Below are 144,179 nucleotides of genomic sequence, written 5' to 3' on the forward strand. Positions count from 1 at the left end.
TATTTCAACAGATTTCATTCATAAGTTGGTGTCAGAGGTGGAAGATGGAGCCAATCCTGCCGAGGAGGAACAGAGAGAGGCGAATAACCTTTACCCTCTAATGATGCACCAGAACGGAGGTAGAGACTCCTGGACCAAAGGTGAAACCGGGACAACCAACATTTACAGCAAAAAAACACAAAAAAGATTAAATATGTGACATTAACGGTGTGATAACTTATTCTTTTAGGGGCAAAGGATTTACCGCCACAGGGAAATTTTGCAAATATGGTAAGAGTGTAATAATTAGTGCATATTTATTACTATACATCAAGATAATTACAAAATTTCACAAACAGTTTGAAGAAAAACAGAAACCAAAATGTCACTGACCGACAAAAATGGTTAAACTCGAATTTCTGAATCAAATTTTTACTTTTATTTTTCCAGGTGGAGGATCTTAAAGAAGTTGTCCTGAAGCTGGCTGCAGCAGACAAGCTGCGCTCTCAGGGTTTTGTCCGATCAGAGCAGAGTCTGCCAAAAACAAACAAAAGGGGTGAGAGAAGAGACGATTTTTCTCTCTAATAATCACTCCTGCATTCCTTACTGAATAGTTTTTAAGTCATGTTTACTACAATTTTTTTTACCCGAGCTATAATGCTTTTTTCTTTTAAATGATATTTTGGTAATTTATCCCTCCTTCCTGTGTTTAACTGGACTGTTTTCCGCTTGCAGCGTGTTTCTGGAAATACTGTGTGACCAACTAGAGCGCAGCAGGCCGATGCTTAGATCCTGGCTTTGGATGATGTTCCCACTCTTCATCATTTTTCTTTTATTTCCCATTGAATGTGTCGACTGTACCACATATAAAAAAGAGGATATATTTTTAAACCTGTAAAATTGTCTTTTTCTGTGACTGAAAATAAATTAGAATATATGAAATGGCCTCTACACCCAGATATCCGGTTTTATTTTCCTGAAGAACAACAGAAATGTCATGATGAGAAACAAGTACGTTTATTTGATAGTGTATTTGTTAGAGTTCATCAAACTAAACTTAACTGTCATGTACATGAATATCCCTATGCATGTTTTTTATTCTTAAAAAGCATTCAAAATATTTATATGTACACTATAAACAATAACTCAACTAACAGTAAATTGCACTCTGGCTCTTTTTCATCTGAGTAACTAAAGATAAACATGTGAAATGATGCTTTCACGGTACTGAATGTCTTATTCATCAGGTGAGCTCATATCTGTGACAACAGCGCCCTCCAGAGGCCGGTTATATTTTGGAGAATAACGTGATTGGGATGTCAGTTTTTATTTCCGCTTGGCGACGCCAAAGTAAGCCTTCTCGATCTCGATGTCGGCCGGACATGTTTGTTTGAATTCCTCCCGTTCGTAGGCGTTCTCCAGGTACCTCCACACTCCCGTGAACTCGGCTGGGATCTCAAAATCGCAGTACTTCTTGGCAGCGACCTGAAACAGAAATCAGGAGTTAGTTTCTTCTTCTTCTATTTTTTTATAAGTGTAGCTGGGTGGTACATTTACATACGCATAAAGAAGGCGCTGTCAAACGTGCTAGCTAACGTTCAGACGGAGAGATGAATGCGGGTAACTCGCAACGGCTCTTTTTGCAGCCACGTTGCGTGCGCATCCGCCATGTTTACAAGCAGATAATCCCTGGACTATTTCTGCCATGGTTGATTTTAAAGTCAATATTAGGTTTACTGAAAATAACTAGATTTATTTTATTGTCCACCATCAACATTAAGCCAATACTGGTTATTTTCATTGTTTTTAAACATTCTTTGATTAAATAACCTTTTGTTTTGAATAACCAATTTAGATTTAGCGACTGAAAAGAGCTTTTGTTAGTTTGAGAACTTGCTGGTTGAAAACTTTAATATCAAAATATTAAATTTTTGATCAACAGAAGGCCTTTGATTGGTCCAGTCAACCCAAATACATGTATTTGTGAAAAAGGGTTGTTATTGTTTTCCTGTCTTGAATAAAAAAAGACAGGAATAGAAACCTCTCACCCTGATGACGTGCAGCTTGGGCAACAGGTTGCAGTCTGCTAAGGTGAGACGGTCACCATCCAGAAACTTCCTCCTGGAGATGGCGATGGGTTCTGCAGAGTTGTGGTCGATTTCCTCAGGGAGTGGGCTGTTTAAGTATTCGTCCAAACGGCGAAACTCTCTCAGGAGAATCTTTTCCTGTGCTGAAATATCAGAAGAAAACAGAAATTTTGCACCGTCGTTTTCCAGTAGTCCTTAAATTAAACATTAAAAATCTATGGATCTATTGCTTCAAAACAAAAATCTACATGAGTCCACACATCTCAAGAGTTCTGGTCTCCTGAAGCTATCGGTTCAATGTCGGCTATCGGAGACTAAATCAGGTAAGTCAAGACCTGTCCTCAAGAGTTACCATCTTGCAACTTTTAGATGCATCCCTAGTCCAACACAACAGCATCAAATGCTCAAAATATAACAGAGCTAATAGGAACAATAACCAACAGAAACCTGTCTTTGGTACTGCGGCCTTGGATACCTGAAGGCTCCTCACCTTTCATTTAAAGTGAGGAGCAGTGAAAAAATGAACCACACCAGCTGAAAATGTAACGAATGTTTAAACCAGACCAAGTCCACTGGACTGTCAGGTGTTAAGGGTCCAGTTTGGGCTTTCTTATTTGGCCTTCGCATAGACAGATTAATTAATCACAAACACACTTACGGGCATTGTTTGGGCTATTCTTGATGAAAGCGGAGAACTTTGCAAAAATGTCCGAACCCACGTCAAAGGACTCTTTGTTCACTGGGCTGAGATGAGGATACCTTTAACAGAGAAGTGAGATTAGAAGCCTTAATGTTTACTTTAATTTAAAAGAGAGCAACATACTCAAACTCCCATTTCACTTGGTATTTGGATAATGGTGTGAAGCCACTGTACCTGGGAGGGGCAAGTGTTTGTTCAAGGAACTCCTCAATTTTGATGAAGTCTGTTTTAAGGATGCCGTTGTAGAGGAGGAAAGGAGGGTTTGTCCCCGGGGCCAAGTCTTTGAGCTCAGCCGGCTTCCTGGAGAAGACACACATAGAAGAAACAAGGGGCAACGATTTAATTTTGTTATCAAACATGTCAACACTAAGGATGAATTCACTGTTGAGGCCCAAGACGTGTCTCAAGAGAGCCAACCTAAGTGGGCAACCAAAGAACAAGGAATTCCTCAAAGACCACTCCTGATTGGGTGAAATTTAATACTTTTAAAAAGTATTGCTAGCTAATCCAACTTCTTTCATTTTCTTATTCTTTAGTTGTAACTCAGTGTATCAGAAGACTTCAGGGTTAATTACATTGACTTCGATAAGACGGCAAGTGGATTATGTTTGCAAGTCCGACATTCGGACTTGCTAACACAACACAATGTCTGGTTATCGCTAACTAACTGGACACTAACTTAACTATCTTCTCTGGCATCAATTATTATGTTTGCTTTCACGAGTTTGCTTCTGTAACGGGTTTCAGAAGATTTGGGGGTAAGTGTTTCGATATAAGCCAGTCCGACATTAGCGGTGACTCCATGTCTTCTCTTCCTGCCTCTCTTAACAGAGAATGTCCGGTTACATTTCAAAATAAGAGCATCAACATAAATCACACAGTTTCACAGAGATATTAATCTGTAAGAAGGGCTAAATGTTGATACCTTACGATTACATTAAAAACAAAATTGGTTTTGGTTACTGAAATAATATGAAACTGACATAAGTAGTAAACAAGTAATAAATACATAATTAAAAATAATAATGTTATTAAGCTGGCTTTGAGACTAAGAAACCGTGCTCAGCATCGTATTTTCCTGCTCAAATCTTTAAATCAGTCAGCACAGATGACTTCTGTATGTTTCTGAACGATTCCTGCTTCTGAAACTTGCCAACTGTTTGCTCCTTAAAATCACGACTTTCTTTGAGGATGTCAGAATCAAGCATGTCTCTCTGGATTATTACTATTATTACTAGCAGGCTGTTGGGTTTACACAACTCTGGGAGTGGTCATGTGCTTGAAAGGCCTGCCTGTGTGTGTAATGAATCACTCATTTATCTACATCCTTACAAAGTTTCCTGGCCCTATTTGCCTATTTTCTGACCCTGAGAAATATACACAATAAATTCCCAATTAAACAAGGTGCTGGTTTGAAAGTGACAGAGATCTTTGTACTTTTACATTTTTACAGGTTCACATTGGCAACCCAATGCGAGCAATATTTTGCAACAGCTGATAAGTGGTTTGGATTATGACAAAACTATGGTGTGTTCTGTGTGAAAGTCCCCATGACCAGATGCTCAGGAAATGTTTTTTTTCAGCAGAGGGGTGCTTACTTCCTCATATCAACAGTGGTCACTGTAAACTTGACTCCTTTCAGCCACAGCACCATGAAGAGCCTCTGACAGAAAGGACAGTTCCCAATGTTTTCACCATCATGCCCAGCCTAGAACAAAAACACAATAAAGTAGGTTAGATGTGTTTGTTTTGTTATCTTCAAACTCAAGAGTAATTTTGTGTTTTATCCTCTCAGCTGTGTCTCTCTAATCTTTTCTGCTGATTTAAAGGTTACTCTGGCAGCAAAAAGAGCATTTGGGACATTTAAAGGCCATTTTTTCCTTGGAAGGGAAATGCAGGCATTGTGTTGCAGCGGAAAAACACACAGTCCAAATTCAGCCACTTGTGATCAAAGTGGTCACAATTTGTGCCAAGTTTCAGATAAGATTCAGTTTTATGTTTATTTATAAACTTTAATACGGAAGACATGAGCGAAGTGGAGTGTATTTTTGGTAGGAGTGTGTGCTCATACCAAACTTGATGGTGCTTAAGTTGGTATTTAAACCAAAGCTTATGATTCAGTGTTAAAATTAAGAGTTATTTCTGTGTTTTAGGGTCCATTCACACCAGTTGTGTTCTTTAAAGCCCTGTTTCTGCTCCCAAAACATAAAATTGACTGTAGTGCAGGGCATTCTGGGTAAATATAACCTAAACAAATACGCAAGTTGAGTCCTAGCAGGAGAGAAGACTTGAGGTCTCTTGCCAAAGACAAAAGTGAAATCCTACAAGTGCTAAAATCTGACACTATTTCATTTTTGTGAACACTTTGTGAAGAAAGAAGTTGCGCTCTTGTCTTCTGATATTTTTGTGTCAATTCCTTTGTGGTTCTTGGTGCAGCGCCACAACAGGCCAGGAGGGGAACAGCTTCTTCAATTAGTTTTGATCTTTTGACAGTGCAATGCGAAAGTGAACCACACTAACTGAAAATTTAACAAATGTTGCAATTTTGGTCTTCAATAGAACCAAGTCTACCGGACTATCAGATGTGATAGGCCATTAAATCATTAAAATGCTCCAAATTTTGACTCATCCGATGCATCATCCTACACTAACCAGACATTCCCGCTGTCATATAAATAATCTGTAATGTTTCTGGTAAGTTCAGTCATAAATTCATTTTTTATTAGCAGACGGGGCTTCATATGGCGACTACGTTGGGCTCTATACATTCAACTACGACTGGCCAAGTTTTTGGAAAACAGATATTAAAAGTTAATGACTAAAATAGCTAACTGTTTTTCTAATTTATTTAACCTTGTGTGTGTCAGCTGATTATTTCTGAGTGACAAAACATTACAAAATGTTTCATGGATGCCCCTGCTGGTCTAAAGTGGGTGTGCCTGGTGGTTCAGGCTTCAGGCCACGCAGTTTTCTCTCCACGCTCTTGTCTTCTTCTGGGTGCGCAGTGATAACGTGAGCCCAGTCTGTTGCCTTAATTAACTGATAACAGGCTGCTCTGACCCTCAGCGGAGGGATACAAACATCCTACTTCACACGGTATTTGGAAACAGATTCAGTAATAAGGAAGTTCTGGTTCTGTTTGGGGACATCAAAGTTTTTGGTGACGTTTCTGCCCACTGAATGAAAAACAAACAAGTTTTAACCAAAGACACACACCTAGAGTTTTTGTCAAAGTTTCATAAGTTTTATATTGAAAGTAACTGACCTGGAAAATGTTTATTTTCGGTTTATGTTATTCATTTTAATAATTTTCATTGAGCTTTAAAATATAAAAATATTTTGTTCCATTAAAGAGGTAATTTTTACATATTAAATAACTGATCATTTGATCAGTTACTCAGTACTTTAGTAGACATTTTACCAAATACTTTTTCATTCTCATTTTAGTAATTTCTTGGACGCTCCTTTTTACTTTTACTTGAATAGAAACATGTTGAGTTAGTGCTACTCAAGTAAAATATTTGGGTACTGTAACCACCTCTTATGTTCTGTTAGTAAATCTAGCAATTGGGAAGAAAATAAAAAGAAATTACTGACCTTAATGAACAACTCGATGCTTGGCTCCTTTTCTGAGCTTTGTCGAAGTGCCATGTTCATATAAATTTCACCAAAGTTTCACCAAATTACTTGCTCCAGTCAAAGATTCTCCTTCAGTAAAAAGTCTCCCAAGAAATCCTCAAAAATAAACTGATATGAAGCTGGTGAGTGTGTCCTTGCAGAGGCTTTTTTGTGTATTTTTTTTAGGAGAAGCGGTGTCACCTCCTGCCTTCTCGTGTTTGATTGCTCCTTGTAGGGTATCGCACTGAGCTTTCTTCACAAACCAACTGGAGGGAGGACCTGCAGAAAAATGGGCGGGTAACTGCTCACTCCTCACTCTCTTATATACTCAAACTATAAGAGGAGAAGCTTAAAATAGTTTCCTTTGCTTATTGTGATACACAGGAACCGATAAGGAGGAGTGACTCAAAGCATATAAAAAACACAATTCATAACGTCCAGTCAGATATCAACACTCTTGTTGCTATGGAAGGACACAGTGTGAGCCGAGGACTCTGGGAAACATGACTAACAAACCCAGATATCCCTCATCTGCTTTGGATACAGGAAAGTAAATAAAATCTGCACTTTCTCCTAGTTATTTCCACACATCACAGTTCAAGACATAACAGGATGAATTATTCTTTTCTCAAGCCAGTATTGCGAATATTTTCATGATATTCGTGGTGAACATATTTCTGTTCTGGGATGTTCGTTGTTTTTATTGGGACTCTCGGTTTTGACAGTTGGCAGTTCAAATGCACAGCTGTCAAAACAACAACCGAGGTTTTTGCTTTTACAAAAAAATCACAAAGTCAGTATAAGCCAAAACAACTTTACACATAAAACAATGGGAGCGTGAGTATTAAGACTAACCTCTGCACCAGTTTTTGTTTAAAGGTTTTAGAGTGGTACCGAAACAGAAAAATCACAGTTCTGTTATTATTATTCCAATGTTACGTTAATTAGTAACATTAATAGAATAATAAATCCACTTGTTCACTGTTAATGTTTGGGAATTTCTAGATAAGATTTTGTTAATGTTTGATCATTAAAAAGAGTTTAAAACATTTTACAGCTGAAACATGTAACTTTTATTTAAAAACATTGAAACTGTCTCCATGTTGTGACAGTTTGGGATGAGATTAATAACCTGAGGGAAAACACAAACTCCTCTGCTTTAGCCCCATGTTCAAAAGAACCAATCAGAGCCCAGGAGGCGGGTCTGCTCAGCTCGCTCTTCTTCGTCTGTTGCTCTCTGGTAGCCACAGCTAGCATAGCACGTCATGAATGCTAAGGCTAGTTAGCATCGCCACCGCTGACTGCAAATAAACGGTTTCTCTGTCACCGTAAGTAGTTAACACATTTAGCAGCGAGTAAATGAAGTTGATTGGTTAAGCCCCACCCACTGGCTCTGATTGGCTGGTTTTGTTGGCGTTTCTTCACTTGGCTACAGAAGCTCAGGGAGGAGTTGGAGGTGATCGATCTTTGCACAGATTATCTGTCTCACAAAAAAATGTTATAACATGGTGACACTTTTAGCAAGTATGTAAAAACATTTCTTTTAATCAAAGTTGCATTCTGCGGCTTTAAAAGTTGTTTTGCATACAGATGTTATAGAATACGAGATGTACTTGAATGCACCATAGGCAATAGTAATCGATTGGAAACATTTTTTTTTTAATTTAAATTAAAGCATTTCGGCTAAGATATTTCATGAAGTTTGTTTTAACATTTACACAGCTGAATGTGTTCTTAATTATTATTATTTTTAAAGTTTTAATTCATTTCTTGTGATGAATTTTAGCTCACTCAACGTAACTGAAATTTGCAGAACTTCACATTTTATTTGTACAATCTGGACTGCAATATTTATTTTGTTTTAATTCAAACCACATGTACCAAATTCAGAGTTTGCCACGATGTTACATTTCGAGTTGAAGAGATAACTAAACAATTAAAATGCTTCTCTATTGTTTAGTACCATTGAAATCCACTTTACAATCATGCAATTTATATGAAAACACATATTTTGCAAAACACATATTCATTTAGAGAAAATGTAAATATATTTTTGGGAGGGTGTGTCTGCGACAAAAAGGGAACTAACACAACTAGGCAGGTGTTTTAGTCGATCATTGTGTTTTACTGCGATAGTTTCTTTTCTAGTTCTCCTTTTCTTTTGTGGTTATTGAGTTGAATACTGTTGGGGATTCCCTTTATGATGTGAGCTTAAAAGTTCATGCTTCTGTCCAGTGAAAATACCGAAAATACCAGCAAAGTAAAGCATGTGGTGTTTCTAAACACTTGAGGATGTGAGTTTGTGAAGACGTCTTAAATTGAAAAATGATAGCAGTGGAGCATGTTGGGTCAGTTTTCAGGACTGCTGATTCTTGTAAAATGAGCTCATTTACACAAAAGGGTGGAAGGGAAACTATATTGCAAAATCCCCTCTGGTACAGTGAAAACTTCCCAGAAGAAACGTGTCTAGCAGTAACAGAGAAAGATTGTGAAATCCATTTTAAGGAATTTAAAAAGCACGGATAACAGACTGGGAGTCATGTGTCTATTTAACATGGAGGTCTAAAAAGATTTGGAAAATTCATACTGTGGATAAACAAAATATCACATTAAAATAAATAACACTGGAAACTCTGACCAAGGAGGAGATGACCTGATACTTTGCAACTATCTTGACCCCAGCTTTCTTTTCCTTTTTCTGCTTGTAAATCCAAGACACTTCATCCATACTCCCTCTGGGAGGTGAAAGGAATTGTATTGCGTGGTACGATGGGAGTTTCCCTCCCACACGTGTCCGTGGTGATAATCTCCAAAAGTCTGATATTTTTTGCTTTTCTTTTGGTAAAGCAACAGTCTGAAACCATGTTTTATGTAAAGTCTATATATTTCATAAATTGTTTGTTTATTATTGAGCAGGTATACAAGTAAAACAAAATGGAAAAATCACAATAAACTCATTCTTGCATTTTAAATATAACAAATTTTGTGACCTGAGGGTAGTTTAAATTAGCAGGTTTGGCAAAAAGTCTGTTTATTATTGAGTAGGTAGAAGTAAAAAAAAAAAAAGGAAAAGTTTGGACAACTTCAATAGTTGTTTTTCAATATGATACTTGCTTGAAGAAACTTGCACACTTTGGGAAGTACCCTGTTTTCTTACTTCCTCTTCTCCAGAAAAGCAATACCACTGCAAAAAAAGCACCAAGTCTTATCAATTGTTTTTGCAAATATCTTGGTGCAATTGAAATAAGACAAAACTAACTTACCTTTTTAGCAAGATCTTGAAGCTTGTCTTAGGTCAATAATGTCTCAATAATGCTTTTAAAAAGTCCTAGTCCCACTTTTATCATTTCACTTATAACAGGACATTTTTCCCATATTGTAAGTGTAATAATTAAGCAGTTATTGACATAAAGCAGGCTTCTACATCTTGTTAAAGAGTCACTTGTAAGTTAGTTTTGTGTTGATTCAAGTGGGCTTGAAATTAGACCAAAATACTTGCCAAGGTTTTGTGCTTTTGCAGTGATAGGAAAGCCAATCTGTCATGGAGAGACACACAGCAGCTGGAAGTGACTTCTTGGAAAAAGAGGGTCTTATCTCCATAAACAGGACCTGACAGTGGAGAACGGAGTCCAAGAAAATGACACTTGATTTTGTCATTGAGGTCAAGAGACAATTCTCTGCTGTCCTGTTTGTGAAAGTTAATGTTTTAAGCAAGATTTTTGATTCATAGCCCGTCATTTGAAAGAAATTGACATTTTATGAATACATTTTTGGCTAACTTTAGTTATATTTCATGGTCTTGGTGTGTTGGAGTCAGGAACTCTGACACTTCCAGAAAGATCCATAGAAAATGTCACCACTTATGTCCAAGCCTACAAGTTAAATAGTGACCAATTTCACCTCCTACCTATTTATTCCAACACTGTTGTTAATCCTATGCAAACATCTTTCAAAGAAACTTTTATCACGGTCGCTATTAGTTACCTATATTAAACCAACACAAGTGTGGAAATATACTGAATTTACTGAACAGACTCCTACCTAGATGATTACTGTAAACTGTAATAACCATGTAATGTAATTGGGACCAATAATGCATTTAAAATTTGAAATGATGAGGAATATGACCAGCCATAGACTTAGTTTTGATGTTTTGTGGATTTGGAGATGTGGAAACTGAACTGAAAATGAACTTGACTTGACTTATGCATCTCTGGGAATTCACGAGGTATGACGGTGAGGTGGATGCGTATCCATTACATCAAACTGTTGGGAGCAGCTGATTTGCACCTCAAAAAGCTCAAATATTATTTGACCTACGATTCAAAATTTCAGAGGAGTTGAAAAAGATGCATCAACATCCAACCCTGAAGCCAGACAGAGATGTAAAGAGGAGCGGCAAAAGCAACTGAGGTGGATTAGCAGCGTTTACCTTCAAATGGTGGTGTTCTATTCTGAATTTAGGAATTAAAGGAACTGGAAAGTTAATTTAGATGTAATGTAATGTAATCTTTTCTTTGTGTATGAGCTCAGTTTGTTCAAAAATACATCTAATTATGAAAAAAATGATCAATCAAACTCAGCCAATTAAACTTCCCTTCACTTCAATATTTCACTAAATCTGATTTTGTGACTCAAACTAAATTCTGCATCAAGGCCCCGTTCAACCTTGGACTGGCCCTGTATTAATACTATATAAATGTTTCAGATCAACTTTTACTTACCTCACCTTTTCTAGCTTCCTGGGACGCCGGTTTGCTTATTATGATCCAAAGTTAGTTCATTTGTAAGATTCTTTGTGTTGTGTTTTGTAGTTGAATTGTTTTCGGCTGGATTTAATTAGATTGTACTTTTTCATGGAGCAGACGTGTTTGTGTTGTGTCTCCCTGTGTTTTCATTTTGGGTCGTTTCCTCTCAGCTCCTCAGATCACATTCTCAAAGCGTTTTGTCAGCTCGGTTCACCTGTTTTCCATGACCACATTCCTCTGGACTCTTCCACTTTCCTTTAGTCCATACAGGATCCTGCTGCTGTCTCACTGCAGGTATTTGGTCCTGGCTTATCATGTTTCTTATTTGGACTTTGGATATTTTGAAGTATATTTTCCCCTAATTTATTCCTGTCTTCTATCAGAAAAGTGCAGCTATTCTTTGTTATTGATCATATTTTTATGCAGAGAGTTCTTTTTGTGTGTCGCAACAGGATAATGTGTCTTATGGCTTCATAAGAAAGTGAAGAAGTCCAGATTAGAATATGAAACACCACTTTTATTATTATTCCAACAATAAATTGACAAATTGTTTCTAAAATTCAGGTGAAAAAGTTCTGAGGTTTCCAAGTTTCAGTGTTTTTCTCCTAATGTAACGATGGTCATTTTGGTCAAACAACATAAATTTGGTTCTATCAGACCACAGGGCATCTCTAAATATTGACACCTTTGTGCTTCTGCAAACTGTAATGTAGCTTTTTATGTAGCATTTGAAGCCCTGGCTTCTTCTTTTCTGAGCGGCTTTTCAGTTCGTTGTGGCAAAGGGCTCGTTCCACCGTGTTTCACAAAGAATCTTGATTTTTTTTTCTGTTTCTGTCATTATCACAGCATAACATATTCATTCCTGACAGTATAGTTGCATATAATTTGCAGAAATTTACAAAACCATGACATCATCATGTGGGTTTTACCAACTGACTTAAACTGTTGTTCACACAGCGAACTGCAGGGAGGCTGTGTTTTGTATTTTTCTTTTTGCAGACACAAAGGCATCATTGACCCGTTTCCAAGCACAGCAAAACCCAGTGCTGTTACTGAACACTCACAATGACAGAGACATGGACTTTCTTCGCATCTTTAGGTTTTCTTTCTCTTTTTCTTGCTCTCAAGATGCCCGTTGCACTTTCTGCACCTGATTTCTCTTGTAAGTTCCTCGCTTTCCTCCCTTTTTTTAATGTGTGAGTGAAAAAATGCTGATGCGTGATTTTCCACATGTGTACGCTTCCACAACAGGAAGCCTCGGAGAGACATTTCCTAACAACATGCACATCCTTCTTTCTGAGCTGACGATTTAGCTGGAATATTTAAATCAGGGTGAAGAGGCAGCAGAAAAAAATGAGGCAGAACCAGATCTTTCTTTTTTTGACAGTGAAAGTAATTGCTTTGTGATTTTTGAGACACAATTTTGATTTTAATCTTTGTGTATCTGACAGTAGCTGTTGAGAGTTTTTGTGTGGCATCAAACTTATAATAGCTCTTTGTGAATAAGTGCCTGGTACGGCCAGAGCAAACAAGCAAAACGTCGCCTACGTAGGACATTACAGTGCTGTGCAAAAATTCAAGTGACTTTCGGACATTCTATGCTTTTCCTCATTTTGTTAAGCTGCTACCATAACTTGATTGTATTTCATGCAGAAGTAGAGAAAAAATGTGGAAGGAAATGATGCAGGTTTCAAGATTTTTTGGAAAATAAAACAGCATGCATTTGAACTCATCCCTCTTTATTCTGATATCCATAAATAAGCACATCAGAATATTCTCTAGATTCCCTTGTTTGCTGACAAATGTGAAAGTTGTCCTCTAGAAATAGTCAAACTACATTAAGTCAGTGCCTGTTCCATTAAATATTGACCACAGTTCCTGAGTTTTGGCTCGCCAGCAGAGGTGGAGTCCACATGACAGCATCAGAGGAACTACTGTACACACATAAGAGACAGGGGGCGCCGCTACAGGAAATACAGACGGGAGGGAGGACTTCAGCGTGGTGTCTTTGTGTTTCTGTGAAACATAATTGTCTGTGTGGTCATAGTCCAAACATTGTCTTGGAGAGCTACACCCAGTGACGGAGTCTTGTGGACACCACCCTGTCCACATGGACCATATATAGTCACATTTATGTCTTACAAACCAGTAATTGGTTAACAAGACATTCCTGATGAATAAATATGAAAGAGGGAGGAAGTGAAATAATCTCATGTTTGTGTTTCAGTGTTTCTCCACAGTATTCTGAAGAACCACACGGCTCACGCTTGTGAGGGAGACCTGCTCGTCATCAAATGTCCCTCCAGGACATCCGTAGCCGTCCTATCGGCCTTCTATGGAAGACGTGTCCCTTATCAACACTTATGCCCTGCACCAAACAGTAACATCACAGCAGAGGAGGAGGACACAGATTGTACTTCCTCCACCGCTTTAGAGGTAGATGAGACTACAGTCATGTGATTTATTAGGTATTTCCAATACTTTTACATGCCATTGCCACTAAAACAACGTTAGCTTCTGACTGGGGACGTTCTTTGCAAACCCACAGACAAAATATGTCATTGAATTAAAGCATTTTTTTTCTCACTTTTAATTATTAGATTAATTTAGTATAAATGCTGCCTCGTACCTTCTGATTTTGATGACAAAGATTTCTGCGGTAAAAACTTTTTTATCAGGTTATGTATTGTGCCTTTATTAATCTGATGTTGAATATATTACCAGATCAAACTTTGCACCACAATCCCCTCTTTTGCTAAGAGAACTGAATATTTTTATAGTAATCTGGGAGCGGCCCAACACTTTGTGGGGCCCTAAGCAGATCTTCATTTGAGGCTCCTGATACCAACATTTTAACACCAGCTGCTTTATCATTCCTAAGCTCCATTATGTCTGCAACACACCTACTATCGTTAGTGTTGTTTTCTAATTAGCTCACATCACGGTGACGTTATTATGGCTTTCAATATCAATAAATATGATACAGAACCGCACAGCATTCTGGGAGATGTAAGCAGCAGAAAAGCTTGAGCAGCTCTACTCCTCACAACCAGCTGAGAAAAGTTGGTGGAATCAACTAACTAATCAATCTTTGGTTAGCTAGCAACAGCCTGTTCAGCAACTGGAGGGTTCATATTGTAGCACTGTGTCTAGTAAATGCTTAAAGTAAACAATGATGAGGAGTAAAAAGTGTAAAAGTTTTCAGATATTTAAAACAAACAAATAAAATCACTAATTATTGACATTGACATTTATCAATATGGACTGATGTGAAACTCTTACCCAGTGTTTTCAGTCATGTTTAATAATTCCATTTGTAAAAAGATTAAAATTTATGATTTGAAAATGTATTGGGTTCTTTTCTTTCCGCATCTTCCCTCCAGCCCTCTGAGCGGCCTCACTTTGAAAAGTACAGATTTATTACTTCATCGATTCATGCAGAATACCAGATGTTGTCCCGCTGTTGCAGAAGGTGCAGTCGGAGTGTCAGGACGAGCAGTCATGCCACATTCCCGTCCTCGCTCCTGTGTTTGGACCAGATCCCTGTCCACTCACCTCCAAGTACCTCTTGGTGTCCTACAAGTGCAAACCAGGTACATGAATGAACACTTTGAAAACAAACTACTGTGTCTTAGATTTAATTAACGAAACTAAACATTTTGTCTGTTTTTCAGCTCAATATGCTACATAGTAAATGTCACAGTAATGCTGAAAAATTCCTGCAATGAATGTTGGACTCAATTTTTTACATCACACAAATGGTGATATTACCTGGGATAGGAGACTTTTACTCAAACTTTTTTTTAAATGGATAAAGAGAAGAAATTTTATATTTACACATGGAGTTCTGCAATATGTAGCAAAATTATTTTAATTGAATTGTAAACTATTAGCTTTATATTTGGATTTTGTTGTTTTAATTAAAAGTTTGGTTGACTTTTAATTCAAAAGTCAACCAAATGTAGCAGAGTAGTCTTCTTACGCTACATTCACAATGACCCAATTAGATTTTTTGTAAAAAATTTTTTTCTTTTTTCTTTTTTTTTTTTTTTTTTGGTGTGGTCGTTCACATTTCAAATATATGCCACCTGTGCATGTTCTCCAATGTGAACCGCATATGACCTGAACGTGTTTTGCATGCGCAGTAGAGGGCGCAATAATGTCACACATAGAGAGCGTGCTCAGCGTTTGCGGAAGTAAACATAGATGCTACCGGCTCACAATTTTGAAATTGTTATCCGCACATGAACAACTTCATCCTCATTATAGTCCACCATGGTTGTTATTTTTCTTCCCACTTGCGAATATGTAAGTGCAGAACAGTGACGTTTGTCGAGAGCCAATGACGCTCAGGTCAGATGACCTGACCGATCAGGTTCAGGTCACATTAAAAATATTGGATACATATCGGATATATAAAAAGAAAAAAAAAATCCAAGTTGTGTTGTTCAGGCTGTCATGAAAAGATCAGATACAGGTCGCATTAAAAAAAAAGAAAAAAGAATTGGATTGGATTTGGGTCACTTTGGGCTTCAGTGTGAACCACCCACCTTATCAGTCCATCAGATCACTGACTCTAAAAAACTTTTAATCCCAAAAGAGCATCCACAGGAAGTGGTGCAGCCAGCCTGAGGCCCACGCCCAGCAGCATTCAGTATCTGCTGCCAACTTCCTGGAGCCAGACGCCAGAAGACACCCACTGAGTGTCCCACTCTCACAGTGGAGCACCCACCATGTCACAGTCTGAAACATATCAGTCTGCAGATGCTTATCTGGTTTTGCTTCATAATTTGTTTTTCCAGAACATCATCACACAAGACTTGTGTGTGAAAACGAGCGTCTGAGGCTGTTGTGTAGAAACGAGTCCGTCCTCGCCATCTACTCTGCTACATTTGGACACCTGCTTCATGGAAGTCCCAACTGTCCCGAGGAGCCGGGATCAAAATCCGACATGGGTCTGAAGCCAACATTTAGTGACAAACAGGGGAAAAACTGCTACAACTGTAAGGTGTGATTTATATTTGTGTTTTTCTGTTTCAGAGTGTTTGTCAGCTCTGGCTCTGAGGAAGGTTTTCCGCAGGTGTCACGGCAGAGAAAACTGTTCAATCTTTGCAGATACTCAAACCTTTGGGGACCCTTGTTTCCCCGGCACCAGGAAACACCTGCGAGTTTCCTTCACTTGTGGTAAATAACAGAGTGGATGTTGTTATCCACATCTGAGGCAAAAACACAAAACATTACCAAGTATTCTTGGTTTGTCGTGCAAATAACTTAGAATACTTGGAAAAAAAACTCACAAGTAAATATTCAGCAAGATGTAAGAGTTTAAGTAAATAATTTATTAACATTGATAAAAGTACTATCTCCCTGGCAGAGTATTTCACTAATAACAAGATATTTTTCCCATGTTATAACTAAACTAGGACGTTTTCATCAATATTATGGTGATAATAAAATCAAGAAAGTCGTGGACAACCCTCACTATCCTCTTATTCAGATTTTGGGAAGACATAGTGTCTTCAGTCAGAGGGTTTTTCAGATTCTCTGTAATACAGACTGCTACAAGAGTAGATGCCAATAGCCATTGCCATTTACTTTTTCAAGAATCTGAATCATTTTTTAATTTTAACTGAATTGAAATTATTGACTGAAAAAAAACTCCTACGTCTTGCTGAAAAGTTACTTGTAAGTTAGTTTTGTCTTGTTTTAAGTGTAATGAAATATTTGCACTAGAAGCTAGACCAAAAATACTTGATAACACTATGTTGTTGCAGTGCAGCATGTTATTCTTCATATAATTTTCTTTTTAGTGCCCAGATATCTTCTTGAAGATGTGGGACGAGGGTCGACTGATCCCTTCATGATCTCAGACCTCACACACGGTGAGCTACTAATTGGATTTTCTCAGGTTTTGTTGTTCTAGCTGCCCGGCTGACTGGTCTCTGAGCTCAGACCCCTCTCACCTGCAGGTGGATGGTACACTGGCCCCACCTACAGGCCGCAAAATGGCCTCTTTATCAACTGTCTGGAGATCATTGAAAAAATATTGGGTATGTGCTCTAATACCCTGAGACACCATTTGTCAAGCTTTTTTAATGGACCCTTCTGATATATTTGCCCACAGTCAGATGTAGAACAAAAGCCAAACTTAAGGTGTATAATATTTATTTTGAAAAATGTGTTTCTTAATAACTTACAGAGAACTGTAAGTTATTACAGAGATATCAGCAGTCTAAATAATTAGTGTCAGGGTTTCTTTTTGTTGCTTTTTAAAAATGCCCATTATACAGTTAGGTGAGCGCCCCCTTGTGTTGCATAAATGCACCTGCTTGTTTAGAAAATCCACAAATTTTTATGCACTTATGAAAGAGTGAAAAGGTGGAAAGATAGGCTCACCCATCGAGGCACATCAAACCTGACGTTGTTCAAATAAAATAAGCTGTAATAAGTTTTCTGAATGATTGCCAGATTTTCCATCCATCCATCCATTCTCTATACCTGCTTATCGGCACACGTTGGATGCTGTCGTTTATACCCTGAAATTTCATGCATGCGCACAACGCTTGAGGGCAAAAAGCAGCAAAATGAAACCTGGAGATGTAGGCATTATTAATTTAGTGAGGAGCGCCGCAGCAAAGGGTAAAACTACCCAGAAAAACTGTTGAAGAACAATTCAAAACGCCTCCTCTTCTTCTTTTTTCTCCATATGGTCTACATTATGCATAGACACGATGCCAAAGTAACTGATTGACAACAGCACCACTAATGTATCAGGATTCAACACCAAAAAACACACAACCATTTCCCAGAAAAATAACAAAACATCCAGTCCGTTACAATTTTGATGTTTACTTTGCGATGATTACGTGATCGACTGAATGCAGCTGTGCTTGATTAGCCTATTTAAATACCTGCTTTCCTGATGATCATCAGAGTTCATGTGTGGATTGCGTTTTTCCACAGCACATCAATATGTCAAGGTTGTCAAAGTCAAACTAGCATAACCGACCTACTTCCCTCTCCCTCACTTTTTTACTTAACTTTTTCCTGACCTTCTTATCTCATTGTCATGATGTTGCATCCCTTTTTCTTCTACATATTATGCATACATTTAAGATTTAGTGCGTTACATTGACGACTGACAGCTAAATCCAGTGGTCTTTCATGTAAAACATCTAAATGAGGTTCATTGTGAAAGTTTGAAAAAGCACTTTCACACTTTCTTCTATGAAGAATTTAGCTAAGAACGGTAAAGTATCATAATAAACAAAAATAAGCACCTGCCTGCACACTATTAATCATGCTTATTATTGAGGATTCCGTAGAAATGCTGATGGTGGGTGGAGTATGGTTGGTGTCAATGTTCAACAACCAACCAGATTTTATTTTAAAACCACTTATTTAGTCCTGGACAGTAACTGGATGAACATTTTTGCATTTTAGAACTGAATTTATTCCTGCTGTATGTTGATATAACTACATCTTTGGTCTACGTGAATATGGAGTGTGTTTGATTTGTTATTAATGTTCCCTCTCCTCTCCTGCAGGTCTCCCAGAGAAAGTGGCTCTGTATTTCGTCTCTGGTATTTGTGCCGGTCTGGTGTTCCTGCTCTGTCTGTTCGGGCTTCGCTCCACACTGGTGAGAGACGTTAAGGATCTGGTTTCTGACCTGAACTATCAGCTGAAAACCTCTCGCAGGCAGCGCAAGGAGCTCATGGACGACCTCTTTGATGAAGATGTCTCAGACACTTCGTCCTTCCGCCACCTCACGCAGTCCTACCGCGCAACGGAGACTTTCAGCCCGTCCACCTTGTCAGTGGAACTGGTTGAGCGAGAAGTGCAGCAGATCGGAGCTCATCCCAACGGAGATATCTGGCCACAGCTGGACTCCAGTCCTTACGCCATTCACAAGATTAAAACCTACAACAACTGATTAAAATTTGGCAGAAATAAAAAGAAACTTTCATTTGCTGGCTGTCATTAATGTAGCAAATGTTGAGTGGGATTGGTGCATTTAAAATCAAAACTGACCACATGCTCTTTTAATTAATATCCTCAAAGGAAAATCTTCCACCACTTTAACTGTTTTTATTGAACTGGTTTGTCTAATGTATGAAAAGTATGAAATTAACATAATGTAAAAATATTAAAACTAATAAAAATTGATTGGTACTCCATACAGTGATGTATTTCTGCATCCACGCACCAAGCCTACATTTATTGGTTCCAGTGGATCCTATAATGATGATAGTTATTTATAAATAAGAACAAGCTGCACTACTAGAGATTTTAAGCAAGCTTTAATACAATATCATTCAAATTGGTTCAGCTCCAGTCCTCTATCCAAGACTTTAATTGTTTCTGATGTAGAGCAGAAAATCACCATGTTGTTGGTTAGTAAACCGTGACAGATTCAAAATACTCACAGGCTAAAAACCGAAAAAATAAATTAAGGAAATAAATGAGTTTTATTTTTATTTATTTTTTGTGCTAAACAGATGCCTAGCCACCTAGCTAACTAGAGCTGACCACTGATTTGTTAGATTTTAGAATTAAAGTGTTACTGGACACTCCGTGGCAGTAGGGGGCAGTATAGTATTTATTCCTGGTCCGCTTGCGTGTGGAATATGAAGTCCGACCGTGTTGACTGAGGTGGGTGGAGGAGGGAGCCCCACATAGCGATCTCTTTCCTGGAGGAGCAGCGGCGTTTCTGCTCCTGACTGTCCGCTCAGGCTATGTTGCCCGACCGGTTGGCCTCCTGACACCGAACGGGACGTGAGGAAAGCGGGATAACATAACCGTATGTGACAGAGTTATGGACGCTAATCGAGATTAGAGACATTTGAGATTCCCTCCTCCAGCTGCTGCCTCGGCAGCGGCTAGCATTAGCCGCTGAAAACAAACAGCTGCCCGGAAGGAGGCCGCCGCGGCGCCGGGTTGGGATTTAACTTTCCTCGTCCCGACATTCCTGCCGATCCCACACAAAGTCAACCGCGAAGGGGTATTTATGTGTTCCGGGTAAGAATGGAGTCCACTTTGGGGATATCCAACGAGGAATGCTTGGCAATATCCTTTACGTGATGTTTTAGTTTTAGTTAGGGTTAGCCTAACGTTAGCTTTATGTATCAACCGACTTTTAATGCCCTGCTAACCATGTGAACATTTAATGCTACTAACATGGACTAAACCTATTTATCTTTCAGTAACAGCCATGATTTAATCTAATATAGCTGCTTCCAAACTGCATCCCTCTGTCCTGTTTGTTTGACTCTTGTTTTAACTTTCTTTGACTTCATTTTAACATCTATTTGCTGCCAGAATTAAACTAATCGCTCAGTAAGCGCAGTGGGGTAATGTTTGAGTTGAACAGGCCCTTTGTTGTGATGTTGACACTGCTCCCTCATCCTCCATCACATTGATTCCTTGATTGAGCTGCTCACACCGTGAAAGGTCAAGAGCTGAGGTCTGGCCAGAAGGAGCCCAGACTGCTGTCTCTAATTGAACGCAATGGAGAGTTTATGTAAGTATCAGTTATATAAAAACAGGTTTTAGTGTTGGACAGCTCGTAAATCGATAACTGATTGTGTTTGTGTTAAGACATTTTTCTGTGCACTTATCATAATTTTCAGCTAATTTCTGAGCTTTGATTTGGACCTGCTGATGCTTATTTCTAATTCTGTTTTCTCTTTAATAACTGTAATATGAGAAAACATTCAAAATATTTTTAGACAGTGCATCTTTTGTGGAGTGAAGGAAGCATCCTGCCACATTGTCAGAAATAATTTTCAATTCACAAAGTTAAATACATTATATAGCTTATTGATTATAGCTAATAAAAAAAAGATCAGAATACAACACTAGACCACTATAAGGATTTTTAAATACAAAAATATGGGCTAATAAATAACAAGTATGTTTCATAACTGCTTCAAAGTTATTTTCTAAAGGTACTCATTCATACTCTTCTAGTAAATGAATATGAAAATGACCGTTTTAGTGATTACCAAAAAGTAGTTTCCGTGTGTTTTCCATTAAAAATGTTTCTTGAAAGCATCTGACATTTAAAAAAGAGATACATTTCAAAAGGATAAAGTTAATTAATTAGGGTTGTTATAAACTGATATTTTTGAGACGATGGTGGTGGTTCAGTAAGTTGTGCGGATCTGTGGGGCACAACGTAATTTCTCAGTGCATTATTCACTGTAGGATTTAAGTGTTTGGTGTTTTGCTTTATTTCGATTGGCTGAAAAGGAGCCTGAATGTATGTCATGTTTGCAGAGTTGTGTATATAAGAAACGTCTCATCAGTTAACATCCAGCACCCTGCTTTATAAACAAAGTATGGCTTTCAACATGCGAGGTAATCAAAGCACTGAACAATGTCACACTGACAGACAGGATGTGTTGTAGGAAAGCAAAGTTGATCCAGGTTTGATCAGAACTTCTGCTCTTTATAGAGAACTTCTGATTTTTAGGTGAATGAGAAGCTTTTTTGTTGCCACTGGATTGTAATTTAACAGGAAGTCATGCGGTAGATCATGTCTAGTGTCCGTTTGACAGCTGCAGGGTTTGCTCAGTGATAGTGGGAGCTGTGTATACAAACACCAGTATAGCTCCCAGTTAGTTCCACCATCATCCACCTCACCGCAGATTATTTTGAATTTCTTCGCTTGGTCTTGAGCTGAAATGAGAGTCACATGGGCTCTAAGCCTCAGGCTGTTTAAGCCACATTAACTCATCCAAGAAGCAGTTCTGATGGGCCAAATTAAACTATGATGCCTCAAATAAAATATATACATTTTGTCATACCTTTCTATAATAATAATAACCAATAATAATTGATTTTTTTCACCATGGAAGTTGTTTGTTTATAGTAGAAAACTAGAAAAGGCTGCATGATTTTCTCTTCCTTGTACCTTTCTGAGGGAGTTTAATTAAATTGCTAAAAATAGGGTAGATTAAAAACTATAAATCAGAGTGAGGAAAACAAAACATGTTGACTGGAAAAAAGCTTTCTGGTTATTGGCTCTGACTTTAAAGTCTTCAAAGGGTCTGAATCACCAGGCCAGTCACAATAACAAATTTTACTGGACGATAAAATGTCCCAGCAGGCATTGCGATACAAGATAATATTGTTCTTTTGAGGCCATTTTCAAGTAATATAATAATAATGGCATAATAATGCAAGAACACATTTAACACTGAAACTGGGAGACATTTAAATTTCCAAAATAAATAAAACAACAAATAAAATTAATCATTAATCATCCAGTTTTTGGTAGAAATGGATGACTAAAAGTAAAATACAATAAATAATGTAAATGGAAATTAGTAAGCTTGTTTTAATTGATCATGTGATTAATTGATTTATTGCAGCATGCCTATCTATCAATGACCCAACTTGTCTCAGACTAAAGGGAGACTAATTGGAAATATTCCTTCTTGCAAAAATCACCATAAACTGAAGGATTATTTTTAGATGACCTGGTTTTAAAACCAGAGCTATCAAGCTGTAAAGCAGGTTAATTAATTGGGATAAAAGGTTTCCCAACTTAATTATTTTTATTCTCTAAGTGTTGCTCTATAAAGAGCAGACAGAGAGGTGATATTCTGCTCAATAATCATGTTAACTTGAAGTTCTGTTAGCTCAAGTCTTTGGCTAAAAATCATAAAAAACAAAAAAGACAAACACATTTCTCATAGTAATCTAGCAGATTTTTCAATGAATATATTGTGAAGTCATAGTATTTTCCTCTGGGTTATTATATAACTGGATGCAGCCTCTTTGCAGTAGATTTTTGGTTTGTAGTTTGTGACGTCTGTGGTTATCTCAGTTGATTCAGAGAACTCCCTGTGACGCATTTAGAAAGCCTGAATCATTTTTATTGTGAAGTGAAAGGGAACAGTGGGTAGAGCGCTGATTCAATCCCAGTCAGATATCAGTGAGTGTTTCCCTGCCCACATTAACACGCATCAAAGATCTGAATCCTTTTGTTTAAAACTTCATAACTTAATACTTTTTATACCCTGAATAATTCAATTTTTCCTTCAGACTTGTCTTTATTAACTTTGAATGTGGAACAGAGCCAGCCTGCTTGTTATTTTTCCACCGTTGTTTGCTTATTCAGCTGATTTCACCTAACTGCAGATTAGAGGATGAATTTGCATGAATGCATGCTCTCTTTTTAAATACTAAATTAGCATTTTGTTCCATTAATAATGATTAAAACACATATATCTTACTTGTGCTGAATGATTGAGTTTTAATTGCAAAATGGGTTTGTGATGGAAAAAGTAAATGGCCTGCAAAACCGAATTGTTCAGTAAATTCAGCATCAGAATCTGCGTTGCTCTTGTCCAGATTGGGCGTTTTGGCCACTCCTGATGCCGTCGTGTCTCGTCCAGTGGCCCAGTTATCCATACCAGTGAACCAGAAATTTGAAATTATACGAGGTATGTGTCTTTTTTTCTTCTCAGCGTTAGACATAAAAAAATGTTTCTGCATATTCTGAACCATATTCTGATCATCGTTATTAAATATCCTGTAACTTTAAAATTGTTAAAGGATTCAGTAAAATCAACGTATTAAACATTTTCTCTGTAGAAATGTTTAATACGTTAGAAATGTTGTGTGTGTGCATTTGTGAAGTGGAAAGGAAACAAATTCAACATTTTGCATACAGAAATGCTGAAATGTGGTCTGCATTTTTGTTCTGCCACAGTTGAGCAAGTTCTTTAACCTATGCCTTTCACGATAACAAATTTGACAATATATTTTTCCAGAAGTTATTGCAATGAAACAATAATATTGTTGTTTTGAGACCATTTTCATTTAATATAGTGGTAATAATGACAAAGTAATGCAAGAAAATATTGTCAAAGATCAAGAAACAATAAATTGTAATCAACATTTAACCCTGGAGCTGGAAGACATTTTAAATATCCCAAATAAATAAAGAAAATAGGAAATAAAATGAATTATGAAGTCACTATAAACAAAATTATCCTTCAAAAAAAGGCTAGTTGAGACTAAACCTGAAAACCAACTTTGGTCAAGAGAGGAAAGAAAACCAATAAATCATGAAATCATTGAGATTGTTTTAATTTGTGATGCGATTATTTGGTTCGTTGATTGTTGTGACAGGTTTTCTATGGTTATGAACTTTTCAAGTCTTGCCAAAGATTTTTGTGTTAGATTTCGGTCTGAACTTGGATTAAGTTCTCAGAGGACATGAATATTATTTTATCTAAATCTTTCTATGAGCCCCATCCTGTTCACAAATGTTCTCTAGCAGACCTCAACCCTTTAAAAGCAACTAATTTAACTTTCTAATTAGGTTATTATGGAAGGTAAGTGGTTGCACAGGATTTTAGATTCAAGTGGATGCATGCCACACTTTTAAGGTGAGGGAATGAAATAAAAAACATGTAATTTTTCTTATAAACTTTTGGTTGTAAAGTTCAAGAGAAAACTTTACAACTCTAATCTTTACATCTCTGTAATGTGAAAGTGAAAGCTAAACTTTAATGTTTTAATTTCCACTTCAAAGAGATTTTTTTAAAGTAATCTCAGACCGTTTCCCTCTGAAGAACCTGCAGGTTCAATCCCACCGCCGACCTTTGAACTTAACCGTTTTCCTTTTTATCTTGTTTCCCTCCAGAAGCTGAAGAGGCTCTCCTGATTGACTTTTCTGACGATTGTGAGTACTTCTTGAGTTTAACTTCATGCATCTAATCCGATTGCTACAAGTTTCAGAGGCATATTTGCAGAGTTTAGTTCAGCTTCCTTTTCTAGACTTATATTTTTAGCTTGCGTTGCAGCCCAAAGCGGCTTTATTTAGCGGCAGAGTTGGGTCATAAGTTGCCAAAGCTCACGGAAGGAATGCTAATTTAGGTCGCTGTTGTTTCTCAGCCGCTTTGTATTTCTAATGTGTTTGCAAAATCCAAAACGTGTCTGAGATGCAGGTGTTTTTTCCTCAGCAAGTATTACAATACGAATCCGAGGAGAAAAGTCTCCAGAGCTGATGCTGGAGCTGCAGGACGATGAGCGGACTCAGACGTTCTTAACCCAGGTGAAAAGCGCTCAAGAGCAAGGTGAGGCTGCTTGAGGCAGAGAGGCCATTAATTATTGAGTCGCCCATCTAACATTTATTTACTAAGGGTGGATTTCGCCACGCTGCTGTGATCTCTGTTCTCTCCTCCTGTGCACACAAAGAAACACCTTGGACTGCAACTTTTAAAATGGGCTTTTCCACTTCTGCTATACTCAAACCAGAACTACACATTAGTGTATGCTAGACCTGTCGCAGTAAATCAATTAATGGCATGAAAAATAAATATAAGCTCAATGATTTCCATTTGCATGATTCATTGTTTTTCTCTTTCTACCAAAAACCAGTTGACAAAAGTCTTTAGTCTGGTGCTTTGGCCTCAATTTGCCTCGTTTTCCGTAGGATAATTTTGCTTACAGATAATTTATAGTTAATTTTATTTATTTTTTCTGCAGTTTTTGTTTATTTATTTTGGATATTTAAAATATTTTCCAGTTTGAGTGTTAAATGTTCTTTATTGGTCTTTGAAAAAATGAACTTTGATTATTAATTGAAAATTGTTTCAAAACAACAGTATTATAATTTATTGCAATAATTTGTTGGATGATTTTTTTGTTTGACAATATTTGTTATTGTGACCTGAACTTGAGTGGACAGAGTTATCACTACCTGGTGAATCATTCTGACCTCATTTTGTGTTTATTTTCAAAAGAAACAAAAACATAACAGGAAATCTAATGATCACACATATGAACTGTAATTTATGCTGGTGTTGAATGTTTTCATTAACTTTTGCGAGGGAATATTTAAACTGATTTATTTATGTTTTAGATTATGTAGCCATAAAATATTTGCATGTATTTTCTAGTGATATATATAATATATATATATCACTTATATTGAGTTTATTGGAGTAATGAAATAATGTTCTCAGCTTCTTTAAACAGTTTTGCAGGTCATAATAATGTATGATTGGTTAAAAATTAGTTATTTAAGTAGTGGCTGCAGCATCCGATGGAAATCATAACAAGGGAATTGAGAAAAATCTTTGCACTGACACATTACAATAATAAGAGACGGTAATGTGTGTGAGTCAGAAAAAAATAGTAATTTTACGAGCAGTATGGTTGTCTAAATGCTGACCTCGCTGTTTCCTGGCTTCTCCGTTAGTAAGATTTTTAAATTCCTGTCCTGGTTGCCGACTGTGACCAACTTCCTGGAGAGATAAAGATTTTACTTTAAGTTTCCTTCTTCAACTTGTTCATCCAGTTTGACAATTATATTTACTATTTGCTTTACTGAAGGAAGCCACTATCCAGACTCTTATAAAGTAAAAGAAAACTCACTTTATATGTAGTTTGTCCTGTTTGGAACAACAACATCGCATGATCAAATTTATTAGGTTTTATTCATTTAACGTCATTCCTCTGATGACATCACCCTGGGTATAGTAACATACATTTTAAACGTTTCTTGCCTTATTTTCTCATTTTCTTTCATGTATTTTTTTATCTAATTAAATTTCCAAACATGGTGACTTGCACTTTGTAATGCTGCACCGAAACATTTAATCCGTATGTGAGAATGCTGCATATTTTAGGAAAAAATGACAAGAATGAAACAAACTATAAAAGGTTTCTGATGACTAGGGCTGAGCTAGTTTTTTGTTTTTCAGTCAAATCTGTTGTAGAAATTAAGTGGTTTACTTAATGCATTCATTTAGGTAAGAGGTCTCTTAAATTTTTGCATTGTGGACTAAAATATTCCATCTCAAAGTGTTCGAGCGCTACAAGAATCATTTTTAAATTAAATTACCCTCCAAAAAGTTTTTTAACCTTCTGAACAAACTGAACTCACTATATTTTAATTAAAATGTTCCAAATAGAATAATTACTATAGAAAATGTGTCTGTAAATCGAATGAAAAGACTTATTAAAAGACAGCTGCACAGTTTTTTTTTTTACACTTTTGGGTTTGTTTTTTTATTTATTTGACCTTCAGAAAAAAGTCTTTGAATTAAATTTTCTTATTTTTTTTTATTAAATGGTTGTCATTTACAGACGTCTGCTGAAACAGATAAAACTTTCTTTGGTGTTTGCATTTCTTGACGTCAACTGTTTTTATGTTCTAAATGAATGTTTGAGGAGATTAATCTTTGCTTATTTTAATTTTTTTCTGATTGATCTGTTTAATCTTTCCAGTTTTGTCCAAGAAAAGTAAACCCAAAACGATGGAGCCGCTCACTCCAGCGGCGTATCGAGGTCCGGTCCCAGTTCCACCACAACGGGCCACAAAGACCACCAACAGCAGCGGAGACCACCAGACCAGAACATTCATGGCTCCGATCTCCAACCCCAACATCGCAGCAGGGAATCATAACGCCACCGGTAAAAATCTGATTGTTTACAGTTTAAAGAGTTAAAGTTTGACATCAAACTAAATCAAGAGTTTTTTTTAGCCTGGTTTTCACCTTAAATTTTTTTGAAACAATATTATTGAATATTAAATTATTTAATATCATAATAAGATGTAATATTACATAATAGTTATGTATTATACTGAAGTTGTTTTAAATGTTTTTATGTAAATAAACGTTTACTTTTATGGTCTAAACGGGCGGTATCATGAAAAATTAACTTTTTTTTTTAGCTTTAAGTCATGTTACAATGTTATTCCCTCATCAAAAACACAATATTATAATGTTATTAAATATTTTAACATTTAATCTTAATTTTACTTAATCCTGTTTTTAATCTTTCCTGAACATTTATTGCTTCAGAATATGGATTTGGAGAGGGCTTAAAGAACACCGTTAAAGTGGAGGAGAAGAAGAACCAGCAGAATCGGATCGTTGCGTCCAGAGAGCCGCCCCCTGTTCCCACTCTGCCTCCCCGAAAAGCCTCCTTCCCTCCATCCAATCCTCTTCCTCCGCTTCCAGTCCCAAGGATTCGGCTGCAGCCTTTCAGGCCCGAGGCACCGCTCTTGTACCGAACTCCAAACCAGAGTGAGTCCACCTGGAAAGGATGTGTCATTTATCTGAAATGTTTCTGTCTTTTCAGAATTTCAACTCTTTTTAAAAATTTTTTAAATCCAGTAGTTTCAGGCCTATTAATTACACGGACAGGCCGACGTCCTGGTCTGACAGTCCGTCGACCAACAGCATGAGGCAGGCCATGCTGTCCAGCGAGGCCGGGCAAAGAGAGTACCTCATTAAACACCGCCTGGGCAAAAAGGAGAAGGAGTACGTGGACATCCAGTACTTCAGGTGAGGAACAAATGGGAACAGATTCAGCTTCAAACCTGGTACACACGCAGCCAAATATTAATAAAAATGTATATGTTTGGAAAAACAACATCATACACACGGGTCAGTTTAAGTCCAGAATGAAAACACATCTGTTCCCTCTGGGCTTCAACACCAATTACAGAGAAAAAGGAAAGAAAGTTGCTGCAACTGGAATTAAGTTTTGTTTTGGTTTTATTCATATTATTAGATTTTGGTATTTTCTGCCAGTTTTATAATCGTCTTATTATTTTGACCAAACTTAATTTCATTTTAGTTCATCATTTATCTACCTGTAATGTTGTCATTGTTGTGAATCACTTTGGTCAACTGAGGTTGCTGTAAATATAGGTAAATAAACTTTGACAGGATTGGTTTAAGCTTTTGTGCTTCACATTATGTTATAATGCTATTCTGATTGATATTTTCACAGATTATCTGAGTCATAACAAATGGTGACAATTTTAATAAATACATATGACATATTTTCTGAGTAGTTGCATACTGCAGCTTTAAAGGTGTAGTATAATGGAAAACCAACGTTTTAGTACCGAACTAAAACGTTGTTATAATCATGTTTTAATGTTATTTAGTTGTCAGAAACACATCTGGAGTGTTGATTTGATTCTTTCATGCATGTTTGAGCAATCCTTTCATCTCCATGGCGACCGTTCAGCTGTACAAAACACCTGGATGGCCCTAGCTCCGCCTTCGAAGCGAAGCTCCTCCTTGACGAGGAGGAGGGCCTAATCCAAAACTAAATAAAGAATAGATCAACCATTAGCATAACTTTGTTTCAATAACATTAATCATTTAGCATAGAATAAGTTAATCTAATACTTAATAGCCTCCAACATAATCTGTGAAAAGATGGATACCCTTGAATAAATGCACAGACCTGACCAAAGACAACCAATCAGAGCCAGGAGGTGGGTCTTAGCGATGCCAATCAATCCATGAACGTGCTGCTAGATGCTAATTCTGTTTTAATTTTTAAAAAAGTAGGAGATGTTAACTTTTCCATTTACCAAACAAATTTGTTTTTCTTTTTCAGTTTCTTCATCGGAACCTGGAACGTGAACGGTCAGTCCCCAGACAGCAGCCTGGAGCCCTGGCTCTGCTGCGACCCCGATCCTCCTGATATTTACGCCGTTGGGTCAGTAAACGATAACGATTAAACTCCAGCCACCAAGCAACATAATTGTAAATCCAACTAGGAAATGCTCGTAACTGGAATATTAATTACTTTATTTTTGATTGTAGTTTTCAAGAATTGGACCTGAGCACTGAGGCGTTTTTCTACATGGACTCGTCCAAAGAGCAGGTCTGGATTGAAGCTGTGGAGAGGAGTCTGAACAGAAAAGGTGACTACAAAAAGGTGAGTAAAGGGTTAATTATCAAAGATGAAGTGTTAATGCTATAAAAACTTTTTTTTCTGTTCAGGAAGATAAAAAATTAATTTTGTACCAAAAATTCAGACAAGCAATATCATCTGTCATCAAATTACCACTTATTGATCTTAATTTGAATTCAAATGTTCTCAATTACATTTATTTCAGTGACTTTTTAAAGAAAGAGATTTTGCATGTTTGCTCTTTTAAAAGAAAAACTTTTATTTTTTGATTTCTTTTGGGCTGCGTTGAGCAAATTTTTTATAAAACCAGGATTTGGTCACTTTCTGTCAAAACGCCTCGCTTTGTTTAGCCGGTCTCAATAAATTATAGCCGAATTAGATGCAGCAAAGTTGTTCCTTAGTAAAAGTCTCTGGAAAAATGTGGATCTGGTTCTTATAAAAGTTTGGTTGTAGAAAGATGAACACTTTGTGTTGTACTTAATATTTTCCATTGCAAGAAAATCATCGATATTAATTTTATGCAATGAAAACTAAAAACTTGAGAAATAAACATGACTTTTGAACTGGATTAAGGAAAAGAACTTTTCTTTTTTTAATTTTGGAGAAGTGTGGTTAATTTACTGTGAACAGTCTGTGCTATAGATTTACATTAATTGTGATTTTTCTTTAAAAAAATGTTTGAGCTGACAGAAAATCCTTCAAAATTGAACCTGGAATTTTGAAATGTTGTGGAAATATGTTGGAATCTTGTAAGTAAACAAAAATGGAGTTGAAAATCTAAACTCTTGCTGAGAAATTTGTACAACGGCTTTTAAAATAATTTTTGCAGATGAAGATGATCCGACTTGTTGGGATGATGCTTGTGGTCTTTGTCAAGAAGAAACACAAGAAGCACCTCAAGGAATTGGCAGCAGAGCACGTTGGCACGGGAATCATGGGAAAAATGGTCAGTTTACACTGAATCTTCTGCCTTCTAATGAGCAAAATATGTACTAGGTATTTGAAACTGTCGGCTTTATAATTTGATGTTTTAGGGAAACAAAGGAGGCGTCGCTGTCAGGTTCGTTTTCCACAACACCAGCTTCTGCATCGTCAACTGCCACCTGGCGGCTCATGTCGAAGACTTCGATCGCAAATCAGGACTACAGAGACATCTGCGCCCGAATGACCTTCCACCTCCTGGACTACCCGCCGCTGAGCATCGTCAAGCACGAGTGAGACCCAGCAACACGTCCTTGTTTTGTTTCAGTTCTGACTTTACAAAAACAACACTTTGAATTCAGGCGCTTGACGTTTTGTTCTAGACTCCCGTCAGACGGGTCAACATCGCTGTAGGCAGCGCTGAGAGGAGACTCTTTAGCATACGTGTCCTTCAAACTCTTCCACCATTTGTTTAACATTTATTTAACATTTATTTAACGTGGTTCACTGTTTTTGCTTGTCTGATTTGGACAGCTCAAATGTGGGGAAATATTTATTAATGTTTATTAACATTCTGGAGGTTTTTTGAAACATTTTCTACACACCAAAAATCATTAATTTACTGCCAAAAACAAATGGGTGTTTTTTTGTGTTTTTTTTTACACTTTGTTGTTTTTAGAAGCAGTAGAAACCCAAAGGGAAAAATAAAAACAGTTTGCATAATCGGTCCGCTTTAAGCATAGCAGCCAGGTCATATTCACCGTTGAGTTGACCAAACGTGTCTGAAAGCTGTTGGTTTTGTTCCAGTGTGGTGATCTGGCTTGGAGACCTGAACTACCGCCTCTTCCTATACGATGCAGCAGAAGTCAAACATCTCATTGCTGAGAACGCGCTAAAGAAACTGCAGGAGTATGATCAGGTAATGAACTGAGGCAACAATTATATAAAAAAAACATATATATGTTTGTTAGTTTATGCAAGGAAAAGATTTTATGGCTCTTTTGTTTGTAGATTGAGTTTTTAAACAAAAAAAGCTCAATAGCACTTTGTAACAAATATCTACAGAATTTATATGATATCTGATGATAATGGGCAGGATTGTCAAATTTTTGTAGGTTTTATTCCTTTGAGTTTGGTTGAGAAAGAAGAATTTTGTTTCCCAAATGAAATAAAATTGTTTCCATGTGCAGCTGAACGTTCAGAGGCAAACCAAAAGAGCCTTCACCGACTTCGAAGAGGGAGAAATCAACTTCATTCCCACATACAAGTATGACACCAAAACGGATCGATGGGACTCCAGGTACAGTTTGTTTCTTCAGATTTTCTTTTCTGCTTCCCAATTTATGTTTGCAGAAATAAAACCAGCGTTAAAAATACATTTTTATTGTTTTTATTTGTGTCCAAACATTTCATGTATGTTGTGTTTGGAGATCAGCCGGGGCTGATCAAGCTACAAAAAAACTATTTTTATTACATAATTATTCAAATTTAATTAAATTAATTTATTTATTTTGTTTTTTTAAAACGTTATTAGAAATATATAAAAAAAATGAAAATAATTCAATTCCTCTGATAAATAAGATAAAGATTAGTAAAATGCAATAAAATATTAAAACGTTTCTAACATGTAAAACCTTTAGTCCTTTTTTCTTGATTTTAATCAATACAGTTTTTTTTATTGGTTATTTTTTATTAACTAGTCAATAATTGAGTAGTATTAGATTTTTTTAAATGTATTTCTACAGAATTTGAACGAACCTACAGTTAAGGTTTTTAGGTTTGTCTTAAATGTAAAACGTCTATTTTTTGATTATTTTTCTCTTAATTACTGCTGTGAGTAAATCTAAATCTAATTGAGTTCTGAAATTAACCATTTTTGAATCTGTATTCTCCAGTTAACAATTAATTACTTAATTAGTCATTTCAATAATCAATTAAACTTGATTAATCATGTCTGGCCTAACTGTATGCGAAGAAAAGGCAGGAATAAAAGAGAATGTGCATTATTATTTGGATGTTTCTAAATTTGAATTTGATGGCAGATTAAACTTACGTTTTTTTACTTTTCTTGCTAATTTAATTTCTACAAATTTTCCTTGGGGTTCATTTCCACCGGCTGAAGCGTTTTGCTGCCTAATGCAGCGTCAGCATGTTTTCCTCTCAAACTTTATCTGCTTCCTGCAGCGGGAAGTGCCGAATCCCTGCCTGGTGCGATAGGATTCTTTGGCGAGGCAGCAACGTCGAGCAGCTCAAATACCGAAGCCACATGGAAATGAAGACGAGCGACCACAAGCCGGTCAGCTCGCTCTTCAAAATTGGGGTAAGACGTTGTGGAATGTTGAATATGATGTTAAAAGGTCCAGAACAAGAAGTGAGGAAAAAATAACTTCAAAACATTCGTTTGTAGCTTCCAGGCAGAAGAAATTATTTTTCTTTCTTTGTGATCATAAGCGTCTCTACTTTTTGACTGCAGAGTATAAGGAGATCTCTAACCAAGTTCTTTTATGCCACAAAAAGCAAAATGTGTTATTTTTTTTCCCACACAAGACTTAAAAATAAAAAAGTAAACTGGATATAAAGTCTGGTAACAAACTTTAAGATCAAATCAGGTAAACCTTAAAGATATCAAAACAAATAGAATAAAGTGTGTTTCTATTCTATCGCTTTGTTTACATGCAGTTCATGTAAAGCTGCCTGACTTCAGAGCTTCATAAAATTTTAGTTTTTTAAAAATTCAGTTTCACTTGTGCTTTTTTTATTTCAAGGAATCCATATTTTTCATAAAATAAACCCCAAAAAGTCATCATATGAAGTCAAAATTTTCTGCAGTTATATAGAAAATAGTTTAAATATTTTGAGGTTTGAAGTCTTAAGTATTGAAATCAAGCTGCCAGTTATAAGTAACTGTTTTTTTTAGCCAAATGGGTACATTTGTGGTAAAGATACCAACTGAACTCCTCCGTAAATCTTTTGTGGAAAATAGAAACATTTCAGACATAAACTAAAATTGAAATTTTATTGCAATGTGTGCAGTAATGTTGGGAGTTTTTAAAAACTACTCATTTAAAACTTTCTCTAAAATATGAATATATTTAACATTTATTTTAAAAGAATCATCTGTTTTGGATTATAAAGCTACAACACGTCTTCACTCGGCGTGTATCTCACGCTGCTGAGGTTCTTTGCTAAAATGCTAGGCTAATGTTAGCCCTCTTCCTCTCTGTTTTGATATAACTTGTCTTAAAAGTCTGTTATTATTTTCTAATGAATCATGTACCAAACATGTAAATCTGTTTAATTTAGATTAATGATGTTTGTTTGTGTAACAGGTGAAAGTCGTGGATGAGCAGCGCCAGAAAAGAGTGTTTGAAGACATCGTTCGCGCCATGGACCGAATGGAGAACGACTGCCTTCCTTCTGTGTCTCTCAGCAGGATAGAAGTAATAAAGCTCAACTTTTTTATATGATAAACTCACATATTTACAAATAAATGGATACATTTGTGGTAAAGATACCAACTGAAGTCCTCCGTAAAGCTGGGATTAATGAGCTTTTTGCTGGATTTCTCCTCGTCGTGTTGCAGTTCACGTTTAAGGACGTCAAGTTCAGGCAGTTGCAGAAGGAGCGCTTCCTGATTAAAAACGACGGCCAAGTACCGTGTCACTTTGCCTTCATCCCTAAACCAAACGACCCAAACTATTGCAAACCGTGGCTGCGTGCCGAACCCAGCGACGGATTCTTGGAGCCAAGTAAGATTTATTTTTTCTTTGATTTCTGTGTTTTTACAGGTGCTTGAAATCCTTGAAAATGCTTTTCAAGATAAGAAAAGTGGTGGATATTATAATATAGCAAAAGCAAAAACCACATTAACATAACCGATCACTTCTCGTTTCCTAAGAAATAAATGTTTTGACTTCTTCTGTGTTCTCTGAGCAGGTGAGACCCTGGAAATCTATCTGGAGGTGTATGTAAGTAAAGACTCTGTTACCCTGCTAAACTCTGGACAAGACTCTATTTATGATATCCTGGTGCTCCATTTGGACCGCGGCAAAGACTACTTCATCACCATCTCTGGCAACTACCTGTCCAGCTGCTTCGGCACCTCACTGGAGACTCTGTGTCGCATCAGGAAGCCGGTCAGAGAGGTCACCAACCTCATCGACCTGGTGAGGATAAACATAACAGCTGGTTTGGCCAACTGTGTTTCATTTATTTTGGGTTGGAGCTCATTTATGATCAGAATGTTGTGACCAGAACTTGACCTGCAAAAACAACAAATCTTAGTAACTTTTCAGCAAGATACAGGAGCGTGCATGTTGATAAAATGTACCTGATCTAGTGACAGATTATTTCACTTAATATATTTTTTCCCATGTTATAAGTGGAATAATCTGCCATTAGAACAAGAACTTTTTATCAGTATTAAAGAATCATTAACTTAAACCAAGCGTCTATATCAGGGGTGTCCAAACTGCGGCCGGAGGGCCATTTGTGGCCCTTGGATAAATTTTGTGTGGTCCCTTACTGCAATTCAAAAATGGCATAAATTTGGCTCCCAACACTTTTTGTAATTTTTTTTAGGATTATTTTTTTCCACGGCAACTTTATATCTTCTTAAACAATTTAGATATTAAGGTCAATGCAAAGATTTTTTTCTTGAGTTAACTTATTATTATTACCGGTATTACTATTATTTTTATTATTATTATTATTGTTATTATTATTACCGGTACTATTATTATGTTACTAGTTGTGCCACAAATATCTTTATCACACCCATTCATTACATTTGGCTAAATTCAGCAAAGGTTGTAAAATAAAATTCTTACTTTCATTGCTGGGAATAAACTAAAAACATTTTATAGACTCAAAAAGTTAAATAATTGTAAATATTAAGGGGGACGTAAAATATTAAATGTTTTATTTATTGTGAATGTAAAAGAGAAAAAATTCACGAGAATATTCTTTTCTTTTTAATTGGGGGAGGAAAAAAAACATTTTGACTTGAGGATTTTAACATCGGGTGTAAAAGTTTGGACACTTTTGAGTTTTATCTAGTAGAAATTGTATGTCAAACACACAAATTATTACCAAGTCCTTTTGGTCTGATAGTGCAAATATGTTGAAATAAGACAAAAAATAAATTGCAAGTAAGAGAAATAATCTGGAACTGGTACTGTGTCTGTTAATATTAAGTATTTATTGACTTAAAACAAGCTGCTATGTTTTGCTAAAAAGTTACTAGTTTTGTTTTAATTAAAACGTACCAACATGTCTGCACTACTAGACCAGAACAACCTGGTAATGTTTTGCTTTTGCAGAGTGTGAACGTTTGAGGGCTCATTTCTTCCCTCAGGCTAAAATCAGTCACCAGTCGGTTTATATTTAGGAACATAAAATGTCTCAACTTGTGTATTTCTGTTTGCGAACAAGGAAGTAGCAGAAACATTGAACAGAATCTCCTTACAGAAAAAAGAATCAAGGAAACTTTGACTTTGTTCTTTCTTGTCTCGTCATCTCTTCCTGCATATTTTCCACCTTATCTGATCAAACTTTGGGATAAACTCCTGAATTTCCTCTTTAACAATCAGATTTCACCACTTGATTGATTGATATTAAAACATTTATGCGAGAGCGTTGGATCTTTTGGGATTTTTCTGCTTTTACACATCTGCTTTGTGTGTTTTCTCTCCCCCTCTTGCTCGTTTCTTTGCTGTGGTTGCGGGCTGGCTTCTTGCTCAGGGAGAGGACAGCGGTACAGAAAAGGTAAATAATTAACAGAAACCAGTAATCTGTTGTCGGGCACAAAAAGGGCGGCATCAGTCCAGATACAAGTTAATTATTCCCTTTACGCCACATTATCCACATCCTGCTGTCAGAGTTCAGTAGTAACTAGTTACATTTACCTCAGTAACTTTTTAAAATAAAAAATTACTTGTAGGAGTATTTTTACTGTTACCTTAGAAACTTTACTACAAAATATCTCTCCCCATTGAATGAAAAACAAACATGTTTTAACCAAAAATAGTTTTTTTTGTTTGTTTTTATTGAAAAAGAATTTATTTTGCCCTATTTTGTTATCTTTGTTTGTTATATGAATTATTGTCATTTTGTGTGGTGAGCCGTCGTTACCACTGTACAATGGCTGCTGGAAAAGACGAGTGTTTTGTTGTTCACTTACCGTCCACAAACCACTTGCTGCATTCGTTTTGGTTGTGCAGAAGGCTCCACTTTTGCTTTTCAAAGCTGTTCAGTTGTATAATTGCGCATGTGTTTGCATCCATTTCCACAAGCAAGTTTAAAACATTGAGTTTGTTGGTGTTATCAGGATTTAAAGTGACAGGAACCCTAAAACGCCTCATTATGAAAGGAGATTAAAATAGTTTGAGATTAAAATCTCATTATTTAAGGATGCTTTTGTGCAAAAAATGTAATGAGCAATGTTCAAGTATGCATAATAGGTAAGCTTTGAATATTTTATCATAAAACTAGATAAATGTTAAGTTCCTGTGGGCTTTGGTGTTCATTGTTATCAAACATGAGCAACAGTTTTGTCATCTTTGTAATTTAGTTTTAGGTTTCTCCTGCAGGAGAAGCAGGGAAAACGTCTCCAGTGAGAGTTCGACTCATGTTTAATCTCATTTCAAAACTTTGGAGCACACAAGATTAAAAGCAATTTGAAGACGCAATCTTAAAGTTTTTAGATGTTCCTGGTCTGTGTTTCTTTAGTTTAATTGTTTTTATTCTCCTCTCCTGTTTTCCCCTGATTTATGAGCCATACTGGTAATTTTTGGACCTGGGATCCATTTGCAGAAACAAAAATAACATTTGCAGCTTTGTGAAATGTCTCCCCTTCAACTGATCAAATTAGCTGCCTTTTATTGAAATGTTTCTCTCAAAATAACATTTTTCTTGATAGAAATTGTCCATCTTTTTGCTTCTCAGGAAAAGTCGATGGTGAATTTGATATTTGCGGATGGAGGAAGTTCTGACGACATTCCTCTGAAAATCCCCAAAGAGGTTTGGATCCTGGTCAACCACCTCTTCACCAAGTCCTGCGATCAGGTTCGGCAAGACTTATTTATTTCTTATTCTGATCAAAACACATGTTGCTCTGACTTTATGAAACAACTTCCACAATAAAGAGAAAGTTGTGGTTTCTCTAAACAAAAGGGAAGTTTGATGAAGGGTCATCAGATCAGTTTAAGTGAAATAAAATCCTTTTTATTTTATTGGAGTTGCTTTTTCTGTCTGATCACTGAAGAAGTTTAAATTTTAAGATGACGTTAGGCTTTGATTAGTTGTATAAATAGAGTTTTGTTTTAATTCAGAGATTCTAAATTATGATAGATTATTGGGGATAGACAAGGATTTTATTCTTTTATTAGAAATTCTGGGAATAAAGTCTTATTTTCAGAATTAAAACCCAATATTGCCAGGAGAAAGTCGAAAAATTAGAAGAACAACTTTGTTTTCGTGTCATAACTTTAGTCTCAACTTTCTGTCACTTTATTCTCATATTATTATGACTTTATTTTCATCATACTGAGACTTTTTGTCATCCAAATGTATTCTGGTTTTATTTTGACTCAATGTTTATTCTCTTAATATTCTGACTTCATTTTCATTGCAATCAGATTTTCTCTTAATCTCATAATATTTACTTTTTGTCAAACTCCTTGTATCATTCCAACTTTCTCATCTTGTGTTATTGTCATGACTTTCCATCATACTAATTTATTCTCATATTATTATGAGTTTATTTTATCTCATCTTATTGTCATACAGCTTTTTTCTCTATATATTCTGACTTCATTCCTGTAATTTCTTTTTTTTTTCTTCGCCTGGCTCTAACACTTTGTACCTTTAGATGATCTGGTGTTTGAGTCGTTATATTTTTGCTTACAGGAGGATTTATTCCAGACTCCAGGCCTGCAGGAGGAGCTCCAGAGCATCATTGACTGCCTGGACACCAGCATCCCAGAGTTTCTGCGTATCCTTGACATTATTTCATTACAAATCATATACAGTCATATATCTATATATATATTATTGTTTATAATATATAGACTAAAAATTCAAAGGAGCAAATGTTTCACTTAGGGAATAATTTTATTGTCTAAGATGTATTATTTTGGGGAACTCTTGATCGTTAGTAACACAGAATGAATTTGTGTTACAGAATTTAATTCTATCCAATTAATAAATGGATAGAAAAATTAGTTTAATAGGAGATTAAACTCCTTTTTTAACTGAATTTGAACAGGGTGAAGATAAAAATGCCACTAACTAAATAAGCCTGTAAATACTTATTTAGTAGAACAGAACATATTTACAGACCAAGGTTTTTATTTTTTCTACAATGGAAAGTATATATATATATATATATATTTTATACAGTTATTATATGTTCTTTCTGAAAATTGACTTTTTTGAGTCTGCTACCCCAATTGACAATTATTCGATTACTAAGTTAGTTGACTTCAATTATCGTTTAATCACGATTAATCATTTCAATCTTATATTAAACCTCGACTGAAATGCAGTCGTTCTGATAAACTTTGAGTTTTAGGTGCAATTTTGAAAAATATTTACAGTAAAAACTGTGCAAATAGAAAATGAACCGATTTGTGCAGTTCTTTGTTTAAACTCTACTGGACTCCAATTCCTCCGTAACTTGTGGTCCAGCTGGTTGTAACCACTCCGTAGCCGAAGCGCTGCTGATCTTCCTGGAGGCCTTGCCAGAGCCGGTGGTTTGCTACGAACTCTACCAACGGTGCCTTGACAGCTCTCACGACAGCCGCCTCTGCAAGCAGGTAGACGGCCGCCAGAAGTTTCTGTTTCTGCAACACAAAGCGAAGTGATGAATCTGCAGTAAACGTCTCTGACGTCCACAGCTGGTCTCGCAGCTCTCCCGGCCGCATCGAAACGTGTTTCGATACTTGATGTCTTTCCTGAAGGAACTGCTGAAGCACTCGAACAACAACAACCTAACAGCAAACCTCATCGGTAAGAGACTGACGAACAGAAAGAACTGAAGAAAGAACTAATGAATCAATACGCAAAAATAAAAATGAATCGATGAATATTTATAAATTAACAAGTTAAATTAAGTAAATCAAAACAAATAAAGCAACAGATAAATGAAAATAAACTAATAAAAAATGAATAAATGTGAAAAGTATCTGAAATTTGTGTTTGCAAAAATGGAGGAAATAAAGAACAAAAACGTGCGAGAACAAATCAGTTAAAGGAAATGAACAAGTGAATAAAATTAAGACATTGAGTAGATTGATGCTGCTTTTTGTATCAATAAATTTAAAAAAGGAAATAGAAAAAAAAATAGTGAATAAAAATGGAAAATTAACTAATGATAATAATCAAGAATAAATAGAAATCTACAAACTAATCCAAATGACAAAGAATAATTTGAAATTAGCTAATTAAATTAGACTGAATGCAGAAAAAAAAAATCTAATGAACAAAAATTGAAACCAGGAATGAAAGACGAAAATAAAATACACAATAACATTTTATTTTGTGAGAATCAAAGAAGTTCATTTTAAAATGATTGAGGTCAAATTAATAAAAGTGAATGAGTGGAAGTTGACAAAAATAAGGAATTAATTTAAATAAATGAAAAGGATGTAGTGAGAGTAATAAAATATGAATTCTAAGTAAGAAAAATAATGACATTTAACTGAACAAATAAGGACTCCTACAATATATAATATGAATAAATGAATGAATAATAATAATAGACATGATTTACTGATAATAAACAGTAATATGGATGGTTTGGTGTTTTCAGCTACTCTCTTCGCTAGCCTCCTCATCCGACCGCCGCCCAACATGGCCAGCAGACAGTCGGGACAGGACCGACAGAAAGCCATCAACTTCATCCTGGGGTTCCTCATGTCCGCAGACGACGACTAACCAACGGGTCGACGGCCCGACCCACCGGGTCGCCGACCCGCTTTTTACTTCGCCGAACCGCTCACCGACTCGGCCGTCACAGGCTGCAGAGACGACACTTTGACCTCAGCAGGCGTCGCGTTTTCGATGTGGGAAGAGTTTGAACTGACTCACTTTTTAACGACTTAAAGGACGGGAAGACACTCATACCAAAAACAGTGAGTGGAGAAACTGTGGAAACACTATCCAGAGAGACACACACTAAACGCAGGAGTGCTACTTCCAGGAGTTGCGGTAAATAATACTGTTGATCATTTAGTGTGAAATGTACGGGAGATGATTGGAGCCACCAAAAAATTGTAAAATTCTAATTATCGACTCAGAATTTTGATTTTTTTTTAAAAAAGAATTCTCACTTTTTTTCTGAAATTTGTTTTGGATTCTTTTTACTTTTCTCTCAGAATTCTGAATTCTTTTGTAGAATTCTGACTTTAATCTCTGAATTCTTTTTTCTGACAATTCTTTTTGTCTCTTTCTCAGAATTCTGACTTTAAACTTAAAATTCTGGCTTTGTTTGAGAATTCTTCTCAGAATTCTTTTGACGTTTTTTCCTCAGAATTCTATCTTTAAAGTCAGAATTTTTTTTGTCTACAAATTCTCAGAATTCTTTTGATTCTTTTTCTCAGAATTCTGGCCTTAAACTCAAAATTATAATTCTGTCAGTTTATGTCAAAATCCACATAAATTAGATAAATTATGTTGTTTGTATATGAGAATGATCACACATTTTCTTCCTTGTTATATGTTTTGTAAACCTTCACTCTCGGAAATACTGTCCCAAAATTATTTACTAGATTTGCGTTTTATAATTAGATTTGCCCAATGGTGCATTTAGGCAATTTTGATTCTGAGAAAAATTTTATTTTATTTTTTTAAATGGCCCTAATCTTCCTCCGTAGGAATGGGATAAATATAGTATTTAGTTACTACGAATGTTTGTGCTTAAGTAACGACAATCATTTGTTGCTGCATTTTTGCTGGGGAGACAATAGAATTTATTAGCTAACACATCGGTTGTATTTTATCTGTTATTTATATTTGTTTTTCTCCTGCGTTTGCAACATTAGGTTTTTTTTTATTTTTGCTTTTTACATTCACACAATAACCTTCAATCTCAATTAGGTTGAAGAACCTAATTGAAGTTGGCCAGACATTCTTCAGTTTGGTGTCAAAAGTTTGTGCAAAACATTTTGTGCTGCTATTATTTTAAAGATATTAGTATGTTTCCAGAGGTCATCAAAGGTCAAACAGCCAGTCTACATTTACAAAAACAAGCAAAATATGGCATCAATCAGCTTTGCCACTTTTGTGCAGCAATTTTTTTTTGTGCTGTTAATTTTTTTTTCTAGGGATCAGACATTAACAAAACCAAGCAAAAATTATATAATTTTATTTTTGTATATTTGTGTCGCTAAACATTTTGTAGCACAGTTGATTTACACACAATTTGCTTTTTTGTAAACGGAGGTTTTTGAAAAATGTATTGCTGTCTTTAATACTATAGCAGCACAAAGAGATTTTTTTTTTTGCACCAAGGCTTGACACCAATTTAATTTAATTTCAGCTTCACTCAGGTCGACGAACACCGTATTTTGTCATGTTTATCCCTCTGTACATTCAGTTCTGTCAGCCATACACAATAAATTTATCACACTAAACCTCCTGGCCGAGTAAAGAGCCGCCCTCCGAGGGTTTTGACGTCTCGATGTAAATATGAATGTTTTGTGTTTCATGACTGTCCGGTGGTGAGATTCTGTGACGTTGTCTCCTGTCAGCCATTACAGTGATACTGTTTATATCTGTGTTTGTTTACATGTCCTCCCACATGTCTGGAACAGTCTGTATTGAGTGTTTGCTGAGTAAAAGTTCTTCTAAGTGCTGCAGTGTTTTCTGGGAGCAGATGTACCAAGATTGAAGCGCTCATTTATGTGCGGTTTTGTTCTCTGGTCCCAGCTGTGCCTCTGAGGAATCTACTTTTTCGCTTCCAACTCTTGCAAAACATGTGGTTGTAGAAATAAGGAACTCTTCCTCCCTCAGTTTGTTGAATGTTTCCTCTTTAACGGTTTCTCTTGACAAACGTCGGCTTTAGTTTTCGCAATTATGACACTCATTTCCTCCGATCGCCGTCTTGAGTAACTGATGCCCGGAAAACCCAATTACAGAAAAACAGCAAATATTAAGCTACGGAGACAATAAGAACACACTTTAGGGTGAAAACTATAAATCAAACATTAATGTGAGTTTTGCCAAATGTTTACTTTTGCTTGAGGAAAATGTGTTAACTGTTCGGTGGAAAGTCGAACCGTCATCGTTCACAAGAAAACATTTGAAATTTTGGATGCAACTCTAACGTCATCTGATGTCTTTTTTTATGTTTCATAACTTTAAGGTACATTTGACAGCAACTTTAATGTTTTTGGGTACTTTTTAATTTATTTAAGATGAATAAAACTACATGAAATGCCATTGTCATGTTTTTTACTTATTTTTGTTGTGATGCAGCCTGGTAAAAAAACAGAAAAACAAAACAAAATAGCTATGATTTTCATTTTGTTTTATTTAATTCACACAGTAATAAATGTGAATTGTTCATGTAACAACAAAGACATTTTGAATGAAAAAGAACAGAAAGTATCAAGTTTATTTGCTTTCAGAGTGCTTTACATCACAAAAAAATAAAAAGTCATTTATGAATCTATATATTTGCTCCTATTTACATTAAGAGAAAATTACCTTTTCCAGCTATAAAGACTATTATGGAAATATTTCAAATACGAAAAATATCAACTTAATCAATGCCCTATCGCTTCATAATGACTTTCAAATTTCTACTAGATACGGAAAGAGATTCTCAAGATTGTTCCATAAACTTTTATTGAAATGCATCTTTGCATTTTAAAAATCTCAGGTCCTTTCAAGTTGTATTTACTTTCTCTTTAAAAAATCAGTTTTGTATATTTAAAAATGTTTGAATCCCATGTTGGAAAACACATTTATGCTTTTTGTAGATAAATGTTAGAATATTGTACTTATTGATTCATGACGTTTCAGTAAGGTTATCTGTAAAAGTTCAAAAATGATTTCTTGCTGGAAGAGCAAACTGTTAAAGTTTGCCGATGCTGTACGCAAGCGTACCGGAAATTGCGTCAGCTGTAAACTGTTGAAGTCCCGATCCGAACAAGATGGCGGTTCGTGTTGAAGTCCCGATCCGAACAAGATGTCGTTTAGCATTAATTCAATATTTGGAACCACGGACTGAACGGTTTCGTTCCATTTCTTTCGCCGCCATTGATAAAACTACAGATGGACCAGAAATCTAAAACGTTATTTTAAAATACCACGTCATTGCTAAAATAAAGCGTTGACCACATTTTTATAGAGATTTTTTATGTGGTAAAAATCACATAATGATACATCGCAGCATCCAGGGACTGGATAGTTACTGGTGGGAGGCGGAATAAAACCCAATAAGTGTCCAGCTTGATTTAGTAGTTTACTCCGCGGGTACGTGTGAAGTCCTCTCTGAATGACGCTCATGCTATAAGCAGTGAGCTTCACCTCGATGCCACATTCACGTTCCCTGCGGTTATAAAGCCTGGTTGGCGCGGCTGACGCCATTTTTATCCCGATCCGGAGCCATGGCCATGCTCAGAGTGTCTTCATACCGCCGGCTGTTTCACCACGACGGGCGGAGTTCTAACGGAGGGCCGAGGCTGCACCAGGCCTCCGCCAGGTCAGGGTTCATCACATCGTTTATGTTAATACTGGAAAAAAAAAATCAATTTTCTGGGTGTTTTAACATTTGTTTGAAAACGTGTTTGAATCACCCATTTAAATCTCTGCATAGCTACATTTATTTTTCTATTCATTATAAACAAAAAGTGCAACTCTTAAAAATAAGTTTTATATTTACTGAAAATAAATATATAGTGAAAATAAACTTTAAATAATTAAAAAAAAATTTGACCGAGTTTGCAGTGCAAATATTATTTCAAGTACACTTGATATAAGAAAAAAATAACTTAGAAATTACTTTTCTGCAACATATAGGACCTTTTTATAAGTTCCTTAAAATTAATTTTATACTATACTATTTCCACTGGCAGATTATTTTATAACATGGGAAAAATGTGTTAAATTTAAGTAAAAGTCCAGTAATCTGCCAGTTGAGCCACTTCTTCTAAATTAAAGAATTGTTGACTTAAAACAAATGCCTATATTTATTTTTATATAGTTTTGTCTTTATTTCAAGTACTAGAAATTAGATTTAAAAAAATAGTTGGTAAGACTTTGTTTCTGCAGTGTGTTTACACAAAGTCCTGCATTAAATGAGACTATAAATATCTGAATGTTTGTTTTGAAAAATGTATTAAGGAAGTATATAATGTCAAGCTTCAGAGTGCAAGTATTTAACAGAAAGTTTCAATAACATGATGGAAACAAAAATCTTTCAATAGAAACTCTGTTAGTTGAGATTTTTACATATAACAAATGTCAGATTTACATTTTTGCTTCTTCAGTCCAGTTTCTGTGTTATTTGCTTGTCTTGTAGGTGTGCCTCTGCTGACAAATGTGGCTGTGATAAAATAGACTTTGTTGCAGCCAAAGCTCTGAACAAAGCGGGTCTGGACCGGTTCGTCCAGGAGCGGACCACCATGGCTTCCCTCAACGACCGGCTGGTCAAACTCATTGAGTTGGTGTGAAAAGACATTAAACCAGAGTCGCACTAATTCGCTTTTTCATTTTCGATACTGGTACCAATATCTGTCGATCTGATCCGATACATAAAAACACTTCAGTTTACTTAAAATGCTTATTCTTTAAATAAATAGACATAAATATACTGAATTACACATTTATGTACCAACTCTGTACCAGTTCAGCAAACTTAGATACACCAATATCTTCACAAGTTGGTCAAACATGTAAAAACAACTTTAATATGTTTCTGAGTAAATAATAAACTCAAACGTACAAAAACAGGTTTTCTGTCGCAGTAAATCAATTAATTACATTTTTGAAAAAAAAGCTCAGTAATTTCTACCAAAAACTGGACGATAAAAGTTTTCAGTCTGGTGATTTGGTCTTAACCTATTTTTGAAAGATAATTTTGTTTACAGAAACTTACTTAATTTTATTTGTTGTTTCTCTTGTTTTATTAATATATTATTAATACATTACATTACATTTACATTATTAATATAATGTAAAATCACAGAGCATAGAATTAGACTGAATAGATCTGCCATTATTGATTGGAGACATTGTCAACAATACCCAATCTAGAACTTCTCTCAATGTCAGAACCAATACAGATATTAGAATCGGATCGTTGCTTCGCTAATCGACTTAGAAACATTTTTTGTTCTCTACTGTTCTGCTTCAGGCTCACTGTTTGGAAGAGGAGAACGGCTCTCTTGAAAGCCAGATTGCTGATCTGGAGGAAAATCTCAACGGTCAACCCGCCTCAGCGAAACCGAATTTCAGCTTGGAGGCAGCGGTGGAAAAACTGCGCAGGCAGAGGGTAGGGCGTGTCTGCTGCATGTTGATGAGGTTTTCTCACCTCCTATTCCCTCCCGTCCACTTCAGTCAGAACCCATTTCGGTTCTGTCTGTCTTCTGACTGCAGGATGAGATTATTTGTGACACAGAGGAGCTGAAGGAAGAGCTTGAATGTCTCCAGAAGGAGTTTGAAAAAACAGCACATCAGAGGATCGTCATCCAGCAGGGACAACGAGATGCTGCTGAGGTAAAATTTGTTCTCCGTTTTGGAAAATGTCACTTTCTTTTCCTGAATTTCTAAAACAAAAGAAAAACATTAACATCTGAGGTATTGTAGAGCTCTGAAGATACGCAACGAATGGGATTTAGTCAAAGCTGCATTATGTAACTTTTATAAAAAGTGGGTGGGTGGGTCTTAGCGCTGTCAATCAGGCTCATATGTGTGCTGAAATCCTTTAACCTCCATGGCAACCATTCAGCCTCTGAGGTGTATCTTCTGCTGCAGTTTTCATAATTTGGCTCACAGAGAAATCTTTACCCATAACTTCCCTGCTTTGCTCCTCCAGACTAGCAAGCAGCAATTAGCAAATCCTCGGGTGAACTGTGCATCCACTGAGCTCATGAAGCGATCTACTTCTCAGAGTAGCGCTGGTAAAAACACTGTTAAAGGGTTAATACAGGAGCCACTTCATAAAGATGGAGTTTCAGGAAGAGTAGGAGTTTCTTAAAGAGACAGAGGCCCAATTTCAAGGTATTAAATTATAAAATTAAATTTCTTTGAAGTTATATTTGATCTGTGCAGCGTTTAACTGAAGGTAACGCTGATTGTGATACAAAATGATACTATGTGGCTGGAAAACATTAAGTTACTGTTTAAAAAAAAACTTAAATATTAAAGTTCTTCAAACAAAACAAAAGTCATAATAAAGTGGTCTGAGTTTCTGTAAAAGACTCCTAATTTATAAGAGCTTTATTGTGCTTTAATAATGGAGGGAAAAATGTTGCTAAAGTATTATTTTAATATCACCCCTGATGTAATATTGTAGCTTGGCCACTAGGTGGAGGTGTTGTCATGCATTACAGGCGCTGTGAATCAGCAACAGCAACCTGTAGTTGTTGTTCAGCAACCAAACCATCAACACGACTCCTCCTCTTCCTCACACCAGGCTGAAGTAATCGTCCCGCAGCTGGACCAGATGTGAGCGCGGCTTTGATTCCTCCTTACAGATGTAACACATTTCACGACACTGCAGCGCCCTGATGCCGCCGCTGGCTCTGTTCTGCCGCTTTGAATTGGTTGCAGCTGCAGGGCAGCAATATTCGGTGGGAAAATCTGGCAGGGAAGCAGATGAAGAACAGGGATGTGGAGGAGAGAGCGTTGGACAGATTAACCCACAACAAACTCAACTTCCTTCCAAACAAAAAAAAAAAAAACATGTCCGGTTTTATTATTTTGCACCTGTTTCGTGTCATGACTCACAAATTCAGCCTAATTTTCTCTGTGGAAGCAAACTTTGTGAAAACGTCACAATTTCAGACTAAAAACTGGTAAAACCAACATGAAAACTCAACCAATAATTTAATTTAATGAACCCAAATGTCACTCTGATCTGCAAAATAATGGTTATTATCAGAGGGGTCAGAGTTCACAAAAACTGCACTGAAGGAAGAGGAAAGAGGAATTACTCACGAGTAAAGAGTATTTGGTAAAAAATTACTCAAGTACTGATCAAATTATCAATCATCATTACATCATTCGACGGACCAAATTATAAAGTTAAGTGTAAATTTTGGTATTTTTAGAACAAAAATGATAATAATTCATATAAGTAACAAATAACAAAATCAGGCAAATCCAGAAGTTTTACTCAAGTAAGAGTAAAAATACTTCATGATAAAGTTACTCAAGTAAAAGTAAAATCAATTACTTTACTTTTCTACAAAAAACAACAAAATCAAATAAATTTGCTTGATTTTATTCAGATATTTCAAAATTTTTAATGAAGTTTTTTTTTGCGCTTTTTTGTCCTGCAAGTTAATCGATCAATTGGATTTAAAAAATTGGGCAGATTTTTCATCTAAACACTTATTTTGTACAATAATAGAAATATATGAGAAAATTTATGTATTTAAATACCTTTTTTAAATGATAAACATTTTATTGCCTAAAATGTAATAAATAGCATTAACTTTTTGCTGCGATGGATATGTTTGTTTTTTTTCAGTAATTGGCCTTTTTTTAGTCTGTATTCGATTAATTGATTATTAAATCAGTGGACGATTATGTAAATAATTGATTCATTGTTTCAGTGCTACTATAGAAGGAAATGCAGGCGAGCCAAGCGGCGCCCTGAGGGACGCCACTGCTCCAAATACATCAGAGGATTTAAGAAGCAGCTCCTCACTGCAAGTTTTCCCTCAATGTTTCCATTTTCATCTGAGCACACCTTAAAAATGCATTTAGTGTTAGATAATGGGTAATATTCATATCAATACTCTGTTCTGTTGCCCCACTTTGGGCGTCGCTGTCCAACCAGGTTGAGGAAATGTTAAATGTTCAGAGTTTTGAGGACGGATTTACAAACACAACCCTTAATTTTTCAGTTTTTTTTATTTTACTAAGCCATAATTTTATTTTATTTTTGTCTATTTTTCCAAAGAGGATTCTTGTGTGAAAACATAAAAGCCGGCACTCCGACTGTATTAATCTTAAAAGGAAGTGTGAGACCCCCTGCTGCTAAATGTATGAGGAGCTTTTGTTTCTACTTTTCCTCTGCAATGTGGCGTCTACTTCCTGTTCAGTGAATTTAACCAAATTTAGATGAGATATTGAAGCAAAAATAGATTCTACAGCGAGTCTTTTTGTGTTTTAATGAAGAGTAGACTCAAACTTTCCTCCCGATTGCCTCTGCAGGCGGTCGATGCTGCGACTGCAGAGTGTTTGGCTCTGAGGGACCAAGTGGCCGTCTATGAGGAAGAGCTGGCCAACATGGAGACCCAACACAAGATGGTGAGAGAAATCAGTCAGATGAAGCAGAAAAATATTAGAAATGAGAAACTATTTCTGTGGTGACAAACTCCAACCTTCAGTCGATTTGCTGAATCAAAGGCTACGTTCACACAGCAGGATAATGCGACGTTAATTCATTTTTTCTCTATTCTTGACTTTATCATCAAGATAAAGTAAAAAAAATTAAAGTTTTCAACAAGTGACAAAATCATCTCGTCAACTTTTGTCCTGTAATTCTGACAATATAAAAGCAAAAATAAATGAGGAATATATAAACACTTTATCACTTTTCTTTTCCTGTGTACAACTTGGTAACAAAAACACATTTAAGGAATGTCATTAAAATAGTTTGTTTTTAAGGCCGTTATTGGGTCAGTTCCTCTAAAAACAGTCAGTAGAGATAAATTAAAAGACAAAATCAAGAAAAAGCCTCAGTGGAAGAAAAACTTTCTTCTTCTTGTCTCGTTTCCTTTCATCATGAATCAACATCCTGCAGATTAAAGGAGAAAATGAGAGAGTAGCCGATGAGCCAGACATAAATAACAGATCAGTTTCCTTCTGGGGATTTCCACTTTTAATTGTTTACGGTTCTTTTCTGCAAAGCTACAACGCTATAAGTTTGTACGAAAAAGTGTTTTTCCTTTCATTCATGTACCTGAAGTATGGCTGAAACACTTAAAACTAAAAATAAGTTAATCTTTTAGGAATAAGCTGTTGACATATTATTTAAGCATGAATATAGAAACTCATAACAAAACGACTTGAAAAATCACTTTCAGTGAAAGTTTTAAAAGTCCTTTGAAGATCCACAAGAAATTTAATCAGAGCTGTCCATCAGCAAACCTCAGAGATATTAGAACCGTTCCGAAAGCTTCAGATCTCGGTCATTTCCAACATTATCTGTCACAAATTAATTAAAAATCTGCTTTTGCCTTTTTTCTCTTTATTAACCTGGAAATCTGAGGAATTCAGTTTTATTTGAAGGCAGTTTTTGTGGCTATTTCAAGACATTTTAGTTTCCATTTGAACTTGAAACAGAGAGAAACTTTAAAGTATGCGGTGACAGTTGGTTTACATCAAACATCTGCACAGTCTTTATATTTACCAAACACACAATGCAGCTAAATTAATTATTTGCTTGTTCTTATGCCAAAATAGTGAAGCGGTCCTTTAAAATAACTTTGTTTGCATCCATGCGTCGTCGCTGCGCGGCGCAGTGATCCTCCGCCTCACCAGAAGATGACAGACGCAGCCCAGCCGAACCCGGAGCAACTCCATCTTTCCCTCTGCTGCCCGACCCTGAAACCCGCCCACTCCCTCCGGACCACAACTCAGTGTGGGAAATGTGGATAAACCTCAAATAAAAACAGAAATCAGCTTGCTTATTCCAATTTCTCCTGACAAATCAGGAGTCATTATTCAGCTGCAGAAAAATGTTGCCTCTGAATAATGAAGTGGCAACTCCCATTCAACGATGAAGAAATCCATGCAGAGGTTGTTTCTGTAATAAACTGGATGGGCCTTGACAGCGCCGTTGCTTCTCATACTGTATTAAAGAAGAGCGTGCCGTCTGGATGGACGATCATCAGGGTGCTTGTCTATGTGTTGGGTGTCTGTGCAGGAGGTGGAGAACCGGCTGCAGCCAGATGAAAGGGCGATCAGGTTTGGCAGCCCTGACATCACCGCAGCCTTGGAAGTGAAGGAGTACCACCGCCAGCTGGCTGAGAGCCTCCAGGTACGGAACACCAAACATGCCACGAGGAAGTTTGATATTTCTGGGTGTAGTCTCCAGGATGTGTCCAGATAAACCTAATAAAAAACAAAATGTACCTTTATCCTGCTGATTTAAAACTCTTTTTCAGAGTTTGGTTGTGGCTAATTACATTTAGCTGAGTATTTTTAGTCTGCTGTTATTATACATAAATAATTTTATTTTGAAGTTCCTTTACAAATGTACGCAAAGCTTTGTCGATAGTCCGCTAACATTGAAAAAACAATAAGTGTTTCTTTTCCCTGTCTTTATTTTGTTGTTATGCTGTAATAATCATATTCCTTTAGTTCTCCACAGACCTTTATTTTCTTTCATGTGGTGAAATAAATGTGAAATGGTTGATGTTTTGATCAGTAATTCAGTGCTTGAGTAGCTTTTTTACCAAATCACTTTTTACTCTTACTTGAATAATTTCCTAAATAGCTTCATATACTTGAGTAAAAATACATTGAAGCAGTGCTACAGGTTTTGAATTCTCTCCTCTGTGCAGCGAATAAAGCTGTAAAACCAGCTGACCAAACCTGTTGGTTGGAGCTGCTGGGTTGCTAGGCGATGGGCTAGGCTGGCTGGGGTTGCTAATTCTCTTAACTCCTCATTTTCAAGAAACCGAGAAACATCAACTTATTGCCCAAAATGTCTAGCATTTGTGCATCTGTGCATTCATGAGTCCTTAATTGCACCTTTTGCTGTGTGAAGCGATGTTTTTCTCTTTATTGCAGCACTGATTCTTATTTAATTAAGATCCTTCTGACAGCTGCTCCTCATCCTCTCTGCTGATCGCCTCCTCTTCTCCCCCCACTCGGGTCTCCACATAAATCTCAGCTTTCACAAATCATGCTGCGACACCCCGACTTGTTTTCTTTACCTCTTAGCACAACAGAGGAGAAGAACCTGAGAGTCGGGCTTGTAGTTCTGGACCCGGACAGAACGGGTTTCGTCCACCTCTGTAGTTGCAGTGCAACTCAAAGGTGCAGCACGGAGGTCAGGCTGGAACTCCGGTGGGTCTGACCCTGTCTGGGGTGAGGATGTCTGCTGGTTCAGAGGTCAGGGCTGTAATCAGACTGCAGGCCGCCTTCCCAGGCTCCCTCTCAGCTCTGGACTGGACGTTTTTAGAGGCATTTGAAAAGAAAATGATCCATTTTTATTTGAATCATTATTTGTAGCTTGTACTACACCGGTACAAGCTTCATTCAGAGGGCCTTGGCTTTCGGCTGTTGAGAAAGGATTACTTCCTGGACTCAGTTGAAGTTTTAGGATGTTTTCACACCTGCAGACTGGGTCATTTGGGGACAAAAATTGAAACATTTGTTATATTTTCAGCTGCTGTGGTTCACTTTCACACTGCCCTGTCAAATGAACCAAATCTTTTAAAAAAAACATGTGCCCTTCCTCACCTGCGGGGGCGCTGCACCAAGAATCACGGAAGAAAATGACAAGAAAACCTGTGAAGACGACACTGAGCGCAACTTTCAAAAAATAAAAATGTTAAGAACGGACTAGCGTCAGATTGTAGAGGTTAAAGGACTTCACTTTTGTGTTTGGCAAAAAAACACAAACCGCTATGCTTTTGTTTTGGTTGTATTTATCCAAACTATGGCGCCATTGTTCTCTTTCTGCTTTTACATGATTTTCAGCCAGCTATGCATTTACATATGCATTCAGACCAGGTCAGAGTTCACTTCAGCTGAACTGAGGTTTTTAAACAGACCAGAATTTGCTTTTTTGTTCCACATCGTGTTCACTTCTCCCCAAGCAAACCTGACTGTCCAGACAAATGAACTAGAGTTTTATTAAAGTGAACTAAACAGGGCTTAAACTTTACCCATCCAGTAGCGTTTGACATATGTCATGTGCCATTTCGACACTATGAAGCTTACCGGAAATTGCCTGTGCTGAAAGCAGTCATCCTCCAATGGTGAACTGAACAAGATGACAACAGAGTTGATATGTGTAGGAAAACAGTTGCAAGGCCAGTGTCTGTCTCGAAGTGACGGTTCTGGTTTTTCTGCCTAAATCCCATCTATTTACTCTCTCCCTCCCACTCGGCCTCTTCCTCTGCCAGCTGGACGGCGTCCTGTCTGCGCCTGGCCTCAATTATGAGACACGACTGTCTCGATGTTCAAATGATTGCTGTTGGATTTAAACAGGAATGGTGATTGTTGGCTGCGTCCCACACACCTGTGCGCCCTCATGTTGCCCGTTTCGGCTGTTTCCCCTCCAATGTAATTACAAATCAGGTGCATGAAGAGAGCTTTGCTCATCCACCCCTCAGAAGGGGCTTTTTGCACCGTCTGTCAAAGTGCACTTACCTTACTCAATGAGTCGCCTCTGTGATCTCTCTGATTTTCAACTTTGCAAACTTATGACTGCTCTGTCTCCTAATCGTTTGTTTCTTCAGCTGGAGTTTGGGGCGCTCTCCTCTGGCAAAGGCAATGGAAAGAAACTGGAAGCGAGAGGAACTGGTGGGTCAATGGTGAAAGACCCAACAGAGATAACTGATGTGGACGAGATGAAGACTCTGGTGAGTGAGCGTCCTCCTCTCATTAGCTACATTACAAGGGAAAGTCATCCAAATTACAAAAAGTGCAGCCACGTGAAGAAATTTAAAAGATTTTCTGGGTCAGATCAGGTAATTTTTACTTCTAAACCGTCCCTGCAGACTACTGCAAGAACTCATGTGTTTCTTATGCAAGTATTAAATATAATTTTCCAGAGATGGTTTTAAATGGCTCGTTACCAGACAACAAAATTCATAATCTTATTGCCAAAAAACGCCTGGGTGTTTTCTTTTTTAAAGCATTTGGCTGTTTTTAGAAGCAGTTGAAACCCCAATGGCAGTACAAAAACATGGAAAATTAATTTTTCACTATAACTTTCCTTTTTTAGGTTGTTTGCACTAGCCATCTTGTTATAGATGAGCAAAATACTTTCGGTCATTTTTCAGGGGTTTTGAACTTTTTATCAGCTGTAATTTGCTGATATCATTTGTAAAGGCAAGAGCCACAACAGGAAGAAACGTTAAAGTCAAACTCATAATTAGTCTCCTTTTGGTCTACATCCTCTAATTATACATTCTGAGCTTCTTTATCAACAAAGATCAGATAAGACTGAGTTCGTATCACAGCCTGAAACAGAATGGTTTCTCACAGCAGGCGAGGAGCAGCTGAGTGACAGAGGAGCAGCAGTGTGGGAGATCCTGAGTGTTTACTCTCAGGACACTTTCTGCAGGAGATGTGAAAGCCCGTCTGCAGCCCAGACAGGATTTATCTCCCTTAGTGGCCTCGGTTATTAACCACAGGCTTACAGATTGGCTCCAGAGTCATAAAAGTCTGAAAAGTTTATACACTCACTGCCTCAAGACATATGTTGCGATTTGAAAAGTGGAAATAAATCTTGATCAGCCATTTTTTACCCATCCTCATACAAGAAGATCCCAGAAAAAGCCTCTAGGACGTTACAGAAAGATAACGTGGCTCAGATGAAGATGGAAACCGCCTCCTTCCCAGTCTCCTCTTGTTCTCTTAAAAAATGGGCACTATTCTGCAAAATTCACATATTTTAAGTTTTTACACTTCCATTTAGGCTTCTACTGCTTCTAAACAGCCGCAGTGCTGGGAAAACAACACCCAGTCGTTTTCTGACAAAAAGTTCATGTGTTTTGGTGTCTGCTTCAAAAGTGTACCATGTGTCGTTACCTAGCAACCCCTGCCAAGCCCACCCCGTTCCCTAGCAACCCCTGCCAAGCCCGTTCCCTAGCAACCCCTGCCAAGCCCGTTCCCTAGCAACCCTGCCAAGCCCGTTCCCTAGCAACCCAAGCAGCATTCTAAGTTTTTACTGCCGGAAAAAAGAAGTTTGAGTTCATTGGATGAATAGTGTAGAGAAAACATAAACAGTTATGTACAAAGAAAATAGTAAAATTATTGTACAGTTTCTGTAACAGCCATGTACAAAGAATACAAATTTAAAACAAAGACAAACAAAAGAACAATAAAATATATTTACCCGTTCAAAGAAGCAAAAAATATGAACTTATTTTTACACCCACCTGTCTTACCGATATCTTAATATTCATGTTAGAGTGGATCTAAAAGTCTTTCTATGTTACTGTTTTCTATGTTCATGTCACTGCAATGCATTCATATTTGCACACCATTATGAGCAAACATCAAACATGTGAAAATTATTTCTTTATCAATATACCTTAATGCAGTAATAAGTGTCAACTTCATCGGGTAGTAACAATAACATTGGTAATAGCAGTAAGATGGCTGAAAACCTTATAAGCTTTTCAATTATAGATAATTGTCTGTCAGTAATTATTGATTAGTTGTTTTTTTAAATATCTGAAGTACAGTCAAACTAATATTAGCTTTTCTTTTTTATCTACACTTTTCTTTCCATTTTGTTCCTTATTTTTAAGCAGTTATGAGGCACCTTGGTGAAACCTGAAACTGCTGCTGTGCCAGTTACTGAACAGGTTGTTGTTAAGCAACGAAAGAGTGAGAGAGTTAGTTGACTGTGACTGTGACTATTGAATATTCTATCAGATGTTTTATGATATTGATCACATGTCTACAGAGATATATATGTAGTTATTTACCTATTTTCCAGCTCTAAGCAGAACTAACACTAAGTGTTAGAAACCACTTGCTGCTTTCTTGCTGGTTGTGCAGGAGGCTCCACTTCTGCTTTTAAAAGATGTACAGGCATTTGCAGGCATTTTCATGTGTGAGTATAAACGTTGAGTTGGGGGCGTGGCCAGCAGCAGATTGCTTGGATTTAAAGAGGCAAAAAGCCATAAAAGCTCCAAATAGGAAGAATTGACCAAAATCTCATTACCTAAGAATGATTTTGTAATGAACTTGTTTTGTGTAGCCCATAAATTTCCTAACCTGTTCAAGGAAGCATAATAGGTCATCTTTAACATCCATCAATGGTTTCACCACAGCTGACCACATCTGTAGCAAACCTGGTGGTTTGGTTCTCATTACCGAGGCTGCGGCTCCACTTCCAGCTCTTTAAATAAACACCAAGCCTCTGAAACCACAGCACAGCTCCTCCAACATCATCCACTTCTCTCCAACACGAGCGCCGCTCAGGTCAGCGCCGCCTGACGGATGTGCAGCTCAACTCGACCTGCTCTGCTTCCTCTCTCGCCTCTGATGGATGCTCAGGCTCTGGTTTCTCACTGAGACACAACAAACCAAACAAACACATTGCAGTGAAATCAGGCCCGACTCAGGACTGTATATAATAGAGCAGGCAGTGATGGCGACCAAAGCCGCTGCTCGCATATACAGGCATGACTCCACTCCACTTATCATGCCAGGCGGAAGGAGGAGAGGACTCTCACTTGGCTCCGACGGTTTGGGTTTTCCTCTGCTCGGATGGTTTCTCTGAAATGTGAGCCTGATCCCCATCTGGTTGGGACAGATAATTGTTGAACTTCTATGATTGCTGCAATTACTCATGGCAGGGCAACGCAGACACCGACTCTGAGGGACGGATGCTCCTATAAGCTAACCTTGCCTTTTTGTGTTTGTTGATTTTGTTCTTTGTAGCTCCAGCTCACTATTATTTTATCATTTTTAGGACAGAAATGAATCAAGTTACTGTGTACTGTAAGCTGTGAAAGTGCTTATTCTGCATCCAAGGAGCCAGACGTTCTAGCAATTTACTAACGTTATATAAATCTGGAGTTTTTTCTGTCCTCTCACATTACACTGATGTCCAAAGTTTTTGCCAAAATCATCATGTTGAAAGTTCTCGTTGGCCTCAGTTTTTTAAATTAAAAGCCGCACAATAATTTATCAGCAACATTTGACCCATCCAGCAAAAAACTGAACTCACGATATTTCAATTAAAAAAGCAAATTCTGATCTTTAGGTGGAAGAATATAATTAAATCATAGTTCCATTGACAGAATATTTCACTTATAACTTGGAAAAAATGTCTTGTTCCAAATTAAATAATCCACCAATGGAACTACCATTTTTAAATCAGCATTGAGGAATTGTTAACTTAAAACCAGCTCATATTTCTTGCTGAAAAGTTATTTTTAAGTTAATTTTGTCTTGTTTCAAGTGTATATTTGCAGTAGAAACTAAACAAATATACTTGGTAAGAAGTACGCCATATCTCCCTTGGAAAGAATTACCTTAAGTCTGCTTTTGAGAAAAAGTTTCTTCAAGTTTGAAGTCCTATTTACTGTGAAATTAAAATGGTCAGTGAACCAAACCACACAATCTTACTTGTTCCTGTGTTATAAATAACAAACGCTGACCTTAGAAAATGTAAAAAGTGCATTTGCCTTTGGCTGGTGGGCCACGTGTAATAAACCCGAGAGCCACAAATGGCCTGCATACCGCATGTTGTTCACCCATTTTGTAGCTTACAGGGTGTAGCTAAATTACTGTATATCTTTAGGGAAAAATAAGTGTAAAAAAATTATTAAATGCACAAAAACATAAAAATTAGTGTATTATATGAGGAGCTCGACTTACAGCAGTTCATTTTCACACTTTGTGGCAGAAATTTGATTATCCTGAATAAGTTTGGTGAATCTTAAGTGACTTAGGGAAACAAAATATTTGTCTAAAATGGCTTTTGGCCCAAAAAAGTGGTGAAAAAGCAACCCGACTCCAAAGGATTCAGAAACCCTCAATAAAAATAGATCAAAACCACTTTAAAGAAAAGTTGTTTTCAATGCTTCAGTCTTTTGTACATTAAGTTTGAGGTTGCAAGTGTTAGTTTTAGGTAACCATCCATTGCAGGTCATTGATCTGGTTTTATATTTTACAAATTGATCTGTCCTCTTCCCCTTTCGCAGCGATTGTAGGCATGAAAGTCTTACAGTCATGATGACCATTGCAAATTATCCATTTAATGCTGAAGCGTTTCACCCTAAAACCACAAATGTGAACCTTGTGGTAGGGCAGGATGAATTGTTGGGGGATCACCAAAGTCAGTGGGAATCGTCATCTGGAAACAATGAATGTCTGCATGAATTTTGATGGCAATCCATTAAGCATACATCGAGATATTCCCATCTGGATCACATTCGTGGGGCATTGCACTGACATGGCTGTAAGCATCGTTAAACGGCTCTAATAAGGCTAAATCAGAGCTGAACGACAAGAAAATTTGGGATTTGTGGTCATCAGGTGGTCAGAAATATGACTAAATACAGAATACATCCAATAATCGTTGCGTTTAAATAATTACAGGCATCAATGTTGTGTGCCAGATGTTGGTATGTAGTTGATTAATAGATATTTACCCATATTCATGATCTCTGTGTTAAGTAAAGTGAGTTTGCTGATAATCTAAAGTTGATTCATCTTATGTAGATCAACTTAACTAGCAAGAGGCCGACCACCTTTCAGTAAGAGGAAACGCCAAATCTTTCATCATGCTGAATTTTAAAAATATATTAAATTTTAACATTATTTTGGATCTGCTGTATTAAATACCGACCAAATAAACACAAAATTGTATTTTTGTCACTATAATAAATCTGGACATATTAAATGAAATCTCTCGGTCACTGAATAGAAAAATAGGAGGAAGATACTTTGGAACTGGTTGCTATCCTATTTCTCTCCTCCACTTTTCTGTCGTCACATTCTCACCTTCGACGTTGCTCCCTAATGCGACCCGCCTGAATGAGAACTTTTAAGGTGAAACTTGAGGAGTTTGTCAACTGTTTATATTTCAAAACAGAACGTTACGTGCATTATGAATCCCAACCCGAACTCTTTTGTGGGACGTTTTTTTTTCCTCTGCTGCCATCTTCGATTTAAAAAATAGTAACGATGATAATTCCTCCGCTGAAGAATGACCGGCAGCGCCCTCTGCTGTTTGGCGGTCAAACTACAACAAAAAGTCTAAACATGTTATTAGCTAATCAATTGGAACTATGTTTTATAAACCATCAACCCACAATTAGCAGAAAAAGCACATTAACAGCAGAAAGTGTCATAACGTAAGTGAACGGCTGGTGTCGGATGTCTTTCTGCAGATTTCAGAGCTGCAGAAGGAACTCGACGACCTTGAGAAGAGAAACGAGGAGATGTTGGAGGAAGTTGAGGTGAAAGGGGCCGTGTACATGGATGAGGTTGAAGAGCTGGAGGTATTGGATTGGATCTCTTGCTGCAGATTTTCTAACTTGAGCTCCTTGGTTTTTCTTCTTGAAACACTCCAAATCATCTGTTGTTCAGTTTACTATAGCAGAAATGACACAGCAGGAGGTTGACTTCAAATCCCAGATGAAGGATCAGTGTGAGGAGTACAGGGAGCTGCTCAGTGAGAAGATGGCAAGAGACATGGAGATCGCCGCCTACAGGTAAGAAAAGATGACGCCCACTTGTACATGAAAATAAGCTCCAATCATCCTGTAGTCAACAGATGATGTTTTAACTAAGAGTTAGAAATGGTAAACTTTTAGGAGGCTTTCAGGAAAAATAGCTACTTTCTACAGAAGAGTCAACAATTCTCTGAAGAGAGTATTTCAAGCTAAATTTGGTTTATTTCCTTTTTTACCGATGAAACTCTGATGACCCAAACAGGTCTGTCTGCCTAGTTCTGGATGGATGCAGTAGGTGTGTTCTGACTGATCCAAAGTATTAGCGCACATTGCTAATATGAAAATTAACTAATAGTGGAGCTAATTTTGTTTAGCTCTTTTGCCAGCCTTGAAGATGCATTTAACTTCCCCTAAATTGATTTTTCAATATACATTATATTGCTTGAACTGTTTTCTAAACTTTTAGTTGTGTTGAAGGTTTTCATCTCCAAGTAGTGAGATGTTTATATTCATGCTCTTATTTTGAAGTGGCTGTAGACTCTATACGAAGCACATTCTCTCATTTCCCCGTACCAATACCTTTAATTTATTTGAATTTAATAGAAAATACTGCATTGATCTGAAAGGAAAATTAAATAAATTTCAAACAAGGACCATACAGGAACAAAAATCATGAGTAGAGTCCAATATCTAAGGGCATTATAGAATATAAATTATAATGTCAAACTAAAATAATTAAATTGATGCTTGAGGGTTGTTGTCTTTCAAGGGCAGACATAATTTGATTTGAAGTTAGCGCTTTAGCATTAGCGTCCGCTAAATGCCGTGTTGGTATAGCATAGCAGCGTCTAATGTTAGCACCTTAGGGTTAGCATAACTAACTTTTCAGTCATACACAGAATAGTTTTACTGATTTCCGTTTTCCAAATGAAGAGATAACTATTAGGAGGCCATGTCACAGTTTTTGTGTTGTAGTTTACAGCTAAATTAATGTCACTTTAGTTGGCCAGTAGAAGGAAGGTACTTTTTTTTTCTGTGGTTAGTTGTGAAAACAATGTTAAACTTTTCAGCTTTAGCCTCTTTATAGGACCACATCTCAATCATAAATACAAAGTTCACCCTTGTAGTAATATTTTAGCACGCTCATTGTGCCGTTGCCGCAAGGGTTTACAGTAGAGACTGGGGAAGATTTATGTAAAGTTAAGTTTGATTGTTAGTGTGACTGTCAGTCAAAGGGAAGGCATGGTGGGGTTTTTTATTAAAAGAAAAACACAGCACAAAGTGATTTCTCTGATAAGTTTGTCATCCTCTTGCATGTCCTCATCAAGTCTGGTTGCAGTTATAACCCACAGATCCTGACATCGTTTGTGAAAGTGTTTCTCCATGGTAGGGGGTCAGATGGAAACAGATGGCGCTCAACAATGTTCCCCTTTAGGAAGTGTCTTCTGATGGGTTTGAAGAACAGCGCATGGTGGTCCTGCCATGTTTATCTTAGATTTTAATCTGCTGGATGCTGAGTTTGATGTTTGTTTTGTGTCAGAAGAAAATGGATATTCACAGTACCATGCAAAGATATTAGCAGGTTAAAATCGCAAACTGCACCGTATGTTTAGGGATTTTATGACTTGAAGACAGCAAATTCATCCAGACACTGATCAACATGTTTTTCCCTTAATGTCCAAGTTGTTTCTGTATGGTCCTACTAGATTTGTTTTGTATTTATTAAAATATACAAATCTATTATTATTATTATCATTATTATTATTATTGAAATATTTGCACTGGCTTTGAGAGTTGCTACTTTTTAAATTTTGTTGTGCTTTCTTGCACGATGACAGTAAAGGAATTGTGACTCTAATTGTGAAAAAGAGAGAACATAAAATATGATTTTTTCACATTTTTGCCAAGAAAAATATTCATAATCTTAATGTGATCCACAACTAGTTGCTTCATTAAATACGTTGTTTTTTTCTATTAACATAATTTTTTTTTTTGCTTGTGATACGTTAAAACACATAATTATTTCAAAAGTTGTCTGGTGCATGTTTATGACTTTTCCCCAAATTTTTCATGTGCCGTTATACTCAATGTATCTGTTGAAACAAACAGACACGATGGACTGTATTAGCCAGAGCTAACTCCTTTAGCAGGAGCTAACATGAAATTAGAACAAGTAGGAAGTTAATGAGTGGATGTTTAAAGTCATAATGAAGCGTCTTTACACAACTATAATATATTTGGGTGAATGTTTTGAGCCTGATGCTAACAGTAAACATCCTGGTTTAGAAACTGGAGCTCTTTGCATTTTAAAGTAGAAGCAGCACAAACTTTTATGGTTGAATACCATTTTGATGCTCATTTTCATTTCTTCTTGTCACAGTGTTTTATTTCATGTGTTCCTATTGTCTTATACAGTAAATTTGACTTCTTCTGAATTTCTTCTCAGCTCTCCTTCTTGCCACAAAAGCTACATTTGTGTATTGTGGAATTAACCGGTGAAATTTAATAGTAATGTGAACTAGAAATCTTCATTTATTCTAATGGAAGGCCCCACTGAGGGTTTCTGAATGTATTTTTTTTATGTTTAATGCTGCCCAGCCTCTCATTTGGAGCCGAACTGTAAGACTTTTTCTCTCCTCTGTATGTCTGCATGAAGTCATGTGGGAGGAGAAACTTAAAGGTTATTTTGTTGCCCGTCTCACGTAGTTTGGCCTGGAAATCCGCAGGTTCTTTTTAAGATGTTTCTGCAGACAGGCTTGACATCCGTGTCCGCCCGGGTCACAGGAAACAACTCCTGGAAGTGATGCAGCTTCCTGCATATGGCCTTGAGGCTTTCTTGTCATTTCCCTCGGTTCACTGAGGTTGTTCAACCATCTGCCATCCTGCTATGTGAAGTGACGCACTTCTGCCATCCCATGTCGTCGCCACAGACATCGTCTTGCTCTCTGTGCCACCGCCTCTGACCTGCAGGGGGCCCTGCTGTGTTTTGAGCTGAGATCCATGAGAATTAAAGGGGACCTATTATGCAAAATTCACATTTTGCATGTTTGGGTCTCAAATGCTTCTAAAAACAAGCCAAGCGCTAAACGCCCACCCAAATATCCTCACATTCATGACGTAGACAATAACACTGATTGGATAAAATGTTACTGCTAATTCTTTTGATCCAAGAAAATAGCGACCATCTCTTATGTAAAAGAAACTAAGACAATTAAATTAACACATTTGCAAGTTTTTGTTCTTCCATTTGGGTCTCAAACCCATGAAATGCTCAAAGGAACCACTCAGCCATTTTATGGTAATAATTTGATGTTTTTGGTGTCTGGAAAACGAGCCACTTCAAAAACCTCTCAGTTGTTAAGTTATATTTGACAGCACTGCTCCTGTTTGAATTTAAAGTGACAGGAGGCCATAAAAGAAGCTCCAAATTGGCAAAATTGACTAAAATCTCATTATCTGAGAATGATTTTGTAATGAACTTGTTCTGTGTAGCCCATAAATTTCCTAACGTTTTCAAGGAAGCATTTTAACATACTCATTTACTAATCCTCCACAGTTCCAGTTCCCTCTCTTTGACTCACACAGTAAACCCTCACCCAATGTTTTCCCTACTTTTCTTTATATAGCGGGTGTTTTGTTATCCTTAAGTGGATCCATAAATAGGAAATGACTTTTTGGGTTTAAATTGCCTCCACCACACACACTAACTACCCCAGTTTACCCTTACTGTAGGGTTTGTGGCCCAGGAAAGTTATTTCAGAGCAGCTCCAGCAGATGCTCTGTGCTTCAGTTTTCTGAAAATGTGGACAACGTTTGACTGTAAGTCTTTCTGCCATCGCTCTGCTGCGTCACACACAGATCCTTCCTGATTTACGTCACGCTGACAGCTGAGCTCCACATGGCTGGACTTTATCACCAAACATCTGGATTTATTGGTTTAATCAGCTTTTGAATGAATAGGAGGTAAAAACAACCTGAGGTGTGAAAATATATATGACAAAAAAACATGAAACCTGTTTATAGAAAAACTGATTATATGAAAATCTATTTGATTATTTAGATGATTTAAAACATTCTGGACTTTTTTCTCGTCCGTAAAAATACAAGCACAGGATTTATTTGGACACTGCATATTTTTTCAAATTTAACTTCTGTCTTAAGTAAAAGAGTGAAATTAAATTAAAAATATGATATATTTAATTTTGAGCTCATATCGTTAACGTCTCACTTCTCCCTAAATATCTGACAATCTATTTGTATCTGCTTGTTGCTGATATGTAAATTATAATTACCATCAGTCTGATTGATTCTGAAAACAAAATTACAAAGCAGGTGTTTGGTTTCCCTTCTGAACAACCTGCACCAGTTGTCTGTATGTTATTTACTTTGTTTGCATGTTTTACTGTTTTTCTGCCTTCCAGGAGTCTGGTGGAGGAAGAGGAGGTGAGACTCTGCAGCCTGTGACTCGGCCCGATCCAGTAGACCTCTGCTGGGTTCTCCCCTGATGCAAGATTAGAAAACAGCAAGAATGCACGACAAACGGACCCAGAATGAGCATTTTGATGAAGCTTTAGCCTCGTAGTTTTAGCCACTGATGGATTGAAGCTGCAGCCAGCTGATAACAGGTCGCATGCAGATGACCTGGAGACTAAGATGGATCAGTCTGAAACCTGCAGGAGGCTCAGGTCTGGCTCTAATACTCCTTTAAAGTGGGTTTTATCTCCTCCAGTTCTCTCATTCGCACACATTTTATTCTCTCTGTGTAAAACAAGGTTCAAATTTAAAGGGATAATATTGTGTAAAATCTTTTTTTTTTTTTTTTCATCTTCGTGTCCTTTTATGTTATTCCCTTATCAAAAACACACTTGGATTATTGTCTTAATTTTTTCATACATGTTTGAGGAATGCTTTGATCTCCATGGCAACCATTCAGTTGTGCAAAACGTCTGGGTGGACCTAGCTCCGCCTTCAAAGACAAAGCTCCGCCTTCAAAGACAAAGCTCCGCCTTCAAAGACAAAGCTCCACCTTCGAAGACAAAGCTCCACCTTCAAAGACAAAGCTCCACCTAAGAAGACAAAGCTCCGCCTTCGAAGACAAAGCTCCGCCTTCAAAGACAAAGCTCCACCTTCAAAGACAAAGCTCCACCTTCGAGGACAAAGCTCCACCTTCGAGGACAAAGCTCCGCCTTCAAAGACAAAGCTCCGCCTTCGAAGACAAAGCTCCACCTTCGAGGACAGAGCTCCTCCTTGGAGATGGAGTTTCAGATCTTTCACCTCACAGACTAGCTCTATTCAGCTCAGCTCCTTCAGACTAGCCAGCAGCAATTAGCAAACACTTGGTGGAACTTATAGGAGCTTCTTCTCAGTTCAACGCTGGTAAAAACGTTAAAGGGTTAATAAAAGCAAGTTTCAAGCAGAGCAGGTAGAGACAGAGGCCCAGTTTAAAGGTGTTAAATTACAAACTAAAAATTTAAGTTACATTTGATTTTCATGACAACTGAAGGAAACATTCAGTTGTTATGAATGTTATGACCCCTAACCCTACCACCCCCTTAATCTGCCCCTTTAACCTCAAAACTAAATTTTCCCTTTTATTGCCTTATTAGGACTGACGAGCCTGAATTCTTCAAACAAAACCAAAATCATAACAAAGTGGTTTGAGTTTCTGTAATGAATATTGTTTTGCTCTGATAATGAAAAGAGTTTTGATGTTACCTTTGTTGTAGTGATACAGTTAGCGCCTGGAGAACATATAATGCCGCCCCTTTAAATGCAGAAACACAGAGCCACCTCGTCTGTCACTCAAACTCCTTCTGATTGCCACCTCTTAACCTTTGACCCCCTTGCTGTAATCAGACACACAGACGGGCTCCTCCTCCGTCACTGAAAGTGTCCCACCTTGTTTTTGTTTTTACAGTCAGGTCTGCATGCTGCTTGTCAGAGTAAGCTGTGTTTGCTTAGCAAATGGCTCGTGAAGTTGTTTTTGTGCAACCTTCAACAAACGAGCACCTGGATGTGAGTGATTCATTGTTTCCTCTTCGAGAACCAGTGTCCCAATTTAATGTCATTTCACCAAAAAGTGTTCGGCAAAGCATTCCTGGCTAATCTTTTCCTTATTGTCAGCATTGCATCAAAGCTGCCTGCTATCAATCATCTTGCACAAGCATTAAAATGTACTTGGGATGTAGATTATATAAAACTGAATGCTTGAAAAATCACCGCAGATTGTGACTTATTCCAGAAGAGCCCTCGGTTTCATGAGAACTGCTCGCTCAAATGAGCTTCAGCGCTCTGTAAAACATCTTTTCAGAGCAGCGTGATTTATGTGGAGCACTCCGACTTTCATTGATCTTCATCCTCATCATGAGATTTTAACATTCCCAGCTGTTAAAGTTCTCAGAGGCTTGTTAGCTCTGGCATGAAGCTGAAAAATGCAGCTAATAACGGATCGGATTGGATTAGAGACGGTTGGAGGACCTCTGGAGACAAGAAACTCAGTGATAGCCGAGATCTGTTTCTGATGAAGAGGCCCTCAGGATCTGCTAAGATGCTTAAAGGTGACCTGTTATGTTTGCTCGACAAGGTTAGCATAAAATTATGGTCTATACAAAACATGTTTGCTACATATTTTACACAAAATCATTCTCAGATGATGAGATTTCAGTCTGGTCAGTTCTGTTTATTTCAGAATGAGCTGTTTTAGGGCATCTTGTTTCTTTAAATCCATGAACTGCTGCTGGCCACGCCCCCAACTCTACGTTTACACTCGCATGTAAAAATGGCTGGAAACAAACGCACAATTATACAACCATACATCTTAGAAAAGCAGAAGTGAAGCCTCCTGCACAACCAACAAGGATGCAGCAAGTGGTTTCTGGATAGTAAGTCCACAACAAAACATTTGTCTTTTTTCAGCAGCCATTATGCAACAGTAAAACCAGCTGACCAAACATCCTGGAGCTCTGCTTGGGTTGCTAGGTAACGGGCTGAGCTCTGCTTGGGTTGCTAGGTAATGGGCTGAGCTCTGTTTGGGTTGCTAGGTAACGACGCAGCGTCTGTGAAATGTGACTTTACAATCAGGAGGTTTTTGAAACTGCTCATTTTCCAGACACCGAAAAGTAAATGTATGGCAAATAAACAGCTTTTGTGGTTTTATTAAGCAGTTTTTTAGAAGCAACTGGAAAGATGTGGATTTTGCATAATAGGCCCTTTTTAAACATCCAAAAGTAAAAATACTAGCTAAAAAAGGCGATATCTGTGCTCTCACATCAAAAATAGGTGCTGTAAACTTTATCGTTTTGCTTTTTTTAGTCAGTCAGTGTTATCTTTGTTTCTGACGTAAGTAGAATATTTTCTGTTCAAAAATGCATCTGAACTCATAAAAATCAAATTAGTTTTGAGCTTTTAATGATTTATTTTTGGAAACATAAAGCAGCAAACAACCTTAAAAACACAAATCACACAAGTTCTTCTAATTTGTTGTGGATTTCTTCTAATCCACTCTCAGCCCAAACTATGAACACAGGCTCAGACATACCCACAGAGCCCCACTAATGTTACAGTAAATGTCCCTCACCAGCTTCCTTATGCTGCTCCTGTGTAAACATTGGCGCGGGCACAACTCCGAGTTGCCGAACGCAGACCTGACCCCACGTCCCTGAATACGTTTATATTTCAGCTGAAGCTGCATTCAGTAGCTTGTTGACAGCTTCAGCTGCATGTTGGGGTGAAAACCCCAGTGTCCGCCACGCCAGCCTCCCGGGTCAGGACAAAAAAAAGGTTCAATCTGATGATTTATGTGGGTCATACATTATTGTTGGGGAAAATTAATGCTAAGTTCCAACTGTCATGTTTGGTACTCATTCCAGCGTAATTGGGTTTTTCTTCAATCAGTTAAATTCAGGTTGTTTATATATACAGAAGTAACCAAAAATGTAACTCATGTAAAAGCAGCAATACTTGGACATGTTTTCACTCAAGTAAAAGTAAAAGTTACTCAAGTAAGAGTAAAATAGTATTTGGCAAAATGTCTACTCAAATACTATCAATCTTTTAATTTTTTAAAGCTAACTGAAAATGTTGGTGTTTTAATGATCAGAATGGCAATAATTCATATAACTAACAAAAAATAAAGTCAGGCCAACTAAGCTTTTGTTAAAAAATATTCTTTCAATAAAAAACTTTAACAGAAACTGCAGATGTTTGTCTGGTGAAGTTTTGGTTGAAACATGTTTGTTTTTCATCCAGTCGGCAGAAAGTCCGGAAATTTTACTCGGGTAATAGTAGAGATATTTTATAACTAAATTACTGAAGTAAAAGTAAAAAGTACATTGTTGTGAAAATATTCCTAAAAGTAAATTTTTTTCAAAAAAGTTACTTAGTAAGTGTAACTAGTTTCTACCAAACTCTGACATAAGACAATTTGGTACAAATATTCCCACTTCAATTTACTAAAGAAGTTAAAAATTCTGATTATTTCAGTAAAGACCTGAACAAACGCTTGTTAAATTATCTCCTCCACTCAACATCAAACAAACTACAAACCAATGAGCCTCAGATTCACTCAGCTCATAAAGATGTTGTAATTATATAAACGTTTTTTTATTTCTGTGTAATAATTCACACACACTCCACTGCATCGTTTCCTTTGTGCAGCTGAGGATTAGTCTGTTAGTCCAGTCCGTTTTTCAACTCTCACCAGAACTTGGTTCTTTCTTCTTTTTGTGTTGCCACATAAAGCCTGTCTGAACCTCTAATAGTTTTATAATCTTAGCCAAGAACGCCCCCAACACATGTCAGTGTAGGATTTTAGGATTAAACTCCCACATTTCAAACTTTAGCCAGACACTTTCAGCTCTGACTGGGGGTTTTACAGAAGGAGGAAAATAAACTTTAAATAATCAAAGTCAAGGAATTCCTCATGCTTATTTGTTCAATATTTACCCCCCAAAAATAATATTTTAACAATTCTTGGTCCTGTGTTTTTTTTTCAACATTAGTGGAATATCGGCCACATTTGTATTGCAAACCCGTCTACTGACCCAACGATGCTCTTATTTATAAAAATTACATTGCTGTCGCATCTGACCTTCTGTTCGGAAAGTTTTTGAAGGCATTTAGAAAACATGGCTAAGAAATCTTTATTCCTCAGTTTAATAAAAGGTTTATTCGGTTGTTACACTGCAAAAACAAAATCTTACCAAGTAACTTTGGGCTAGTCTAGTTTCTCATGCAAATATCTTAATACACTCAAAATAAGGCAAAATTTACACATAAATGACTTCATGTGACGTCTGAAAGGAAGGAAAAAGGAGTTTATTGTAAGTAAATAATTCCTTAATATTGATGAAAAGTTCTTGTTCTACTGGCAGATTATTTCACTTATAAGCAGACATTGTTCCAGGGTTTTAAGTAAATAATCTGCCAGTGGAACAAAAACTTTTTTATCAATATTAAGAGCTGAAAAGTTACTTCTAAGTCAGTTTTGTGTTAATTCAAGTGTACTCTAGAAACTAGACCAAAAGTACTTGGTAGGATTTTGCGTTTTTGCAGTGCACCAGCTAATAATTCATGGAAAGCAGTTTCATTATCATTCTGATTTGTTGCATTTTGTTCACAGGTCAGAAATGGCTGTAACTCGTGCAATGTTTATTTTTATTTCACTCAAACCTCACGGTGGCACCAGAGATGAAGTGTGGAGGATTCCTCTTCAGAGTGCCAGGGTTTTTTTTTTAAGTCATGATTTAAAAAGAACTGACTGTGAACTACTAAATGAATTTTCTGCACAATAAGATAAAAATGATCTCTGTGTTTGTGATAGATAATGGAAAGATAAACAAAATGGGCTTAAATGAGCTTTTAATGGAAGTAAAAATATCAGTGTTTTTAAAAAAGTGGTTTGGAAAACCTTTATTTTTTTATTTATGTAGTGATCCCTGCACCCCTCGTTTTCCTTTGCTGACATCAAACATCTGTGATAACAGAGGAAAATGTGTATTAACCCCTAGAAGATGGTTGGTGACACAGAGTGACCCAGGGCAGGGGTTCAACGCCTCCCATCCTTAAAGAAGGCCGAGCCTTTCAAAGCCGAGAGGCTGATCAGAGGTTTTTCTTTTTTAAACGTTCGTTTTCAGGAGGCGGGGCAAAACCCGACTAATGCTAACAAACACCGGATCGAGTGCTTTGGGTTGGAAAAAGATTGAATGTGTCGGTGTGATTGTGCTGAAAGAGGCCACTTCACACAACATGTGCTGCGTTCATAACATCCAGTTAAGTTCACATGGCTTCACATTAAGAGTGACAGGGCCGGGCTGATAAATTATGACATGTGAGCTCGTTGTATCGGTCAACATATCTTCAATCTGCAGCACAGAAATCTGATTAAGGCCTGAGGTAATGCTAACCAAGGTCAGCTAGCATGTTGTCACCTACGCATAGGTAACCCTACAAAAGATCTCGCGGCCCTTCAGGTTCACTCAGGCAAATAAACACTGTCTTCACAGAGGACAAAAGCCATTTTTTAAAGTCTCTTCTTGGCAGCTTGAGTGTAGCGAACCAAGCCGGTGTTTAGAAAGCAAATAAATAAGAGAGGACAGGGTTGGATCAAGGAAGAAATAAGGACAGTAAAAATATACAAAGGAGAAAGAGCTATTGAGAAAGTATTTCCTTAACAAGAGGGGAACAAATAATAAATTAAGGGGCCCCTATTCCCCTGTGGACGGACTGGCATGCCTGAGGGTGGAAGGAAGTGGGCATCTCTCCGTTTATAGGGGTCACGGACAGCCTTCCACTGTGGGAGCGCCACGCAAGACGAGTCCTGAGAGAAAACTGTTCGCAGGAATGTTTACACACACAAACACGCATACCACAGCGCACACCGAGTTTACAGGCCATGCGAGGCTGAATGAAAGCAGCGGCAAGGACTGCGCTGCCCTCATGTCCCTCATCGTCCCACTGCTTCAGTTTCTGGCCTCCTCATATCTCCCACTTGGCCTGTATAACTGAGAGACTGCTGACAGCAACGACCTCACGTTTACCCCAAACTCCACCAGCCGCCATCCCCAAGCAGGTGGCAGGCACCACCAACACCAGGCTCCTCTTCTACGCTGCTTCTCTGACATCATTTTTTATTTTCTTTGTGTCTGATCAGAAGATAAAGGTTCTGTCAAAGCGGATCGATTATGTAAAATTCACATTTTATGTAGAAATCAAGGAGAAATTGTTTTTTTGTTCACGAGCCGGTCGGTCTGATTTGATTACATTTGTTCCAGGTGATATTGAGTTTTTTTTTCCTGCATACTTTACTAAATGCCTTTCCTTTGAATCTCGGCTCATCGAGCCAAAGTTGTGAAAACCTTTATTTTCTCTTACTAGTCTCAACATGTTCAGCGGTTCCAGCACAATGTCTGCGCTGTACGGTAGCTATAATTGTTCATACAGATTTTAGTAAAACAAGCTTAAAACAGCAAGAAGGGATCAATGGAAATTAAAAATATTTTGAAGGGATGATGAAAAATGCACTACCTTTGGTTACTGGCCTGCGTTCTTCTTACTATGTTTTAATGGCCTTAACCTCCCTGCAGAAACCCCTTTATTGATATTATAAGTGCAATGCTGTCAATAAATGACTTAAATGTAAAATAACATGTTAATATTGTAACATCAAAATCTGTTAGTCTATGAATAAATCTATGAATGATTTAAACTTCCATTTGGGTCTCAACTACTAAAAACAATTCAAGTGCTTAAAAATAACGCCCAGCGGTTTTTTTTTGCAGTTGGAAAATTTGTTGTTTAAAAAAAAAAAAAAAAAAAACTGACACTCCATGAGCAATGTGTCGTTACCTTAGCAACCCCAGCCCTCGTTACCTAGCAACCCACGCCGAGCCCCAACACGATTGGTCAGCTGGTTTTACCCAGAGTGCCCTGAATTTGTACCCTAGTCAGAGCACCACGACTTCAACGTGTTTTTTACTCAAGTAAAAGAAAAAAGTAACTGTCCAAGAAAAAACTCGAGTCATGGAGGAAAGGATCTGATTGAGCTTTTCAAAGAATGTGATTTAATATTTAACATGATGTCATCAGGGCAGACAAAAATGTCAACTTATGTCCAAATTCTGGTATTTTAAAGAGTGAAATAAAATTAAAAAAAGAATGCAAATTGATAGCATGATTACAAAATGACACTTCAGGCCGTATTTCTCCAAGTCACTAAAAACAACTAATATGAACCTTGTGCAAAAACAAGAAGTTTGTTTCTGATGATCTTCGTTTTTTCTTCAATCAGTGAAGTTACTCATAGTGGGTAGAATATGCAGAAAATTTACTCAAGTAAGTGTAGCAAGACTTTATAAAAATATTACTCAAGTGAAAGTAAGAACTTATGGTAAAAGTAAAAGTACTCCTAAAATGTACATTTTCTCCAAAACGTTTCTCAAGTAAATGTTATTTACTACACTATGAAGATGAGTGTTTTGGTGTTAACTTACCATTCAGAAACCACTTTCTGCAATCTTGTTGGTTGTGCAGGAGGCTCCACTTCTACTTTTCAAAGATTTACAGTTGTACAATTACACATCTGTTTTCAGTTATTTTCACATTTATTTAGATTTTAGGTGAAAAGAGGCCCTAAAACAACTCCTTCTGAAAATAGACTAGACTAAAATCTGATTATTTAAGAATGATTTTGAGCAGGAAATGTGATGAACATGTTTGGAATAGCCCTTGGATCCATCCTAATCTGTTCAAGGAAGCATGATAATTCACCTTTAAGTTCCCGCGAGTCTCACACAGTGGGTCATTCACTTCAAACTTGTTAAACGTTTTCCCCTTTTGTCCCAAACAGTTCAATTAATCAACTTCACAGCGCATGCTGGACAGGGGGGATAAAAGTCTGGGAGGCAGGAGAAAACAGGCAGGATTTGTATTCTCCTGCGGCGGCTTTCATACCCATTTAGGGATGTTAGCATCTTTTTAAGCACAGCGACTCTATTTTCAGCTTAAGGCTTACACAGATCCAAGCATTTGCTGAATTGGATTCTTGGCAGATGGCCTGCGTGGATCTTGGCCACCCTTCGATGTAGCACTCATGTTAAGTTTCACCTTGTCAGTAAATGAGCTGCTTTAGGGCTTCGCTTGGTGCATATAGAAACATGTCTCCTGGCTGCGTAATGGTTTCATATCAAGAAGGTAAAATAACATTACGTATTTCCTGCAGAGCATTTAAACTGATTGATTCTCTGGAGTTTTTCTGTTGATTGATTGCATCCAGTTTTGTAAGGAAATGCATTTCAACCATGAAGTGTGTAATTCTTATAGAGGGAAAGATGGGAAAACTTTTTTTTTCCACACCCATTTTCTTAATCTCAGAGAAATTATTTATTTAATTTAATGAATTAAAAATGAATTGCCCTCTAGTGGTGACATTAGAGTTTGCAAACAAACGAAGCCTTCTTTTCTCCTTTTCTTCATCTTCTCTCTTAAAATGTGAAGCACAAACTATGTGGTCCACATAAAACGTGAAAGGCCCATTGTTGTCCATGTCTCTGATTTGTCCTCTCTGGATTACCGTAGAAACATAGCGAAGAGGACATTTAATGTCCGTTGTTCTTAATGGCAAGTTTAACAAATGTTTATTTGATTGATCAGGAATTAATTTACCATGACATTTATGGTGCTTTTTAAAAGTTGGTTGTCTAGAGTAAAAATACTCAGTAACTTAAACTTTTTCCCAATTTACCACCTTTTGTGTCTCAGCCTCATTTGTAAGAAACCAGTTAACCTCACAGTCAGGCAAAAACACACCAAACAAACTCCATGAAGAATGAAAAATCCAAACCCAGGACCTTCAAGCTGCAAGGCAACATGGCTACCAACTGCTTATTTAAAGAAATACTAACAGAGCCCTGATGATTCACTGACTTTTGTTGCACAAATGTAAAATATTTAAAGATAATGCAGCTCGGGAGGCTGAAGCACCAAGACAACCACTCTAGCTTGGTTGTTTAGCATGTTGGAAGCTGCTGTTTGGCCCTAAAAGCTGTATTTTGTTTTTGTTTCGTTAAGGAGTCAAAATAATTTGTAAGAAAATGAAAATGGGATTAATCCTAAGCCAAACCACTGTGGATGGAGAGTTCAAAGCATCTAGAAAAATTAAGTCAAAAGGCTCATAGTTGTGGTGCAACTATGGGGAAAACAAGAATATCAAAAGCGCTCTATGCTCTTTGTACTCAATGACTCCTCTTTTTTGATGCACATTGATGAAAAACATTTGTTTACTGCTACCACACACTTTTAGTTTATTTGCTTTGCCACAAAAAGTGCCCAATTTGCATTTTTCTTTCAAAGATTTGCTTTAAACTCATTCAATAAATATGTCAAGACAAGGCTAATCAAAACATTCTTTCCTGTTCCGATATTTTGATTCATTTTGGCCCACAACCAGCTCCTCTTGCTTTGCCTCTGAGGACTCGGAACCAGAACACCAGTAGTCCAAACTTTCATTATAAGGGCCGGGAATTTAAAAAAAGAAATCACATGTGTCACAGTTTATGTCGGGAGTCGTGGCCTGGAGCAATAGCTGGTTTAGACTTGGGAAGAAAATACAAAATCATTTTCTTTTTGCACCAGTCATTCATCTTTTTCCACCCAGATACCCGACGTCTCAGGCCTGCTTCAGCTCAAACTGACATGACTGGCAGGTAAGCAACATTTTCCATTCACAGGCCAGATGTAGTTTTTCTAAAAGTATATTTTAACACCATCAATGTATAATCTAATTAGAAGCTAGCATGTTTTCCACATTTTAGCCATGCTGTGTGGGAGAGAGAGAAATCTTGTGGTGTCATGCAAAGGACAACACTAAGGCCAAGAGCTGTGAAAAATATTTAATTGCTGTTTTGCCACAATTACATGCAACACATTATAAAACATATGTTAAAATGAAGATTTCACTTAACAAGGCAACAATATCTATAAAAAGCAGCATACTCATCTGTGAGAAACATCTGTACCCTTTGACTAAACCAACTTTGTCTTTTTTATTCTAGCTAATGTAGAATTAAAAACAATTGGTTAAAGATATAAAGAAATTCAAGGACAGATGATGAAAATGATTTATTGCCAGGTAGCTTTTGTCTCCAAGATGTTATTGGATTTAACAGGTAAAGAGTCGTCTCTGTATCTGCCTTATCTTTGGCTCATGTAACTGTCTGAAGATATGAAATTTAAGGGTTACAAAAACGAAATAAAAATGTAGAAACTTGGAACGGTTCACATGCGGCTGGACAGTAAATCAATAACGATATATATCGCGATAAACATTTGATCAATATCAAAAGATAATACCTCCAGTAGAACAGACAGAACCGCACAGCATTCTGGGGGATGTAGGCAGAAGAAAATCTCAACCTCATGACTAGAACATCGACTAACTCGCTCGCTCTTTGGTTACCTACCAACAACCTATTGGGTAATGTCAGGTTCACAGAACCTGAGAGACCTCCCACGTGACGGTAAAAATAAAAATGTGTAGGGATAGCATATTCCAGATTGGAAATCCCGTAAACTCCCGCGATACTGTAGGGGAATTTAGAGTAAACAAATATGGCAGGCGAAATGGTGACTCCTTACCGGCTCCTCCTAACGTCTTTTGCCAACCAACCGCCACTAAACATTTTCAAGAAGAAGAAGACAAAATGGCGATAGTTTGTGGAGTTAGAACTACGGCTTTGGATAAAGTCTGGAGACATGGAGGCTTCAGTGCGATGTGGAGGTGAGTTGTTTAGATATCTGAAACCAATACTAATCAATTATTTTTTATATCGGCTGATATGAAACGCTTGTATTGTGATACGTTTGTTCAGCCATATAGTCTAGTCTTGGGTTCAAATACTTTTGAACCTTTTGCTGTAATTGTGGATCATTTTAGGCCTCAAACAACCGGAAACGGCTCTGAAAAAGCAGAGTTTGGTTGTAGTTAGTTACATTTACTCAATTAAATTTACTTTAGTAGCTATTTTGAAATGCTGTACATTTAGGAGTATTTTTACTACGCTGTACTTTTTACTTTTACTTGAGTAATTTTAATATGAAGTATTGCTACTCTTACTTGAGTAAATTTTCTGGATTTTCTACCCACTGTATGAAGAACAAAAATGACCTGCAGTTTTTCTTAATGTTTAATTAAAAAAAATATTATTATTTTTTGGATGTGGAAAAAAATTGCCTGTTTTTTTTCTTTATTTTTTTTTACTTATATGAATTATTGTAATTTTCATTCTTAAAATATCAAACTTTCCCCTTAATTTTATGTTTTGGTTCCTCTAGTTATGTAGTTTTGAAATATTAAATGAATGATAATTTGATCAGTTACTCAGCACTTGAATAAACTTTATACCAGATACTTTTCTACTTGTACTTGAGTAATTTCTTGGATGGCTACTTTTTACTTTTACACATAATAATGGTGTTCATGCAAGTCCTTTGGGGAGCGCCGGTGTGGAACACAGACCTGATGGTGCAACCACACAGGAAGTTTACAAAATGGCCTGACAAATCAAAACGCATTTAATCATCAAACACGCAAAAAGGAGCTGGCGTCAGGGCCAGAGCCAGCAGCCATTCAGAAGATGAAGATAAATGTATAAAAAGAGGGGAGCATGCAAAGCATCAGCAGCATCAGATCTGCACCCTGAGGATTTCAATCCGCTCATTTTATCGGCCAACTGTAAGCACGAGGTGTCAAAGGTGCATTCTCGCTTCTAATTTAGCTGGTAGCCTGGAGCAAGTTTCTCCATTGAAACATACAGTACATCAGTTATGTTTTAATTGTTTACATGTGGGTGTCTTAACATTACATTTTGCTCCACGAAATGAACAATAAACCGGATACATTCCGTCTTTTGCAGGAAATTGCTTGTGAATGGTGAAAGTAAAGTATTTTATTGGCTTTAATCAATGCATCCTGCACACATAGTTGCACATATGGGCTGCATGGCTGAACTAGGAGAAAATAATAACCCAGTTAATTGATAATTAGAGCCTTGGCCTCCTTAAACATGGCCACACAATGTCCTTGTGAATTTTTCGGGATATATCCCAGACACTGCTAACTTTAGTAACAGTGGAAATTGAAAACCTCTGTCTTCCTCCTTGTTTTAGTTTGTTTGTTCTTATATCTATGGGAATATGTTTATATTTGAGGAAATGTAATACCCTGCAAAGAAGGAAAGCATAGGTCGAAAATAAGACGCTGAATCTAAAAGGATGAAATATAACTATTTTTTTATAATAAGCTATCCTCATTTATGGGAATATTTGTTTTTCCCCATATGTCAAGGGACTATCAAATGTTCTCTGCTTGTTTTGGGATGAAATGGCCTATATGTGAAAAATATATTTTGAATTACATTTCCTCTTCCTCAAATGACTCCGGCCACCCTGGAGAGTTCACACACAAATGTCTCAGTCTCCATGCAAAGTAACATCATCTGGAAGTTTAGAAGTGAATGTCTGTAAATAACCGAGTGCATCTGGATTCAGTTAACTCAATATTTTTTTTTGTTGCAGGTAATTTCAGATTTGTTTCAACCAGATTTGTAAATCTAGAGATTGAAATTTTTGCTGATTCCTGATTGAAAATTGAATTTAAATCCAAACTTTAACTGGGTGTTTGATCTTAACCTTTCCATTGTGTCTGTGGTTGTTGTTCTTCAGGAACTTTTACTGCCGTTTCATAGGGAAACTATTATGCAAAGTTCAGATTTTGTACATTTTTCTACTCCATTTTGGTCTGAGTTGATTCTTAAAATTACCGAAGTGTTTAGAAAATAACACCCAGACGTTTTTTTGGCAATAAGTTAATGTTTTTTGGTGACTGGAAAATGATGTTTCAAAGGCTTCCCAAATTTTAAGCCACTTTCCACAGGCTCTGCACTGTTACCTAGCAACCCCAGCTGAGCCCTACCCTGTTACCTAGCAACCCCAGCTGAGCCCTACCCTGTTACCTAGCAACCCCAGCTGAGCTCTAACAGGAACAGGGGAACTCGACTAAATTGTGCAACTTCTGAAAGCGGTTGGTTGCACATTATTTTATTCATTGGTATCAGACTAAAGCGAGCTGAATAAACCTTCATGCAATTGTATTATTTTTTTTGGAGTAAAATTGTTATCTTAGTATAGATACTAACAGTCCAATTTGATTGGAAATTAATTACGCTGTATCAAACGATTCAAACAAGCTGTAAAACCTGTTCCCCTCATTGAATGTGGTGGAGCTGTTCCAAGAACTACTGAAGGAAACAACACAGAAATCTCAAACTTTCTTCTTCACTAATTGCAAACAAAAATGGAATAGAGTCAGATTTTAGCGGTTGTAGGATTTCTCTTTTGTCTTTGGTAAAAGACCGTATATCATTTCTCCTGCTAGCGCAAGACTCGCATGTTTTGGTTGTATTTACCCAGAATGCCCTGTGCAAGAGTCCACTTCCTGCTTTTCGAGTGGTTTGTGGTCCGCTTGACATTCACATATGCATTCACACTTCACCAACCAAACCAGACTTTCTTAGCAAATTGAGTTCAATTAAAGTCGACTAAACCAGCATGGTCTGAATTAACCCTTCATATTTTTTCTTGATGAAGCTACTTAATGAGACAAACATATTTCTACAGAGTGCCATGCTTTACATTTTCTATAAAATTCGATTGCAGGAGCAAACCAAAACACATTAAACACCATTAGAGAACTTATAAAAGTTACTACATTCCCTCTTGTTTAGTAAAAGTTTAGGCAGCTCAGGAACCTCTGCTGTTATATTTTTAGATTCAGCCAATTATTCCCACTGGGAGACAGACCTGGTCTGCAGGCAGGCCAGCGTAGCACCTGGACTTTGTTACTACAAAGCTCTACTCTTGTAAGACAAGCGCAGTGTGGTTTGTCTTACTGGGTGGCAGCCATGTTGTTCTGAAACATGTATTACCAGTAAAATCCATGTGCATGTAAGCAGATGTGCAGTTTGTAACAGATGCGCTCGTAATCTTATTTAAATGGTAAGCTAACAGCAAGCAGGCTTCTTCCTTTCCTCTACTGCCTGGAGGACACGCAGTTAGTGATGTTTGGCGAATAAAACTCCCTTTTGATGGATCAGACACCCGTCAGCACACAACACATACTAACACATTTTCTGTTAATGTGTTGTTTAAAAACCTGCATAGTGACTGGAGAGCTGCTCACATCAGGAACCTATTTACATTACCCATGTTATATGTGGTTGGTCCTTCAGTGGTACCAACTTCAGCACTGAGAGACCGGTTCTATTGACTTTATTTAAAAACCCAGAATGTAAAACAAACATTACACAGAGAAACAACCTGCGTCCGTCCGTCCGTCCATCCATCCATCCATCATTTTGCCTTTATGGTGATTGGTAAAATGACCATAAAGGTCATTTATGGTTAAACATTTTATCGTTCTCGTTTGTTACTAAAGGAAAATGTTTTCACAGTCAGCAGCTGAATTAAGTGTCAGTGAAACATTTTATCGGTTCATAACTCCCTGGTAAATGTGCAGTAAAGTATTTGCTCAGAAAGCTATAAGTTGTGACCCGTTATCACTTATCACTTCATAAAACCTATTTTATTGGGAACTGCCTCACAACACAACAGATGCATGTTACTTTTGTCACTTTCATCGCCCACATGTTGACACGTTTCAGTCTGCTGACCTGGTATTAAGGCCCTGCAGACACTTTTCCACCCTCATGTAACATTCAGGATTCCCACTTTTCTCCCATACTGGAGCTTTGTCAAAACACATCTCTGCAAGCTGTTGATAGACTGCATCCAAAGCCGTCTGCGCTCTTTGACGTGTTTTACATTCCCGCCTCATGGCTCACACATATTTTACACAGTGGAGCAATTAGCCTGATGATGACAGGATCCCTAAACTTTCACTGAAGGAGGAATATTTAGCTCATGCTGAAATTTAAAATACCCTGGAGGTAATGGAAATGCATGTGACGACCTTGTTTTTTAATGGTTTTAAATTGATTTGCTGTTAACTGCTTAAATGGTTTGATTTAAAGCATTTATATTTCTTACAAACATATTGTGTAGCACACTCAGTAGGGAAAATGTTTAAGTAAAAACATTGTGCAAATTGAACTTGGAAAAACAAACTGGTAAAAAAAAATCAAGGTTTTTTTAACTCAACTTCTCTTTAATTGTCTGTTTGTATAGTAAACATTCAGGCTGGTTATACGTGACCATTTGTCGGATGAAAAGCAAACACGGAGAGGTTAAAGCTACAGCTAGACTTCAATCTGTAAACCTGATTTGTGCTTGGCTTTTATATATTGTCTGGTCTGTAAATGAAGCATGTCTAATGGAAAAATAATCTGCTGGGTGTCCAGCTGGAGCACAGAGCTGCTCTGTTTTCCAGCGCAGGGTGTCAAAAAGCCAGAGGTTTGTTTAGGGGTCTCTTTTGTTGCCGTTTGAGTTGTGCTGCTGGCGTGCGGTGAAAGGTCTGTGGCGACCTGCCAGAGTCTCACTGCAGAACGAGGTTCTGGTAAAACTGCGACAAGTTGCACAACAGCTATGTTCTCTGAATCAGACGCAGCAGCAGACAAACAGTGACCGGGCATCCACTGCATGTTTGAATTTGACTTATTATTGACCTTTAAAGCTACAGTATGTAACTTTTATAAATTTTGTACTTATTTGTTATACATGCGTATTTGTCCATAGAACGTTCCTATGCTATCCATTTCCCTACCGGAGGGCAAAAAGCTGCTTGCTTACAACGACTTACATTAGTTTTAGCTAAGTTGTCGATATAACACGCTTAATCTGAAATGTACACCTAATATATGAAAGAAAAGGGACACAGTGCTTTGCTTCTAATTGTCAACACGACAACTACTAGAAAACAAAGTTAGGAAAAAGTTTCAATCAAGAAAAAATAGCAAAAATAGACAGAGACAGCAGTGGGTGTGCGTCTGGTGAATTTTTGGTTAAAATGGCTGCTGGAAAAGTAAAGTGTTTTGTTGACTTCACGTTCATAAACCACTTGCTGCATTCTTGTTGGTTGTGCAGGAGGCGCTACTAATGCTCTTCAAAGATGTACAATTGTATAATTGTGCATCTGTTTGCAGCCATTTTCACATGCAAGTGTAAATGTTGAGTTGGGGGCGTGGCCAGCAGCAGATTGTTGAGATTTAAATTGACAAGAGCCCCTAAAACAGGCAGAAGCGACCAGATTGAAATCTCATTATCTAAGAATGATTTTATGTAGCCCATAGTTAACACGCCACTCTGCATATGAGTGGTTTGTTATTGACTTGCTGCATTTTTGTTAGTTGTGCAGGAGGTCCCACTTCTACTTTTCAGAAAAATATTGTGTAATTGTGCATTTGTTTGCAGCAATTTTGATGTTTATTTGGATTTATAGTGACAAGAGGCTCTAAAACATATAATTCTAACTGAACAGACTCAGTCCTCATTATATAAGCATTATTTTGTACAAAAAATTTAATTAACATGTTTTTATCGTACATAGACTGATCCAAACCTGTTCTAAGAAGCATCTTAGGTCACCAAGAGTATTTTTGTTGTCAAACAGATCAAGTTTTATCAACAGAAGAGTCGATAACAGTGAAGGTTTAATCCCAGAAATGGCATCTTTTCTCAGCTGCTATGTCCAAAGCGATTGCATGTTGCTTGTCTACATATTGATGCAAATCGCTTAATCATCCCCACCAGCTAGAGCCTCATTCTCTGTGTGATGGATTACTGCGTTAGAGATGTTTGGTCAGCGGGACGTCACGGCTGTTTGTCACGCCGCACAGAAATGAATAATAGCAGATGTCGACTCTGTGAGGAACGCCGGCATCAGAGCGGAGTCAAGACACGATCATCATCTGCTTTGGTAGATCATCCAGAGTGGACATGACAGGGAATCAGGGAGGGAAACAGATGATGTCTGGCAGAGTCGAGCTGGTTCTGACCCGGTGATGACAGGAGCGCACGGCGCTGACTCATGATTTATCCTTAAACCAAAGTTAGGAATGTGTCGCCTGATTTGTGTCTCTGCCTCGGCTCAGCCGTGTGTTTGCCACACGGTGCTGGTTCTGGTTTGTGGCGAGTTCCCTGAATGAGATTACATTTTGACAGACTGCTGTTGGTCTAACAGAGGTCATGTTTACATAAGTGGAGGAGCTGCTGACGCGACAGCAAAATGTGGGTTAACTCTGGATTCTGGGCCTTAAATGGTTAAAATAATGCGCTGCACTGCAAAAACACCAAAACTTACCAATTATTTTTGGTCTAGTTTTGTGTGCAAATTAAGGCTGAAAGGATTTCTTGAATGATTCGTGTACAATATTTTACTTTTGGAATTAAATTTTTTATTTACATTTTTTCTTATGTTGTAGAAAAACAAAACTTCTGACTGCAGATGCTCTGACAACTATCCAATTTATCACCACATATGGAAGTGGAACAAATCAGATTCTTTTTAGGGTGAAAAGATCCAAATTGGTCATCCAGACTATCATGAAAACGTTGAACATGTCGCATATGGGTCCCAGAAAAATCGGATTTGAGATGCATTTACCTGCTGTGAACACAGACAACACAGATTCCTGAAGGCTTAGCCTCTCTTCACATCTAAAGCAGTTAATAGCAATATGCTATTTCTCCCATCCATGATTGCATAATGATAATCTTCTGAGCGAGTGTTGGTAAAAACCTCTGTGATCAGTCAGGGGCATGGATAAGGACGATTAAGGGGTCAAATGTCATCAGATCTTCCTGGATTGCCATCTGGACGTTTGGACACAATGATCATTGCTGCAGCCATTTAAATGCTATTGGGCTAATCCATGTGTGAAGACATGAAATAAACCAGGGGAAGCAGCTCAGTCAGTGCTTCATGTGACACGGTTTATGAAAGGAAATCACTGCAAACTGAACTGTTTCAATGTCAAAGACAATCGCATTAAATGAAAAATGTAGTTTTTAAAAAAGGACCAATTACATCCAGAACTCTAGAATAAAAATGACTTAAACAGGACCAGTCTGCAGGGTTATTCGGTAACTACATTTACTCAATTACATTTATTTTACTAACTTTGTTTTAAAGGTACTTTTATGAGTATTTTAACTAAGCTGTACTTTTTACTTCAGTAATTTTATTATAATTCAGTAAAATTTCTGTACACCTGCAGTTACAGTTTTTTTTTACTTGTATGAATTATTGTTATTTTGGTTCCTAAAGTTCCAAATTTTCCACTGAACTTTATATGGTGGGTTGTCTGTTGGTGTAATTGTTAAATATTAAATGATTGATAGTTTGATCAGTTAGTCAGTATTTGAGCAGACGTTTTACCAAATATGTTTTTACTCTTGAGTAATTTCTTGGAAGGCTGTTTTTTACATTTACTTGAGTGAAGAAGTGCTTTTCTCGCTCTGCCAGCCTGAAAACTCAAAGTCGGCTGAACGGTTTCGAGAAAGCAGGATAGTCTAAACCAAGGTTTGTCATTCATTTAGTTTTATTTTGTTATGTGTTTCCTGGTTTTTATTAGTTGTTATGAGTTAAATATTGTTTAGTTTTATTGCTGATAGTAGTTTGAGATTTTTTTCAATTTAGAGATACACCAATTAAAAAATTTTACCAATTAAAAAATATCTGATATGGCCAGTATTTACCAGTATATATATATATATATATATATATATATATATATATATATATATATATATATATATATATATATATATATATATATCATTACTGTTTCAGCGTCTTTGGAAAAAACACCAACCAGAAACAGACAAACATAAGTACTGATTGCTCATATTGGCCCAGTTTTATTTATCGGACGAATACCAATATGTTAAAACATTACTAATATCGGCCGGTACTGATGATGTTGCAGATATAGAATGTATCCCTAATTTTACTTGAATGGGATCAAGTGTTAAGTATAAACAAATCATGACAAAAAACTGAGACCCAAACCCAGACAAGCCGAAGCTAACTTGTTAGCCACATTCGCTCCATGTTGTCCCAAAACAGGAGGTGTGAGTTTAATTTCTTTTTAATTGGAAGATAAATTATATTCTCTTCCTACAGCATAATAATTGTTACATATTTATGGCGCTATCGTTTATCCTGTTGGAGTGCATTAAAACAATCTAAGTGCATCTAATTTAAAAGTCATATGTCCATTAACCTGCCGACCCTTCATCATCATTTCCACCCTGACTCATCTTTACCGTGACTCTCTACGGTTAATGTACTCTGCGTATTGCTGATGTTGCCGTCTCAGAACCACAGATGTCACCTACCTCGCAGATTCAAAGAATGCACACACAACAAATCCGCATGCAGCAAATGCAGAGAAATGCCACCAATGTAGGAGCAAAAGAGAGGGAAGTCTGCAGGGGTCGGGTAAGGAACTAATAAACAAATCAGCAGAAATAATTAGCTTATAAGACGACATTTTAATTTGGTGCCTGCAAGCAAAGCCTCATTCGCATACATGGTATTATCATATGTTGAATAATTAATAGATTGAGATTCGTTTTGGTCCAGAGGGAGTTTATCAGCAAGGACAGTTTCTGGATATTTAAATTCAGACTCAATCAACTTGTTTACATTTTATTACATTAGCAGACCAACATAAAGTGGGATGTAATTGTGAAAAACAAAAGGGACACATATTTTTAAAAAAATAATTTACAAGTAAAATCTGAAAAGTTACATGTTTCTTCTCTACGTATCAGGGCCATACTAATAAAAAATAATGAAAAGAAAATTTTGAGAACAAAATAATAATAGTATGGAAATAAACTTGCATTGTTGCTAGTTTTTTCTCATGTTTTAAACCTTAAATGGAAAAGAATAATTGGGTGAGATCTTTATCTGGATGTGCAAATCAGTACAATAACCTTCAACATGCAACCAATGGGAATTATACTATTATAATTACTATAAATTATAAATCCCACTTTTATAAAATAGGAATTTTAAAAATTATTCCATTTTAGAATGGGGAAAAAAGTATAATTATTACATTATAAAATTAAATTTTATAAATAATTCACATTTTATAACATTGGAAATATGTCTAGTTCCACTGGCAGATTATTTCCTTGCTGTCGCCTGCATTGAATTATTGACTTAAAAGTTCGTTCCTGTCTAACTGCAGACTGAGAGTCCATCTTATTTTTGTTTGGTTGTTTTGTTTATCAGTTCCAGTTAAATGTTCTTTTGAAAATAAAGTGCATCTATTTTTGGCAGGGTGTTCCTCGAATAATTATGTCATCACCATTAAACCAGTTTGAAATGGTCTTCAAACAATATTATCGTTTATCGCAATAATTTTTGAGACAATTGCTCAGCAAAGTTATTTTTTATTTTTTATTTTTTTCCGCTCAGCAAAGTTTGTGACGGGCCGACTTGTGGCTTGTTTGTTGTCGTCATAGCAACTCCATAGCAACAGTCTGCCACAATGGCTGTCGTTTACAAAGTTGATGGACGTGCAACGTCACATGAGACTTGATGGTGGCATCAGTACTTTTATAGGGTGTTCTGTGAAGCCGGTGATGGCGCTGAAGGCGCCAGCAGCTGGTGCATTAAATGCGCTCTGCTGCCGCTGCTTGACGTGCGCCGGGCTGCACACGGAGGTGCAGACGGGAGGACAAACTCACCTCTCCGCCGGAGGAGGAAGGAGAGATGCCAAGAAAGCTTGGCTGGCTCTGCGTCTGCGCTGCGTCTCGACTGGCTGCGAGAGCAGATAAGAGGAGGCAGAGGGAGAGATGCTGAGTCCGGGTTTATCCCGTCATCCCCCCCGCTCTCCTCGTCCTCCATCTTCCTCTCTGCAGCTGGATGGCTGACCTGCAGTGAGACATCAGAAAATCCCTGATGTCTCTAATGGGAGCTGTTTCTCAAAGCTGGGGAGGTTTTGGCTGTGATTTAAGGAAGTGATTTAAATAGACTTCACTTAATCTATGCTGGCAAATTGGAAACACTTATCTTCATTTCTGTCTGTTAGACATATTAACAAATAACAAATTTTTCTGGATGATAAATTGTCCCATAAATTATTACGATAAACAGTAATATTGTTGTTTTGAGAGAATGTTCAAGTAACATAAAGCAAGAACAAATTCTCAAAGATCAATGAACATTAAACTCTAACATTTCAAGGCATTTTAAATAAATAAAATGAATTATGAAGTCTCTGTAAAAAAATCTTAATTCAAATAAAGGTCGATTTGAGGCCAAAGTGTCAGACTGAGACTTTTATCTCCCAGTTTTGGTAGAAAGATGGAAAGAAAAATGCAAAACAATAAATCATGCAAATGGAAATTACTGATTTTGTTTCAACTTACCACGCTATTAATTTCTTGCTACTTTTATTATAACTTCTCTTTCCAGATTAAAATGATTCTATACGCAGATAAAGTTACCATTTCTATTAGCTTTACGTTGTTTTCTCTCTTAAGTCTGAACTAAAATTACAATATTTGTTAAATGTTCAGCTGATTTATTTTGCTTTAACAAAACAAAACATTACCAATGATTAATACTCTGTTTTGATATATGATGTATTCTCATAACACGTCTCATTTGAATGGCTTGTTCTGTCTTCAAAAGCAGCTTCTGCTAATTTTGATATGGAACTTTACCCAGGGTGTCGATGTGTCCGGGGGCAGCACAATTATTCATAAAGGTGATTTATGAAACCACCGAAACATGTTTTGTATAGCTTGTTGACTTATGTTATATATGTTTAAATGTTTATAAAAACTTTTGAACACTATAATTGGCTAACGTTGCATAAATTGGTATCTGTTTTCTAAACTGATTCTTTAAAACACAGATTAAGTTTCTAAAGCCTGTTGAGAAACTATAGTTTTCCCTCAAAATGTTAAACATTCAGTCCCAGGCTGGATTTATTGCAAACTACATACCAGGCAAACTAACTGCTTAATTGTAGGTTTTTCTACATCTTTTATACTAAGTGTGAGTATTTATAAATAAATGTAGCAATTTTGGCAGGTTACAAAATTATGCCTTGTATTAATATTTTCATTTTAAGGTATAAAAACCAACATGCTACTTGTGCTTTTCTTTGTTTTGGTTAGAAAGAAAACCATTTGAAACAATCGATGCTTTATTAAATGCTCCCTTTGTTTATTTCCCTGCTGTGTCATTGATTGGTTCACATGCTGCTGCACAAGTTTATTCATGATTGGTTTTGGCTGCATATTTCCAGGCTGAAATCAATACAGTGTTATTACTGATGAGTATTCATTCATTCATTCATCAATGATAACTACACGGGTAGTCAAGTGTTGATATTACAACGGAGGAGGTTTTATTGATGAAAATACCTCATTAAATTCCATATTAGATAAAAATAAATCTGGATTAAGCATAGATTTGGTCTTACACTTTTTATTCCAGATTGTCGAGTGATAATCAAATGTCTATACAGCTTTCTTTCTTTGCTGTGTGACGGATCTTTGAGAATAAATCCCCTTTTTAAGTTTAACTGTATGATACCTATGAACTGTAAATGTCCTCAGTGATTTTGATGTTGATGCAACAAGTTGAAATTTTACCGTTCCTGTTTAGTCCACTAATCGAAATATAGTTCATTTGTGTAGAAAGTCTGGTTTGTTTGAGTTTCAGGTGTGGCGGTGTAATGAAGTCTGATTCGGAGCAAAAAAAGTGAACTTTGGTCCGCCTAAAAACATCGGTCTCGGTTTGAACTGGAGACCACAAAAGCAGGAAGTGGACTACGGCTCAGGGCATTCTGGGTAAATACAACCCAAACAAATGCACAAGTTCATTGCTAGCTTAAGGAGTGGCAAAAGAAAAATCCTACAACCGCTAAGAACTGACGCCACTTACATTTTGTGAAGAAGGAAGTTGCATCCGTGCCTTTTGAAGTTTTAGTGTCGTTTCCTACAGTGGTTCTTGGTGCAGCGCCCCCACAGGTAAGGAGAGGAACAGGTTTTCCAATTGGTTTGGTTTGTTGGAAACAGCAGTGTGAAAGCGAACCGCAGCAGCTGAAAATGTAACAAATGTTGCAAGATTGGACCATCAGGTGTGATTAGCTGAAGCCTAATTGTGACAGCTAGCTCTCTGGGTTCATAAACATACAGTCCTTTGTTTTAAGAACCCAAAAGTCATGCTCCTTCGCAGAAACATAAGACAAATGATGTAAGACTTTTGCACTGTATGCAATTTTGGAATTTGCATTGCCTGCAGACTTCGACCACTACATCCAGGATGTCCTCTCTCTGCTTTGAACCTCCTGACAGATGAGTCTGTATCTTTGGAGGCGTGTTCGTCCCTTTGAATGCATCTGGACCCTGAACGCCTCTTGTCATTCAGTAAAAGGATGAGACTTTCCTGAGCGGGTCAGGCCAGACATGGCCTCCTGAACGTCCTCAACAAGTTGATAATCCTTCTCAAATCCTTTGGTTAAAGAGAGGAGCAGGGTTTTCTGACGTAAAGCAAAGGGGAAATTCATCCAGGATGTGTGTGTAGATAAATCCATGTCACAAAAAGCTGATAAACATGTTTTTGTTTTGAAATTCATTTGATCTTTTGCTCCCTTCCTGGCTGTGAGTGTGCAAGTCTGCTCTCTGATAGATATTGGAAACTCAAGGACGGCAGGATTGAAGTTGTTTACATCCTCGGTAGGAACGAGGATGTTTCCTGGTCGCAGGCATGTAAACAATAGGAAAAAAATCCTGTTAAATGTCATTGCTAGGTACGTCCACTTTAATTTTAGAGCACAACACATTGAATTTCGTGTGTGATTTCTATAAAATCTATGAAATGAAGATTTTTTTTTTACTCTTATTCATTATTCATTTGTTCTTCCTACCATGGCCCTGATACGACGCTGTGAATTTGTTAATATGATATATGTAAAAAAGTCCACTTGGTGTGAGTACTTCTTCAGACCTCTGATTCCTCCAAGCTGATCATTTAATGTTTGTTTTAGCATGAATGCAGAAACTTCAAGGGAGAGTTTTCTCTTTATCCTGGAACGAGAAAGGAAATGTCTTCTCTTTCTAAGCGCTAACGTCTTAAGAGGAGCTTAAGGAAGGTAGTAGTTCATATCCAGGGTCCCCCTTCATCAAAGTGTAGTGGTCCAATGATGGGAAAGTTACAACCCTGACGATATTAGCTTACGGACGGCTGCACTCGCTTTGTTCCTGGTTGGTGAGATAAAGCTGAAGTGGCTGATCCGTTCCGTTTGTGGAGAAATCCTCAGGGACGTGTTGGCTCATCAACAAGGAACTGCAGCTGAAACAGAGATGATGATAGAAGCGGTTCGTCTTTATATGAAAGGTTTCTAAGTAAAATAACAGAGAATGGATTTCTAGTGCTTTTCGTCTCCCACAGTGTCTTTATCTCACCTTCACCATCAGCTGCCTCCCGTCCCGTGTTTATGTTTTCTTTGTTTTTATGACCACTTCAGTGATCCGTCACCCCGGCAGAGTTATTGGTGTTAACACAGCTGAAGGGAATTACCCTGGCTGTTGTTCTTGCCTCTTACCTGCATGGCTCCAGGCTCTCTGTTGCATGCAGGAAGTTTTTGCTGTTCGCGTTTAATGCAGATTTGTGTCGCACTTTCTTCTTGTGCATACAAACACAGAAAGTAGCGGCCGCCACACCTGCATCTTGTCAATTCGGCCTGTCAGCCGAAACACTTTCTAGAGGTTGGCATTAAAAGCTAAAAAAGGTTGTAGTTTAGTCTTGAGCTTTCACAAATCACAGAAAAATGGACAGTGATTTACATCATTGCATTGCTGTTTGGTTGAAGGAAAACATGCATATTCAATTGAAAATAAAATAAAAATCTACAAAGAAAGATGCAGTCACTTATTGCTGCAAGTGTCTCCAAAAAGCTTTGCACATCTAGTAAATACACAAAGATTAACTCGGTTTACTAATTAGACTTCTGATGAAGTTACATTGGATTTTATTTACTGGCATCAGAATATTATTTAAACTTGTGTCAAACTCAAGGCCCCGGGGCCGGACTTAATTTGCCAACATTTAAAACATGGTGAAAGTTACAGGAACCTATTCTTTCATTGCATTTCTAACAGTAGTTATCTCATTATAAATCACGAGGAGACAGTGTTGTGCAACATTTGATCTGATTGTGAGAACAGTTTCAGTGCAGGAGGAAAGAAACGTGTTATTAGCTTGTATGGCTAATTGCGGTTAGCATCACAATGTTTTCCTGAATCCAAGCTGCAATAATGTAGCATTAAGGCCTGAGTCTTAGCAGGAGACTAATTGAATGGGATGTTACCCTCACTAAACACAAAGTTTTTATATATTTACAGCAGATTTAGCCAAAACACTGCAGACTTCTGCTGTTAATCATCTTTCCATAAAGACAGAATAACATTCATAAAATATAAACACATCGTAATCAGAGATATCTCCACATGTGTGGCTGATTTTGAATTACAGGGTGTATATTCGGTGTAATTTGAGGCTGTAGATTCCAGGTGGTTGAGTGACAGCAGGGAGCTGGGTAATATCCATCAGCGTGGGTTTGTCGGCACCTTCTGCTGGCTTTGTTGGTGGTAATGTGGGGGTGCCAGCTGCAATAAAGGCTTTATGATGTGGTAGAAGTTGATTCAGAGCCTTTGTGCTAAGAGCGATCCAGATGTGACTCACACAGTCTGAGTCCATACAGTCCATGCATACATTGCTGTGTAATGTGACCAACCAGCTCTTCTGATCTACAGATTCCTGCTGTTTTACTGCTATCTGAAGGAATGCTGTCAACAATTTAAAGAATTTCTTTCTCCCCCACAAAACACTGACATTTGAAGGAGGCTTGATATACAAAATTCACGGTTTGCATGCTTTGTTTTACTACTGCTTCTAAAAACGGCCCAAGCGCTTTAAAGAAAATAACCATCCAGTAAAAACAGTATTAACCATGTTAATGCTTTTTGGTATCTGGGAAAAAAAATACTCTTGGGGTCCATAATCCCACAGATCCCAAAAGTTGAGCCAAACTCAAAAGGGACTGCGTCAAAGTTTTTTGGTGTTTGGAAAATTTGCCGTTTCAGAAACTTTCCGAATGCAACATCACTAATCACCAGTCACTGCACCGTTACCGAGCAACCCCAGCGGAGCTCAGCCTGTTACCGAGCAACCCAATTGGAACTCCAGCACATTTAGTCAGCTGCTTTTATGGCTGCATGCCCTGTACAATGGCTGCTGGAAAAGACGAGAGTTTTGTTTTTGACTTACTCTCTCGACATGACTTGCTTCATTTTTGCTAGTTGTGCATGAGACTCCACTTCTGCTTTTCAAAGATGTACAGTTGTATAATTGCGCATCTACTTCCCACAATGGAGTATTAGGATCTTTGTAGACAGAAAAACAACTCAAAACAGTTAATCTCAGAAAGACGTTTCTGAGATTTAGAAGTTGGAAACATTTTGAGTTTAAAAGCAGACTACAATATCATTTTCTATGTATGATTTTGTGCCAAAAGTGTAACAAACATGTTTCATAAAGCCCATAGATCCCACCTTAACCTGATCCAGGAAGCAAAATAGGTCACCTTTAACACACCAAGTCTCCTTCAGCTGCTCCCTTTCCCTGCAGGGATCTGCTGAGTCGTAATAGAGCCACACTCACAGATGGACCTTGAACTTTTAAGAAGGGGACGTCTGGCCTCAGTAATGCCCTACTGGCAGTTCTCGCTGCCCGGCCACAAACAGTAACTCTATAGCCTCGTTGCCACGCTCCATATCCTCCCAATGACCTCAGGCCCAATTATACAGCTGACCCAGGCTTGATGACATAACCTTGGGCGTCTTTTGGGGTCTGTCGGTGCTCAGGAGGGGGACGTCGTGTCTGTCAGGACATGTCAGCACTCTGCGTTAACCAGACACTTCCTCTGAGTGGTCCCAGCGAGGAATGGTGGCTCCCATGAAAACCCTGAGCGTTTCATCACTCTGTCTAAAAAATGAAGCTCTTTTCAGTCCAAACAATATCAGAAAATACTCTTGTGTTTTCATTAAAAGAAAAAACCTTTGTATTCAAGGACATTAAAGGCAATTTTCCCCATTAAAAAAAGATAAAAATACAAGAAGCTGTTTGGCTTCTGTGCACCAACTTGGTAAATTTTCTAACCCAAATAAAGAAGAAACTTTTCTCATATGTTTGCACTTTATTTCAGAAAACATGTCCAATTTCTTGATGCAGACAGATGCATTTAGCCCATAAATCAACAATCAACCAATCAAATTTTATTTGTGTAGCACATACTATGGTACGTCTGGTGTGGCGATGAGCGATGTGAACTTTTTATCACAATATTTTGTGACACTGTTGTGATAAAAGTAACTGTTGTTTTTTAAGTAACTGTATGGCTGCTTGACACAGCAATTACATCCCCACAAAACAAATACAGCTCTTGAAAATCATCCCCATCTTTAATAAGCTTCTTTATGACCAAGAAAATCACAGAAACAACTGCAAAATCCTGCAGGAACTGATCAATGTGGGAAGATGATAAATAACATTTAATTTAAAGAAATACTCTTTGAATGCAGAGGAAAGCTATTTATTCATAATTGAACAACTTAACTAATTTTATCAATACTAAACATTCATGTGACTCAAAGTTAAAAAGAGTTTGACATTCCTGCAATGCAGCATCTTTGTTACACGATGGAACAATTTTCCAGGAGTCTTCCAGTTACAAGAGGTTCAACCCAGGACTCCCCAGGTCAGAGGTGTCCAAAGTGTGGCTCGGGGGCAATTTATGGACCTTGCAATGGTTTTGTTTGGTCCCTGACCACAAGTCAAAAATGGTAAAAATTTGGCCAACAAAATAGAAAACAACTGATGACTTAAAAAATTTAGAAATTATTTTTCATTTTTTTATGTTGTGAATCTTAATGGCATAAAGATTTTATTTAAAAAAATATGTTCATGTGGATAAAAAAAAGTAAAGTAAATTACAATTAACAAAGTTATGCATTTTTAATTTAATAAATTTTGTGACCATTTAAATAAGCCAGTTTTGGCCCCCCAGGGCAAAAGTTTTGGAATTAAACTTTACCCAATTAAATTTTTTTTGTTTTTTACCAATTTTCAGATAAATAGTTTACCCAATGACCATTTATTTACCTAATAAATGGTTTGGTGAAATGTTATTGGTAAATGGTTATTGGTAACTGGTTGGTTTACCCAACAGTTTATTGAGTAAACCAATCAATACCCATTTATTTATTGGGTATTAATTGGGTATTGGTTTCTGATAAACGTAACAAGCTTTTATTTCATATAAACACATGTATCTTAGCGTTTATATGAAATGAATGACAGGTTACATCCAGGATGCGTTACCCTGCCTCTTACCCAATGACCGATAGAGGCAAGCATTAGACTTCCCTTGACCTTACCAGGATTAAAAAAGTGGATGGATGGATGGATGGTTTTTCCTGCTGAAAGCTCTGGAGAAAGCCGTCTGTCGCTGTTGAAAATACCCATAATAGACAAAAGCTGATTTACCGTTCCATAGCCAGACAATGGTGAAGCAATTTCCATCAAGAGTTCGCCAGACGTAAAGGTTAATGGTGTGTGGCGTAAACATGTTGCTGTTTTTTGCCTGTTTAATGCCAGAGGAAGGATTTGGGGCTTAGTAAAACAACCCAGGTTTAACCCAGGAGGTTTTTTGTGACATGTTGGTTTGCTCACTTCTTACCATTGTTGCTCATTGTAGTAAGCTCAGCACTTTGGCATCTGCTGGTGAGGATCCTTTGTGACATAAATTCAGTCATGTCCGCTGGACTACAAGGGTCAAACTGCAGCCAACTGTGTGCAGGGCAAAATCTCCTACAGAATGGACATGAAATACTGCCAAATCAACGCAATAAAGAAAGAAAAGATTATTTTAAATTATACACAAACCATGTAGAAAACAAAAACATTATATAGAAAATCTTTTCCTTTTGCATGTACGTATCAGCAGATCAAATTACATATTTTGACATTTGTTCCTCAGGAATGTTCTCAAAGTTACCGTTTGTTTCTCTGTCCACCAAAACCACATTCATACATAAATGTGTTTTCAGCCAGAGGTTTAGACTGAGAGCTTTGAAGCTTTCACTACCCGAGCAATCTGTGGCAGGCGGTTACATGCTACAGGATTTATTTACCGGGCTTCACCCCCCACCAAGATCTTCTAAGTTACTGCTGTCACGCACACAAGTCTTACATCCAGAGCTGGTTACGTCTACTCAATTACATTTTTCAGTCACTTTTTTTGGAAAAGGAAAAACAAAGAAAACCTTTCAGGAGTATTTTTACTGCGTTGTACTTTTTAGTTTTACTTCAGTGACTTTATTATAATTTATTTCTACTTGAGAAAAATGTCTGGATTTTCCACCCACTGAATGAAAAATATACGTTTTAACCAAAGATTCACCATAAACACCTGCAGTTTTTATTAAAGTTTTACAAGTTTTTTTATTGACAGAAACTGATTTTGTTATTTTTTATAAATTGTCATTTTGGTCCTTAAAATGACAAAATTTCCACTTATCTTTATATTTTGGTCCGTCTGATGATGTAATTTTTAAATATTAAATGATTGGTAATTTGATTAAATTCTTCAGTGCTTGCACAGACTTTTTGAATCAAAATATGCTGAAGTAGTGGTACTTTTACTTCAGAATTATTTCGGGGTACTCTGCCCGCCTGTGGTTGCATCAATTTTGCTGACCCGGTTCTTAATAAGAGAAATTTATCTTTATTTATTCTCTGAACTGTGTGATGAAATTGGAAACCAGAACAGTTTATTGAATCTAAGCAGAATGTAATTATTTCTCCATGTTCACCAGTCAATGTATTGTTGTTGTATGTTTATTTCTTGGATTTGACTCTTTTGGCATGAGGTACATCTGCAGAACAAAACTCAAAAATGAAGCCTGCAGAAAGTATCAAAATCTGTTTATCAGTCAATATAGACAATTCATTCTTTTTGTTTAAATATCTGAAATACTGCCAAATATGTGGAGTGACCTTTATGGATTAGCCATAATTTCCTCTTGAACTGCTTAACTCATTTTCTCCTTTCACTAAAAGTCTCCGATTTTATTGTAGCCACCTGTATTTTGCCACAAATAGCTTATTTTAGCCACCTGTATTTTGCTACAGCTAGCTTATTTTAGCCACTTGTATTTTGCTACAGCTAGCTTATTTTAGCCACCTGTATTTTGCCACAACTAGCTTATTTTAGCCACCTGTAGTTTGCTACAGCTAGCTTATTTTAGCCACCTGTATTTTGCTACAGCTAGCTTATTTTAGCCACTTGTATTTTGCTACAGCTAGCTTATTTTAGCCACCTGTATTTTGCCACAGCTAGCTTATTTTAGCCACTTGTATTTTGCCACAGCTAGCTTGTTTTAGCCACCCATATTTTGCTACAGCTAGCTTAATTTAGCCACCTGTATTTTGCCACAGCTGGTTTATAATAGCCACATGTATTCATCTACTACTTTATTTTATCTATCATATATATTTTGCTAGAGTTAGCTCATTTCAGCCACCCGTATTTTGCTACAGCTAGCTTAATTTAGCCACCCATATTTTGCTATAGCTAGCTTAATTTAGCCACATGTATTCTGCCACAGCTAGCTCACAAAATTGTGCTGGTGTTGAAAGAACCAGTTCTAAGCTTAATTTAATTTTAAATAGTAAAAAAAGACACAAGACACACCTATTTCTTAAAATAAGATTTTTAATATTACTTATTATCATAAAGATATATTTACACACTTTACAGAAATAGAAAATAAAAACACAAAGCTACGCATGAAAGGAAAAAATAAAATAAAATAAGTACTCCAAGAGCTAAAGCTTATCTTTTATAAATTAGAAACCAAAAGTTCAAATATGTACACAGTATTCAACCATTTCTGATACACTTGTTTTATTTATTTATTCATGTCATTTATTTTTGCCCAGTTCAACATCAAAACAGAGACAGGGACTGTACATTTGGCCTGGTGAGTAATATGAGCACACACCATGAACAGAATATAAGTTTAAGGAGTAATACATTGTCTTTCAAACGGTATCTGCTTGAGATCTAGTAACACTGTTGTGATAAACCTACAGACTGCATTTCTCCTACGATTGTTCTGAATGTGACTGACTGCTCCCGGACACAGCCGATGGAGAATGTGTCGCCATCGAGGCAGGAGGGGCCTGTGCTATTCTGGGTGTAGGAAGTCTCATTTTGAGGCTTCGAGATAATGACTGATCATCGGCTTTCCTCATGGGACTTGGAATCTAGTTATCCTTTGGATTGCCCAGCCAGTGGAAAAAAAAAAAGAGTCTCTATTTGTTGGATTAAATATCAGCCACTCGACCCTGCAGACACCCACTTTGAAGGCCAACATGATACAGTTTGACGGGATAAAGGATTCAGAGGGGAAAATTATGGAATGTGTGGCGTGGTAGCTCTGCTTCCATTTCTGCAGTCAGTGATGGATATAAAAACAATTTCAGTACAAGAAGAGTTAAAAAAGAAACAAAAAATATATATATTTTTGACTTTTTAGGGGCCGTAACTACCTCAGTGACTAAGCTGACGTTTAAAACCTGCTTTCTATTCATTTCTTATCTCCACCTGCGACACATATCTACATCTCATCCTTACACACTCCCTGCCAAATGCATTTGGACAAAAATAAACATAAAGAATAAGGGGTTTTCTACCAGGAACACATGCTAACAAGTGCATAGAAAACATTACTCAGGCCTTGTGATGGTCACAGAGAGGGGGGAACATTGAGAGGATAGGAATAGTTTCTCTTGTGTAAGCCTTGCTGGAAAAGACCATTAAGGAAAATGGTTTTTGCTCCCCGAGCATAATGTATTGGTTTAGCCTTTCAGTTTAGCCTGGACATGCTTGTCCTTCCATTAAACCTCATGTGCAGGGGAGGGCGGTGAGCTATGATCTACGAGAAAAGAACGCCTGAAAGCTTTCACGTGTCCACGACAAATTGTGCTGCAGACTACTTCTCTATTTTGTTACATCCACAAAAGATACAGCTTGTCACACTGTATTGAAAAAAGTAAGCTTTGGACAACCAGCGAGACAAGAATCAGATGAAAAGAAATTGTCACAACACACTGGAAAACCATTCCATAGCGAGAGACTCTTGTTTTCAGGGTGTATTTTTTCCAGCAGCATCATGGAATTGCAAAAAGTGCAGCCTTGCAAACCCATACAGAGAAGTCTTTGAGCAAAGCCACGTCTATTTGTTGGGACTATTTGACGCCAGAAGCTTTGGATCTGTGGGACATTTTGATGATGAGATTAAAAAGGGGCTTCCTTACATAAACATCGGTTTGCTCCTGTCTCTGCGAGGGCAGCATGGCTGGTGCAGATGGTGAGGATACATTCATGAAGAACAGTGCGGATACAGACGTTGCTCGGCTCAGTAACAATAACTTCTGAGGCGGGGAGGGAGAGAAGAGGGATATTGACTCGAGCCCCTTTGCCTTCCCAACTCCTGCGGCTTTGAACCTTCGTCCCCAGCTCATTTACTTCCTGTATTCTTCCCTCCAAAAACACACGAGACCTCCTGAGCAAAGCCGTCACGAAATCTACATCTCTGTCTGTGAGGGTATAAAAAAATGATGGCAAAACTGAAATTATTACACTTCACAGTGCCCTAGGATTTAATGCATTTTTAATCAAGGTAAGCTTGGCTGGGATACCACTGTGCTTTTAGATGCTCTCTTAATAAAAGCTTCTCATGCTGGGGCTGAGAAGATTCTGCGTTTTTTATTTTTAATATTTGCATGAGACATGGCGAGAGGGAAAAGTGCTGGAAATCTAATGCGTCTTTATAAAATGTCCACACCCCTGTTAGCATGCTGGGTTTTTGTAAAGTAATTTATACTTTAAAAATTGTTCCACCTTTATTGTGAAAGGTATATTCTGTACAATTTTATTTTAAAAACAAAGAAACCTGTTTGGAGAGCGTGATTTGTTTTCAGCATTTGCCGTATTTGAGTTCATATTTGGAAAACAATTTAATCTGATAAACTTGAAATGAATATTTCGGATTTTTCCAGTAGTTTCTCATTTAAATTGCTGACATCATTGTTTTGCAGAGAGTTTACAAAATATCTTTGTACAACAGTTTCAGTTAAGAGAAGTGAAGATCATTACAACATGATTATCAATAATTGGACAAAATATGGGACAACCTTGCTGCGTGCAAAACTTCGTTGGTATTCTGCTAATTTTTTTATTTTGCGGTGTTTCCATTTAAAAAGATTTCAGCATCTGGTTGGGCTTTCTGGTGCTGTTCTTCAGTGGCTCAGCTCCCATCTCACAGATAGCACTATTATGGTGAGTATGGATATGTGTTCTTCAATGCTAACCACGGTGTCCCCCAAGGCTCCATTCTAGGTCCCATACTTGTTAATTTATACATATTTGCTGCGCGGTGGATTCATCAGGAATCGGCTTCCATGGTTATGCTGATGACACTCAGATATTCATGTTGTCTCGTGAAGATTAAGTAAGAAACGTGATTAAAATCACACCTGAATTAGTTTATTAATCATCATCCAACTACTTCCTGGTTTTTGCTTTGTCATTTCTGCCAGTAGTAACTTTGGATACAGTGTAGAGCTGATCTGTTGATTATTTTTGGATGACCTACTTAATAATTAGATAGCAAAATATGCTTAGTATATATGTTTTTTTTTTGTTAGGTGCAACAAAATCCCACCTTAGGCGTTTTGGGCAGGACATATTTACAGACAAATGTATATTTTTTTTCCCCCCTTTTAATGTAAAACGTCAATATTTTTTGTAGTTTTGGCTTAATTTCTACTGTTATTTTTACTTTTTATTGATTCTGTAAACCCAAGCTAATTGACTAGTAAATTAGTTGACAGTTATTTAAATAACTTATTAACGATTAATCATTTCACTCCTAACAAATTCGTTTTTCATTCTTAATTGTGCAGGATATTTATCACAGTAAAGGTGGAAAACCAGGCAGTGCAGCAGAGTTGCGCACACCCACTGTAGATTAATTAGATTAGGCTCTTGAAACTGATTTAACTAACTAAGTTAGAGTTCTGCATGTCCAACACACAACAAAGATTATCGAGTTCCCAATAAGCGATATGATTACAGCCTGAATCTGCAGGGGGACTGAAGTTAAAATGAGCTCTGACTAAATGTGGATATCTATGAAAGATTAAGTTTAGGATTTAATGGGCATGACGATCAAATCCGCGACCACCTCTGCAGCGGACGGGCTGATTAGAAAGGCAACTGCACCCAACATGACGCAGGGAGCTCAAGAAAAGAAGTGGATAACTCTCCAATAACATAGTGATTAAACTAGAGTATACATACAAGGAGAGTAAAGGTAGACTATATGAAAATATGCTCATATGAGTTTGTATGTTTATCTTGAGTAAATGCACATAACAGCCTGCTAAAGTACAAGCCTCTATCACAGCACCCTGAGAAAAAAGGAAATAAAACTAAAACACAGAAAAAAATAGAAATGTATTCCAGTAAGATGGAAAGGCATAGCTTTTTCTGTTCGTATGCTGAATATTAAACTAGAGCACTAGTGGTAGGCTGATCGCGGCGGTGGGTTAACAAAGAGCTGAGCTTAAAATGAACAAAACAAAGAGAAAGCATAAACGTGTCAGTGTATCGAGACTTCAAACGAGGTAATGCGTTTCTCGTTTCTCTCTGACTTTTTCGTTCCTCCGTTCCTGGCAGCATTGTGGAGAAGGTTGTTATTTGGCACTTCCTTAAGGGGCGAGGCGGCCCGTCGGTCGGAGCGGGCCGCCAGCGCCGGGTAACAGTCGTGAAGAGCAGCTGCTTGGGGGCAGCGGTGTGGCGAGAAGGCTGGGGGTCAGGGGACGAGGGGTAAGAGGACTCCTTCAAGGTGGGTTAGGGGTTACCTTGAGCCTGAAAGCCGCTCCATTCCCCCTCGAGGTGTTAATGAACTCAGAAACACCCAAACAGCTTCGGGATGAGCGAGGGAACGCAAAGTTGTCCTGACGGCATGTGCTCTTGTTTTAGTTTACTTTGCATGTGGACAAACTGACATTAAAAGATACTAAGCACCATTAATAATCGTAATTAAGTGATGATTATAACTCCTTTCAACACTAAATCTTCAGCTCCAGAGTATCACAACGAAAATTAAGTTACTTCCTCTGCACGATCAGACCCGCTCATCTGCTCGTTTAAGTAGCTACACAGCGATGAAATCAGCGACTGATGGGACTTTGGATCTGAGACATGCGAAAACCACGTCCTGGAGGAGTGACAGAAGCTTTAAGACTCTTTTGACGGGGCTCCCTCTCCACCACATGTCATGCAAAGAGTGTGAGACACTCGGAAAGATTGCTATGATTGGCCTCTATTAAGCAAATTGAAAAAAAAAGACAGAGATATATCAGTAAGGAGGGAGTAAGATAAAGAGACAGAGAAATAGAGTCTGGTAGCTCAGGCTCAATACCTCCCACCCCCTTTTCAACGCCCCCCTAATCCCCCTGGAGCCGAGGGTGAGCGGCTTGTCCTGATTTTTAGGTGGACAGAGTTGCTTGGAGAACCAGCAGGTGCTATGGACATCACTCTTCAGGCTGGGCAAGCGTAGGCCCTTCATTGCAAGGCCCCCCAAGGCGAAGGAAGAGCATAGAAATCAGAACCTGGGGGAGGGCGCTCAAGGCAGTGCCTGCAACGAAAAGAGAAAGGAAAATACGTTTGTTTTAAGAGCTTTCAATGGTGACCCATTATGCTTCCTTGAACGAGTTTGGATGGGTGTATGGGAGATTAAAAAATACATGTTTTCTCAAAATCATTCTTGAATAATGCGATTTTAACTCTTTGGAAAAGATGTCATCAAGTTCAGGTTTATTTGTTCAGCACATTCCAGCTGCAAGGCAGTTCAAAATTACAAAGTTATGAAGAAAACACCAGTTTAATAAATGTTACGATTTGATGTGAGCCATCACCAAAATCATACAAATGAAATATGGTGGTCGATGTTTCATTTATTATGGTTCAAAAGCAAATTTTAACTTGTGGGTTTTTTCTAGATTTAACTCTGTGTTTCAGCTTCTATGGTGTACCTTTTACTTTGATAATTTTATCATGAAATATCGCTACTCTTGAGTAAAATTTCTGGACATACGACCCAGTGTGAGTAACTTCAGTGGCTACAAACACTAAAGTTACTCACATTTATACAACCGTACAAAAATAAAACCTTTAGCACAAGCAACAAGATCGCAGCGGTGGTTTCTAGGTGGTAAGCCAGCAGCTAAACTCTTGTCTTTTCCAGCAGCATTCGGCGGTTAAACCAGCTGACCAAATGTTCTGGAGCTCGGCTTTGGTTGCTAGGTAATGATTGGGGCTCCACTGGGGTTGCTAGGAAACGGGCTGGGCTTCTGATTTGAAACTCTGGAGGTTTCTGGGTTATAGACACAGAAAAACATGAACCTCCATATCTTCATGTATCTCAGATTCAGAGACATGTATCTGCCGTTGTTACCGTGTTGGTGAATGTAATGAAAGCGTGTCTACTTTCCTCTCTGGTTATTATTATCAGAGACGACAGATAACGGAGAATGCAGCTACCAGACTACGTAAGATCATTAGCTATGTGTATGTTCGAAGACATTCAATATCCTCTTATAAAAGTCTGAATATTTGTGGGTTTCTGCCAAAGCATCGTCCGTGTTATTTCTGACGTTATCTTGCACATCTAGAAGACTACCTTAGACATGTTCCGACCAGATTTCACAGTCTTTGATTGAAAATTGCAGCAGGGAGTAAGAAAAACAATTGCATATCGTGCTGTGAAACACAAGCCAGCCGCTATGATAGACTCTGGAGGGAGGATCATAACCAGAAAACACAAATCTTCTATGTTCTGTTGTGTTTTATCTCCTCCTCTCCTTTGGATGATTCTTTCGCTGATAACAGCATTGTGTTCTTTCAGTTCAACATTTTTGTTGACATGCAATGCACATAAACGAATCAATAGCATATCTCTACCCAGCCATGTTGTCATTTGTTGCTCTTTGTGCTTTTAGATCAATGATGGATAGAGGCTTGCTACATCATAAGGTGAGCGTTTGGAAAGAGACGCAGACCTGCTCCCTTTGTTTTGATGGGAAACTCCTTGAAAGAGTCACTTAAGAGTTTTCTCACGCTAGGGGCCACTGGGGGTTTTCACAAATTGCCTCTGGCTTTAAGTCTTTAATATCCTGTTGTCTCATATACTATCAGTGGCATGTCTTAAGAGCCAAAAGTTGGTTTAATCCAACTCTACTTGGATGCTTAAAGGAGCTGACCGGGGTCGCAGTATTTCTTCTTGGAGCTGCTCACATCTGGAAAGTGTAATGGTGAAAAATCTGACACTGCCTCAGGTGTCATACAGAATAAAAGATGAGCTGTCTTTGAATCCAAAATGGGGTGATGCTGCTAAATGGCACAAGGTTGAAGGATGGACAACGTCCGGGGAATCATTGTTTTTTATCTTCGTGTAAACAGTGTTGTAATTATGTTTAGGTCAGTGACGGCTCAGCTCCGTCTCTATCCGCTGAAGTCTTGCTTTGATCAAACGAAATGCATCCGCGGCAGATCCCAGGGGCGGTTCTTTTCCCACCGTCGGCTCAAATCGAAGAAGAAAAGAGGGAAAGCATGAGGAAGACCAGAGCCTTTCAGGCTGATGCTGCAGAAAGGGAGGCAAATTGATGCTAGCTGTCTGGCCGGGTGAAGACTTTATATTCTCAGCTTGCAGCTTCTACAAACCAGACATTTCATGCCATGAGTCCATCTAAATTAACGTATTTGGAGCAATAAATGTTAGATGACCATTATTATTGATAAGTATCACTAGTGGCACGCGTTCACTATTGTGCTAATTGTAGAGCTAATTTTCTTTAGTGGTTTGATGGGGCTAAACCGCTAAACAAAAGCAGCTAAGCTGCTACTAAGTAGGTAGTAAACCTCATACTTTAGTAGGTTTAAGACACCTATTGAAAGGTTTAGTTGGGCTAAAATGATATGACTGAAAAACGTATCGCAATAGAAGAGCCTCATATCACGCAATGTCAGTAATTATTGATTATATTTCTGTTTCAAATATCTTAAGTACTGCTAAAGAGGTGGCAAACATTTCCTCTTATTGACATCTTTTATGGTATCGTTTATTAAATAGAAGAACTATATATTGTTCTATATTGTTTTATTTATGGAAATCGGTGTACAACCAAAAGCACAAACAAAAAAAATAGGAATAAGAAATATCACTGGTACTTTTAGCATTATTTTATTGTGAAAAATGCAATGCAACTGAAATTTTCCTGTTAAAATGACTAAAATCTGCATTTGTTGACATTTTTATTTTGAAACCTTTGCTAGTTTACTATAATTTCTAGCTAAAATGAAGAAGACGTCATTGTGGAAGGTCTAAAAGTTGTGAACTAGGACAAAACGAGGCCTTTTTTGCACAAATTTGGACCAACAATGTTTTATTTGTAAAGCTGTTTGTAAAGTTATAAAATATCTCAAAAAGTAAGTTTTGTACAAAGATCTGTTTGTTGGTGCACCATCTGATTCCAACACAAAGCAGAAATCAGCTTCCTCACAAGTCAGGTGAGCCAAGAATAAAGAGCCGAGCCAGTGGAGTCAACAACAACAAAACTCTCCAGCGTATTTGTGGTTGAAGTGCTGTTTGCAGAGACAGCATTGTGACTCACTGAGCCGTTCAGTTTTAGAGCTTCGCAGCTTTCTGGAGTTCCCGTTTATTATGTGCTCAGCATTCTGGCACCGAGTCGAACTCCAAACACTCAGCGCTCTGAAAGGATCCTCACTTCTCATTGGCAGAGGCAGCCCTTCAAGTGCTACTACCCTGCTTTCGCCTTCATTGTTTTCATCTTTGTTATGAGTCCCTGGAGTCTCGTCTCTAAAGCCAGAGTGATTTCAAAAGCGTCTTAAGAAACTACGGTAACAATTGATTATTCATAATTTGTTATAGATTGTAAAACACCTCTGGGTGCTTTGCTTTGATCCTCTTTTTTCAAACTGATTAACAGCCTTTGGGTTGCAGACTCCTCTCACTAGTTTAATTTATGTAGGACCTCTGCAGGTCAGTGTTGAGCGGTCGGCACCTCCTGCAGGGATATTGAGTCTCGTCAGGTCCAGTATTGTCTGAAAGAGACGTGTGGACATGCTGCTGTTGGCTTTCACAGTGACATTAGAGGTCTGAACCTAAGACTCTGTGGATTTCTATCAAGTATTTCAGTTTCACAGTGAAGCTTGAGACATTCCTAATTTATTTATGTTGATTACTAAACAATAAAGTTATGAGGGAGATTTCACACAAAAATGTACTTTTAGTTGACATCGAATTAAAATTTCTTCCAAGAACCTGGATACTTATTTCTTCAAAACGATTATCTTTGCAGAAAAATACTTTTATTTACTTAATCAGTTCTAGAGTGAAGATTTTTCCCTGCCAAGCGGCCCTGGAGGTAAGATTTACTAGAATAACTGAGATTGAAATAAGCTGCAGTTGTTCTGGGCAGATGTTCAAGCTGGTTGGTTTGGTCCAGTAGTGAAGCCTGGATCCAATAATAACATCCCGCAGAAGAGGTTTATCTGAGTTTTCATCAAATGCATCAGACCTGATTCTGCTGACTGAGTGTTTCAGCACTTTAAGTCATATTGTTTTCACAGTTCCCTGTTGTAAGTTGTTTTCTGACCAATGTAGTCAGCACTTATGTTTTAATATTTCTGGAAGTGTTTCCTCTGGAGAAATATCTCAGACTTTACAGAAGACGGGTCTTCTGGGTAAACACAGCAGCAGCAGCAGGCATGTTGTGTTTTTAAAAGACTCCACAGAGGGTAAAAAATGTCTTTTTCTTCTATGCTGCTCTATTTTATTTACTTTTTATTGGTGGCAGCCTGTCCAGGGCGAACCCGCCTCTCGCCTGGAACGTCAGCTGGAGATCGGCACCAGAACCTCCCGACCCGACTGGGACAAAATGGATGGACGGTGGAGAAAGTTTGGGCAGGATGACGTTTTGAATCTATTTGATTCAAATCTTTTCAATTTACAATGATTAAAACGTTTATTGCAATCATCAAGCAGAGGTGAAAACTCAAATATTATACTAAAGGAAGAGCAGCAGTACTTTAACTTATTTTTATTAAAGTAAAAATAAAAAAAAGTATTTGGTAAATTGTGACATAAAGAGGAAATTTAGGTTTTTTAAAGATGAAAATAAAAATTATTTATTAAAAATGATTACATTAAATCAGACAAAAACAAAATTTTTCCAAATCCGTTTCATTCAGTTTGTGTCTGGAGAATCTTTTGGTTGTTCTTAATTCAGTAGGTTACTCACAGTAAGAGTAGCGATTCAAATTACGCAAGTAAAAATACTCCTAAATGTACATTATTCAAAAGATAATTGAGTAAATGTAACTAGTTACTCTGCAGTTGAGTAAATTGCCATTCAAATGATTTTGCTTTTTACATCTAATTAACTTGATGTGTTGTTTATCTAACATTACGACTGAATCACTAGCATCTGTGATGGTTACAATAAGTCGTTACATTTATTCTGATTTTGAATTCAAATTCATTTAACATGATTGGTCCGCTTCAATAGGAGTACACCAGTGTCATTTTACATGATACATTGTTTAAAATAACATTGGAGGTTATTAAAAAATATGGCCAAACATATTATGTTGCATAACTACGGTGGCCCTGAGGTGCAAAACACAACAACATTAACGAAAACACAACAACATTAACGAAAACACAACAACATTAACAAAAACACAACAACATTAACAAAAACACAACAACATTAACGAAAACACAACAACATTAACAAAAACACAACAACATTAACAAAAACACAACAACATTAACAAAAACACAACAACATTAACAAAAACAACACAACATTAACGAAAACACAACAACATTAACAAAAACACAACAACATTAACAAAAACACAACAACATTAACAAAAACACAACAACATTAACGAAAACACAACAACATTAACAAAAACACAACAACATTAACAAAAACACAACAACATTAACGAAACACAACAACATTAACAAAAACAACAACATTAACAAAAACACAACATTAACGAAAGCACTACAACATTAACGAAAACACAACGGAAGAGGTAGGTCCCAGTGGGAGACCTAAGAAGTCGCTGATTGGACGACAGGTCGTTTCTCTTTTGAACCGGAAGTTATGCTTGAGTGCTTCTTTTGAATGAGAACCCAAGGAAGCGGGAATACAGTCAATTCGTCATGTATTGCCCGAACTGTGGAAAGGAGGTGGTTGAGCCGTCACCAAATTTCTGCAGTAATTGTGGCAAAAGGCTTGAAGAAACTTGTATGGCGGATACTCCACAATGTTCAAGTAAGTTAAAAAGCATAAAGGAAGATTCATATTTCTTATGGATGTAGTAACTTGCTAACGCTAGTGGTCTCCAGACCGTGTCCACTGTCATTTAGTTGTTCATTATAAATGCAATTAAAAGTACACAAAGTCGCTATAATACAGCAGAATTGTATTAGCTATATATCGTAAGGTCCGTCACAGCCTTAGGCACTACTTTTTTAGGATAATTGTGTCGTTCTGGTTCTGCTGCACTGCGATCAGGCTAGCCCGCCTTTCGGAAGCGAACTCGCACTTAATTTATACTTGTGGCAGCTTTACTTCAGTTCGTAATACATATCGTCTGTTTGCATGAATGTGATGTGCGACATTTTTTCTTTGCTTTACTTCTAGCACAACAGACTGTCCCATCCTGCCCTACACCAGCCCTCAGCACCTTCCTTGAATACAGAAAAAAGAAAAATGAGGAGCGACAAAAATATTCTCTTGGGAAAAAGGGGTTAAAACAAAAGGACAAAAAGAAAGTTAGGGTAGGTCCGGTATGGCTCCAACCAAAACAAGCAGCTTTTAACTAATGGACTTGCTTAAAGAAAGTTCTGCATAGCACAGCTATACAGAATAATTGTTTAACAGTAACAGCAAACTGTCAATTCATGATCAGTCAAAACAGTAAATCATCTATTGATTAATTACTGAGTAATAGTTGTCAAAGCATTGTTCTGTTTGTATCCAAATCTGTAGTTCAAAAGTAAAAGCTTGAAATGACTGATATGAATAGCTAATGGATCTGTTTGCATGTTATTGTAATATAAGCCAGGAGGAATTAAAAACAACACATTTTTTTTTACTATTCTTTAAAAAAGAAAAAAAACATAGCTCAATCTTCCACATAATTTTTTGTTTCAGATAAATATTGGATTGATGACCATTCTGAACAATTGTCTAAAGCCACGGCGTGGAAAAACCATTTCGGTTGCAACAAACCCAGAAGTCTCTGCCACACCTCTCCTCAGTCTTGCTATTAAAAAAATGAAGGACTTCAACAAAGATGTCAAAGATGGACCTTTCCTCCTTCTGTACCCAGATGGGACAGAGGTTATTAATATCCCTGGGACACAAACACCTTTTACCCTTGCAGCTTACAAGGCTGAAGTTGGCAAGACATATCAAAGGATATGTCTTTTCCTCTGCTTGAAAAGAGACTTTGAAGAAGGTAAGCTCAGATGTCTGCGCTTACATTGGCACATTGCAATAACTGCAATAAATCTAAATCTTAAAGCTGTGCAATTAAGCATTAGTGGCATGAATCAATAAAGTAATAGGTGTACATAGATTGGCTCTGACATGTGAAGTTACTTTCTGGACACTTGATAGGTACATTCAGTTTTTTGTTTTTACCAGTGCTATGTTTGTCCTTTCTGATACAATGTAATGTAGTTGACCGAATACAGTACTATCACTTAGTAGAAGTTAAGTTGGTTTGTTTTTTTCCCCTTGTTTTGCAGTTGGAAAATTGTCAGACTTGTCCGATTCTGACCCAGAGATTGTTATTAGAAAATCCTCCGACTTTGATCTTGCTGATACACTGGTAAGTCCAACTTCAAATGTATTTGGTCTGCCATTTTTATTTGGTTGAGTGATCACAACAAGCGCATTTTACCTAAGCTTCATTGGACTATGAAGATGTTAAATTGTGTTTCATTTTCTTCAGCCATGGGAACCTATGGATGAGAGCAGTCGTTTACAACAGGTGGCAGAAACACAGTAAGTTATATTTTAGGGACATATCATAGCATGATGTGTGTACATGTATCAATAGTATTATAACCTTCATTGCATTTCATATAGTATGGATTGGTGACATGTTGAATGTGGATATTTGTAAATTATGTGGTTATGGGAACATGTCCAATGAAGTTTTTTTTTTTTTTTTTTTCAAGATGCTTGTTTTTAAATGTTGAATATACTGGATTGGAAATAATTATTAGACCACCCTTGCTTTCTTCATATGACTTCATATGTTCAAATTACCCATTAATATGTTTTTCATTGTCCTTTAAGTAATGGTGTTGGGGATCTTGCACTTGCAAATGAAGTAAAACAGGTACAACTTTTTATTATGTCACACCACAATCCACAGATTTTTATCTCAAACCTTTTAGTAAAATATTTTGATAATTAAAATAACTGTAGAATAGTCAATTATTAAGTTTCATTTTACTCTTTTCTCTGTTTTCAGGTTATGGATTTGGATGACAACAGCAACAATCCAAGCACCAGTGAATGTGTCCCTGTCCAGAGCTCCTGTTACAGGTGTGTAATGGCTTCTGTCATAAAGAAGAAGGGTGTGTGTTGTGTCATCATGACAAGGTGATACTGATAGATCTATTGTGTCATCTAAAGTGCATTTATTTACTTCGAATGTTGTAAATATAACTTCTGACATAAATGGAATGTTTTGTGAAGGACAGTTGGAAGTTCCCCCCCCTCCATCTATATTGTGTGCACGTTTTTGCTCCACAGAGACTACACCAATCTCTTTGAGCCCATTGTTATTGATGATGATGATGATGATAATGATGGGATTGAATATTTAACCGAAGACAAAAAGCAAGACCTGCCCCCAGAAGAACATGCGTTAGTAATTTTAATATTTTGTATTTAATTAACCAGCATCCTGCTCATGCATAATTACATAATGCTAAGTGTGATCAGTCAACTGCTTTAAAATATTTTTTTTTCTAGAGAAACAAATGTGCAGCCACATGATATTATTGCAGAACTGGCCATGGGTATTGACCACAAGAAAGTCAGCCGGTTCAATATATGTCGGACTGATGTGTGGGATGGAGCTGTTCGGGGCTTTCAGAGGAGCACATACTCCGACAAGAATGACATGTTCATCAAATTTAACGATGATGCTGGCTGGTTGGAGGAAGGGTTGGACACAGGTGGCCCGAGGCGTGAGTTTCTCACGCTTCTCATGGCCATTCTGAGAAATCGCCCGATCTTTGATGGACCCCCAGAAAGTCGTTACATTGTGTGCAATTCGAGAGGTGAGACATTTTTTTGGGTTTGTGAAGTGGTAGTACTTCTAAAATCAAAATTTGCTGAAAAATCAGCTTATGTTTTTGTCATAAGCAGATCTAAGATTTAATTACCCACAGTAATTCTGTGCTCTGTACAACAGCTGCCAGGGAAGATGAGTATTTTTTAGCAGGAAAGATGATTGCCGTATGTATTGTACATGGGGGACCAGCACCACATTTTCTCTCAAAGAACCTGGTCAACTACATGATAGGGAATCCAAGTTTCAGCGCCACTGTTGAAGATGTTAAAGATGAGGAGATAGGGAAAGTTCTGAAACAGGTAGGAAATTACCTAGGCATAGGGAATAGATTTATTGTATGCCAACTGGAGATTATTTTCATTTTATTATTATTATTTTCAGATTGAGATTACAAAATGATTATGACAAAGTACCAAGTTTGTTTTATCAAAGCTTGACAAATGTTTTTGCTGTGAAAGGCCCGATTTCAGCCTGTCTCAACAGATGTTACATTACAAACACACAAAATGTTAATGCTATGTTTTTATTCATAACAAAGATGTTTTTAAATTTATAGTTCTGTACTTCTTCTGGAATACTGCTTGTTTTGTAGGTCCTGGAAGCTGATTCAGATGAATCTCTGCTAAATGTAATTTTGCAAAACAGTGGGATGTTCCAAACTGCTGGATGCTTCAGAGGGGTGAAGGCTTCTGAGAAGAAAGCTTTTGTAGAGGAGTATCTCAGATGGTACATCCTTGACAGAAACCACAGTGCCATTCAACGGTAATCAATAAATAGTTATAAATAATTAAAAACTATTCTGAAGTTCTATGCTCAGTACTCAAGATCATTGAGTGTTGATCTAGAGTATCAATGTTCAATGTCAATACTGTGAACAACTGCCACTGACATGACACTAATTAACTAAGAAAAACTAATTAGGTATAAAAAATTGGGATCAGATTAGAGATATGACATTAGTAGATCAGACATCAAATTTAACCAGCTTCCTTCCTTAATTGTTTTGTTTTTAATCTGTCGTAGGTAACACATCTTTTTGTGTTTTTCTGAAAAATTGTGTGAAATATTAGAATATACAGAGCAATACTTGCCAAATTCTGAGTTTCACCACTTCTATCATCCATTCGGAATTTTATGTGCAACAGGTTTTGAATCGTTGTTCACCATTACACAGATTAATCATAGGCATGGCACATGAAAAATATTTCAATGTGACTTATAAAAATATACTGTTGCATGACAATTTCGTTTTTTGCACAATGAAAACATTTTTTAAGTTTCAATTTTATATTTTACTTTTAATGATAACTTTTGAGCACTGTGGAAAATTAGCTTTACTTTTTATTTTTGTTTATCTTTTTGACTTTATATATACTCTATCAATACAGTACATTGCTTATCGTTAACAGATTCAAAGATGGACTGGCAAGTCTTGGTTTTTTGCTGCACTGCAGCAGCATTCCAGTGTCCTGTCCCCAGTCCTATGTTTCTCTGCCAAGGCTCTGACTGCTTCAGACTTGGAGACCATGTTCCAACCAGATCTCAGCCCTGTAGGAAGCAACAGGCGGCAAAAGGAGGGCAAAACAATTGTCTTCTGGGCAGATTATTTGCTTGATTGCGAAGGTTAGTAAGAACAAATTGTGTTATTCTAAAATTGTTTGTTTTATTGGAAAACAAAAATAAAAAGAAATAATTTGTACAAGGCATTATCTATTAACTACATTGTTTATCATCTTTCAGAGAAAACAACTGCTGTATCTCTAGAGGAAGTCCTGATGTTTGCAACAGGTCTCACAACGATTCCACCAGCAGGCATGATGCCATCCCCACATCTTGAGTTTTTGAGTGATTCACCCTTTCCTATTGCAAACACCTGTGCAAACACACTTAAACTGCCACTTTTGGAATCTTACGCTGATTTTAGAGCTAACATGGACTTTGGAATACAAAATGCTCCGGGATTTGGATGTTACTAAAATTGAAAAACATGGTTTCTTGGTTAAATGTGTTTCCAAAAAATAGTTGTTTTGCAAAACCTTTTTCTTGTTATGTTCTTTCTCGCAACTTTTAGCAAGTTAAAACAAATACTCAAAACTGTTAATTAAGAGTGTAATGTCAGATTTTATCTTCATAGTTCAAACTAAATGCACAATTTTGTGTATTAAAAAAAGTTTAATTCCGAATAACAATGAAGTTTTCACTTTATATCAACAAAATGAACAGGAGACAAAATATAAGATTTGATGTTGCTTGTTTGTGTTCACAGCCTCGCAATGTTTTGAGCAATAAATACAATTCCATTGCTGACTCCCAGTCTTGTGACTGCTGTTGTCCATGTTGTTGCATGGCTTCCTGTAGGTATTCCTCGATGTCTTTATCACCACACAACTCTGTCACCTGACTTGCTTCTGGGAAAACATCCAGATCGCTGTCCTCAACAGGAAATCCACAATCTCTTGATCCATATCTGCAAAGTCAGAATATAATTAATAATAGAATTGTGACAGCTGTTTTCTCTATTTAGTACAAATACTTGGAATCGTCTTTTTTTTTTTGCTGGCTATAGTGAGCACTATCAGTGACAGCTTATACAGTGTATCACAAAAGCAAATACACCCTTCACATATAAGCTGTACTCACACTACTTTCATTGTGTCAAAGTGAATTGTTGGTGTTATCCCATGACAAAATATACTTTAATAGCTGGAAATGTGAAGGGTGTATTTGCTTTTGTGTACATTAATAGCTATAGGTTACTTGTACATAGATAATAAGTGTCCTAACAACACTTCTGCATTGTTATGTAATGTCAAGCATTATTTCTATTTGTGAAGATGACAATTACCTGTGAGGCAAGAGATAGAGTTCGTTAGGAATCCCCCCAGGACATGATGCAAGTCTGCTTGGCCGGATCCTGTGGTTATTCCAGAGACCTTTGCATTCATCCAGGTCTTTCTGCAGAACTCTGGTGAAGCAGAATCTGAGCAAGCACTGGTGCTCATGGCTTCCGTTGAAGTTTCCAGAGTCTCTTAAATCTCCGAAAAGTCCATCCAAAACTGAGACCTGAGGATAAATTGAATTAGAAACGGTTCTGTTCTTTTTCATATTAAAATGATAAAAACAAATTGTCCTTCTCCATGTCCATAACATTGAAAGCATGCTATAAATGTATGTCACACTGAATATCGCGCCCTACTTTTCCACGTGCAAACTAAAACTTTGTATAACATCTGATACCAAACAATGAAAAATTATAACTTGGACAAAAAAATTGCAAAAGCCTTATGAAAATAAATGTTTGAAACAAATTCACTTATTACCTGGCAACACGATAGCCATGTGACTGTCAACTCCATAGGCACTTCCTATGAAGTTGTCATGACAACAATAAACAAATCACAAGCTTAAACCTGCCTAACTAGAAAAATTTGCTTCACTGACATCTGACTTACGTGTATGTTGCTATAATCACCAGAACCTTGTTTTTCACACAAAGAATTTGGACGTACTTTATAAATCCGTTTAAACTCAGACTTTATGCTTACATGGACTTTACACTGTGATCAGCTTTCGCTGTACTTCACATCTGAAAAACACAGATGTACCCACCTTCCTCTCCTGAAAGAAGACCACCATGACTCGATGCGTTGATTCCCTGTGGATGATCCGTAACTGTGGCTTGATGATCCAGCATAATAATCCGTATGCGCATGCCGGAGGGTACATTGTACTGCTGCCATAGTCCCGTTCTCTGTGCCTAGGTCTGTTCGCAGTCTCATTGGTATTACGCCAAGACTCTTGACACAGTTTATGTAATGCTGGGCAATGACAGAGGGATTGTTGTTTGTTGCCCCACAAACAAGCCACATCATTCTTCTAGAAAACCCATCAATGCATCCTGAGATGGCCAAGCCGAATGGCTTCAGTTTGTCGTAGCCATCTACATGCCATATGTAATTGGGCCCCATAGAGTGGTACGTGCGTCTGGTAAACTTCCTGCGAGTCCTCAGAGCGATGCCCTGAGGATTCAGCTGCCTCAGCAGTCTCATTACAACATCACGTTTGACACGCAGGTTGTGTTTTTGTTTGAGAACCTGCCACATGGTCCGATAGCCAAATAATTGGCCTGGTCCTCTAAGCTCGGTCATAATGGCACGTCTCACGTCAGAAAGTGGAGAGTAGTTGCCTCGTCTATGCAGCCCTGCTACTTTCAAATGAGCCTTTAAAGAACGCAGGCTAACCGACACTTCGTGGTTGGTCTGGAGCATGTCCAGTATCACCTCGTATGTATATCCTGACTCAAAATATTCCCGAATAACGGTACTGAGGTTTGGATCACTGAGAACATTCATGTTTTTAGCAATCAAGTTAAGCCAGAATAACTTCCGGTTCAAAAGAGAAACGACCTGTCGTCCAATCAGCGACTTCTTAGGTCTCCCACTGGGACATACCTCTTCCGTTGTGTTTTCGTTAATGTTGTAGTGCTTTCGTTAATGTTGTTGTGTTTTTGTTAATGTTGTTGTGTTTTTGTTAATGTTGTTGTGTTTTTGTTAATGTTGTTGTGTTTTCGTTAATGTTGTTGTGTTTTGTTAATGTTGTTGTGTTTTCGTTAATGTTGTTGTGTTTTCGTTAATGTTGTTGTTTTCGTTAATGTTGTGTTTTCGTTAATGTTGTTGTGTTTTCGTAATGTTGTTGTGTTTTGTTAATGTTGTTGTGTTTTTGTTAATGTGTTGTGTTTTGTTAATGTTGTTGTGTTTTCGTTAATGTTGTTGTGTTTTCGTTAATGTTGTTGTGTTTTCGTTAATGTTGTTGTGTTTTTCGTTAATGTGTTGTGTTTTTGTTAATGTTGTTGTGTTTTTGTTAATGTTGTTGTGTTTTTGTTAATGTTGTTGTGTTTTTCGTTAAGTGTGTGTTTTCGTTAATGTTGTTGTGTTTTGCACCTCAGGGCCACCGTACATAACCCAGTAGGACTGGACTGCATTTCATATCAGCTGCTGTCAATAATTATTGATTAGTTTTTTTGTTTAAGTTTCTGAAATGCTGCCAAACTGTATTTGCTCTTCTTTGTTGTTTATTTTCATGCAGTTGTTAGTAGATCCAGCTGCTGCTGCGCCAGTTACTCAGCAGGTCGTTGCCGGGTAACCCAAGAGTGAGTGAGTTGCTAGGTTACTGAAGAGTGAGTGAGTTGCTAGGTTACCGAAGAGTGAGTGAGTTGCTAGGTTACCGAAGAGTGAGTGAGTTGCTAGTTACCGAAGAGTGAGTGAGTTGCTAGGTTACCGAAGAGTGAGTGAGTTGCTAGGTTACTGAAGAGTGAGTGAGTTGCTAGGTTACTGAAGAGTGAGTGAGTTGCTAGGTTACTGAAGAGTGAGTGAGTTGCTAGGTTACCGAAGAGTGAGTGAGTTGCTAGGTTACTGAAGAGTGAGTGAGTTGCTAGGTTACTGAAGAGTGAGTGAGTTGCTAGGTTACTGAAGAGTGAGTGAGTTGCTAGGTTACTGAAGAGTGAGTGAGTTGCTAGGTTACTGAAGAGTGAGTGAGTCGGTTGATTCCACCAGCGATGCTAAGCTAGCAGTAAGAGGTGGAGTCTAAAGCGTTTCCTCTGCCTACATTTCCCAGAATGCTGTGCGGTTCTGGCTCGGAGTTCAGTGAATATCCTATCAGACATATTATTTATTGATATTGATCATGTCTATCACAAACATACGGTATATTGCTATTGATTATTGTCCAGTGCTGTGATATAGTGATAAAACGTCCAGTATTTAATATTTTCGTCATATTGATCAGCCGTAGGAGACACTGACCTTGCTCTAGAACGGCATGGGCCCCTTGTGGGAAAGACGGGGCCGTGGGCGTCTTCTCTTGGCTGGTCTGTGGGTCTGACCGCCTCTCACTGGGTTCTGCTGGGCCATTTTTCTCACTGTAGCTGCCTCTTCCAGCCCTCTGCCATGCTCCGTGGAGGCCATGGGACCTGGAGGACACACACACCAACGAATCAATTAGATAACCAAAAAAGGTAGAGTTACCCAACTTTTTGACAGCGAGGGTATTACAATGGGATCATGAGCCATTGGTGCTTGAAGCAAGACCCTAAAAGGGATCAGACTGGTAATGGATGAGGAAACAAGAGACAAGAATGAATGGGTGTGTGTCGGAGTGTGTGTGGGCCCCTTGGAGCCCACCCATCTGCACTGCAGGCGCATCAGGTCAGTGCAGCAGATACCAAGGCGAGAAACCTAAACCCCTCATGTTTCATGTCACCGTCACTCTGCCTGCAGTTTACAAAATCCTCCACACACCAAACGCCGCGAAGGAGCTTCCCATGCTCCGGGATGAGCTTAATCGCGCTGAAACAGTGTGGATTTCCCTCGTTTACACGTTTTCAGAGTGAACCCAGATGTTCTCGGTCGTCTCTCAGTAAGTGAGGCCTGATCTCCTTAAGCTCCTTCTTTTCCCCTGGGTTTGGTCCACCCAACATGCCGCCAAACCTCCTGCAAACCGACACACTCCCTTCTGTTTCTTCAGCTTATTTTCTGGCATATACGTCTGATCTTTTATGCTACGTCCATTTTATAAGTTGAGTGAAATTTGAGCCAACGCAGCGGAGGAGTTCATTTCATTTTCACTTCATTTCTTTAACTCTCACCTTTAGAAAAACATTAAATATAACATGCAAAGTGATTAATATGTGTCTTTAGTACATTGTTTTCACGTTTTGTCTCCTAAAGTTGAGATTTTATGTGATGACCTCACACAAAGGAGTGGGTGATTGTGGAATTAACATGTTTCAAAAATGTAAACGCTTTAAAATCTGGAAGGTGTGGCAGGCATTTCTATTAATCTTTCTCAATTTCAGCTTTTGGAGTTTTTCTTCCAGCTTTCGATATTCTTCTTCATGAAACTAGCTAAAGTTCAGTCAGGTTGAAATGAGATCATTTATAAGCAAAAACATATCACCCATCATAAGCATGAAGGACTCTGTGAATGTTTATGACTGTTTTCATAAAGTGTCATTTGGTAAATAATGACCCTCTTAATGCAAAGCTGTCCATTAAATGCAACTTTGCATTAAAATGTTATTATGTACCAAATTAAACTTCATGACAACAGCCATAAACATTCATAAAGACTCTTTCATGTTTATAAAAGTGTCATGTCTTCAAACACAGTGTCACCATCAACTGGATTTAGGTCTAGACTTTGACTGGACCATTCAGGATCACTGACACCTGAACTAGAGAAGGAAACTTTTTATTAATATTTACTAATATTTTTTTTTAAACAACCTTCCCTCAGTGCCTTTACTTCCTGCATCTCCAGTCACAAAGCTGATTGACATTATTCACATGAGGTCATGACATTCCTCCCCTCGGAGCGCCGGGCGCCATTTTTAGAATTCCCCAGGGAACCACCGTCTTTGGCTCTGCAGCGGCCTGAGTGAAGACAAGGCTTAAGATAAGTCTGCCGGCCGACTGCAGAGACTCTAAAAGTTAAAAAAGTTTACTGAGCGAAGCAACTGAGGAGCTTAGAAAAGCCAAAATGATGCTAGGTTTGCACTTTCCTTAAGACTTTTCTCATGACTTGGTCTGAGTTGAGGCAGTTTTGATAATAGATGCTCTTAAAAGAACAATTCATATATTTATTTAACTCATTCATTTGAACAAAAAAAATCTTTCTTTAAGAGCTGAATTTTAAAAAATGTCATCTAGCTGTGGCTTCATAAAGATTTTTATTCAACACTTCAAGTCTCAGTGCTTAAATAATAATGATTAAGTCAGACAGCCTGCTGAATATTTTCAGCTTATATCCCTGAAATGCCAGACATCTTAAGTTGCATTTCCACACTAATCTTCTTCCGTAACCATATTACTCAGCCATAGCTGTGGGCTAACAGTGGGCGAATTCATTTGCAGCATATTTCCACATCTAAAGCGTATCTTTGACCCTTGGAGCACTAATCTGTGCATTATCCTCTTGTTATTGTTCCACATGTGCAGTGAAACAGGGACGTTCACACATCCTGGAGGAATTCAGCGCCTTTCTTTCAGATCCTGGAGCCTGAATGGCAGAAGAGGAAGAAGCTGGGAGTATCATTGGGGGTTGTGTTTCAACTGATGGGCCCATAAAAACGCCCTCTTCATTCAGATGCAGAGCACACGGAGACACAAGAATGAAGAAAACAAACTGGTTTATTTAGAAATCTGACCTGAGCTGATGCAAGGAATCACGTGTAAAGATGAAACTTTGAACATTTAAGGATTTAAAACTTAAAGTATGCAAAGATTGAAATTGGTCCAAGTGTTGAATTAGTCAAAAGTAATATTAATATTTGGTTAAACAACCCTTATTAGATGCAGAGAAACTGCATTTTGGACAGGTTTCTGGTAAGATTCTTGCTGAATATTTGACCTCTGAACTCTAAAAGTTCAATTTTAAATAGTTCATGTAATTTCTTACAGCTGAGGTTATCATTCTCAAAAGTTAATGTTAGCCTGTTTTATCCATTCAAAGCCCAGTTTTACATCATTTTCCAGCTATAACAAAACTCTGTTCATGATAGTTGAACATTTTGGTCGTAGCTTTCGTTCTTCCAGTGGCAGCAAAACAAACCCCCAGCATGAAGCTGCCCCCACCGTGCTTGGTAGCTGGTAAAGTGTTGGTTGGTGAAAAAGCTTTTCATTAACATTGTGACCAAATCAATACATATTTATCTTATCTGACCAAAAAACTGCAGCATCTGTTACTTTATGTTAGAACTAAAGAAATAGTTAGTGAGATAGACAGCCCTCTTGATACTAACCCTAACTCAGGTTTTTAAGAAAATAACTACTTATCAATTAACTAGTTGATTGATAAGCTCAATCAGCTTTAGATTAACTCATTAACTGATAGCGGTTACTGCCAACCCATTTAATTTCCTTGTGAAAAGCATTAAAATGGAAAACTTTGGACGTAACAAGTTTCAGACGGGTTTACAGACATCACTGAACCATTCAGGAAAGCAATTTGTTTGAAAACACACCCGATACTCTGCTGCCATTACCGGTGTTTAGGTTACCCTCCACTTTAAAGACACCAACATTCACACCGCAGTGCGAGTTTGTAGAAGTAATTTCGCCGCGGCTCACACAAACTGGCCTGTTTTTCCTCTCCGGGTGGATCAGCCTGTCGCAGTCCGGCTCCATAATGAGACAATTTAAATGTCTCCTGTCATTGCAAGCTGTCAGCCGAAGCTCCTCACCGGGGATTCAGGGGGAGCATCCCGATCCTCCTGACAAATCTCAGCCTGTCCTGTCCGACTACGGAGGGAAAAGTGTAATGAAAGGCTCTAAAAATAAGCCAGCCTCGGCGATATCACCAGCGGTATAGATTCACTCTCAGTGGGGAGAGGATGTCAGAGTTGTTGACGGGTTGCTTTTTATCTCGACTCTTTTATAGTGGAGGAGATACAGATCAAACGTGGAGGCATGAATGGAAATGTTTTAGAAACCTGTAAGTTACAGTAAGGATCCATATTCTCTTGAAATGTATACATGGATACTGTTTTTGTGACGCCAGCCAAGCTAATTGCTGATGTAGACGATTTAAAATGTTGAAAAACAATTTAAATTATTAGTAAAGCCTTGCTCTGTCACACAGCACCATATTTTATTTTTGGTATTGATCTTCTGATACTAAGTAAATACAGGGACATTATCACCAATACTGATTGATAAGTGATCAAACTTATCAATCAGTGAACGTTAAATGACTTTCCTCAGAATTTACTTTGTTTTCCTCATAATTCTTTTGCCTCATAATTCTCTGTTTTGTTTCAGAATTGACTTTTTTTTCTTAAATTTGACCTTTTTAGATTTTTTTTAATGCTATAGAATTTGGACTTTATTTAAGAATTTTGGACTTTTTTCAGAATTTAGTTTTTTTCTCAGAATATCAACTATTTTTTTTTTTTTTTTTTACAGAATTCTGGATTTATTTCATAATTCAAACTTTTTGTCTGACTTTTCAACAGAATTTTGACTTTTCCTCAGAATGTTGATTTTTTTTTTCTTTTTTTGGTCAAAATTCTGACTTTTTTTGTCAGAATGTTGAGAAAAAAAGTAAAGCATTCTTTTGGTGCCTCTAATCCTCTTCTGTAAACATCTGTCTTTAGGGCGTTTTTGTACTTATTCCTTTGATTTATTTTGACCAATACAGACTTTGGACAAACTGTAAGTATCAACAAAGTACTTTTTATAACAAATAGTGACAATAGTGAGCCAAAGCAAATTAGTTAACGCTTTTCCAAAATAAAGTATAAAAAATGATCACTTACAGCAAATTTTAAAAAATCTGTTTTGAGTTGAGAAACTACAATAGAAAAACAAAGTAAAATCTAATTTTGCTGAAGGAAAAATCTCATTTATTTCTGTCTAAAGCCTCGATAAACACAATCTGAAATAAGATCCAGTCTCTGTCCTATCGTGTCTGATCTTTCCCCATGAGAGATCTCCATGTTTGTGTTGCTTTGGTCAAACAGCAAAGCGGCTGCTGGATAACACGTGTCCCACCACAGTCAGCATCTCTCCACCATCTCTGGTGACCTTCAAGCCCCCACTTGCCCCCTTCCCATCAAAACTCAGCACATCTTCCCTTGCTTGGTGATTCTCTCATTAAAGTTTAATAACAGGGGAATTTCAGGAATGCTTTGTTATCGCTGCCACTGCTACTAGCGTTACCTCTGCTGCTTTGAAAATAAGAAGAGTCGGCGTGTGCGTGTGTGGAGAGGTAAAACCGATTACTTGATAATGTCAGAAACTGGCTGTTCCCGGTGCTAATGATGAATGGCCGCTTCCCGTTTCCTCGTCCTAGTTTTGCAACTCCTGAGGTGAATCTGTTGTGATGTCTTCTTTAAATGGCCGTCTCTCTGTCTTCTTGTGGCCTTGTAAAAATAGGAATGCGGGCTCCATCACTGGAGCCTAGAGAGACATTCATCCTCTGCTTGTCCGTCCAGGCATTTGGTTCAACGCCAAGTTGCCCTGATGGCTACCGAGAGCGAATATACATCACAGCTGTGTGTCGATATGGAAAAGCTTCGCCTCGAACGAACAGGGAGACGCTTATTGATAGTTGCAAAGCTGATTTGTAAGTATTGGCTGCCAAAACCGCCGCCACTGCCGTAATAAATGTGCGTAAATGGAGCGGCAGGATAATGGGTTTTCTAACAGATTAAACTGTGCTGGTCTGGAAGTCTAACTATAGCAGCAAAACGCTCACATTCATCAGAAAACATCAAGTGTCAAACATGCTGAGTTTGAAGAATGACCAACACAGATTTCACCCCGCTTGGTTTAATTTTCTTTGTCGATGCAAATTGATTTGTTGCTCTGAGTTTGTTTTTCTCTTGTTGCTCATCTGTCATCAAACTCATCAAGAATCTGCAGCGTGCAATCTCATAGTTCACTTTCATGGTCGGCTGAGCTTTTCAAATGTAATCTCTCCTCTGTGGGTTATTTTCACAGTTGTTATATCTCTTATCTGACACCTCTTCGTTCTGCTTCTGGCTGCATTTTGTATGGACGTTCACTGAGCTCCAAGACCCCCTCTAGAATAGAAATATATTGTTTTATTTTTATCTATATGGCATAAAAAAGCAACTGAAAACCAAAATGGAGGAAAACACAAAATCTTACCAGCTATTTTTGGTGTAGTTTTGTTTAAAGTCAATAATTTCTTCATAATGTTGATGAAAAAGTTCTGGTTCGGGTTGGAACTATAATATTGATAATATTTTTCATCAATATTAAGAAATTAGTTAGTTATTTTAAGTGTAATAAGCTATTTGCACTAGTAACTAGACAAAAAATATTTAGTTTTTGCAGTTGCAGAAATATGCGTTGAATTGGCCATTTTTAACCTAACATTAGCTCAACACTGTTACAACAAACTAAGTTCAGTGAATTAATTTTCTGCTGCAGGTAACATACTGACTGCTTGAAAAACACAGAATCGTACCTCCAATCTCCTTTAATTATACATCTTTTGATTTTTAGTAAAATGCCTTTGGAATTTCCCCAATAGTCTATGATGGTTTTTTTTATATAATAAAGACTATAAACTTGTTAAATATATGTTAGATATGTGAAACAAAATCACAGCCTTTTTACATTGTTTTCTTACCAAATCTTTGTAGTTTTTTTATTTTTATTAAAGGAATATTCCTGAGTTTTCTAACTGAGTTTCTGTCAAAGGTTTATAAATGCAGGTCATTTCACGTTAGTCTGATAACAGTCAATCCGTTTCAAACAGTCAACGCATGTGTGAATCCTCAAAGCTCAAATTTGTGAATGCTGCACATGACTAAATATTTCTGTGCCACTGGGCAATTTATTTTTTTTTTAATGACTATTTTGAGGTTGACATTTCATTAATTTTTATACCAAATTACTTTACTATCAAATTGTTATTCTGACAGGAAATTCTTTGTGGCCTCAGTTTTCAGTATGTTTCCCACAGGAACATAATTAGTGGTGGACCGCTTCATGCTTCCATTACCCACGTAAATAATTACTGCCTTCTGTTGAATAATAAAAAAAAAAGCTAAACTAAGACAAGTGAAGGATTCACAAGCAAAAAACACCATAATGTTTCTGCAGTTTGTTGTTTTCTGATAGCAGAAAGTTACTTTTGTCTCAGCTTTTATGGACCAACTTATCAAGATTTTTGCAAAATGAAGCGTCATCTAGGAGTTTTAAACTTTTAATAAAACCTCTTTATGAAAATGAATATTTTTTTCTCCTTAGCTGTTAAAATACCAATACTGAAGGTGACTTATGCTTCCTGGAACAGATTAGGATAATTCTGTTTGTGATAAAAACATTTTCATTAAATGTTTTTCCACAAAATCATTCTTAGGTGATGAGATTTTAGTTAGCATGATTTCAGAATGAGTTCTTTTAGGGCATCTTGTCTATAACGCTGAATAAACTTGTCACGACCCCCAATACAACATTTACACTCGCACGTGAAAGTGGCTGCAAACAAATGTGCAATTATCCAACTCTGCATCTTTGAAAAGCAGAAGTAGAGCCTCATACAAAATGTGGAAAGTTGCTTCTGAACTGCAGGACAACAAAACACTTGACTATTCCAGTAGCCATTGTGCAACACACACAATGCAGCTTACCAAACATGCTGGAACTTCATTTTGGTTGTTAGGCAACGGCGCAGTGCCCCGTCAATTATGACTCAGCATCAAATATAGATTGCCTTTGAAACTGCATGTATTCTTGTTGCACATAATTATATAAAATCAATAGTAATAGAGTAATAATTTAGAGTTAACGGTTTCTGCCTGGAAGATCTGATGGTGTGCATGTGAACTCCTCAGAGGAAGAGTTAGTTCCCTGGTGAGTGCAGCTATGGTGTTTTGCCGTGACGATGAAGATGCAGGCTCGCCGTCATGTGTCTTCCTCCTTCATTCACTAAAAGGAGAGGAGTAGCTTCAGCTAATGCACTGCTTTAGCACGGCATTACCTCAGACATACTAACCCACACATCCAGACAGAATCGTGTCAAGAGCGGAGATGCTGCATAAGCACATTAAGGGATCAGGGCTATTAAGCCAAGGATGAAGTGTGTAAAATGTGCCAGAAACTGAGCCAAACATTCTTTTAACATAGCATAAGCCCCATTAGTGCTGCAGCATCATACAGTGGATTTGTTTGCTGCCTCCCCACACATTCATCCTGCACATATGGACGGGTTTGTGCCAAGGAAGCTCTGCTTTGTTGTTCATTTCTGTTTCGACCTGGAAAAGTTGTAATTGATTTGTTTATGTCGATATAGTATATTTTAATGTTATCACTGGTTTATTATTTCAGCTCATAGCTGGGCTTAAACATGAGGATTAATCACGATTAGTCACGATGAATTGAAATGATCGTCATCTAATTTAGTAATCCATTGACTTCTTTTCTTGTTTTTGAATTATTCATTTTCATCTCTTAACATATTTCTAATATTGTATAAAAGAGGCTTAAATGAAAAATCTACAGAATGTGCCAAAATAATCAACATGATAATCGATTAATCATCAAAATAATCAACTAATTGCCTGAATAAATGATTAATCAAACAATAGAGAGAATGATTGATTGACAGAATAATCCTCAGACTAATCGATTGATTGTTAAAACAATAGAGATAATTGGTTGTCAGGATAATCAATTAATTGTCAGAATAAATTATAGTATAATTGATAGCTAAATTAATTGTTAGCTGCAGCCGTAGCAGTGCCGCATATTGCTCTCCCACCAGCCGTTCTGGGTCTCGGTAGAAACTGGTACCGATCGCTTGCTGACTTTCAGGCCTGGTTGCCATGGCAGCCGTTGTGAATGGTGCTCAGTTTGGAGCAAAGAGTCTGACGGCGTCAGCTGATATCGACCAGGTTCTCGGTTTACAGTTTTTCCTCTGCACACAGTCAGAATGTGCGATGAGCCGTCTGCGTTCGGCGATGTCTGCAGGCTCCTCTGCAGGCCGCCTCACTCGACATCTGAGTGCTTCTCCAGGCACAACGAGGGGATGGAGGTTATTTTGGTCACAAGCACTTTTCTTTTTACTCCTGCTGGGGACTGTTTGATATGCATCATTGTTGTTGCGTGATAATGCTCGGCCTGTGGTTGAGCTGAAGGCTGGCTTTGTCTTCACCAAAATCCGGCGAGGAAACCAAAGTGCATGAAAAGTTACTCCCATTACTGAAAGCTTTTGAGCTTAACCCCTTCCAAACCCGGCGCTGGAAGTTACCCCCCGCACTCTCTGAAGGTTCAAAACTAATTAAAAACAAACCGGGCGGCCCTGAGGCTTCTGACTTTCCACAGATGTCCTTCTGAGTCTGTGAAGTGCAGTGCTGTATGGCCCTGAATTAGAGACTGTATGAAATGATGAGGTGTGAGACAGCGTGCTCCGCCATGATCAGAGCTCTGTGAGTTCAAAGGGCCTGCCTGCCTGCTGCCTGCAGCAGTTAATGAAGCCAGTGACTCCCCTCACCACTTGACTGCCTCTGAGTTTATTCACAATCTCACTCCAGCTCAAGAGGTGAATTTGTGGCTACAAGGTTACTGTGAGTTGCAACCTACTGAAAATGACCAAAAAAAGAAAAGCATGTATCCATCTGAGTGGGAAACCACAACATTTTCACTCTCTTAATCATAAGACGTGCTGAGAAGTCTTAATTTTCAAAAGATCTACTTTTTGACTTCAAATGTTTAACTATTATATTAGTAGTCCATTATTCTATCGATTACTCTGATGATTAATCAATTAATCATATAAAAACTCATCACACTTTGCAGCTTTATGCAATATTAGAAATTCACTAAAATATGAAAATAAACAAATAATTCAATTCCAGATAAGAAAATAAACATTCTGTTGCCTAAAATGCAACGACAGAGCATTCCTTCAGTGAACGCTGCAGTTTGTAGCAAAGGATGAATCTGCAGCTACAAAATACTTTTAACATCAACTTGTGAAAATTTGAGCCCTTTTCTGCCTGACTTGATGTCAACACACAAGTGTAAGGCTAATCTGTTAGCTATTTTTTTATCAATTAATCACCAGGACAAAAGAGAGAAGAATTGATTAATCGACAGAGTAATTGATTAGTTGCCATAAAATCAATAGCAATAAGCGTTCAATTATCAGAATTTCAATTTTTTTTAGATTAACTGATTAATAATTGGACAGCAAAAGGTGCTTTCTGGGAGATTTTTACTCTTATTACAGAATTTGAACCAGGTGAAGCTAAAACTATGGCACTTGTTGTTTTTTGGTCTTAGAGACTCACATCCCATACAAAATGTCTCCCAATAAGCTCCTTTTTAAACAGTTTTTTAAGATGGTGTAACAAAACCTATTGTTAGTTTCTCTAATACATTATTTTGTTTTATTTCCTTATCGCCTTAAACTGTAACCCCTCTCTGTGTCACAAAACATTTTTTGCATGTTGTGTGAAATATACGTGTATAAATATATATTTTTTCAGATTTTGGGATACTTTATAGAACAGGTTAAAGTCTTGTACAATTCTTCGGCTGGAATATGGTCAACAATCTGAGACACAAACACAAAACGGCTCCTCAGGGAGTTTTTTCCTCCCAACCTTCCACTGGATGTGCCAAACATCGGCGGCTGTAGGAGCAGGGGAGATGCAGGCTCTGCTGTTTCCGATAACAGCGTCGCCCATTCAATGCAGGCGGTAGGTAACGATACCAACCGTTGCCCTGATCTCCAGAGACCGCCACGCCAAGGGCAAAGGGATCCTCCAACCATCCGTTTCCATGGACACACATCAGAAACCAGGCCCCTCCCTCACCTGCGTCGCCCCTGCTGTGAATCTGCATGTCTTCCTCCATGAGATATGTAGCAGAAAGAGAGGAACCTGCAGAAGAGCAGGTTTCACTGCAGCTTTTAAAATGTGAGGCAGACGGTTTCACCTGAAGAAGAGACGGAATATTTAAAGGAAAACGAGCGCCTGCATTGCGTCAGTTTCTGTTTCTTAACTGAACTTAAAGTTATCAAAGAGAAGCTCATACAGCAGATATTAACTACAGCAAGGCCTGTCGCAATAATCAATGAATCGGTATATTAATTAATCAATTGATTAAGTGACCTCAATAATCTCCATTTGCGTGATTGATTGTTTTTCTCTTTCTACTAAAAACTGGATGGTAAAAGTCTTCATTCTGGTGTTTTAGCCTTTTGTAAAGAATAATTTTAATTCATTCATTTTGTTGTTTTTGTTTTGTTTATTTTGGACATTTAAAATGTCTTCCAGGTCCAGTATTTATTTGTCCTTGTACTTTTTAAACAGATTTACAGGATTTTACGTTTTTTTTATGACGCACTTGTTTTGCATTACTGTTTCCCTTTAACGTGTTACACATATAAAAATGTGTGCAGCACATTTTCTGGTGTTTTCTAGGTCAATGCAGCGCAATGAAACACGATAACCAAATTCGTCACACGTATTTAGTGAGGAAATAAATTTTTGAAGACTTTCTCTGACGGGTTGAGCTGCAGGTGAGCCGAAGTTCAGATTTTTTTTTTATTGGACCGCTTTGCCCAGAGGGAGAGGATAAACTGTTTTCCTGATCCGGAGGCATGTTTATGAATTCCTTATATTGTTTAGCTCTTCTATTTTTACAAACATCTGTTTGCGTTCAGGGCCTGAGTGAGACAGAGGGACCCAGCGCGGGGCCCCATCCTGACCCAGGAAGCTGCATGTGGGGAGACCCAGGCTATCACTTAGAGGCTGATGGTTCGATTGACCAGCGTCCGAAAGTGTGAAATAATCTCCAGAGGGACATAACATTTGTGATCAAAGGCAGAGCGATTTGGATGAATAATGTATGATTTCATCAATGAATGATTTCTGTTGTTACTGAAGGGACCCAGGAGTGAGGAAGATGAGGAAGACTGTGCACAGGCGAACGGCGTTTTTTAAAACAGACGATGAGCATCAACGTGTTCGTTTTTTCTCTGAAGTCTCTGGTTCAAAAAGAAACCAGCAGGGAGGAGAAAATTTACACTGCAAAAACACTAAATCTTATCAAAAAGTGTTGATCTAGTCGCTTCTTATTCACATTTCTTAGTTTTTTCTTATTTCAAGTAATTTTTAGCAAGATATACGAGCTTGTTTTCGATCAATAAGTTCTTATCTATTAAAAAATGCTTAGTCCACTGGCAGATTATTTCATTTATAAGAAGATATTCTTCCCATAAGTAAAATAATCTACCACTGGAAGTAGTATTTTTTCCCTCCATATAAAGGAATTATTGACTTAAAACAAGCGTCTATATTTCTGCTACAATGTTACTTGTTACTATTGTTTTTCTTAATTAAACTGTACTAAGATATTTGCACTAGAAACCAAAAGTACTTGATAATATTTTGTTTTTCTTTCAGTGAGCCCTTAATTGTAAAGTGGAGTTCAAATAGTGAGTAGTTTCATCCCTCCCATTTTTATATATATAAGTAAAAATTTGAGCGATTTAATTTTATGCAAACAGAGTCAAAACTTTGCAGAATGAACTTTTATTCCAGCTGAAAGTCTTTTGTGCAGTTTAGACAGCTATAGACTGAAAACGTTTGCAAAACTGCCCAAGCTAGGTTTGAAACGATTAATCAGATTAATCAGTATGAATCAATTATTGAAATGATGGCTGACTAATTTAGCCATGGATTTATCATTAACTGGAGTACGTTGACTCAAAAAGGCAATGGATTGACTCTGGTTTGTTCTTTCAACAAATGCCTGCTTTGATTCTATATTCTCCAGATAACTAATTTTGGAAGTGATTAATTGACGGTTATTTGAATAATTCATTCGTCACGATTAATTTGATTAATCATTTCAGCCGTACTTGAGATATTCATTTTATTCTTCTCTAGACTGATTTTTTCTTTCTTATGTATCCTTTTTCATCCACTTCACAAATATGCGTAACTTTATCTAAACATCAAAAGATTTATGTCCACATTTATAATTTGTAACATTAAAAATGTGAAAAGAGTTCAAGAAATATGAATACTTTTGCCAAGCAATGAATCCACAAATTCACAAGCGCTAAAATCGATCATCTTAGTCAGATAAGTAGAAGATTTGCAGCATTTTTAATCATAAAGAGAATTACAGCGATCCGTAATGGCTGCTGTGGAGGTTTATTGTAGCATCAACGTCCACATTTATTCAATCTGTCAGACTAATTTCCTTTCCTTCCACTCAGCTGCAGAAAAATGATTTCCTACGACAAATGGTATCTGTAAAGCAATATAAAAGTGTCACATTTTCACATTCTGGACTCCAACAAATAGAGCCTGAAAGTAATTAGAGCACCTGCATTCTTAAAGGCCGCAGTATTTATTCTGTTCTCTGGCAGCTGCCTTAATAAAAACGTCGACTCGGGTCGCGATCAGGAATCCGATCTGCCGGTACAAACACTCTCAATGTAACACTTGATGTAGGGGGAGAAAAAAAGAGTCATAAATCATTTCTCTTATTGGACGCAAAGCGAAGCACTTTCTGAACAATATCTGGGTCCAATTAAGTTTTAAGGAGTGCACCCACCCCCAAAACTACACTGTTTACTAAAAGAGGGAGCAGATCAGGTTCATTATTCCCTTGATTAAATATATCTTTTAAAAAAAAATACAACGACTCCTTTGCTGGAAATCTCAAGCAACCTCTCAGCTCCTTCCTGTTTGCCCTTTTCCTTTCTGCCCCCTTTGGACCATCTTTTACTTCCCCTCCTTTGCTTTTTCTCTGCTTCACTGGATTTGCTCTCAGGGGAACATCTAAGTGAGTAGATTTATTCATTTTAAAGGCTCTGAATTACATTACAGCAGTCGCATATGCCAAAGTCTTCAGCCGCCGATCTCTCCTGAGACCGTCGGCCAAACGTTGGTCTTATATCCAAACGAGTTTTCTCTAAATCTCCAGCGAACTCGTTAGTGGGTGGCTCTCCCAAAATGCACAACGAGTCAAGATGCACAGGCGGGAAGGACGTCTTGAAAAATCACCTTCTGTATCCTCTTCCATGTCATGATTCTGTAGTTTACATCATGGGTGTTCAAAGTGTGGCCGCAGGGCCATTCGTGGCCCTCTGAAGGATTTTGTGTGGCCCCTGACCTCAATGCAAACATAGGTGGTTGAAGCAAATAAGTCACTGTTTTTAAACATGTTTTTACAGAGAAAAACATCTTAAAATAATCTTATGACATTAACCCACTTTACAAGACTCAAATTGAAACTACGATTTAAAATGTCACTACAGTTTATTTTTGAGCAATAAAAAAATATTTTTTGTGTTTTCAACATTACGATTTTGGCTCTCATGGCAAAAAGTTCGGATGATGTGAAACCAGTTTTATTAGATTAAACAGGACAAGAATGGACACAAATTCAGCAAAAGGAAACTCCTTGTCAGATTTTACACTGCAAAAACACAAAATCCTACCAAGTAGCTTTGGTCTGGTTTGCAGTTGTCTCAGTGCACTGTAAATAATTACTAATAAAATAGTAATTATTTACTAACTTACAATTAACTTTTTAGCAAGTTATACAATCTTGATTTAAGTCAATAATGTTGATTTCTTTAAAAAGTTATAGTTCCACTGACAGATTATTTAACTTAAATAAAACATTTTCCTGTTATAAGAGAAATAATCTGCCAGTAGAACTAGAACTTTTTAATCTATAATTAGGAATTATTTACCTAAAAGAAGCTCCACCATCTTGCTAAAAACTTACTGGTTGTTTTTAAAGTGTACTAAGATATTTGCACTAGAAAAATTACCAAAAAGGTTTTGTTCACACTGTGAAAATGACTGAGTGGTTTAAAAAAAAATCAAAACAATCAAAGAGATGTAAGAAGCTTTTTTCTTGGTTAATTCTGGCTGCCAAGGAGTGAGAGAGAGCAAGACTTTCAGTAGATAACAGGAAGGCTGGACAGCGTACATGAGCGTTGTTTGCTTCTTCTAAGCTTCAAACCTGAGACTGATTGAAATTGTGAACTTGTTCTGAAACATATTTTCTACTTGGAGGATAATAATTACAGAAAAATCAGCTAAAATTCATATCGACAGGTCACAGGTCACCGAAAACAGCCACAAAGTTCTGATTGTATCATAAATTTAAATCCGTTTCTGCACAAAATTAAACAAAATAGGAAATGTCATGATTATAATGGGTTAAACTCACTGTTTGTGGTTTAGGTTTATAAGCATCACACTAAATAAGATGTTTGTAGCTGAAAATGTTAGTTGAGCACAAGTTGACTATTAACCAGGGCTATAACTATTGATTGTTTTAATAATTGATTACTCTGATGATTAATCAATTAATTGGGTAACAAATTCAGCACAATCTACAGATATGTCATTTAACTACTTAATGCTTTTTACATAATATTAGGAATACAGTAAAAAATCAAAATATACATGATTTGATTTATTTAAGTAAAAAAATAAACATTTTATTGAACTTAGTGAAGCTAAAACTGGTGGAAACATATTTACAAAATGTTTTTATATTTGATGCTATCACTGTAAATATATATTTTGTACAGTTTTGACTTAATTACTTCTCTTAAGATGTTATATTTTCAGAAAATTTTCTTTTTTTGAGTTTGTTTACTCCGGTTATCAATGATTATTTCAATAATTGAATTGAATCATCAGTATTAATTTGTTTGATTAATCATTTTAGGCATAGGATGAACTGATCTATGAAAGTTTTGTAGCTCAAACAAAATTAGTTTTGTCTTCAAGCCATTTAGTTGTCATATTATCAATTTTTTCTGCAGAATGAAAGCATTCAGCTGAAAATTTGAACTGTAATTTAATTTAATGTCATCCTGAATCAGTCATAACTTGAACTTAAGCTACTGTGAGTTAAAATGTCAGCCTTTCACATTGATGAGGAAATATTTTTGCCCACATTTCATTTTAAAGATAAACATTGTTTGTACAGAAACGCCGTAATTTGACTCAAACTGTAGGTAGTTACAAAACAAAACCAAACTGTGCTTGGCAGCTAAAGCGAGATGTTTGAGATGCCGAGTTTGGTTTTCATGCCATGCATGAGAAGAACAAAACAAAACTCCACTGATTTCTGTCCGGAGGATTTTGTTCTGAAAATCCACAGTTTGCTTAAAGGCAACTTTGCTAATCTAAATCATGCTGCAACATCAACAACAAGAGGCTTTCTCCTGGCAAGCTTTCCAAACATGCTGTACTTGTTTAGTTTTTTCCTGACTGTAACTGGGTCAGAGGGGTCGGCGGAGTCTGAGGTGTCGCTCCGTCTTTCAGCCCTCAGATGTTTGACGTTGTTTAGATGTCCAACTCTGGGAAGACTGGCAACTGCCTAGCTTTTGTTTCCATCCAGCAATAAACTTTCTCAGTGTTGAATGTTGGAGTAAAAGCTGTTTACATACGACCTCGTAAACCATCATGGTGACAATCGATTCTCTAAACCACGTGTCAAACTCAAGGTCTGTGGGCCAAAACCGGCACGCTGTGGCTTCTTATTTGGCCCTCTAAACTCCAGAGGGACGCAAAAATAGAAACTACAGCAAAACATTTGTGCTTATATATTATTTTGTCAGTCAAATAGGGATGCAAGTTATTAATTGAGTTGATCTAAAGTTGATTGATCTGATCCATAGACAAAACAGAACCTCATAAAGTTCATTTTGTATCCGACTCGGACTCGATTTGAATCGTTTCCCTTCTGGTTCTCGTATGCTGCTGCCATCTTTGTTTCTGTATTTACCGCTCCATTTAAGGTTGACGAGCAGTGCCCTCTACTGGGCGGTAGCCAAACTACAACACTAGAGGAAGTTCAAAGATGATCGTTTGCAACTAAATTTCATCTAATGCACCATGAATCGACAGTTAATAAGTTGATTATTTGCGTTCCTACGATCAAATCAAAGGAGTTTTAATCTGCATATTGCTGCATTACATCAACCAGTTTGTTGCCCAAATTTATGAGTCAAATTTCTACACTTTTTTATTTTGAGCTTGTTGCAAATTTTCTGCAAGAAACGGTCAAAAACATTGAGTTAAAGTGATACTAACTCCCACCTGAAGGTGGCAGTATTTCATACTTCTGCTCCACTGTTACATGAAGTCAAGTTAAAGTCTGCGATCAACGTGGCAAGTAACAAAAAGTCACATTTACTGCCAAAAATAAGCTCAACTATTGCAAAATGTCTCATTAGTTCTACAAATCACTGGTTTTTATTGCAAAAATAAATTATTGTATTGATGAATTTGAGGACAACAATCGGCAAAATGTAATGTTTTGTCTCTGGTTTTTCCATTGTCTGCTGGAAGTTTTTATTTTTTCTGACTTTTAGTTTTGAGCTGTTTTGATGCTGCAATGTTAGATACAACATTGTTTCTGTGATTGGAAAAAACACAGAAACAATCCTGAAATTGTGGAAGGACTGATGAAAAGATGTTAAATATGTAATTTAAAGAAGCAATTTGAGAGCAATTAATCAATATGTTAGTGGATTTTATTGATACATCCATGATGTTGATGAGTTTCACAGGCTGCACTGAACTCAAATCCTCCTGCTTTGTAGCGTTTTTAAACTGAATTTGAAGGAAACGATTCTCTGCTGACATGCAGAACCTGTATCAGAGTTCGAATCGTCGGATTATTGGCTCTGTTTCGCTGTGATGCAGCATGAGGTGGAAATCCAGGGTCTTCATGCAGCAGACTCCATCTGACGCTGTGGGTGTGTTGCGTAGTGAGTAATATAAACCCAGCTGCTCCTCTCAAGGCTCCTGTGTCTAAAAAACAAAAACCTGTCGCTTTGATTTTACTGTAATCTTGTAATAACCTCTTTGACCCGACGGCTTCCCTGCTGTGACGGAGTTATTATCCGCTGGACATCTGGAAGAGTTTAGCCGCTTCACTTTTAAACACGCTGTTCGTAATCGCATCCACAGCCTCAAACATCTTCTTTACGTTACACAAAGCTGATTCGAGTCAAAGCGTCCTGCTTACATCTGATTCTGGTGCAGAAAGAATATTATTAGTCATGGGCCATTAGGCGAACTCTGTGTAAAAATACCAAGATTTTACAATTTCATGGTTTTAACACAACAATTTAAAACTAAAAAGCATTTATAAAAGGATTTTTTAAAATTGAAAACAGTAATTTTGAAGCTAATGTAGCAAACAGAGCATTAGGGTGATAAGATTTAATGTATTCATAGTAACAAAATCTCAAGAAAATAGCCGTACATCCTCCTTTTACCTACTAAGTAGCTTTTAATGGATGATGCCAACCATAAATACTAAAGTTGTTTGTTTTTAATTTCACATGCTGATATATTTATGCTGTTTTTGTTGATTCTTGTCCTTTTATGCAGAAATAGTTTCTTCCATCAATCGTTGTTTGTGTTTTTTTTTGGTTTCTGGAAGGTAAACTGAAGCTTCAGACAAATTACCTGTTGGGTTTCATAAAGTTAATCTTAATATAGATTTAAATGACCTAAACAGTTTGTTTTTGTGTTTTCTTTTCAGCAATATGTAGAATTTTGCATTATACCAATAATTAATGAGTATTCATGAGAAAGTACCAACTCCACGGGCAGATTAGTTCACTTATAACATTGGGAAAATGTCTTTTTATAGACAGAAGAGCAAGAACTCTTTTTTTAATGAATATTAAAAAATTATTTGCATAAAACAAGCTCTGGAAAAAATTAAGAAATGCTAGTTTCTCAGATTTTACTCTTTAAAGGTAAATGTTTGAGTGAAATGAACATTGTTCTTTTATTCTATGAAATACTGAATGTCTCCGAAATTCAAAACAAAAATTTTGTATTGTTTTACAGAAAACATCAAAGAAGATGCAGCACTTTCAGACCTCGAATAAAGCAAAGTTCATATTCCTTTAGAAACAACGATAATAATGTTTTAACTCAGGAAGGTTTCAGGATTTGGTGGAGTAACCGGGAGGTTTTCAGTGGTTCAGTGCAGTGGGCTCTTAATGTTGTCCAGAACTGAATATGTTGCTGAAAACTGAATTAATGTAAGTTAGTTTTGTCTTATTACTAAGATATTTGCACTCGACTCTAAACCAAAACTACTTGGTAAGAGTAGTTTGTGTAGTTTTTTGTTTTTGCAGTGTACGATTGTAAAAATTTGAATATTATTGACACTGTAACATTAAAACCCTTGACACCTTAAGCTGTGTCTGATTAAGCCGTCAGATTTACTACTTAATGCGTCTCTGAGCGTCAGAGCAGGCCTGTCCTGTATGGACATATGCCGGCGCTACAGAGCCTGCGAGCCCAGACAATACATCAAAGTCTAATGCAGAATAATAGCTCTGCTGACAACTCTCATAAAGATGCCCTCTTCCTGAGCAGACGATTTCTCCCTCTGATAATCGTTGTGATCTGGGCGGCGGATCACCTGCTCCACTGCTGAACTGCACCTGTGTACATGCATGCATGTCTGAGCCAGCTGCTGCTGCTGCTGCTGCTGCTGCTGCTGCTGCTGCTGGGTTTTTTTCTCGTGAAGTCTCCTGGTAAAAACTGACAGGATGTTTCCGCAGCAGAGAAAAGCGAAGCTTTGATTTCTTGTAAGAGGCTGTGGCAGACGTGTTTTGTGAATAGGGACTGTTTACATGCCAGCCCCGAGACTTTCACAGAGGGAGGGAGAGTGTTCGGCCTCAGGATGAATTATGGATACCACATGTCTACAGCTGGAGGCCACTTTTCAACCAGAGTGCTTTTCAAGGATGGGTAATTGAGGTGTGCTGCTAAAAGATGCTAATAATCCACAGAGAAGGCCTCAGAAGCTCATTTAGGATGCTCAATGGATATTATAAACAGCTTTAGGTTGTTGAATAAATTGCCTGTTGCATTACAGTTTTTGTTGATATGCATCTGCATCATAAATATAATTACACTCGGACACTTCCGCACCCCGGGTCACAGAGATCCGGTTCTGTATTCGCTGCATCCGGCACATTTTCCTTTCTTTTAACCAATCTGTTGTTTCTTTGAGCCACAGATGCCTGGAGGAGAGAGGAAACGCTCTAAACGTAAAAACCAATTTCCTTTAAGGGGACGGACTTGTTATGCAAATCTCATATTTTGCACATTTTATGCTTCCATTTGAGTCTCTGCTTCTCTAAGAACACTTAGAGAAAATCACGTAGCCGGTCATTGGCATTAAGTTCATGTTTTCTGGTGTCTGGAAAATGGGTTGTTTCAAAAACCTCCCGCATGTAACGTCTTAAATCAGCAGGCGCTGCCCGTCATCTGGCAACTCCAGAAACGCTCAACCGTTACCTAACAACCCAGGTTAAGCCCCACTGTACAGCGCACATTATAGAAATGTCCTGGTAACAACCAGCCACTAGTTCTGCTTTGTCCAGAGGGTCTGCACTCTGTTGATCTGTTCATTTGTACCCAACCGCTAACATTTGGCAGCGACGTGTGTAATGCACCAGTTTGACTCTACGAAGCCTTCCCGGTAACTTCCTGCGCTGTAAACAACCGTCTTCCACTGCCGATCCAAACAAGATGGCCGTTAATGTTGATTCAGAGTTTGAGAAGAGTGTGTGGCCAACATGGACTGATTGGCTTCTTTCACTTCCTCTGTGCCTTTGATAAAACTGCTGGCAGATTACAATTCAGAACAGAGGAGAAGATCAACGTCTTCACAGCTTCTCTTCCTGTGCACCGATTGGCTGAATTTCAACCTGGGCAGAGAAATCCTCTTCAGTGGGAGAAAGCGCAGACTGAACTTTGACGTGAGAGAATCAAGTGAAGCGGCACAGGAGGGCAAAGGCCAGGCTAATTCAGAAACTACTTGCTGCATTCTTGGTTGTGCAGGTGGCTCTACTTTTGCTTTTCAAAGATATATGGTTGCATGATTGTGCATCTGTTTGCAGCCATTTTCACATGTAAATTTAAACGCTGAGTTTGGGGGCGTGGCCACCTGCAGCTTATAAGCGACCAAACGCCCTGAAACTGGAGCTCAAAATAGGCAGAACTGAGCAGATGAAAATGTGAATATTTCAGTGATTTTGTTCAAAAAATGTCCTGAACAGGTTTTTTATAGACCCATAGCTCCATCCTAACCTGTTCAAGGAAGCATAATAGGTCACCTTTAAGATGAAAGGCTTCACACCCACTGCCTACATGCAGAGTCTCTTCCGACACCTTCCAGCGACGGCGCATACTGTAGCAGAAGCTTGTGCTACGCAGAGACACTCGAGCTAGCATCCCTCCCCACCCATCGGCGCCGCAACACGCTTGCATCCCTGCCTCCCGTTCACTCCATTTCTCCCTCTTCCTTCTCCTCCTGCCAGCAGAGTCAGCCTGGAGGGGAGCAGAAAAGGTGCAGAAGCAGAAGGATTCAGCTGTCGAGAGGAACGAGCTTCCATTAAAAGCCCGAGGCGCAGCCGCCTTGTTTTCCCCCCTCACGTCGTTCGGTGTGGCACGGTGGGGTTTTTCAGGCGTGGAGCACGCTCAGCCACACGCAGGGCGTGAAAAGCGACACTGGCTATGATGCTAGATAATTGCTTCCCATTTCCCCGTGTCCTCAGACAAAAATAGCATGTTGCCGGTGCAGCATGGGAGCTGTGATTGCTGTGGATCGATGCACAAAGTAGACAGCATTTTCCAAGCACAAAGTCTACACACCACCTAGATAAATCATGCAAGAAATGCTCCATATGCCAGCCTGAATGGTCTGTGAAGGCTCCTCAACGTAAACACAGCTTGTGTGTGTGCTTTTGGTTTGGTGACAATCCCAAATATAGTCTAGACATTTACACAGGCCTAAGTGTTGTTTTTTCACACCTCAGTGCTACCTGCATCACATCCGCAGATCCAAACTCACCGCCGAACTCATTCCCTCCCTGAGCCAGCCCCTATCTCCTAACTTCATGTTTTTCTTCCACATAGCGGACATTTCGGGTCCGACGGATGACTCCAGAGGAAAATTGTTTATGTTTAATCATTCTCATCGATGCGTTCAGCAATTACAGGAGGCATGCACGCATCTTTAGGTGCTGCACAGCCAGAGGCATGTAAAAACAAATCAAGCTGCAAATAAACCAGATTCACCTCGCAGAACATGTGCAATGCAAATCCTATCTTTTATAACAGCCAAAACTGGCTCCGCACAGCGATAAACCATCTCCAGGTACTGCAAACACGCATCCAGGTGAAGCAGGGAGGAGAAACGACAAAACCCACATTCAAGTTGAGTGTGAAGAACAACCACTGCAGTGCAGCACTGTACACAACCAGGTGCTGAGATCCCTGCCTTTTTAGAGCCCACACAAGGCAAACCATGCTGGGTAACTGATCAACTACCGCTGCCTGCACAAACAGAGCGAGAAATATGAGCAGAAGCAAAAAAAGAGGGAGAGGACGAGCGACGGAGCCGGCCTCTCGCGTACTCACCAGCACCGGCAGGACACAGCAGAGACACCAAGAGCACAATCACCAGCGTCAGGATCTTCACATTCATTTCTGCACTCCCCTCTGGCTCTCCGCTCGTCACTCGCTGATATACTGTAGTGGTGTGTGTGTGTGAGAGAGTGTGTGTGTGGATGGGAGGGGGAGAGAGCAGCTGAGCGAGCAGTAAAGGAGAGAGAGAGAGAGAGAGACTGTTTGCTTCTGTGTGTGTGTGTCAGTTTCTAGGAATGTGTGTGTTTGTAGATCAGTGTGTGACAGCTCCCTCTCTGAGACTGAAGGCACGTCTTTATCTGAGCGTCTCTTCTTCTGTCAGAGGATCGAATCAAGTTCAGAGGAACTGGTTCAGGTCTGTCAGCGTGCCGGCGTGCTTGTGAGCCGACTCGGTCATGTGGCTTATGTATCACTGACTCTGTGGGTCACGGACAAGCCCTCCTGCCCCACCATCACCCACCATCTCCACCCCTTTCCTGCAAACACGCAAACGCACGCGGCGGCGGTAGCGGAGGAAACGGGGGGAAAGGGGCCGGCGCATGCAGGTTTATGATAAACCCCTTGTTGAAAAGTCTTTGAATCAAACGGGATCCAGAAATCTAAACACCAGTTCATGATGGGAGGGAGATGGAAGACAGGGAGGTGTGAGATGAGGTTTCCACACTGCAAAAACATAAACTGGCTAAACAAATACCACTGGCAGGTATTTCACTTATTACTAGGACCTGTTCACCAATATTAAGGGATTATTGATTTAAGCGAGCTTCAGTATGTTGCTGAAAAGTTAGTTTTGAGTTAGTTTTGTCTTATTTCATGTGTACTAAGATGTTTGCACTAGAAAATAGACAAAACATACTTGGTAAGGTTTTGTTTTTGCAGTGAAGGTACAAGACATGTTTTCAACAATGCAAAATAAAAATAAAAAAATCTCACCAAGTATTTTTGTAAATTTTCTAATGCAAATATCTTGAGTTTCTCTTATTGCAAATGTACTAACTTACAACCTTTCTGCAAGATATATAAGCTTGTTTTACATAAATAATTGTGAGATGAGGTTTCCACACTGCAAAAACACAAACTGGTAAAACAAATACCACTGGCAGATTATTTCACTTATTACTAGAACTTTTTCCATCAATATTAAGGAATTAATGATTTAAACAAGCTCTTGTGTCTGGCTGAAAAGTTACCTTTAAGTTAGTTTTGTCTTATTTCAAGTGTACTAAGGTATTTGCACTAGAAACTGGAGAAAAAATACTTGGTAATCTTGTGGTTTTGCAGTGAAGGTGCAAGATTTGTTTTCCACACCTCAAAAACCCAAAACCTTAAACATTTTTTTGGTCTGGTTTCTAGTTCAAATATCTTCACACACTTGAAATAAGACAAAATTGGCATAAGTAACTTTTCAGCATTAATTGGAGCTTGTTTTAAGTAAACAATTCTTTAAGTTGCTTATGTGAATTTTATCTCATTTCAAATATTTGCATTTGAAAATGTAAAAAACACTTGGTAAGACAAGTTTTTTTGCAGTGCAGCTTTTGTGTCTGCATCGTCTTTTCTCCAAGGTGCGCCACTAAATCATTTGCTCTGTTTGAAGTTGGTGACACTCGGAGCAACAGCAGGAAGAAACCTATGAGGGCGGGCCGACTCCACGCCTCGCAGTGTTTGTTTCAGCCGCACCGTGAAGTCATTTGTTTTATTTCGCGACACAGTTTTTATTCTTTCCGTGAACAAAAGCCGCCGTGAAACCGCACCCTGCGAAATAAGCCTGCTTGTTTCTTATGTTGTGTTTATCGGACAATAAACAGGAAAGGTTGCTGTGAATTGAGAGAAGTCCAACTTTCCTTATCGCCTTGGGCCAAAGAAGGCAAAGTTTCTCCCATTTTTCAGAAAGGATTATAAATTTTGTATTGTTTACCATAAGCATGCAGAGTATATAAAAGAAACAAAACTCCACATAGTGACATCATCCTACAGAAGAGAATTAGGGCCGTAATACAAAAAAAACAAGAATGCTAATGCACTATCAGTCAAATCTAGTCATGGAACCAAAATCTATAAATAAATTTAGGAGAAGCCATCAGTGTAGATAAAATGAAAGTTTATTAATCCTATAACAATTATTTATAACTGTTATTTGGTTATTGATGTGCTGACAACATGATTGACAGAATAATGTTTGGTGTTTTGGATTTTGACAGAGATTGACAGAATTAGAAATTGGAGATTAAATTGAGAGTAATGAAAATTCAGAAGTATGAGAAAAATGTCAAGATTCTGAGAAAAATATTGAAATTCACAAGAAAAGTCATAATTCTGAGAAAAAATGCAAATCCAGTGAGTAAAGTGATAATTCTGAGAAAAAGTCTGACTTCTGACAGAATTCTTTTAGTTTTTTCAGCGGCTCTAATCCTCTTCCATATCTTTCTATTCTTCACCCTGAAGCTGAAAGATTTTTGTCCAAAATCACTTAATCAGACTCCAAACCACAAAGTTAAAAACCCGGCGAAGAATGAAAATAAATAAGACACTTAAGCGCCTGATTAATCTAAATTATTTATGTCTAAGTGATGAACTGTTTACATGGGGGTCAATTTACTGTGAGTCCAAAGATCCGAGTCCCCAAAGGGCTGCGTGACACATGATGGATGGAGCCCTAAAAAGCAACCCGCCCCTCGTGTTGGTCCTCCTCCACTCAGCCTCTTTTCTTGTGTTGTCGCTAAGCGCTCGCTCCGGCGCTGTGGGTCTGAGCGGAGCGACCCTCTGACCCTCCACTCCGCAGATCCCGCTTCACACAGCTCCGCTATTGTCTTCGCAGGACCTCCGGGTCGCAGAGGCCAGCGCGTCTGCCACCCACTTGAGGTCCAACAACGACGCCACCTTCCATTTTTACACGCAGCACTTGAAGCTTTCACTTCTTGTGAAGCAACCCGTCACACCTCCAGAGTGACTAAAAGACCCGCAGACGCTTATCCTAGCCTGACCTTTTTTTAGCGCCGAGATAAAGAATCTGTTCCCCGCATTTTCTCAGAGGTGCTCACTGATCGCTCACAGAATCGCAGAGTAATTATTTCCAATGGCACATAATGAGCAATACAGGGAGTTACAGTTCCATTACAGACTCATTTGGTAGTCAGGAGTAGTTAATTTAAAATTCAATTTCATGCAACATTCAAATGGTCTCAAAGCAAAGTGCCTGCCCAGCTGTTTCAGATTAACAGTTAATGTTACAAGTCTTCACACCCCTGAACCTCCTCACATCTCTTCATGAAATCACCAAAAACCTGAAGATGGATTTTATTACACAGAATAACACAGGGATGTACAAAAACAGTTAGCTCAATTCTGCTTTTCTTCTTCTCTCAACTGAAGCTTAGCAAGCAATTTTTTTTCTTTCAAAATTCAAGTTTTTGAAAGTTTTTCTTCTTCCATTTGTGTTTCTGCTGCTTCTAAACGCAAACTACGCACTTCATAAAAGCACCCAGCTGTTTTCTGACAACAAGTTAAGGTTTTTTTAATGTCTGGAAAATGAGCCATTTCAAAAACCTGATGAATGGTAAGCCACAACTGATTGGCACTGTGCTGTTACCTAACAACCCCAAGCTGAAGTCCAGCATGTTTGGTCAGCTGGTTTTACAGCGGTGTGAACTGCACAGTGGCTGCTGTGGTGACTTACCATCGAGAAACAACTTACTGCATTATTGTTGGTTGTGCTGAAGGCTCAACTTCTGCTTTTCGAAGATGTATGGTTGCATAATTGTGCATCTGTTTGGAACCGTTTTTGTATGTAAGTGTAAACGCTGAGTTGGGGGCGTGGCCAGCAGCAGCTCAGATGAGATAATTTGACTATTAGCGGTGTGCTCTGTGAATGAGAAAAGTGTAAACAAATCCTGTTGTCGCAGTGTTTGTACATCACCATGAACTCCTTTCAGAGTGAGCCGTCACTTTAATTCCAAACACGTTGCCACATCCCCCCAACTCGCATGTTAAATGGTGAAAAACCGATGCAAAATTATTTCCAGCAGCCATTGTACAGTGCACACAGCATTAAAACCAGGTGACCAAATGTCCCGGAGCTCCACTGGAGTTGGACAGACTGGAGTTGCTGGGTAACAGGGAATATGCGTGCTGTTTTGTGAAGTAACATTCAGAAGGTTTTTTTAAATGGCTAATTTTCCAGACACCAAAAAAACATTATTTCACTGCCAAAAACCTGGCGAGGTGTTTGTTTTAAAGCGTTTGGTTTTAGAAGCAGTAGAGACTCAAACGTATCTCCAAAAATGAGCGAAGTGGGAAATTTGCGTAATAAGTTCCCTTTAAGAGAATTGCAATGGGTCTTAGGTAAAGATTATTTTTCTGAACCAGTTTTGATCTCTTAAACAACCCAACAATGCATCTTTAGGTTGAGATTGTAACATGTCAGAAATGTGCAAAAAGGAAATAAATGAATTTCCAAGCAGTCATGATATATGAAGTCAAATTACAGCCAGTATCCAGGATTTGGTCCAGGTGTTCCCAGTGTTATTTTATAGCTGCGGACTGATTAGCTGTTAAAATGTAATACGAACATCGGATAACGGCGGCTGAGTCTTGGTAAAGTTGGCATTGAGGGCTTAAACATTAGCACCCCATTAGCTTTAAGTAGCTCGAAGCAAAGCCTGTAATGAGAACCCAACAGATGGCGTTTCCTGTGTGTGTCGGTGGATTGTGTTCATCAGCCAGTGGGGGATTGTGGGGCTTTTTCACGCTCAGGGATGTGGGGAGATACCTGGCAGTCAGAGGGCAGCAATACGTCTCAACACAGGAAACACTTGGCTGTTTACAGGAAGCGTTTGATGGAGGAATGCTGTTCGTGTTGGATGCGGTCACTGATGACGACGTTTCCTCATTCCTGAGTTTTTTATAACAGCCAGACATTCCTGAGACGATGGAAAAGGTATAGCTGCATTTTCTGACATTCATGCACGAATCATCAACAGGTGGCCCGTCAGCTGCTTTTTTAAAAATAAAAAGCAACATTCACAATAATTGTGTTTCCTGTTTATCATCCTCTTCTAAATAAAGCCATCGGATGCTAATGAAGTGCACGGATGTTTGTTTGCGTTTCTGTTTGGGTGATTAAATGAACAGTGGCAGGCTAGCAGTGTCGTTGTTTGTCCAAACACTTCCGCATCCGCTTCCATGGGTTTAGCATCCATCAGATACAGCAGCTTTGATTAAAATGGAAAACAAATCAAACATCCGTCTCTACAGGAGGCCGTTTCATCAGCCTGACTGAGTCCAGAGTGTCGGATCGAAGCCGAGCCGTCGGCTATGAAACAAAGAAGGTCTGACGTTGTTTTAAACAAACAAACGCAGCAGCCGCTTTATGTCATTAAATGTCAAGAATCAGAGGCCTTTCATGGTGACTTTATCGACGCCAATCCATTTTCTGTGAAGCCTGCAGCAAGACTTTCTCTCCATAAACAGGTTTTCAGTAATTTCATGCATGATTCGGGCTCCTCGTGTTAATTAAAAAACCAAGTCTCTTTTCCTTGAAAGGTAAGAGACATCATTACACGCATGTTGCACAATTTATAATTAAGTTGAGACATGATTTTAAGGAAGACAGACAGTCTGTTGAATCTGAGACAGGTTTGAGTTTTTTCCTCCTCCAAATTCAGACTTTGAACTTTAGACATCAGCTGTCGCTCCGTGGAAATCAAAACACTCGCGGTCCGGAGAGAAAAGCAATTTTCACAGCTTCAGTCACAGAAATTAATGTCTTCCTTTCTACCTCTGCTGTGAAATTTTTGGCTGAGGTTAAAAAATGCTTAATTATAACACGTTTTATCATTTTTATTACGTAGAAATGTTTCACCATTTGGGACTGAATGAATTGATGATGCAGACTGACTCATGAACCGAGTCTTCCAGGGTTCATGGTCTTGGGAAATTACTAAAACGACTCATGATTTTGCTGTGTAGCTCCAAACAAAATAAACTAAAATGGTAAAATCTAAAAGGTGCTACAGTAAAGGCAAAACAGAAACAGGTTTCAGAAACAAAAGATTTAAAACTGGTTGTGAGAATAAAGGCCCAGGCAGAAACGAACATTTAAACACTTTGAAATCAATAAAATCAATTTTATAAGTCAAACTAAGAATGTTTCACACCTGATAGTGCGGTAAGCTTTGTTCGACCAGCAATAGACCAGCATCACACTTCAGCAGTTGAAGGATTTCTCTTTTGTCTTTAGTAAAAAACTACTAGCTGGTCCATTTGCTTTGGTTGTATTTACCCAGAATGCCCTGTGCTGTAGTCCACTTCCTGCTTTTAGAACCGTCTCCGGTCTGCTTGTTGTTCAAACCACTGTTCACTTCAACTAAAACTCGATCTCGGGTTTTAAGAGTTTTTACAGTTTACTTTTTTTTTTTTGGTCCAAATCAATTCGATTAGCTTTCCCACCTCAAACGAACCAAACTTCCTTGAGTTCGATTAAATTGGTGTGAATTCACCCTGAGAAACCTGTTTGTTAGGTTTCACATTTTTATGGGAGATACAATCAAAAATACTAAACTAATAAAATGCAAGAAAAGCTGTAATACAGTGCTGCTAGTTAAACTAAATCTCTGCAGTTTTGGCGAAACGATCCTAGGAGAACAAAGGGGAAATGATTGGCAGCGCTTGGAAAAGAGGTTATCAGGGTGAAACTGGGGAGTTTTTGTCCCTAAAACTATCTGCAACGTGTCGGTTTATCTGAGGAGATTAAAGAAGAAACATTTTTTTAGTGATAAATGTTGGCAGAACGTTGAGAAACTCCTCAGACTCGACTGAGGACCCAGAAAAATGAATTTATTATCCCGACAGAAAATCCTGGTGGTGGCAGTGTGGTGATGTGGGCCTTCATGATTGCAACAAGTTAAGTCGATAATTTTAGATGCAACTTTGACTTGAGTTAAACTACCTCCGTAGTTTGATAATCAAACACAATGAGGAGGAGAATTTTCTCAAACTGTGGTTTTTATTTTCCTGTTTTTAATCGTTTTTGGTTGTATTTTATTTTCGATATTTAAAATGTCTTCCAGATTCAGTCATTAAAGTTTATCAGTCTTTGAGAGAGAGAATTATCATTATTATTATCTCATGAAAAAGGACTTAAGTTGCCAAAAACAAATCTTCATGTTAAGAACAGAATATTTGAGGAAAAATTGATCAAAATATCCTTGATTGTCCGACAGAGAGGGAAATCCAGGTATGCATATTTAAAAAGTGTTAAAAAATTGAATCATAATTACGCTCAGATGAA

The 144,179-nt window shown here is 37.7% G+C and overlaps 5 protein-coding genes across 6 annotated transcripts; 4 read left to right on the forward strand and 1 right to left on the reverse strand.

Annotated features, from left to right (window-relative positions):
* Nucleotides 1-977: 977 nt before the first annotated feature.
* Nucleotides 978-6,676, reverse strand: LOC129360786 (chloride intracellular channel protein 2-like). Its single transcript, XM_055031192.1, has 6 exons — nt 6,364-6,676; nt 4,365-4,474; nt 2,941-3,066; nt 2,725-2,825; nt 2,028-2,209; nt 978-1,464 (listed from the first exon to the last, which is right to left on the reverse strand). The coding sequence occupies exons 1-6, from the start codon at nt 6,421-6,423 to the stop codon at nt 1,306-1,308; spliced, it is 738 nt and encodes a 245-aa protein (XP_054887167.1). The 5' UTR covers nt 6,424-6,676; the 3' UTR covers nt 978-1,305.
* A 970-nt stretch (nt 6,677-7,646) lies between these two features.
* Nucleotides 7,647-19,311, forward strand: LOC129360559 (protein eva-1 homolog C-like). Of its 2 annotated transcripts, XM_055030874.1 has the most exons (10): nt 7,647-7,712; nt 11,303-11,426; nt 12,132-12,294; nt 13,360-13,568; nt 14,602-14,725; nt 15,935-16,087; nt 16,173-16,316; nt 16,943-17,014; nt 17,102-17,182; nt 18,680-19,311. In XM_055030874.1, the coding sequence occupies exons 3-10, from the start codon at nt 12,198-12,200 to the stop codon at nt 19,063-19,065; spliced, it is 1,266 nt and encodes a 421-aa protein (XP_054886849.1). In that variant the 5' UTR covers nt 7,647-7,712; nt 11,303-11,426; nt 12,132-12,197; the 3' UTR covers nt 19,066-19,311. The 2 variants fall into 2 exon arrangements, with proteins under 2 accessions (XP_054886849.1, XP_054886850.1); XM_055030875.1 differs by lacking the exons at nt 7,647-7,712; nt 11,303-11,426 and having other exon boundaries at nt 12,128-12,294.
* A 474-nt stretch (nt 19,312-19,785) lies between these two features.
* Nucleotides 19,786-43,181, forward strand: LOC129360636 (inositol polyphosphate 5-phosphatase OCRL-like). Its single transcript, XM_055030962.1, is given in 26 exon segments — nt 19,786-20,198; nt 20,573-20,652; nt 23,493-23,584; nt 24,793-24,831; nt 25,112-25,225; nt 27,384-27,569; nt 27,962-28,117; nt 28,120-28,186; nt 28,277-28,447; nt 29,520-29,621; nt 29,729-29,843; nt 30,649-30,765; nt 30,854-30,951; nt 30,953-31,033; nt 31,548-31,659; nt 31,931-32,040; nt 32,925-33,060; nt 34,070-34,180; nt 34,324-34,489; nt 34,677-34,906; nt 36,483-36,506; nt 37,686-37,805; nt 38,649-38,733; nt 39,429-39,556; nt 39,638-39,749; nt 40,552-43,181. Coding segments are annotated over 26 exon segments (2,919 nt in total). The 5' UTR covers nt 19,786-20,156; the 3' UTR covers nt 40,677-43,181.
* Nucleotides 43,182-43,889: 708 nt separating this feature from the next.
* On the forward strand, nt 43,890-65,775 carry LOC129360283 (low molecular weight neuronal intermediate filament-like). The gene is made up of 10 exons (XM_055030388.1): nt 43,890-44,448; nt 45,268-45,412; nt 46,102-46,239; nt 46,344-46,463; nt 49,131-49,226; nt 50,848-50,961; nt 53,396-53,518; nt 59,018-59,128; nt 59,217-59,341; nt 63,724-65,775. Exons 1-10 carry the CDS (start codon nt 44,354-44,356, stop codon nt 63,764-63,766), a joined length of 1,110 nt encoding a protein of 369 aa, XP_054886363.1. The 5' UTR covers nt 43,890-44,353; the 3' UTR covers nt 63,767-65,775.
* A 39,797-nt stretch (nt 65,776-105,572) lies between these two features.
* Nucleotides 105,573-110,328, forward strand: LOC129360602 (uncharacterized; the record flags this gene model as incomplete). The annotated part of the gene is made up of 12 exons (XM_055030928.1): nt 105,573-105,848; nt 106,221-106,357; nt 106,734-107,040; nt 107,333-107,415; nt 107,539-107,591; nt 107,889-107,931; nt 108,067-108,140; nt 108,351-108,464; nt 108,573-108,883; nt 109,018-109,196; nt 109,490-109,659; nt 110,307-110,328. Coding segments are annotated over exons 1-12 (1,605 nt in total), but the record flags the coding sequence as incomplete, so codon positions are not given.
* Between the last annotated feature and the right edge of the window lie 33,851 nt (nt 110,329-144,179).

Source organism: Poeciliopsis prolifica, unplaced genomic scaffold, assembly GCF_027474105.1.
Source record: "Poeciliopsis prolifica strain line A6 unplaced genomic scaffold, Auburn_PproV2 SCAFFOLD006, whole genome shotgun sequence".
Lineage (NCBI taxonomy): Eukaryota > Metazoa > Chordata > Actinopteri > Cyprinodontiformes > Poeciliidae > Poeciliopsis > Poeciliopsis prolifica.

Excerpts from the sequence above, each read along its gene's own strand:
- LOC129360283 (XM_055030388.1), top strand. The coding sequence starts at position 44,354 with ATGGCCATGCTCAGAGTGTCTTCATACCGCCGGCTGTTTCACCACGAC. Across the intron at positions 46,464-49,130 it reads GACAACGAGATGCTGCTGAG|GCGGTCGATGCTGCGACTGC; the intron begins GTAAAATTTGTT and ends TTGCCTCTGCAG. Across the intron at positions 59,129-59,216 it reads ATGAGGTTGAAGAGCTGGAG|TTTACTATAGCAGAAATGAC; the intron begins GTATTGGATTGG and ends TCTGTTGTTCAG.
- LOC129360786 (XM_055031192.1), bottom strand. The coding sequence starts at position 6,423 with ATGAACATGGCACTTCGACAAAGCTCAGAAAAGGAGCCAAGCATCGAG. Across the intron at positions 4,475-6,363 it reads GCATCGAGTTGTTCATTAAG|GCTGGGCATGATGGTGAAAA; the intron begins GTCAGTAATTTC and ends TTTTTGTTCTAG. Across the intron at positions 3,067-4,364 it reads ACCACTGTTGATATGAGGAA|GAAGCCGGCTGAGCTCAAAG; the intron begins GTAAGCACCCCT and ends TGTCTTCTCCAG.
- LOC129360559 (XM_055030874.1), top strand. The coding sequence starts at position 12,198 with ATGACAGAGACATGGACTTTCTTCGCATCTTTAGGTTTTCTTTCTCTT. Across the intron at positions 13,569-14,601 it reads CTTCCTCCACCGCTTTAGAG|AAGGTGCAGTCGGAGTGTCA; the intron begins GTAGATGAGACT and ends CCGCTGTTGCAG. Across the intron at positions 16,317-16,942 it reads GCGAGTTTCCTTCACTTGTG|TGCCCAGATATCTTCTTGAA; the intron begins GTAAATAACAGA and ends TTTTCTTTTTAG.